The 144,179-nt window shown below is 39.0% G+C and overlaps 7 protein-coding genes and 1 pseudogene across 11 annotated transcripts; 5 read left to right on the plus strand and 3 right to left on the minus strand.

Moving 5' to 3' along the window:
• Positions 1-51,534: 51,534 nt before the first annotated feature.
• LOC122005102 (alpha-aminoadipic semialdehyde synthase-like) lies at positions 51,535-69,282 on the plus strand. Its single transcript, XM_042560021.1, has 25 exons — positions 51,535-51,814; positions 51,902-52,162; positions 52,247-52,333; positions 52,416-52,545; positions 52,886-53,059; positions 53,588-53,670; positions 54,864-54,977; positions 55,830-55,905; positions 57,691-57,862; positions 59,365-59,461; positions 59,583-59,746; positions 60,556-60,613; positions 60,766-60,906; positions 61,117-61,455; positions 62,523-62,603; positions 63,584-63,649; positions 64,485-64,602; positions 64,815-64,944; positions 66,202-66,281; positions 66,860-67,018; positions 67,090-67,336; positions 67,728-67,836; positions 68,602-68,763; positions 68,884-68,953; positions 69,036-69,282. Exons 1-25 carry the CDS (start codon positions 51,791-51,793, stop codon positions 69,092-69,094), a joined length of 3,201 nt encoding a protein of 1,066 aa, XP_042415955.1. The 5' UTR covers positions 51,535-51,790; the 3' UTR covers positions 69,095-69,282.
• Positions 69,283-71,810: 2,528 nt separating this feature from the next.
• On the minus strand, positions 71,811-72,705 carry LOC122003513 (E3 ubiquitin-protein ligase EL5-like). Its single transcript, XM_042558621.1, has one exon. It carries the CDS (start codon positions 72,637-72,639, stop codon positions 71,914-71,916), a length of 726 nt encoding a protein of 241 aa, XP_042414555.1. The 5' UTR covers positions 72,640-72,705; the 3' UTR covers positions 71,811-71,913.
• A 1,615-nt stretch (positions 72,706-74,320) lies between these two features.
• On the plus strand, positions 74,321-96,255 carry LOC122005103 (peptidyl-tRNA hydrolase 2, mitochondrial-like). Its single transcript, XM_042560022.1, has 7 exons — positions 74,321-74,711; positions 74,889-74,947; positions 93,941-94,000; positions 94,114-94,183; positions 95,096-95,165; positions 95,366-95,392; positions 95,905-96,255. The coding sequence occupies exons 1-7, from the start codon at positions 74,430-74,432 to the stop codon at positions 95,952-95,954; spliced, it is 618 nt and encodes a 205-aa protein (XP_042415956.1). The 5' UTR covers positions 74,321-74,429; the 3' UTR covers positions 95,955-96,255.
• Positions 96,256-98,494: 2,239 nt separating this feature from the next.
• Positions 98,495-99,361, plus strand: LOC122003515 (probable E3 ubiquitin-protein ligase RHA1A). The gene has a single exon (XM_042558622.1). It carries the CDS (start codon positions 98,546-98,548, stop codon positions 99,098-99,100), a length of 555 nt encoding a protein of 184 aa, XP_042414556.1. The 5' UTR covers positions 98,495-98,545; the 3' UTR covers positions 99,101-99,361.
• Positions 99,130-104,540, minus strand: LOC122007420 (annotated as a pseudogene).
• Positions 104,541-105,610: 1,070 nt separating this feature from the next.
• On the plus strand, positions 105,611-116,613 carry LOC122005104 (squamosa promoter-binding-like protein 12). Of its 4 annotated transcripts, none has more exons than XM_042560024.1 (7): positions 105,611-105,726; positions 106,789-106,883; positions 107,132-107,852; positions 108,187-108,323; positions 109,368-109,625; positions 110,322-110,378; positions 115,958-116,613. In XM_042560024.1, exons 3-7 carry the CDS (start codon positions 107,176-107,178, stop codon positions 116,185-116,187), a joined length of 1,359 nt encoding a protein of 452 aa, XP_042415958.1. In that variant the 5' UTR covers positions 105,611-105,726; positions 106,789-106,883; positions 107,132-107,175; the 3' UTR covers positions 116,188-116,613. The 4 variants fall into 4 exon arrangements, with proteins under 4 accessions (XP_042415958.1, XP_042415960.1, XP_042415957.1 ...); XM_042560025.1 differs by lacking the exon at positions 105,611-105,726 and adding an exon at positions 105,765-106,690; XM_042560026.1 differs by lacking the exon at positions 110,322-110,378.
• On the minus strand, positions 116,597-120,122 carry LOC122005105 (serine/threonine-protein kinase STY13-like). Of its 2 annotated transcripts, XM_042560028.1 has the most exons (4): positions 119,931-120,122; positions 119,708-119,770; positions 118,720-119,636; positions 116,597-117,276 (listed from the first exon to the last, which is right to left on the minus strand). In XM_042560028.1, the coding sequence occupies exons 3-4, from the start codon at positions 119,631-119,633 to the stop codon at positions 116,940-116,942; spliced, it is 1,251 nt and encodes a 416-aa protein (XP_042415962.1). In that variant the 5' UTR covers positions 119,634-119,636; positions 119,708-119,770; positions 119,931-120,122; the 3' UTR covers positions 116,597-116,939. The 2 variants fall into 2 exon arrangements, with proteins under 2 accessions (XP_042415962.1, XP_042415961.1); XM_042560027.1 differs by having other exon boundaries at positions 118,720-119,770.
• A 19,785-nt stretch (positions 120,123-139,907) lies between these two features.
• On the plus strand, positions 139,908-140,379 carry LOC122007421 (auxin-induced protein 15A-like). Its single transcript, XM_042563286.1, has one exon. It carries the CDS (start codon positions 140,032-140,034, stop codon positions 140,377-140,379), a length of 348 nt encoding a protein of 115 aa, XP_042419220.1. The 5' UTR covers positions 139,908-140,031.
• Positions 140,380-144,179: the final 3,800 nt, after the last annotated feature.

The raw sequence follows: 144,179 nt of genomic DNA on the forward strand, positions 1-144,179 counted from the left end.
GTGTTTGATGTACTGTGATTTCGTGTGTACGTTTCTACATAGCTGTGAACTAAATCTGTGCTTAACTAGTTGTTTCAAGCATTGGCGGCATGTTAATTAGCTAGTTTGTTTAGCTGTTATTTGACAGCAGCGAGTTTCCTTTAAATAAGATTCATGCATGATAACACTATTGTTTGTTATATTTTCTCGCAGTGGCGGAGGCTACTGAGAGGCTTGAAAGTTGAGGCTGAATATTCTTTAGAAATGTGTTTCGAAAAGATAAAAGGCGTCTTAGAAAAGCTTAACGGGAGGCTGAGTCCTTGCTTAAAAATACAGTTTGTATTCTGTTATTATCATGCAATGGACAGTTAATTAACCGTTACTAATCCTGTTTGAAAGTTGGAGATAGTGTGTTGGGTAAGTAGTTATAGCGTTGGCCGAGAGAAGACTTTTAGATTAAAGAAGGGGCTATGGGCGGGTGTGTAAACTCTCTCTGCACATACTCAAATGAATAACAGAACGTCAATGTCCAAAAATCAAAGAAGGGGTTTTTGACGAAGGTCCTTTAATACTAAAGTTAGTGTATTGTCTGAGCGACAAGTGAAACAATAAACGAGTAGCAGGGCTCGTGCGTAGTAGAAATGTAATACGCGTTGTGTTGCATACATTGTCATTGGAGAGGACCTCCTTTATATATCACCTCTATAACATCTGTAATTATGAAATTACAAAGAATGTCGAGTGTCAGAAGTTATTGAGTGAGGGAATATATATGTACAACATGGGAGGTGTATAGTCACCGTCCGAGAAATCTTCAGTTACTTGAGTGCATTCCTTTTTGTAACTGACACCATTAATGAGGCGGTTGAAGGAATATACTGTCATAATATGTCAATTGATGAAAGGTGTAGTCACCTTCGATAAAGGTTTCATTGAATGCTCACGTTACCATAGAGGAATATTCTTTGACAAATGATTGTTATTCTCTAACAAACGGTTGCAATTCTCTGACAATGTTATCCCCTAAATATATTCTGATCGGACGTTTAAACGACTGGCTACAAATTATAGTGGCAGCTCGATATATGAACGAAATACTGAGTTTGGTAAGAATATTTGGCCCTTAATTAAGACGACCCTGATATATATGTTGCGAGATGCTAGAGATCTAATTATGTTATAGAGAACCAAGCTGCTTGGGTCTGGGTGATTCTATGCTCGACCGACTTTATGCATGGATGCTTGCTTCTAAAGAATGGGGAACCAAGTCCCAAAAGGCCCAATCGGTGCTTTCAGCCGATCATCTTTGCATTTGGAGGTCTGTCCTTGAATTAATATCCCGAGCTCTGGGAATCCGGTCGACTTTCTTCTAAGAGTTGCCTTGTATGTTTACTTTGCAAAGATAAGGATGTTGAGCCCTAAAACCGGCCTGGTCAACTTTATACTTGGTTGCCTGTATGTACACAGGTGGGGGAATGAACCATGAAAGCCTATATGTCAAACCGACCGTATATGAAGTAGTACTATGAGAGTGGGAGACTGGATTATTGAGACCCGACCGAATATGTTACCGGACGGCCTTATTCAACATGTCGATCTTCTCTTTGACCTGAGTGGATAATGAATGGTCGGATATACACTGGGTGTTGGCCTGGGAGTAAAATGTCGAGTTCATCAGGCCTGGATGGCTATAGGGCCTATCGTCCTTAGATTGGGAGCCTTAGCGCTGGACGAAGAGTCATGCTCTATTAAGGATGGCTTTTTGACTACCACCTTCCCTTGACTTGAATTGCTACATCACCTTTACTCTAACTGCTACGTTACCCCGGAGTCCGTTCGTAAGATCCCGTATCACCTACCCTCTCTATGCTTCGGAAATTAACTTAAGAAGAAACGCATGATATCGTCATATACTATTTGATCCTGTCCGAGAGTCGAGTTGACGGACGCTGGGGACGTGGTGCTCTATACTGTCTTCGGATGACCTCCAAGATGACGTGGACCTTCGGTGAACCTGCAGCAAAGTTGAGCCGGGAAGGGGTTCCCGGCGATAACCCTCCGACACTCAAGTCAGGCAACAGTGAGAAGAAGCGGAAGCAGAATAATGAGACTGTAGCTATAGTGAAGAATCTCGCATCCCTTCGTCGAAGTCTGAGGGGCATTACATAGGATCCTCCGGAACCGCGTGCACGCTTCTCGAGACGTGCACACTTCTCAAAGCCTACCTCAGAATGGTCGTGTCAGAAAAGTGTGACTGACACCATACCGCAACCGTCCGAGCATATCTCTGACATGACAGTGAAAAGTTCCACCGTACGATTCTCTGTCCAGTCCAGCCACCGACCATGCTGCCTGTCGGCGGCACCTGGCTCGAGAAGGATATCATCAGCTATCTACCTCCTTTGTCCTCTTTTGCGCCATCGACGGTCGGGCGTAAAGGCATGCCGGATTGAGCGGGGAGGCCCCTCGGGCAGATACTCGGACGGGACTGCGTCCTTAGTTGATCTACAGCTCAGCTGAGCGGACGGGTCGCTTGGCGCAGCAATTCCTCTATATGAGCAAATCATGAGTATCGGAAGCTCGACTCGTGGTCGAGCTATCTTCCCGCCAACCCTGGCGCTATCCTGGCCGAGAGGCCAGGGGGCCTCTCCAATCGGCAAGATCATTAGGCTGCCCCTCTTGACTTTGACCCCCACGTGTCGTTGACCACTGCCCATGTGGGTCCCCTTATGCTTACCACCGGATCACGCGCCTTCCCTTTAAGTCTAGTCGAAGGAGGATGCAAGTCTGACTGACTGGACTGTTAGCCTGGTGGTGTGACAGCCACTCTGCCACTGACGAAAATGTCTCTCCGCTCGGGCACCATGGAGGTGAACACTGTCGCTCGGCAGCCTATCCCCTGGAACTTCAAAAGTTTTGGTTTGTCGCTGATTGCCTCGCCGATCCGATGGCAGTCAATGCTGACGTCTGTAGGATTTCCTCGGAATTCGCACAAATCCTTGCCATTAAGGCTGAGCACGCGGTCATGACTGAGTAATGGGGCTCATTAAATGTGATCCTGTAAGTGGGTGATGCGTGGCAAGACCGCTGTCATCGCATGATCGGACGATGTGACCTCTGCTTTTTGAATTTGACGGTGAGATCTGGTCCTCGAGTCTTGTGACCTGAATCCAACAGCTTGGAGAAATCGAGCCCCGTCTGTATAAAGCCCCCATCACCTTCCTCTGCCGCCTATCTTCGTGCTCGTGCGTCCGAAGGCTTTCGTCTGCGTTCAGTACTCCGGCAAACCCGTTCCTCAGCCTTCTGGCAACTCCTCTTCTTCTTCGATCACCCTTTTCCCTGTAAGGCTTCTCCGCCCCTTGTCTCTTTATTCTTTTGCGTTTTTCTTTACACTCTAGCGGTGTTTGTGCCCCTTAGGCACTGTTCCGATCATCTCCTCCATCGACCCCTCCGTTTTTCTTTAGCTTTGGCCTTCCCTACTGTTCTGGCGATGGCTAGTCCTTCTCAGCCTTCGGAACTTACTCCTGGCCCATGGTACACGGACGGCGCCAATTTGATCCTGTCTGAGAGTCGAGTCGACGGACGTTGGGGATGTGGCACTCTATACTGTCTTCGGATGACCTCCAAGATGATGTGGACCTCCGGTAAACCTGTAGCAAAGCCGAGCCGGGAAGGGGTTTTCGGCGACGACCCTCCGACGCTCAAATCAGGCAATAGTGAGAAGAAGCGGAAGCAAAATAATGAGACTGTAGCTACAGTGAAGAATCTTGCATCCCTTCGTCGAAGTCTGGAGGGCATTATATAGGATCCCGGGGAGGCGCATGCACGCTTCTCGAGACGTGCACACTTCCCAAAGCCTACCTCAGAATGGTCGTGTCAGAAAAGTGTGTCTGACGTCATACTGCAACCGTCCGAGCATATCTCTGACATGATAGTGGAAACTTCCACCATACGATTCTCTGTTCAGTCCAGCCACCGACCATGCTGCCCGTCGGCGGCACCTAGCTCGAGAAGGATATCATCAACTGTCTACCTTCTTTGTCCTCTTTTGCGCCTTTTGTCTATTTCTGGGCCGACCGGGAGGGCCGCTCGGCCATCCCGGCGGTCGGGCGTAAAGGCGTGCCGGATCGAGCGGGAAGGCCCCTCTGGCACATACTCGGACGGGACTGCGTCCTTAGTTGATCTACAGCTCAGCCGAGCGGACGGGCCGCTTGGCGCAGCAATTCCTCTATACGAGCAAATCATGAGCGTCGGAAGCCCGACCCGTGGTCGAGCTATCTTCGCGCCAACCCTGGCTCTATCCTGGCCGAGCGGCCAGGGGGCCTCTCCGATCGGCAAGATCATTAGGCTGACCTCTTGACTTTGACCCCCACGTGTCGTTGACCACTGCCCATGTGGGTCCTCTTATGCTTACCACCGGATCACTATATATAGCGAGAGAATAGGGGCGGTGGTAGTCAGGGGTGACTTTGTGTTGGAAATGCGAATGAAATAAAGAGATGGAGATGAAAAGACTCTATTATGCATGAGTTGTTAATCCCACATTAGAAGTATCTTGGCTTTATTGTTGGTTTAAATTATGGCACATGCATTGATGTTGTGAACAAATGCGTAGGGAGAGGCCATCTCTCACACGTGGGTGAGAAGGAGGGGTGCAAATCCAGGTCCCGAATTACACTAAACTATGTTGACTCGTGTGCGAGCATGACCTACCCGCGTCAAATGCTGGACCGGTCAGGGTAAAATTTGCCCAAGTGGAACAACTAACATTTTACCACGTAAATCTTTTTACTGCTTATTTAATGCAAATTTAAATAGTCGAGTGAAACGTTGGCATTTCACAGCTCGACGAGTAATGATCATTGATCGATCATTGACATTTCCCATTGGTCCGAGGTCTTATATAATGAGGCTGCGATCATTAGCAAAAGAGGTTACGCACACAAAAAGTTTGAGTTCTCCACCTACGATTCCCCTCCTCCTCTGTCGTGTATCTCTTGCTCGGCGGAGTGCCCGTAATAGCAGTTGGGTACCATTCAGTTTGCTGTGGCCATTAGTGCTTAGTGGGAATAACAGTTAACTATTGTATCCTAGGAAACAGACAATTCGAGTAAACCTTAAAGCATAGCCGGAGGTGGGGCAAAACTGTTTCAAAGAAACTACGACCATCATAAGCCTCAGTTCATTCGCCCGCTCGGCCTCTCTGCTAGGCCAGTCGCTTGCTCACTCGGTCGCTCGATTTTTCTATCCAGGTGGCCGAATACTCGCTCGGCCGCACTCTCACTCGACCGTCTGCTTGGCTTCCTGGCCTCTCTACTCAGCCGATCACACGCTCACTAGCTCGGCTGCCACTCAACCGCTTGACCTGTTTGCTTGATCGGCCGCACGCTCACTCGCCCGTCGCTCGACCACTCGACCTCTCTGCCCGGCCGGCAACACGCTCACTCAACTGTTGCTTGGCTGCTCGACCTCTCTGCCTAGTGGGTCATACGCTCACTCGCCTGCCGCTTGACCAATCGACCTCTCTGCTGAGCCGGTCGCACGCTCACTCGGCTGCCACTCAAAGTCCAACTAGGTCGACGGGCCGACCAGATAGTTTGCGTGAAGTCCAGCTAGGTCAACGGGCTGACCTGATAGCTGACACGAAGTCCAGACAGGTCGACAGGTCGACTGGATGTTTGGCACGAAGTCCAGCTAGGTCGACGGATTGGCCTGATAGCTGGCATGAAGTCCAGACAAGTCAATGGACTGACCGGATGTCTGGTAGGTAAGTTAAGGTAAGTCACTAGAGGGGAGTGACTTGGTGAGGATGCGTTCCCCATTCGAGGGAAGAGTAGATATTGATCCAACTTAGAACCATTTCGGGAATCTAAGTTGAGATCGTGACTAGATTCTGGTCTCGAGGAGATAGAATCTAATTACTACCATTCTGAATATAATTGTGTTAACACTTTGTTTTACAGGGTAGTATAAATTGTATTTTACCTTGGACTAACATTTTCTTGCAGGAAAAAGGTGTGCTGGAAAATGATGGTCTAGGCGTCCAGAAGGTAAATCTTATCTCGACAGCTTAGAGCGCGCTGATTGGTTGGCCGACGCCATGGTCCAGGTGCTCGGAAGGGATCCGGCGCCCGGAGCACTCCTATAAAAGAAGGCCTCCACCAGAGCTTCAACAACAACTCTCTTCTGTGACTGCTCTCGTGGGCGCTGTTGGAGCAATCCCAATGGTCCGTGGGACCATGTGTTTTGGTGTTTGGGCAAAGGGTTTAAGTTAGGTTTACCCTCATTATTTGATATGTGTACTTGAGTTGTGCAGGACTGCAGGTGACACATGTGACTCAGGTTGACGGCTTCGAGTCCGATGAAGGATGACATTGAGGACAAGCCGCGAGCTTGAATGCATCTGAGGGACCGTGGACAAGGCAGCAAGGACAAGGGCCAAGGGAAGCGACTTCTAGGCATACGCGAAGGATGACATTGGGACGAGCCGCGGGCTTGGATGCATCCGAGGGATGAGAGTCAAAGGAAGTAGGCTTGAAGGCAAGAGGTCAAGGCTGCAAAGAAGAGTCAAGTGAGTCGTGAGGGTCCGAGTGCGAGAGAAATATACTCGGGATGGGAAACCCTAAGTTTAGGGTTGTACCAGTCGACTGGTACTGGAACCAGTCGACTAGGGGTGAGCACAGAGAGGTTCTATGCCTGAAATGGCTGGGATCAGTCGACTGGTCCTGGGACCAGTCGACTGGTAGATAGCCGTTGGAGTGTTGTTGGACTGGCACCAGTCGACTGGTGTAAGGACCAGTCGACTGGTAACGGGCAAATCAACAAGGCTGATTTCCCCAAGCTCTATAAGAAGGAGCTTGGGATGGCCGGCCAACCTGACGAAATTAGACTTAGTTAAGGTCTAATTAGTAGTTTACAAGTGCTCAAGAGTTTTCCTTGTGTCCAAGAGGTCTTGGTGAGTTTGTGGTGAGGTTTCTCCACCCACAAGGAGGTTTGAGTTAGCAGGAGGTCTTCCGGGGAGTAATCCACCGACGGATAGGGATCGTCCACCTTACGGACACGCCGTGGAGTAGGAGCTTTATCTCCGAACCACGTAAATCAGCGCGTGTTAGTTTGCTTGCTCTTTCTTGTTCTTTGTATTTGTATTTAGCTTTCGTATTTGTGTTTGTATTATTTGTATTCCGCTGCACAACTAACAAATACTTAGAAAGTGAGCGATTTGGGGGCGCCGTCTATCGAACCCCCCCTTCAAGCCGACCGTAAGATCCTCCAACAAGTGGTATCAGAGCAAAGGTCGTACTTCACCGAACTAATCGCGGAGAAGAGCAAATACAAGAAGATGACCGGCTTGATTGAACCTCCAAAGTTTGAAGGAGAAAGCCTTGAGGACATCACCTATTGGATGATGAAGATGGAGATCTTCTTCGACACGGATTGGGATATCATGATGGTGATCAAGAAACCGTTCGAAGTCCCGAAAGACAAGAAAGGGAAGAAGCTCCGACCACGACATTAGACGGAGGAGCAAACCACACGATCAAAGGCAAACGATAAGGTAATATCTATTTTGATTAATATTTTGCCTAATGACGTGATGAGCCGTGTAGGTAAATACGAGAACGGCCACGATTTGTGGAGCAAAATAAAGAAGGTTCAATGGGAAGAATTTTTGCCTACACAAGAAGAAGAAGAAAAATCCGAAGAAAGTGATGAAGTGGTCCAAGAGAAGAAGAATGACCAATCGGATGTGGAGCTCAAGGAGTTGGGCTTAGTAGCTCAAGAAGAGGAGGTGGAGCAAACGGAAGTTGAGTCACGCTCAACATCCGAGGAGGAGAAGGAAGATGAGGCATCATCTACATCCTCAAGAATTGAAGAAGATTCCAAGACAAGTGAAGAAGAAGAAGTCTTGGAAGTCAACATAGCAAGCACCTCCACCGAAGTGAAGTCAAAGAACAACATAATTTGCTTCGGTTGCAATGAAAAAGGACACTACAAGAGTAGGTGTCCATTGGGTAAGAGAGAGGTATCTCCTAAACTCAATTCAATTCATTTGGAGTCTAATTTGAGTTGTAGGAAGAAGAAGGAGAAGAAGCATATTAGATGCTTCACGTGTGGAGAAATGGGTCATTACCACACCAAATGCCCAAAGAAGAAAGAGCTCAAGAAGTTGGCACATTTGAAGATGTGGGAAAAGAAGTGGAGGAAGGATGGAGGCTCATGTCAAGGGGGAGCTCCAAAGGTAAAGGGTAAGGTAAATCCTAATTTAAATTTGAAGTCAAATTTAAATTCCTCCATGCATGTTAGGAAAAATAATGTTAATCATTATATGCTTATGCAAAATTTTGGTTTCAAATATCATGATAGGAGTAGGGTAATTGTAGATCAAAACCCTAGGAGACCCATTCATGAAAAATCTAGAAATGGTAGACCTAAGGAGACCCAAGGCATTAATCCCAAGAAGGGGAGGCACATGCCTAGAAAGGGTAGGTCTAGGAATGTCCAAGGTGGACATGTTGACTCTAGGGTTAGGAACCTAGAAAGGGAAAATCAAGCTTTGAAGTCAAAGCTTGATAATTTGGAGAAATTCCTTAAGAGATTCACTATTGGATCTAAAGGATTAAATATGGTGTTGGGTAGTCAAAGACCCGACAATGATAGATCGGGCGTGGGATACCGATATAGTCCCTCCAAGGTCAAAAGGAGACCATGTACTAGGGTGGCACATGATAAGGGCAAGGGAGAGTCATCCAAGGCCAATAAAAAGAAATATGCTAGGGTTGCATATGATTATGGCAAGGATGATGTGTCCAAGGTCAAGAAGATAAGGAGATCTTCTAAGGGACATCATTGTGATTGGTCACAATAGATGAGTCACCTAGGGAGGTGACTAAGGTAAAGAGCTCTAGGGAGAGCTCCAAGAGTCAATTTGGGACCCATGGTCAATGGATCTTAGGTGGGTTCTACTTGGGGGTCTACAGGATCCATGGAGTGTGCCAAATGGTTTAGAGACGGACTTGAATCTCAAACCTAGGGATTTGGCACACATGGATTATGTTTCATGCAAGGAAATATGACATTAGGGTCATTTTGCATGATAATTGGTTTTGGATGTATAGATGCCATATAAACCAATGCTAGGGATGCATTGTGGGTTGATATGGACAAATACATCAAGAGGAAGCCAAAACTAGGACTTTAGGTCAAGGTTCAATTGAACCATTTAGCTAGTTTTGGATTTTGTTTCAATCTTAGGATTGGTGATAGATACATTTTGTAATGTATTTTTCCCAAGTAGATAATGGTACAATAGATCTCTCCACAAAATTTGGAGATTTTTAGAGGTCTAGGGAATTTCTGGTGCATTTCTGAAGTTGGTCTGAAAAGGTTGATTTTTTCAGAAATAGGGTGTCAGTCGTCTGGTACAGATACCAGTCGACTGGTAACAATGTTTTTGAGCACAAAATGTCTCTGTAAGCTCATTTTATCGATACCAGTCGACTGGTGCCGATACCAGTCGACTGGTAACAGTGTTTTTCGACCACAAAATGGTTCTGTAAGGTTACGTCGAAGGGGGCAGTCGACTGATACTTGGGACAGTCGACTGATACCAGCCTGAAAGTATTTTTCAGCACTGTTCTTGACCATGTCAACTCGTTTAGATGTATGAGATCCATGGAGGATAAATACATGAGTTTAGGGTCAGTTTGGATGATAAGTGTTCAACAATTGGGATATTGCTGGAGAAATTTTTGGATGTTAGGAAAGGGGGAGAAGTAAGGTTTAGTTGGGAAAACCTGAAAGTGCCTTTGCGTAGGGGGAGCCTTGGGATGGGTTCTTAAAAATCCCTGTGGGAAAATTCCTAGCTCAATGGGGAGCATAGGTGTAGGGGGAGCCTTGGGATAGGTTTCAATGCATGTTTGCATTTTGTTTCGGCGGTTGCCAAGTGTGTAGCCTTAGCAACGTAAGTCCATTCGGCGGTGTAAGTCCAAGTGTGTAGCCTTGGCAACGTAAGTCCATTCGGTGGTGTAAGTCCAAGTGTGTAGCCTTGACAACGTAAGTCCATTTGTTTTAGCATATTGTTTTGCTATTTGTTTTCCCTAACTTAAACGTATTGCCAAACACCAAAAAGGGGGAGATTGTTGGAGCAATCCCAATGGTCCGTGGGACCATGTGTTTTGGTGTTTGGGCAAAGGGTTTAAGTTAGGTTTACCCTCGTTATTTGATATGTGTACTTGAGTTGTGCAGGACTGCAGGTGACACATGTGACTCAGGTTGACGGCTTCGGGTCCGATGAAGGATGGCATTGAGGACAAGCCGCGAGCTTGAATGCATCTGAGGGACCGTGGACAAGGCAGCAAGGACAAGGGCCGAGGGAAGCGACTTCGAGGCATACGCGAAGGATGACATTGGGACGAGCCGCGAGCTTGGATGCATCCGAGGGACGAGAGCCAAAGGAAGTAGACTTGAAGGCAAGAGGTCAAGGCTGCAAAGAAGAGTCAAGTGAGTCGTGAGGGTCCGAGTGCGAGAGAAATGTACTCGGGATGGGAAACCCTAAGTTTAGGGTTGTACCAGTCGACTGGTACTGGAACCAATCGACTGGGGGTAAGCACAGAGAGGTTCTGTGCCCGAAATGGCTGGGATCAGTTGACTGGTCCTGGGATCAGTCGACTGGTCCTGGGACCAGTCAACTGGTAGATAGTCGTTGGACTGGCACCAGTCGATTGGTGCAAGGACCAGTCGACTGGTAACGGGCAAATCAGCAAGGCTGATTTCCCCAAGCTCTATAAGAAGGAGCTTGGGATGGCCGGCCAACCTGACGAAATTAGACTTGGTTAAGGTCTAATTAGTAGTCTACAAGTGCTCAAGAGTTTCCCTTGTGTCCAAGAGGTCTTGGTGAGTCTGTGGTGAGGTTTCTCCACCCACAAGGAGGTTTGAGCTAGCCGGAGGTCTTCCGGGGAGTAATCCACCGACGGATAGGGATCGTCCACCTTACGGACACGCCGTGGAGTAGGAGCTTTATCTCCGAACCACGTAAATCGGCGCGTGTTGGTTTGCTTGCTCTTTCTTGTTCTTTGTATTTGTATTTAGCTTTCGTATTTGTGTTTGTATTATTTGTATTCCGCTGCGCAACTAACAAATACTTAGAAAGCGAGCGATTTGGGGGCGTCGTCTATCCAACCCCCCCCCTTCAAGCCAACCGCAAGATCCTCCAACAGGCGCTGCTTCCAAGAAGCTATTGCTACGCTGCGAAGCCTCTCCGACAACCAGTGATTAAGTCTTTATTTTCTTGTTGTCGATATTTTCATTCTATAAATTCTTATACTTATTACGATTTATTAGTGATTGCCCAATGAAAATATTCTCACGTGCGGACCTTGGAGTAGGAGTCGCCGAAGGCTCCGAACTAAGTAAAATTGGTTTGTGTTAACGTTATGATTTTTATCTTTCCGCTGCGTACTTGATTTAATAATGAATTTTTTAACGATCGCTATTCCCCCCCCCCCCCCCCCCCCTTCTAGTATTTTCACGATCCAACACCTAAGGTATACTCGTGAATATGAACTGCTCTATACTAGATATCCTGCTATGATCGAAGGATACAACGATGCAAGTTGGATATCTGATATAAAAGACTCTAAGTCTACGAGTGGATATGTAGTCACTCTAGGAGGTGCAATCATTTCCTAAAAAATCTTCTTAGCAAACAGTAATAACCAGATATACGATGAAATCTGAGTTTATAGCTCTTGACAAATGTGGTGAAGAGACTGAATGACTATGGTAATTCTTAGAAGATATTTCAAGATGGTCAAAACCTGTGTCGGTAATTTGCATACATTGCGATAGTTAATCAATAATTGGTCGGACACAGAGCCATCTGTATAATGATAAGTCTAGACATATACGTCACAGACATAATACCATTAGACAACTACTCTCAATGGGAGTTACCACTGTTGACTATGTGAAGACAAAGGATAACTTAGCAGATCCATTAACCAAAGGGTTAAACAAAGAGTTAGTTGCAAACTCATCGCGAGGGATGAATTTGATGCCATTGTTAGTGATCAGTGTAGAGGACATCCAACTTATACTGACTAGAGATTCCAAGAACTAAGTTCAAAGGGACAACTAATTTGCACTAACAAGACACACTGTGGGGGATAACCCAATAAAATAGTGAATGGACCAGAGTAAGCCGATGGGCTTTTAATGATCAAGAAGAGTAGACGGTTACTCTCGAGAGATCACCTATGTGAGAAAGAAGTTGGGCTGCTTCAAAGAGAATTGGAGGCACAATTCTTAGAGCTTTTCACAGAACCAAGCGTGTTCATGGCCAAGAACTAACACACTAATGAGAATTGAGTTGTATCAGGGAGAGTCTTGGGTGAGATTTGTCAATGCTTACATAGATGGTAGAACAGTTCAAGAACATCATGTCTACTGTCAGCCAGTATATAAACAGATCTTCACAAGTGAAGATCAAAGGGTAAACCTACCTATCCTATACTTGACTCAACTAGTGAATGTTATCACATACCCTGTATTCCATTCATGTGGGAGATTGTTAGAAATGTTAATAGAATAAAGAAGTGGAGACGAGAAGACTCTGTTGTGCAAGAGTTGTTAGTCTCACATTAGAAATCTCTTGGTTTTATTGTTGATTTAAATTATGGCATATGTATTGATGTTGTAAACAAATGCATGAGGAGAGACTCTCTCTTACCCGTGGGTGTGAATGAGGGGTGCAAATCCAAGGCCCAAATTGCACTTAACCATGTTGACTCGTGTGCAAGCATGACTTGTGCTCGTCGAATGTCGGACTGGTCAGGGCAAAGTTTACCCAAGTAGAACAACTAACATTTTGACATGTAAATCTTTTTGCTGCTTATTTAATGCAGAATTTAAATGGTCGAGTGAAACATTGGCTTTTCACAGCTCAATGAGTAATGATCGTTGATCGACCATTGGCGTTGCCAATTGGTCTGAGCTCCTATATAAGGAGACGACAATCATTAGCAAAAGAGGTTACGTACACAAAAAGCTGGAGCTTCCACCTACGATTCCTCTCCAGTGTCATGCATCTCTTGCTCGACGGAGTGCTCGTGATAACAGTTGAGTACCACTTAGCTCACCGTGACCACCAGTACTTGGTAGGAATCACGGTTGTATCTTGGAAAACAGACGACCTGAGTAAACCTCGAAGCACAGCTGGCGGTGGAGTGAATATGTTTCAAGGAAACTACGACTATCGCAAGCCTTGGTTCATTCGCCCGCTCGGCCTCTCTACCTCGCCAGCCACTTGCTCACTTAGTCGCTCGGTTTTTCTGCCCAGCTGGTCGAATGCTTGCTTGACCGCACGCTTACTTGATTGCCCGCTCGACCGCTCGGCCTCTCTGCTCGGCCGGCCGCACGCTCACTCGGTCGCTGCTTAGCCACTCGACTTCTTTGCCCGGCTGACCGCATGCTCACTCAACAACCCGCTCAGCCACTTGGCCTCTCTGCCCGCCCGGCCGCCGGTTCACCCTCTCAGCCACTCGGTTTCTCTGCCCGACTGGCCACTTGGCAGCTTCGCTCGTTCGACCCTTCACTCGCTCGACCGCTCGCTGGCCCAACCGCTCGGTTTTTCTGTCCGCCCAGCCAAATACTTGATTGGCCGCTCATTCGCTTGGCTGTTCATTTGTTCAGCCTCTTCGCTAGCTCGGCTGCACGCCCTTCCAGCCGTACGCTCGCTTGGTCATTCACTCGCTCAACCTCTTCATCGGCTCGGCTGCTCGCCCGTCCTACCGCATGGTCGCTCAGCCGCTCACCCGCCCGGCTACACACCCATCCAGTTGTACGCTTGCTCTGCTCGCTCAATGACTCGGCCTCACTACTCTGTCGGCTGCTCTGCCCGATCGGGCACTTGCCCAGATCTACGACTGGATCCGCTCGGCCATTGTGCAATCTGTATTCAGTATAGTAAAAATTAGTCTTTACTGACGGTCTGAAATTATTAGTGCAGATCATCTTGACATATAAATTAAATTAAATTCAATGTAATTTAAATTTAATTAATTTGTAAAATATCCTACAGATGGTTTGTCTAACCCTTTGATCCTTAGAAGCTTAAAATGGAGTTAGAAAATGAGGTCGGTTATGCGATCCAAGTCAATTACAGACCCAACTAAGGGCATTCACAGGTTCAGAAATGGGACAGTAATGGCCATGGACTACTTTGAGATTCTGAGAAGCTTCAAATCAAGTTAGAACATCAGGATGTCTTGGGTCAACTTCAAGGGTTGCCTAAGATGCGAGCTACCGAAGTTGCTGACGGTAGTAATGAAGTCCTCTACCTCCTTGAAGACGAATCCAGGTAAAGCAGACGGTGGTGATACCGGTAACGAAGAAGTCAAAATTTATTTTTCACATTAAAATTAATTTATAAAATGATTTTTCAAATTTTTTCTATAATTTTTAGTGGATTTATAGTCATGGACCGTTAGGGGTAAACGATCGAAATTAAATAATAAAACTAAAAATATACAAATTAAATCTCATTTATCATATGTGTCAATATTAAATATTTTATTTTATTTATAATAAACACGTAAATCTTAAATATTTTCCTTTTATGAATATTTGTAAAGATTTTTTTTTTACCTTTTTTTTTTCTTTTTAACAAACACACCAATATCTAATATTTTCTGATGTGGAATACATCAATCAATGATTCAACATTACCGTCAGAAAATTCTTATATGATCTATGGTTAAAAAAAATAATTTAATAACTATTGATACGATTATGATAGAGTGAATTCAGCGCATGACGGGTAGTCAGAGTCAAGATAATGTGGCAATTAAAGCTTCATCCTCTCACCTAGCTTTGATTGACCGTCTAATGCTAAGGTTCTTAGATTTAATCCGACTGAGTTATAAGCCGATCGGGGAGATTGGCCTTATTGTCGATCGAACATGATGAGTTTAGTGCCCCAACGATGACTGACTCCTATAGTGTCCTAAAGATGGTCAGCCCTTGAAATCGACCGAGATAAAGGATAGTCGGCCTTATGTGTCGACCAGAATGACCGAGCCACTCCACAATAGATCAACCATGAGTATGGTCAGGGGAAGGCCAAACTCCGCACTTCGTGCGAGTCTCCCTGTATACACCTAGACGACCCTAATTGGCGAACGCATTAATCGGTTTCCATGCAATAGTATGTGTGTGTATCCATCCAGTTGTAAAGTCGAAATAAGTTCATACTCCCAGGCCGTACAGAAAATCGGTCGGGTATAATGCAGCCCAACTTAATACATTAACCGAACTGCTCAAAATGCAGCTCCATTTCTCGGGGCAGCCCATTATAGGCTTGGTCGGCTATAAAGACAACCAGGCCTATAGCATCTAGCCTCATATTACTGCTCGGACGTATTTCCAACAAAGCATAGGTTATCAAAAGAACTTTTAGGAAGCATGGGGTGTCGTACTATTTTTCAAAATGAATGCCTCAATGCTACACAGAATATAATCAAGCGGTTAATACCGAGATAGATATAAAGGCAGTCGACCCTATCGGCTTGTCAAGATACAGGCAGTATAATACACAACAGGATAGATTATATGGAATGTAACCGAGCAGCTCAATAGAGACGGTCGGCCTTAAGGACCGGCCAAGATATACTTGGCAGACAACATCCTAACAACCTATCAGAATAACAACTATGTGTTAGAGAATATTCTTCTAGAAAATTCTTTGAGTACCATCGTGTCTTCCATCAGCAGACCAATTATAACAGCATATTCTTTCAACAGCCTCAACAATAACAGAAGCTATAAAAGACAAAAGAGGTACACATGTGGGAAAGGGAAAGATTCCTTGAAGGATTATTGCACATCACCTGGGTTGTACGTTTTCCTTTACCTAACAAACTCTAACACACTTTGTTACCTCATGATTACGGAGGTTATGTGAGGTGGTATATAAAGGAGGAGTCCTCTCCGTGGTTGAGGTACGTTCTCTGAATATCTGTAACTTATGTAGGTGCAGCGGAGGCCGGCAAGAGGGGGTGAATTGCCTGAAAACAAAAGTATACGCTCCTCAGAATTTTCAACTCAAAATAAAAGCAACTATAATAAGAATAAAACAAAAAGGAAACAGAAATAAACCAGAGACTCGGGAATTAACCTGGTTACAACCAAGAATATTGTTAATCCAGGGCGATGAAAAGCACGCACTAAGAAAGTCTCCTTTACTGTAGGCGGAGAAGCCTTTTTACACACTGAGAAACTCACAAGCTGCTAGGAATTGATTACAAAGTTGAATACTGAGTTGATTTCTAATTCCTAGCTCTAGGGGCCTTTATATAGCTTCTGGAAAATCTATCTCGAAGATCTAAGGCGCCTCCAATAAAGGTCCAAGGCGCCTCCAACGAGTGTGTGGATAAAACTTTATCCGAAAGCTAAACGATCAGTTTGGCCAGGTCCGAGGCACCTTCAACTGGCATTGAAGGCGCCTTCAAGGTGAAGGCGCCTTCAATGCCTAATGAAGGCGCCTCCATCAGTGCAGTGACTCCAGCTGCTCTTTTTCGTTTGCTTCCGAAGCTCCGTTCTTTTGGGTGATTCCGACCAACCAGAATAGGGCTCACCCGAACCCAATTCCTGGCCTTCTCCTAGAGCAGCCTTCCTCCCCGGCTTAACATTCCTCGAACGTCGTGCACGTTCTTCTCGCCCACCGGTGTACTCTTCCGCAGCTCTCTCATCCTTCGGACGCACCGAGCCCGTCAGCTCCCTTCCCGTGTCGTCCTTCTCGCTAGCTGCGTCTTCTGCTCGACTTCCTCCGCTCCTAAGCTCCTGCACACTCAGACACAGGGATCAAACACAAAGCAGGACCTAACCAACTTGGTTGATCACATCAAAACACCCACGGGGTCTAACAACTTACTCTCGCAGACACATTCTCTACTACTCTTCGTTCACGCATCTAGACTCGTACTGACTTAAGCGTCAGAGGACCTTTGCCAGGGACTCCCCCTAGTTTCTAGGCACTAATGTTTTGTTGTCTCATCTTCGTGTGCGTAAGATCAAAAGGAAGCTTTTCCAAGGAGTAAAAGGTCTTCTACCAGTCAGCTATCAAGCCACCGTGCCCAACTCGCCATCCCTGCAGTTTCCAGTTAGAATCAAATTTAACATCATCTATGGGAACTTTTGTTTGAATATGAGAATCAGAGATGCAGGAAGCTGGAAGACTCACTATTGTTATCTTAACGCTAGAAGATCTAGATTTGCTCATTAATGCATGAGCACAAAAATTACTGCAGCAATAGCAACAACAACAAGTGGCTACCGGTGGCACCCTACCGCCACCCAATCTCGTCATATCAACAAAAGCCCATCAGAGGGATAGAGGAGTTGGGGAGGAAGGCCTAGTTCCCTTGCCGCGAGTGTCCCACTCACCATTTCCACACCATCGCATGCTTTTTTGCACGTCGCCCGAGCACTTTGGCCAAGGAGGACTACATCAAGAATCCTTTGGAGAAGTGTCTTTCCGAGAAGGACGCAGGGGAAAAGCTCTAGAAACTTGCAACTGTCCTGAGTACAAGCAAATTAGCATCCTGTTCTCTCAAAGCTCAAAGGGTGCTCGAGGATAAATGACCGAAACCTTATCAATCCTTGGCAATAGAGGAATACTCAGGGTCAACAGATCCTGAGGATCATCTTCTCAAATTTAAACATACTATCCTTTTGCATCAATTCACCGACAGGTTAAAGTGATGAGTCTTCATCACTACCCTCAGTGGTTCGGCACAAAGATGGTTTCAGAGGCTAACAGCTAAATTCATTCACAGTTTTAAAGATTTCCGCAAAGCTTTTCTTCACCACTTTGCCAGCAGCTGACGTTACCAAAAGACTCTCCTGGGTCTTTTATCACTTAAACAGGGGCCCAAGAAATCACTGAGAGCCTATATTAAAAAGTTTAATCAAGTAATTATGGACGTCCCTACAACCACTATTGAGATTCTGGTGAGCACCTTTACCCAAGGGCTTAGCAATAATGATTTCTTCATCTCCTTGGTTGGGAGAGCTCTAAGGAACTTTGATCATATACTAGACCGGGCGACTGAATTCATCAATGTCGAAGAGGCACAAGCCGCCCAGTGGAAAGAGATCACTACACCAGCTCTGGTGACTGAGCACCGAGTCTTACCCACTCCTCCGCCTAGTGGACCCCGAACGGGTCCTCAACCCTGACATCAAGAACCACAGCCTCAGGCAGTACAGCATATAGAGGTCGAGTGGGAAAGATATTCTGAGCCCCCTCATGAAGCTCCCCTGGGCGCCCCCACAAGGTTGCATGGTGTGCTCTCATCAAAACTCGATCCAACAAAAGTTATCCATCAACAGGTGATCATGACGTAGGTCCACCAATCATCGCACTCCAGCTCACCGTGCAGATCGATTTTTGGCCGTCCGGGTGCCTGGAGCAACTCCGAGCGCCCGGACCGCGGGGGCGCCTGGACAAGCACCCTGCCCGGGCGAAGCCTTCCCGGACGCTCGGAGTAGTTCCGAGCAGTAGGACTCCGGGCATCTAGACCAACTTTTTCCAGCAACTTTCTTTTCTATAAAATAAAGTTAGTTCAAGAAAAATAATATAAATAATGTATGATTTTGATAGCATTCGGACTGCCCGGTTCTGACTGTGAGTTTTGCTAAAACTCTAGGTTGGACCGACACCTGCTATTCCCTCTTTGGGCAATGTGTCCTCACCTACTCCTCTCAAGAGAAATTACCTTTTGCTAGACCGGTCCTGCAGACTGTCTGGACTTTTGCTCAACGTCCAAGACTTCAGGACTTCATACTGAACATCTGATCCATGACCCATCTAGTCTTACATCTGGTGTCCGCGACCCCTAGGATTTTCACCTAAAGTCCTCGACTCTAGAATTTCACCCAAAGTCCTCGACCCACCAAGACTTTGCCTAGTCCCTAGACCAGGACTTCGTTGCCTAACTGCAGCTAGGACTTTCCATCTGTCTAGCCTCAACTAGGACTTTCCTTTGGCTAAGATCACTTAGGACTTTTCTTCACTATCAGTTTAACTTGTTAGAACAACAATAACACTTAACTTAGAACCATTTTCCATAATCAAAACTCAGGTTCAATCGTCTAGTGCTCCCAACACCAACAAGTCGGGCCCGTCTCGGACTCCTATGTGATCGATCGAGTTATAAGTGAGCGTGCTCTCGTGACTCAGAGAAATCCAAAAATTATAGCCCCCGGGCCTCCAGCCAGGCCTATCCTAGACTCCCATGTGACCGACTAGGTTATAAGTAAGCATGCTCTTGCAACTCAGAGAAATCCAGAAATTATAGCCCCCTGAGTCTCCGGCTGGGGTCATCCCAGACCTTTGTGCGATTCGCTGGGTTATAAGCGAGCATGCTCTTGCCACTTAGAGAAATCTAGAAATTATAGCCCCTGAGCCTCCGACTAGGCTTGTCCCAGACTCTCGTGCGATTGGTTGGGTTATAAGCGAGTATGCTCTCGCGACTCAGAGAAATTCAGAAATTATAACTCTTGAGCCTTCAGTCGAGCCCGTCCTAGACTCCTGTGCAATCAGCCAGATTATAAATGAGCATGTTCTCGTGACTCAAAAAAATCCAAAAATTATAGCCCTCGTACCTCTTGCCAGGCCCATCCCAGACTCCCATGTGATTGGCCGAGTTATAAGTGAACATGCTCTCGCGACTTACAGAAATCCAGAAATTATATCCCCCATGCCTCCAGTCGGGCTTGTCCCAGACTCCCGTGCAATCAACCGAATTATAAGCGAGTATGCTCTCGTGCTTATCCATTCCAGATTTTTAAAATTCCTATTCAGTATCATTATCCTGCCCGGTTCTATTATGCAGTCCGACAAGCATTGATAAATAAAAACTATTGGCTGCTATATTCTAAATTCTTGAGCCATCACTCAGGTTATAAGCAAATAGGTCTTCACACCTTCAAATGTTGAAATCTTAAGTCCTCCAACAGATTCTGATTATACTATTATTATTTTATTCGGCCAGATTATCATGCCTGGTGGTGTTACTCTATATACTTTATTGTTTAGCCCAGAGATCTATTGTGAAGAATCCATTCGCAATCCCATTATTAAATGGTTGCGATTATTTGGCATGATGGATATGCTAGGTATGATTACCTCATCCGGGACACAGTCAGTCTGACTGGTGATTATGAAGAGGTCGCTCAGATATTATTTCATAAATGTGCTACGAGGTCAGTTTCTCAGATTATCTTTATTACCTCGCTCCTTCTATGGTGTGGATTAAAAAATAACTAAAAAATATCGATGGTTTTAGAGAAAGGTGGGAGATATGCAAAAAAAAAAAAAAAACAGGTGTGATTTAACAATGTTCAATTCACTTTTTAACATTTTGAATTATGCTTTACAACCACTTAGAGGCTATGGCATGAAAAATATGTTGGTGCAGGGAACATCAGATGATCGAACTTGTGTTTTGATAATGGCAAAGGAGTTTAAAGTTTAGTTGTCTTGTTGTCTAATAAGTTGAATTAAGTGTGTAGGAAAGTCTTAAGTGATCTTAGGCAAAGAAAAGTCCTAGCTGCAGTTAGGCATGTGGAAAGTCTCACCTATGGTTAGGAAACGAAGTCCTAGTCTAGGGGACTGGGTGAAGTCTTGGGGGATCAAGGACTTTGGGCGAAATCCTAGAGTTGAGGACTCTAGGTGAAAATTCTGGGGGTCATGGACACTAGGTGGAAGATTAGACGGGTCATGGAGCAGACGCCCAACATGAAGTCCCAAAGTCTTGGATGCTGAGTAAAAGTCTAGACGATCTGGAGAATCGGTTTGGCAAAAGGTAATTTTTCCTGAGAGGAGTAGGTGAGGACATGCTCCCTGAAGAGGGAACAACATGCGTCGGTCTGACCTAGAGTTTCTACGAAACTCAAAGTCAGGATCGGATAGTCCACAGGTTGTCAAAACTTATCTTTCTTTAAATATTATTATCGGGACTAACCTTGTTTTGTAGAAAGTGGAAGCTAGAAACATAGTGGTCTAGGCGCCCAGAGTTGCTCCGAGCGCCCAGGATGCTTCAGTGAAGAGGCGCCATGGCAAGTTACCTGGTCAAGCGCCCTGGCGGTCCAGGCGCCCAGAGTAGCTCCAAGCACCCGGACGACCAAATTTCATTGACTTACTGAGTTGGAGCATGACGACTGGCGGACCCACGTCAGCAGTCCAGGCGCCCAGACGTGGATAAACTTTAGGGATGAAGTTTTGACAAGAGCACGCTATGTTAGCACGGTCTAGGTGCATGAGAGGGGATCCAGGCACCCGGAATGGGCTATAAAAGAATGCTTCAACCAATGGCTCAACAATAACATTCCGAATAACTTTCGCTTCTTTGTGCTTCTCAGAAAATACCTCCTCAACGTCCGAAAGCTGCGCTGACGATGATTGCACTAAAGATTTAATCCTCCAAGTCGTTAATATTATTTTTATTCAAGTTTCTTGTGTTCAAATTGTAATCATCTATTGTAACTTTCTGATTGATTAGTATTTACCCAACGAAAGCACTCTCACGTGCGGGTCTTGGAGTAGGAGTCGCTATAGGTTCTGAACCAAGTAAAACTTAGTCAAGTTAGCATTGTTCTTTTGTTTATTTCTTTATTTCGCTGCCTTTACTCTCTCCAATTGTTTTAAAATGAACATGAAAGCCACGAGATGTCTTTACTCTCCAATTTCGCTGCCTTTACCCTTCCCCCCTTTCTAGCGCATCTCAATCCTACAAAATATGGGTATGCACTCAGTCAAACTCACTTAAGATGTCTTTGGGAGCTCTCTATTGAGCTGATGATGATCTATGAATCGCGGGGGAGGTTCTGTATACAAATAGTCACCCTCCCTTAATTGTCTAGCAGCTCCCTCAGTCACATAGGTTAGTGTCTTAGAGGTGCGCTTGGTGAATGTTGTCCCAAGATTAGGAGAATTGAGAGAAGCCTTTTGTTTAGCCTCAAAACGTTCATCCTCTCCAGCCTTGTACATCTCCAGCTCAGCCTTGGTCAAGTTAGGTCGATTTGTAGCCATCCCAACATGGTCATTTATGCATCTAATTTTTTTTGTTATTCCAATATCGTTAAGTCCTTGGAATAAAATGTAGTGATTTGTGTAGAGAAGCTAGCCATGTGAGAAGTCCTTAATTCCTCTAGCAAGGCAGTTTTTTTATCTAGATCTGAAACGACCTTGACTCTCATAGCCCTCTCTGCTCGAAGCTGAGACTCTCTAGTTTATAATAAGATTTCCAACATTTTCTTGTCCGTATAACAAGACTATGCTAATAGTTGAGATTCCTTCAGATTTTGTCTCATACTTGAGAGGTCCCTAACCTGAGCTTCAACCTCTCCTCGTAAGATAGTCACTTCAGTGTTGGGAACAAGTATTGTAGATTCTAATTATTCTACTCGTCCTCTCAAAACTTTGTTGGCGCGCTCTAAGTCCACGGTCATTTGGCTTAAGTGCATCCCAGAAGCAAAAAAAACTAAAAAAGAACAAGGAGTCTTAGTACATAAGGTATGTTAATGAAATCTTAGGTAATGAGGTATACCAAATTATAAGCTTAACACGGTAGCATTCAAGGCATGTTCATCTGTGTCCGTTGGTACAGTAGATCCTCTTGACTATTCACGAGCCTTTAACCAAGATTCGACTAAGGGACCGTTTAACTTTAATACCCCATAAAAAGATAAAGTTGTTGGTGCAATTTACACTAATGGTCTAACTCAAGTTTTGATGAATAACAAATGAGTTAAGTTAGGTCTTTTTGTGATTTAATTATTTTACCAAGTGTGCAAGAGTTGAAGGGTCTAGAGGACCGTACATCAGGCTAAAATTTAGTTAGGTTTGTAGGACCCGATAGCTGGTGCAAAGTCCAGATAGGTCAAAGGGCCAACTTGATATCTGGTAGGAAGTCCGGTTAGGTTCGTGAGACCTAACAACTGACAAAAGTCCAATTGCGTCTGCGGACCTGACAACTGACATGAAGACTTGGTGGGTCAAGAGCCTAGTCAATCTATTACAAGTTAGTAAATGAAGGTAAATCACTGGAGGAGAGTCACCCAGTGAGGGCGTGTCTCGGTTGAGAGGCAGTAAGCGTCGATCCAATTTAAGTCCATTTTAGATCCCTAAACAAAGACCTTGAGTAGTTCCTGATCCAAGAAGGACAGGAGCTAATTATTACTGCTTATTATTACTATACTAACTTTGTGTTGCAGGCTGAATGCTTCACTTTTGGACTATCACATTTTACATGGCAAAGGGAGCATAAAAGGCCTCGGGTGAACAATACCAGAGGCACCTTCTAGGTGAAGGAAGGTGCCTTTGCACTGTTCCTTTAGTGCATAGAAAGCGCCTTCTGCAAGATAAAGTTCAGAACTCATCGGCAATAAGGAGCGAAAAACTTGGGCTCAGATTTCTCAGGTTGGAGGCGCCTTCAAGCTTATGGAAGACACCTTCCACACCCTTTATAAGGGCATCTCGACCAAGCTTCAAAACACAACTCATATACAAGCTTCTACGCTTCCAATTGAGGTTCTGACTGCTCCGACTTCTTGCTATGACTCTACTGTTAGGATCTTTCGTACGGCTAGAGAGGGGGGTGTGAATAGCCGCCCCAAATCGCTCTCGTTTCTTCCTACAATTAGGTTAGTCGCAGCGGAAAATACAAAGAAACGAAAGAGAAGAAAACCAAACCTTAACACGAGGATGTAACGAGGTTCGGAGATTAGGGCTCCTACTCCTCGGCGTGTCCGTAAGGTGGACGAGTCCGGTCAATCCGTCGGTGGATGAGTCCCCGGAGAACCGGCTAATACAATATACTCCTTGTGGGTGGAGAAACCTCGCCACAAACGTTTGCAACAGCAAACAAAGAGTACAAGAGCAGTAAGAAAAGCAATACAATATGAATACAATCGCACTCTACCAATTGCTTGCTTTCTTGTCGACTGGAGGTGAAGCAGCAACTTCACGCGACGCCTACAACAGCAGGAACCCAGCCGGAAGCTCACGCGAAGCTTTGGAGGAGCTCAACAAAGCTCAAGCACAGCAGCACTTAGAACAGCAAGAAGGAAGAAGGAGATCTATTCGCACAGAAGATGCCTCGATCCTTTATACCTGCGAAGAAGAAACAGCGAAGAAACTAACCGTTGTGTCGCAACGGCTAGAACCCTGATCGGTCTACAGACCGATCAGCCTAAGCGCATACTGATTGGTCACTGATCGGTCCCCAGACCGATCAGGTGTCGCGATCGAAGCCCTGATCGGTCTGTGGACCGATCAGGGAACCTCCTGATCGGTCCATAGACCGATCAGGCTTCGGCTCCTCACGCCACTGATCTATTCCTGATCGGTCTGCAGACCGATCAGGCCATGGGTGGATCGGTCAGCAGACCGATCCACGGTTTTCTTCTCGCCTGATCGGTCACCGGACCGATCAGGGAAACGCAGTATCACCGGATCGGTCACCGGACCGATCCAACTCCTCGGTTTAGAGTGCCCTCTCTAACCTAGTTCGGAGAACGAGCCACCGAGCCCTCTCCGACTCCATATGCCAAGCTTCACTCACTTGGACTTCTCAACACGGATGTCCGATCACCCTTGATCCATCTGGATTTTCCCTTGCCCGCTTCACTCACGGGACTTTCCACCTGCCTCACCAGGATTTCACACCGCCTAACATCCCGTTAGGACTTTCTCATTCACCTAGCTTCACTCACTAGGATTTTCACCGCCACTTCACTCACCAGGATTTACCTCCCTCAAGGGACTTTTTTCACTGGCTTCACTCACCAGGGACTTTCCCTTGCCCGGCTTCACTCACCGGACTTCCCAATCGCCTAACATCCAGTTAGGACTTTCCACCGCCTTCACTCACTGGACTTTCCAACCGCCTAACATCCAGTTAGGACTTTCCACACGCCTCACCTCGGACTTTTCTCGTGCCAAGTCTTCATACTTGGACTTTTCCCGTGCCAAGTCTCCATACTTGGACTTTTCCGTGCCAAGCTCCTGCTTGGACTTTTCCAGTGCCAAGTCTCCATACTTGGACTTTTCCAGTGCCAAGATCCTGCTTGGACTTTTCGGTGCCAAGTCTCCATACTTGGACTTTTTCCCGAAGCAGCTCAACCTGGACTTTTCCGTGCCAAGTCTCCATACTTGGACTTTTTCCCGAATCAGGTCAACCAGTCAACCTTGACCTACGGTAGCACCAATAATCTCCCAAACATCAATTCTTGTCCAATATAAAAAATAGAACTCTCACACGAGCGTCAAACATCAACATGCAAAACAACTAGGACAACCTCGACCTAAGGTTGCAAACAATCTTCCCAAGTCAAACATCAAAATATAACTCGAGTCAAGTCAACTCGAGTCGGGTCAACCAGGTCAACCTTGACCTAAGGTTGCACCAACAATCTCCCCCTTTTTGATGTTTGACAAAACCATAATCAAGTTAGGTTAACCCGATAACCTAACTTAGGTTTTCCAACCATCTTCCAATGTCCAATGTTCTTTCCTTGAACATTCTCTAGACATTCTCCCCTTAGGTTAACCTGATAACCTAACTTGGGTTCTCTAATAATTCTCCCCCTTTTTGACACACATCAAAAAGTATTCCAATGTTCTTCCTCGAACATTCCTTGACAATCTTCCCCTAGCTTAGGTTAAACCGATAACCTAACTTGGGTTCTCCAATAATTCTCCAATGAACACTCTCCCCTTTTTGACACACATCAAAAAGAATAAGGAGGGTATCAAGGTCAAGAGTTTCTTCCTAATGAAAGTCCCATACCTTTCATTGAAACTCTTATTTTCCCCTTGATACTAAGCTCAACAGTCCACTTAGTGATAATCCCATATCACTAATCCTCAAGGAGTAAAAACTCCCCCTAAAAGTCAACTCCCCTTGACTAATAGTTAAAACTCCCCCTAAAGGCCAACTCCCCCTTGACCATTGCACCAACAATGTCTTGGAGAGTTTCAAACCTTTAGAAATCTAAAAACCAACTTTCAGCCGAAATTTCAGACATGCAGTCGAATTTCAGCACATTGGCACGCTATCAGACCTCACTGGATCGGTCACCAGACCGATCCACAGCACTCTGGATCGGTCCAGTGACCGATCCAGCCCTCCCTGGATCGGTCCAGAGACCGATCCAGACACTGATCACAGGGATTTCTGATTTTTCCTCTCCCGAAATTCAGAAACCCCTAATAAATTCCAGAAAATTCGAAAAATTGTGAAATTTTGAGGATACATTCCTCATATCATACACTACCATGGAAAAATAATTTTCTATGAAAATAGTTTCCATTTTCAAATCTTGATACAAAGTTCAAAAACTTTGAAATAGTTCAAGTTTTAACTCAACTTTGTATCACAATGTTCAATGATGAATGCTATCACTAGGAAAGCTTCATCAAGGTTTTTCAAATCAATTTTAAAATGCTTTTAAAACCATTTGAATTTAGGACCATAATCTTAGGGCTAAATGTACATGACTTGTACATAAGCTTTCCCTATGATCCTCCATTTCTTGAATTAGGGTCATCTAGGTACAAGAATTATGCACCTTGATCCTAACTCATGATCCTAATATCTCACACACATCTAAAGTGTATCAAACCACATTCAAGTCAATTTGATGTGAGATATGGGTTAAGGTCAACTTAGGCTAAGTTCTCATGCATTTTCTAAACATCAATTTGATCTCAATATCAAAATGTGTTTTTCCTTAAATCAATTACATTGATTATAATGCAAGAGATGATGACATGGCATATAATGATATCATAAGTAAAAACATGTGCCAATGTCATGATGTCATGGCATAAAGTTTGAAAACTTAAATAAAGCATGACATATAAACTAGCCTAGCACTATCATGACATTTCAAATGATGATAAAACTAAACATGATGTCATGACATGTCATATGGCAAACAACCATGGTTAGTTAACACAAATAAAATACCTAGATTACCTATCTAAGTATCCTTAATCTCTTAGTTAACTTAAATTCTAATCCTAGATTGCCCATATATCCCTAAGAGAAACCAAAATCCCAATTATGGTTTTTCTCTAGGTTTTCTTAAATTGTGCCAAATAAGATTAAAATATTCTCACTTTGGCACACTTTACTCTTCCAAGGAGTGAATGATAAAGATTATCCCCTTTCATTTTCAAAGGTTCCCAAAACCTTGAAAATGCTCCTTGAGTGTCAATTTCCTCAAAGTTGGGTTAACTACCCTTCTTATTGAGTTGACACTCTCTAACCCATCTATGGGGTAGAGAAAATGCTCCTAGGAACCCAATACCTACTTGAGCTCATTGGGTTCACTAAAAATTCACTAGGATGACTTCCCTAGCAACCCTCCTAATGACCCTCTTAGGCTTTAAAGCCTTGGTCATTTGGGTCTCATCAAGATCAACTCTAGGGGTGACTCCTTGTGACCTTGGTGGTGGTCTTCCTAGCCCTAGGTTTTGTTCCATAATCGAATGGAACATTATGATAGGTGGGCTTGACCATTTGGGACTTAGGTTTGTGACCCAAACCTTTCTTGTCCTTGGGCTTTGGTTTTTGACCCTTAAACCCTAGAGATGACTTCTCCATGTTTTTAAGAGCCTTTTCTAAATTATCAAGTCTTGACCTCAAGACTTGATTTTCCCTCTCTAATACCTCAAGTTTTAATTTGTCATTTTCTCTTGAGATATTCCTAGGCATGTGTCTAGTCTTTTTGGGATTTCTACCTAGGTTTTCCTTAACTTTAGAAGCGTTAATCCTAGGGTTGGTATTTCTAGTGTTATCCTTACCTAGGCTAACATGTTTAGCTCCTAAGCACATGTATTGGTTCCTAAAGTTAACATGCTTATCATTATTAACAATTGCAACAAAACTACTAGCATGAGTTTTATTAGAATTGCAATAATGAACCTTAGAGGTTACCTTAGGGTTTGCCTTAGCTCCCCCTATCGTTGTGCCCGGTCTCTTGCCCTTGTGAGGTTGCCTCCCCCTCGGACAATGGCTCCTATAGTGTCCCCTTTGCTTGCATTGGAAGCACACGATGTGCTCCTTGCCCTTGCGTTTCGGGACTCCGGCTTCCTTGACCTTTGGCGCCGGTGGAGTCTTTCTTACCCTCTTTGGACACTTACTCTTGTAGTGCCCAAATTCCCTACACTCAAAACACATTATATGCAATTTACTTGAACTTAAAGTGTTTGAGTTACCTAGGATTGAGGATGAATGGATGTTCTCTTCTTCATCCCTCCCGGAGGTAGAAGCTTCTTCTTCGTGCTCCGATCTTGAAGAAGAACTCACTTCCTCTTCTTCCTTGGATGTTGAGTAGCCCTCAACTCCCAACTCGCTCCCTCCATGATGTGAGCTACTTGGCTCACTAGGCTCCTCTTCATGGCTTGAAGTGGAACTCTCCTCATGGTACTTGGCCAAGTTATCCCACAACTCCTTGGCATTGTTGTATTCACCTATCTTACGCAAAATATTAGTAGGTAATGAAAATTCAATTGTTTTAGTTACCTCATTGTTGATCGTTGATTGATGGACTTGTTCCTTTGTCCACTTGTTCTTCTCTAGAGGCTCTCCTTCTTTATCCATTGGAGGAGTAAACCCTTCTTGTACACAAAACCAATTCCACATATTAGTCCTAAGAAAATACATCATCCTTACCTTCCAATATGCGAAGTTGTCGTTGTAGAAGGGTGGAATGGTGATGTCTTCTCCGAATTGATCCATCTCTAGCGCTTGTGCTCCCACGGGTGTGAATCCGATGAAGAGCGACCTCGCTCTGATACCACTTGTTAGGATCTTTCGTACGGCTAGAGAGGGGGTGAATACCCCAAATCGCTCTCGTTTCTTCCTACAATTAGGTTAGTCGCAGCGGAAAATACAAAGAAACGAAAGAGAAGAAAACCAAACCTTAACACGAGGATGTAACGAGGTTCGGAGATTAGGGCTCCTACTCCTCGGCGTGTCCGTAAGGTGGACGAGTCCGGTCAATCCGTCGGTGGATGAGTCCCCGGAGAACCGGCTAATACAATATACTCCTTGTGGGTGGAGAAACCTCGCCACAAACGTTTGCAACAGCAAACAAAGAGTACAAGAGCAGTAAGAAAAGCAATACAATATGAATACAATCGCACTCTACCAATTGCTTGCTTTCTTGTCGACTGGAGGTGAAGCAGCAACTTCACGCGACGCCTACAACAGCAGGAACCCAGCCGGAAGCTCACGCGAAGCTTTGGAGGAGCTCAACAAAGCTCAAGCACAGCAGCACTTAGAACAGCAAGAAGGAAGAAGGAGATCTATTCGCACAGAAGATGCCTCGATCCTTTATACCTGCGAAGAAGAAACAGCGAAGAAACTAACCGTTGTGTCGCAACGGCTAGAACCTGATCGGTCTACGCACCGATCCACAGAAGCATTAGGTTTGTCACCGATCGGTCCCGGACCGATCAGTGGTCGATCAGAACCCATCGGTTCCCTGACCGATCAGGAACCTCTGATCGGTCCATGACCGATCGGCCGCCCTCACGCCATCGATCTATTCCGATCGGTCCGCACCGATCAAAGATGGATCGGTCGGCCAGACCGATCCACGGTTTTCTTCTCGCGAGGTTCCCGATCGGTCTCCAGTCGATCAGCATTGAGCACGCCCGATCGGTCACCGGACCGATCGAGGGAAGTCTGATCGGGATCGGTCACCGGACCGATCCAACTCCTCGATTTAGAGTGCCCTCTCTAACCTAGTTCGGAGAACGAGCCACCGAGCCCTCTCCGACTCCATATGCCAAGCTTCACTCACTTGGACTTCTCAACACCAGATGTTCGATCACCCTTGACCCATCTGGATTTTCCCTTGCCCGGCTTCACTCACCAGGACTTTCCACCTGGCTTCACTCACCAGATTTCACACTGCCTAACATCCCACTTAGGACTTTCTCATTCACCTAGCTTCACTCACTAGGATTTTCACCGGCTACTCACCAGGATTTCCAATCTGGCTTCACTCACCAGACTTTTCCGCCTGGCTTCACTCACCAGACTTTCCCTTGCCTGGCTTCACTCACCAGGACTTCCCAACCGCCTAACATCCCGCTTAGGACTTTCCACCGCTTCACTCACTGTGACTTTCCAACCGCCTAACATCCCAGTTAGGACTTTGCCACGCTTCACTCACGGACTTCTCCGTGCCAAGTCTTCATACTTGGACTTTTCCCGTGCCAAGTCTCCATACTTGGACTTTTCCCGTGCCAAGCTCCCTGCTTGGACTTTTCCAGTGCCAAGTCTCCATACTTGGACTTTTCGCGTGCCAAGCTCCCTGCTTGGACTTTTCCAGTGCCAAGTCTCCATACTTGGACTTTTCCAGTGCCAAGCTCCCTGCTTGGACTTTTCCGTTGCCAAGTCTCCATACTTGGACTTTTTCCCGAATCAGGTCAACCAGGTCAACCTTGACCTACGGTTGCACCAATAATCTCCCAAACATCTATTCTTGTCCCATATCAAGAATAGAACTCTCTCACGAGTGTCAAACATCAACATGCAACACAACTAGGTCAACCTTGACCTAAGGTTGCACCGACAATCTTCCCAAGTCAAACATCAAAATACAACTCGAGTCAAGTCAACTCGAGTCGGGTCAACCAGGTCAACCTTGACCTAAGGTTGCACCAACATCTACTACGATGTTGCATCCACAGCTAAGAAGTCACCCAAACACTGAGCTCAAGTTGACCATTTCCAAAAAAGTGTTTGGTAACTTTAAATTTCTGTACTTGACTTTTGCAAAAGGATAAGTGTAGTGTGTTGCACTTACTCCAACTTTCTTTGTACCCGATTCCCTCTTTCAATGGTTCCAAAAGAGGTATTTTAGTTGATTACCCATCGATAGATTCGCGAGACCTGGGTCTTAGAGTAGGAATCGTTGAAGGCTCCAAACCAAATAAAATCGATCGTGTCTGTTTCTGTCTTCCTACTTGTTTTTAATTTTTGTGTCTTTCTGCTGTATTTACTTCGTCGAAGGCCCCCCCTCTCACGTGCAACTCGATCCAACTGAAACAATAGCCTGCTGATTGGGCAATATATAAGATTGCTTAAAATAGCGAGGGGCACCAGTTAGAGGACTGGGCCTTGAAGGGAGAGCGATGGAAGTCCTAGGTGACTTCAAATGAATGGAGGTCGACTGAGAGGCCAAAGGAACTGGTGCTTTCCTGACCGACCCAAGGTCCTGTGCAATTATTGAGCGCACGGGTGTGAGATCAGTTGGTCTTGTATCGGAAGTTCATTTCAAACTTGGGGTGATTAACAAAGCGCCTAAAGTTTGCGTCGGAGCAAACAAAGTAGGCAAAGATTATGGTATTGTCTCAATTGGTCGGGTATCTAGGGCAATCCAATAGGATGCAGGTGTGAGAATGGTTGACCTCATCATAACAATTCTAGAACGAGATCAACGATGTTTTTGAGATCCAGGCTCTTTACCTTAGTAAAAGAAACCTTGGTCATATCAGAGGAAGTCCGCTCGGTGGTTAGTTGCTCGGATAGATCCAGACCCGAAGTCTGTGTCGTGGCCTTTTGCGCTTGAACGTGAGGGGGTATCTAAATAAGAAGAGATAGAAGAGGAGGTTTCTTTGGGAGGATCTCTAGGGGGTAGATAGCCATCAAAGGTCGACGTTTACTTGGCTTCGCAATCCTTTAGCAGTGCCTCCCCCCGTTGGTCCAAAACATCGTCCTTCAATTGAGTACGTTTAGAAAGAAAAGTTGGGGTGATAGCCTCCGCTACAATAATAAGCAAATATTATAAGAAAAGCTTTTACAAATAACTAAGGAAGCAATGAAGATTTCCTACCAAAAGCGGTGCTTAGCCTAAGGTTGATGGAGGTAAGCCCAAGGTTTAAGCCTTCTATGGTTAGCTTGGGTAAGTTGAATTTTAGGCCTCTCAATCTCTGTAAAGCTTGGCGCAAGGCTGGATCGGTGCGAATATTGCCCAAATCTGAGATAGGGGAAAGATGTTGTTGTCAGGTCATATGGCAAGTCAAAGAGGCTAGTAGTCGAATGAAGAAGAAGTTATCTCGCCATTCTCTCTAAGCTAGAATCCTATCAAATAAAGTCATCTTAGAATGGACGCGAAAATGAAATAGGTCATCCATCACTTGTTGAGGATAAAAGTAATGATGAAATAGACGTGGAGATAGAGGGAGGTCGAATAAATGGAAAATGATAGTGGCAACACTCAGAATGCGAAGGGAATCGGGGAGAGGTTGATGAAGTGGCAGATGGAAATATTGGCTAATTGTGATAAACAAAAGGTGGATAGGGAGGTGTAGCCCCACTATAACTTGCTCCTTAAAAACAACAACGCTTTCTGTTGGAGAAAGGTAAAGGCAATCATCGTTGTTAGGTATAACTATGAAAGTAGGCATTCCGTAGTTGAAATTGAGGTCGTGAGCATCCACGATGCTGAAGTCTGAGGAGCAGTTGGTATACCATGTGTTATCGTCAGCCATTTTTGTGAAGAGGAGATGAGTCTGGGAAGTAAGAGAACATCGAAGAAAAGGCAGCGAGGAAAGCGAAGAAGAAGAAGTGAAGAAGGTAAAATTCTAGAAGCCTTTGTTATGGAAGTCCCTAAAAGCTACCTTTTAGACAGGGCCGTCAGATTATAACAATAAATAGGTGGACTAAATTCTAGATTGTGGGATAGGAAGATGAAACGACGGGTACCGAAAAATACGTGCACTTATAAAAACAACGCACACGCATGTGTCTCCCGCGGAAAGCCTGCGATGGTAGCTAATTCAACAAGTAGTCCTCTCAAAGCACCATCATCTTTTTTGAGGCAAGCCTTATTTTTTGTGCCACTCTCTCAAAAGCCCAGCTAGTCATAAGCCCAAACGAGTTCTTAGAACTTGACTAGGAGAATAAGAGGGAAAATAACAAGGAAAAAGTTCGTCTGGATGCATGCTAGACCGATTCTTAGCTTCGAGCGAGGTTCATGTCGAATGGACTTAGTCCCATCCATCTTCCAAGATTGGATGAATGGTCTCAAAAATTACAGTCGACCAGATTTTGATTCGGATGGACTCACGCTTCTCTTAGTATATCATGCACACTTAAGAAAACACACAAGTTATTGAGACCCAAGTCGTTGGGCAAATGAACATTAAAACAAAGACACAAAACAAAATTAAAAGTTTGATAGTTCACCATCACAAGCACAAAGATTGAGTCTTGATTCACGACCAAAGGAAAAGATGATTCCAGAGTCAATCATAGCAAATTAAAATAGTTTTGGAAACAGATCGGATGGAGTATTACTGTTTATCCTCTTGTGGTCAAGAAAATTGGAAGAAGGATCAGAAGCTAAGTGACTACCTTCCTTTAATTATTCCACTGCGCCCTCCGCTCCAAGAAAAAGTGCTTTGATGTGGAGCGGACGATGGGCACATTGAACTCAGGTGTTTAGAGAAGGACTATCTTCCTCGCTTCAAAGAGCTCATCTTCTCCTGTTTGTGTCTTTGTTTTAATGTTCATTTGCCCAACGACTTGGGTCTCAATAACTTGTGTGTTTTCTTGAGTGTGCATGATATACTAAGGGAAGCGCGAGTCTATCCGAATCAAAATCTGGCCGACTGTAATTTTTGAGACCATTCATCCAATCTTGGAAGATGGATGGGACTAAATCCATTCGACATAAACCTCACTCGAAGTTAAGAATCGGTCTAGCATGCATCCGGACGGACTTTTTCCTTATTATTTTCCCTGTTATTCTCCTAGTCAAGTCCTAAGAACTCGTTTGGGCTTATGACTAGCTGGGCTTTTGAGAGAGTGACACAAAAAATAAGGCTTGCCTCGAAAAAGATGCTGGCGCTTTGAAAGGACTACTTGTTGAATCAGCTACCATCGATGCTTTCCGCGGGAGACACATGTGTGTGCGTTATTTTTATAAGTGCACGTATTTTTTGGTACCCGCTCTCTCCGGTCGGCGGCCTCTCTTCTTCTCTTCCCTTGCCATCGGCCGGCCAGCCCAGTCCACTCCTCTTCTAGAATCCAGCGACAAGACAGCAGTAGCTTTCTCTACGGGGCAGCAAGCAGACGACAACAGCTCCGACCAACTCCACCTCACCGGAGGGGTTCTCCGGTGAGACATCCACACTCCGGCAGCCTTCTGACAGCTTACCATTAGGGTTCAGGCGGTAGGGCAAGGGAGCAGCAGCCGCCTATGTTTATCTCCATTTCTGACAGCTTCCAGCAGAGGGGTTCTCGCTGGAGGATTCATTCATCGTCCTCACTGTTGTTTAAGCAAGCAGCAACCGGCGGAGAGAGCTACTGTTCACTGGTTTTTGGGGGTTCCGAAGCCAGGTCCCCGGCAACGGCGCCAAAATTTGATAACGATGTCTGTCACACTCGTAAATCAAATTAACAATGTATTTCCACTAAACCCCTTAATTTCACAATTATGTTATAGTAATGAGCCCAGGATCGAACCTCGAGGAACCAACGATAGAATGTAATTTAGGATTGTATTTTATTCCTATTTTTGGGGGTTTTAATATAGAAATGGGGGGTTTAACTTGAATTTAAATCTAACAAAAATAAAGCACATCAATAAAGAAATTAATATAAAGCAAGAGTGAAACCTAACTATGTGCGAATGATCAAACCATAATGCATTGTCACCCTACATTATAATTAAACCATTAACACACTTAAACTAAATATAGAATAGCAATGTCTAAATGAAATACAATCTAAAGCAACATTTAAACCTTAACTATAGTAATGAAACTACTCAACAGTACTGAAATTTAAGCTAAAGAAAAATTAACAACAACTTCAAAATTGATTGAAAACTAAATTACTCAAACACTTGAATTAAATCAATTAAGCTAAAAGATCTATAATTAAGGAATCCAAATAGCATAAACTGAAATCTATATCTATCAACAGTAAAAGAATGTAAAAGTTAAACCCTAAACCATCTCAACTCCAAACCACTTCTCACGACAACTTCTCCTTGCCGTCACACAAGGAAGCATCAATGAAACCTCATCTCAGCAATCGGGGAAGACAACCTCAGTAGCTAAACTCAGCTCAACCTTCACCAACATCATCAGAGACCTCTCCAAACAATCTGATGAAGATCGGAGCTGCCAACCTCAAGAAATCTGACAATCTATGAGCTGCGACTTCAGATCTGATGTGGAGAAGATGATGGATGGAATGTCGTTGGGAATAGTCCAGTAGCAGTGGAGGAACACCACCAAAGCTCACGAATGGAAAGTGGAGCCACCAATCGGAAGAACACCTCCAAATCGACGGCAACAGAACAGTCAATCGCAAACAGAATTCTCACCGTAGGACCACCTTGGAGCGGGGTCAGATCGCCGGAAGCTGGTCGAAAGCATCTGAGAGCATCGTCGCCAATGAAGTCGTCGGAAAATGGATATGGAAGAAGAGATGGGGTCAGAATCTTGCTGGAGATGAATGCCGCGGGACGCGCAGCTATGTGAGGAGATCGACGAATAAGAACATCACTGTAGCTTCTGTTTTAAATCTGATCCAGATCTGAACGGACGGCTGAAATCGATTGGCTCCTGATCAACGGTGGAAAGTCACCTAAAATTTGATCCGAAGGTACTGATCTTGATCTAGGGTCTGGATCTACTCTCCCTTAGGTCGGATTGACCAGATCTTCACTGGATGAACCAGATCTGTCCAATTTTCGATGAACGGTCCATAATGCTCCGCAACTTGATCTTCTCGTTTAATCTCTAATTCGAGCACAAATTCGATTCAAATATATCCAAATCCAAAATCCTTTGATGCCTACAAAATAAGAATCAAATATTAGCATCAAATAACACCAAAAATAAGATAATTTACAATTAAGCCCAAAATCAATACAATGCATAAAATGTGATGTAATCATGATTTAAACCTATGAAATCAACATCAAACCATGCATATATGAATCAAAATAATACAGTAAAATTATGGTTATCAGGTACCAAAAAATACGTGCACTTATAAAAATAACGCACACGCATGTGTCTCCCGCGGAAAGCCTGCGATGGTAGCTGATTCAACAAGTAGTCCTCTCAAAGCACCAACATCTTTTTCGAGGCAAGCCTTATTTTTTGTGCCACTATCTCAAAAGCCCAGCTAGTCATAAGCCCAAACGAGTTCTTAGGACTTGACTAGGAGAATAACAGGGAAAATAACAAGGAAAAAGTCCATCCGGATGCATGCTAGACCGATTCTTAACTTTGAGCGAGGTTCATGTCAAATGGACTTAGTCCCATCCATCTTCCAAGATTGGATGAATGGTCTCAAAAATTACAGTCGGCCAGATTTTGATTCGGATAGACTCGTGCTTCCCTTAGTATATCATGCACACTCAAGAAAACACACAAGTTATTGAGACCCAAGTCGTTGGGCAAATGAACATTAAAACAAAGACACAAAACAAAATTAAAAGTTTGATAGTTCACCATCATAAGCACAAAGATGGAGTCTTGATTCACGACCAAAGGAAAAGATGATTCCATAGTCAATCATAGCAAATTAAAATAGTTTTGGAAACAGATCGGATGAAGCATTACTGTTTATCCTCTTGTGGTCAAGAAAATTGGAAGAAGGATCAGAAGCTAAGTGACTACCTTCCTTTAATTATTCCATTGCACCCTCTGCTCCAAGAAGAAGTGCTTTGATGTGGAGCGGACGATGGGCACATTGAACTCAGGTGTTTAGAGAAGGACTATCTTCCTCGCTTCAAAGAGCTCATCTTCTCCTGCTCGGCAGGCTTTCAACTCCTCCTGGGTAGCTGTTAGCTCAGCTAAAATACCCTCTAACTCCGATTCTTTGGTAGTTAACACGGTTTGAGCGATTACTAGATCCGAGCATAAAGCATCTCGTTTAGCATCTCGGGCCACCAACTCAGAAACTTTGGTAGCTAACTCAGCGTCATGAATAACCTTTTGCTCCATTAGTTAAGAGGATAGTCGATCAGATTCGATGATTTTTTCAGCTAGCTCTGTCTTCATATTCATCTGGAGGAGTGTATCTAATTGAAGTTTAGATTCAGAGATATCCAAAGTAGTCTTTAAGATGGTCGACTTTTTGAGTTCAATGTTTGCTAATCGTTGAGTCTCTTTGTAAGATACAATAATTAAATAATAAGTGTTATTGGATAAATAATGTTATTATAATTTTTGAGAATTTTTAGAAATTTTTCGGGATTTAAATGGAATCTGTATGACACGTTTGAGGGGATGGACATATTGGCCAAGGAGGAAATGTTGGAGCAATCCCAATGGTCCGTGCGACCATGTGTTTTGGTGTTTGGGCAAAGGATTTAAGTTAAGTTCACCCTTGTATTTGATATGTGTATGTGAGTGTGTAGGTTTGTAGGATACACATGTGACTTAGGTTGATAGCTTCGGGTCCGGTGATGGATGGAGCATCCGAGGGACCGTAGACAATGCAGCAAGGACAAGGGCCGAAGGAAGCGACTTCGAGGCATACGCGAAGGATGACATTGGGGACGAGCCGCGGGCTTGAATGCATCCGAGGAACGAGAGCCAAAGGAAGTAGGTTTGAAGGCAAGAGGTCAAGGCTGCGATGGAAGCATCAAATGAGTCGTAAAGGTGAGGGTCCGAGTGCTGAGAGATTGTACTCGGGTACCAGTCGACTAGCGCAGTCGACTGGGGCAGTCGACTGGGAGTGAACAGAATGCTTCTGTTCGCTCAACCAGTGTGGAACAGTCGACTACTAGTTTTAGCAGTTGACTGGTATCGAGCCGTTGGGATGTAACGATCGAATTTTCACAAAGGCAGTCGACTGGTAGGTGGGATTTTCAACCCGCGGCCTATATAATCAAGACTTGGAAGCTTGGTTATCTCTGATGAAATTAGTGGTGGTAAACCCTAATTAGTAGTCTACTAGTCTCAAGAGTCTTGGTTGGTGTTATGGTGAGGTTTCTCCACCCACAAGAAGCGACTTGAGATAGCCGGAGTTTACCGGGGGGTCAATCCACCGACGAATAGGGATCATCCACCTTAAGGACACGTCATGGAGTAGGAGCAAGCAATCTCCGAACCACGTTAAATGATCGTGTAGCTTGGTTTGATTTCTTTCTTGTCTTTAGCTTTTTTTGTATTCATATTAGTTTATATTTCTGCTGCGCAAACTAACATGTGTGGAAAGCGAATATTTGGGGGTGTTGTCTATCCAACCTCCCCTTCAAGTCGGCCATCGATCCCTTACAGGAAGCATGTTTGTAATACCGATTTTAGTTGGGAGTTGACTGGAATGTGAACTTAGAATTTTATATATATATATATAAGCTTAAAGCTAATCGGAGCTCTCTCTCGATCTCTTCCTTCTTCCCTCCCGAATTCATCTTTGCCAACCCTCTCTCTCTCTCTCGCTCCTCTGCTCGTCATCGCTATCGACTATCACTGCCAGCGTGTCGCCTCTCTAATCATCCCCAACCGATCTTTTCGTCTGGATCCCTTACTCTAGCTTTCAATCCATGTCGTCTTGCTCCGGTTCGTCGAAGCCACTATCTCAAGATTGCCATCATCCCTTGTTCCTCTCGGCCGATCGACACTATCACCATCGATCCCCTACGTTGTCGGTCTAGCACAGACTCTGCCTTCTCATTGCAAACAATTGAAGCCGACACCATCTCCCTTTCTTTCCACTCGACGTCGGGTCTGTACCCTAGCTTTGACGTGTTGCCAGGAGGGTGGAGTTGATGAAGGGGGTGAGGGAAAATTCTTCACCTCGCTTGCGGATCTGAGCAGAGCAGCGACGATTTCATTAGGGAGGTACATCTCTTCCTCTTCACCGGATCTTGCATCGGAGAGGTCTACCATCTCTTCTTCTTCATTGGATCTTGTATTAGGGAGGTCCACCGCCTCATCTTCACCGGATATAGATCAGGGGTAAGTCATGATTCAATTTCATTCGATTTCATCTTCTGTTTGGGATATGGTAAATAGTTGTTTGACCGATCGATGTGGATCAGACCATTTTTTTTGTTGGTGAGCATTTCAGCCAGCTGTTTCCTCCTTACGTGTCTAATGGCAGCTTCAAGTTCTCTTCACAAAGTTTCCTTTATTCTATTTTTGGCCAGACACAACCACCTCTTTAAACCACTGTCGCTGCCCTTCCTTCCAATGGGCAATGGGTTGCTACTCGAGTAGATATAGAGAAGAAGTAGTGAACCTCCGACAGTAATAAGGAAGTTGCTGGATCAACCATTGAAAATTGAAACTCCAACCTTGCTTCCGGTAACAGCTTCACAGTAGCTTCAACCATGAATTTCCAGTAGCAAGCTTCTTCGGCAGCGAGTTAACAACAGTGCAATCAGATTTGGATAAGTCATGGAGGTAATTTCGTATATGAATTGGATTCGATTTTAATTGTGGAATGATTATAATTTGTGTAATTGGGATTGATTGAATATCATGATTGTATGTTTGTCATTAGGATTATTGGATTGATCATTAGATGTGGAGTGTTTGATTATTGATTGAGGATTATTGGATTTGTTGGATGATATGATTAAACCTAAATTAATTAATTTGATAAATTAGGTATGTTGGATTTATGTTGAGTTGACTTGTTATTAAATGGATTACTACATGGATCAATTAAGGAGTTGATAATGTTGGGTTAAATCTAATTCAATCAAGGAATTGATATTAGTTGGAATTAATCATTAATTATGGTTAAATCAGTTTAACTCTAGTTTAGGTGGTTAATCAATGATCATATTTTGATTGGGGTTACCCTAAATAGGCTTGGGGATTTAATTTAATTATTTAATTCATATGTAATTAGCTAAATCTATATATCATGTATTGCAGGACTTTGATTCGAGACGAACGTCTCGATGTGAGATTCATTTATCACGATCGACAGATAAATACGGGTATTTCTTCCTTAGCCTCTTTTATTCTTTGAACTTAGTGCATGATTATTTTTGATTGATGGATTACGTTGTTTTACCTTAAATCTATCCGTATTGTTATCTTGCTTGATACTTGTGCTTGACCTTTGAGATAATCTATTTATTTCATATACAGTCTTAGTTTTTGGATATCTATACTCTGTTGTGTATATACATGTAGAGTATGTATGATAGGGGATATCTTGTTGACTGAGTCAACATGCTAATTATGTATTTGATGTTGAGTTACACATGTTGTGTATGAATTATAGGAGTCATCTTATTGACTGTCTATTTGCATATTGTGTGTGTACACATGTCCGGTGTTTACTATTGGAGGAACTATATTGATTGTATTTATGTTGCGTGTACATGTGTTTGACTATTGGAGATATTATGTCGATAATAACTATGTTGGTGATTTTGTGTCTAGTATGATATTGGAGGTATCATGTTAATTAAATCTATGTTGTATGGTGCGTACGTGTGTGGTGTATATCTGTCTGGTGTTGCATTAGATGGATCATTGCACCAGAGATATTTATGGCGGATTGAGGTGTTATATTGATGATGACCGTGTTTGTATCATGATTATTACATCATGCTCATCATTTACATTGCATGCTGACAATCAAATGTCTCTTGTGGTTGAGCGGGTTGTCAATCATTTTAGCACCATACACTCGACTACTTATGGGTAGTGGTAGCTGGAGTAGTTGTCGCTTATCTTATCATGCCACTCAGTCACTAGGCGTTGTGAAATCCGGCGTTGTGAGCAGTCAAGGACCCCATAGCTATGTAATTAGATAACTACTTATCACACTTTCACCTCGGTCACTCGAGAGTAGTGTTTGCTGGAGGGTTGTACAGTTGTCCTTATCCCGACCCCTCAGCCACACAAGGGTCACGACAGGTGGAGGGACGGGCGGGAGTGACATCATGTGGCATACATGCGCATTTGCATCTGATGCGCGATGCATCTTGTGGAGATATATTTGGATACATGTCTAGTAGATACTAGCTACATGTGATTGTGATATATTGCACTTGTATGAGCTATGATTATTGCATATGATTGTCATGTTTTATACATGTCATTTATTATACATGTATATGTTGTCAGTTGTATTGCTCAGGTGTTACGAGCAGATCTGTTGTTAATCTCCGGTGAGTTTACCGATCATTATACTGTATGTGTCCATTCCAGATTGAGTATATGCATTTATTATGTTATTTACGATCTTGACCTTATAGGTTAGTGTTGGGGATCGGACGGTCGGCTTGAAGGGGGGTTGGATAGACGGCGCCCCCAAATCGTTGCTTCCTACGTATTCATTAGCACAGCGGAATACAAAGAATACAAATACGAATACTAAAGCTAATCTAAAGACAAGGAAAGAACAAGCAAACCAATGACACGTTCGTTTAACGTGGTTCGGAGATTAGGGCTCCTACTCCACGGCTGTCCGTAAGGTGGACGATCCCGATCCTTCGGTGGATTACTCCCCGGCAAACTCCGGCTAGCACAATCCTCCTTGTCGGTGGAGAAACCTCGCCACAACTCGATCAAGAACACTTGGATTGCTAGGGCACTAGTTGACTACTAATTAGAGGTTACCCACCACTAATTTCGTCAACTCAAACCAAGCTCCCAAGCTTTGGTTTTATAGGCCACGGGTTGGAAAACCCGCCTACCAATCGACTGCCAGTCGATCGCCCTCTGTGGAAATTCGACCTACATCCCAACGGCTCGATTTCACACATTCTCGGCCGCCGATCGCGCGATCGCCAAAACATGCGATCGATCTGCTACAAGATGGCGCTACGATCGCTACAAGAAACCCTAAAATCTAGGATTTTACTCCGAGTACAATCTCTCGTGCACTGCACCTCACCCTTATGACTCACTTGATTCTTCCTTGCGCTTTGACCTTTGCCTTCAAGCCTACTTCCTTTGGCTCTCGTCCCTGGATGCATTCAAGCCCGCTGCTCATCCCCAATGCCATCCTTCGTATGCCTCGAAGTCGCTTCCTCGGCCCTTGTCCTCGCCGCTTGTCCACGGTCCCTCGGATGCTCCATCCTTCACCGGACCAAGCCATCAACCTGAGTCATATGTGTATCCCGCAAACCGCACAACTCAAATACACATATCAAATACAAGGGTGAACCTAACTTAAACCCTTTGCCCAAACACCAAAACACATGGTCCCGCGGACCATTGGGATTGCTCCAACAATCTCCCCCTTTTTGGTGTTTGGCAATACGTTTAAGTTAGGGAAAACAAATAGCAAGTAAACATGCTAAAACAAATGGACTTACGTTGCCAAGGCTACACACTTGGACTTACACCGCCGAATGGACTTACGATGCCAAGGCTACACTCTTGGACTTACACTGCCGAATGGTCTTACGATGCCAAGGCTACACACTTGGACTTACAACGCCGAATGGACTTACGATGCCAAGGCTACACACTTGGACTTACAACGCCAAATGGACTTACGATGCCAAGGCTACACACTTGGACTTACAACGCCAAATGGACTTACGTTGCCAAAGCTACACACTTGGCAACCGCCGAAACAATGCACAGGGCTTTTTAAGAACCTATCCCAAGGCTCCCCCTACACCTAAGCTCCCATTGAGCTAGGATTTTCCACATAAGGCTTTTGAAGGACCTATCCCAAGGCTCCCCCTTTACCTAAGCTCTCCATTGAGCTAGGATTTTTACAACGGGCTTTTTAAGAACCTATCCCAAGGCTCCCCCTACACAAAGGTACTTTCAGGTTTTCCTAACTAAACCTTACTTCTCCCCCTTTGCCTAACATCCAAAAAGTTCTCCAACAATATCCCAATTATTGAAAACTTGTCATCCAAATGACCCTAAACTCATGTATGTATCACCCATGGATCCCATACATCTATATGAGCTGACCCGGTCAAAATCTAGTGCTGAAAACACTTTCAGACTGGTATCAGTCGACTGCAAGAAGTACCAGTCGACTGCCCCCATGAAAACGAGCTTACAGAGACATTCTGTGCTCGTGAACAGTGTTACCAGTCGACTGGTAACTGTACCAGTCGACTGGTACACTATTCATGAAAAAAAAACAGCCTTTTCTGGCCAACTTCAGAAATGCGCCAGAAATTCCACAGACCTCCAAAAATCCCCAAATTTTGTGGAGAGGTCTATTATATCAATATCTACTTGGGAAAAATATATATAAAAATATATCTATCACCAATCCCAAGATTGACACAAAACACAAAACTAGCTAAAAAGTTCAATTGAACCTTGACCTAAAGTCCTAGTTTTGGCTTCCTCTTGATGTATTTGCCCATACCAACCCACAATGCATCCCTAGCATTGGTTTATATGGCATCTATACATCCAAAACCAAATATCATGCAATATGACCCTTAATGTCATATTTCCTTGCATGAAACATAATCCATGTGTGCCAATTCCCTAGGTTTGAGACTCAAGTCCGTCTCTAAACCACTTGGCACACTCCATGGCTCCTCTAGACCCCCAAGTAGAACCCACCTGAGATCCATTGGCCATGGGTCCCAAATTGACTCTTGGAGCTCCCCCTAGAGCTCTTTACCTTAGTCACCTCCCTAGGTGACTCATCTATTGTGACCAAACCACAATGATGTCCCTTAGAAGATCTCCTTATCTTCTTGACCTTAGACACATCATCCTTGCCATAATCATATGCAACCCTAGCATATTTCTTTTCATTGGCCTTGGACGACACTCCCTTGCACTTATCATGTGCCACCCTAGCACATGGTCTCCTTTTGACCTTGGAGGGACTAGATTGGTATCCCAAACCCGATCTATCATTGTTGGGTTTTTGACTACCCAACACCATGTTTAATCCCTTAGATCCAATAGTGAATCTCTTAAGGAATTGTTCCAAACCATCAAGCTTTGCCTTCAAAGCTTGGTTCTCCCTTTCTAGGTTCCTAAACCTAGAGTCAACATGTCCACCTTGGACATTCCTAGACCTACCCTTTCTAGGCATATGTCTCCCCTTCTTGGGATTAATGCCTTGGTTCTCTATTACCTTCTTCTCCTTAGGTAATGAGAATTTAACTTGCCTAGGTCTACCATTCCTAGGTTTTTCATGAATTGGCCTCCTAGGGTTTTGATCTACATTAACCCTATTCCTATCATGATATCTAAATCCAAAATTTTTCATTGCTACATAATGATAATCATTATTTCTCCTAGCATGCATGGGAACATAAGAATTTGAATTTGAATTACACTTCAAATTAGGGTATACCTCCCTTACCCTTGAAGCTCCCCCTTGACTTGAGCTCCTCTTCTTCTTCTCCCACTTCTTTAAATGCGCTAGCTTCTTGATCTCTCCCTTCTTGGGGCATTTTGTGTGGTAGTGGCCCTTCTCTCCACACGTGAAGCATATAATGCGCATTTTCCTTCTTTGGGCTTCTTCATTCCTACAACCCTTGTTAGTGTCTAAAATAACTTGATTGGGTTTAGGAGTTACCTTCTTCTTACCCAATGGACACCTACTCTTGTAGTGTCCCTTCTCATTGCACCCGAAGCACACAATGTGAATTTTTGAATTTGCTTCGGTGGAGGTGCTCACTAGGTTGACTTCTTCCAAAATTTCTTCTTCATTCATCTTGGACTCTTCTTCAACCCTTGAGGATGTTGATGATGCCTCATCTTCCTTCTCCTCCTCGGATGTTGAGTGTGACTCAACTTCCGTTTGCTCCTCCTCAACTTGAGCAATTAAACCCATCTCCTTGGGTTCCTCTTCTTCTTGTGTAGGTTTAGGTTCTTCCCGTAGAACCATCTTCAATTTGCTCCACAAATCATGGGCGTTCTTATATTCACCTACACCACTTATCATGTTAGAAGGCAAAATTTCAATCAAGATTGATATTACCTTTGAATTTGCCTCCGATCGTGTGGTTTGCTCTTCCGTCCAACGTTGTGGTTGGAGTCTTTTTCCTTTCTTGTCTTTCGGGACTTCAAACGGTTCTTTGACCACCATCATGGTGTCCCAATCCGTGTTGAAGAAAACCTCCATCCTCATCATCCAATACGTGATGTCCCCAAGGCTTCCTCCTTCAAATTTTGGAGGGACAATAAACCCGGCCATCTTGTGCTTCCTTGGCGGTTAGTCCAACGGAGAGCGTCCTCGCTCTGATACCACTTGTTGGGGATCGGACGGCCGGCTTGAAGGGGGGTTGGATAGACGGCGCCCCCAAATCGTTGCTTCCTACGTATTCGTTAGCACAGCGGAATACAAAGAATACAAATACGAATACTAAAGCTAATCTAAAGACAAGGAAAGAACAAGCAAACCAATGACACGTTCGTTTAACGTGGTTCGGAGATTAGGGCTCCTACTCCACGGCTGTCCGTAAGGTGGACGATCCCGATCCTTCGGTGGATTACTCCCCGGCAAACTCCGGCTAGCACAATCCTCCTTGTCGGTGGAGAAACCTCGCCACAACTCGATCAAGAACACTTGGATTGCTAGGGCACTAGTTGACTACTAATTAGAGGTTACCCACCACTAATTTCGTCAACTCAAACCAAGCTCCCAAGCTTTGGTTTTATAGGCCACGGGTTGGAAAACCCCGCCTACCAGTCGACTGCCCTCTGTGGAAATTCGACCGTTACATCCCAACGGCTCGATTCCACACATTCTGTTCGCTGCCAGTCGACTGCCCCAGTCGACTGCACCAGTCGACTGCTAAAACATGCAGTCGACTGCTACAGTACTGCTACAGTAACGCTACAGTACTGCTACAGTAAAACCCTAAAATCTAGGATTTTACTCCGAGTACAATCTCTCGTGCACTCGTACCCTCACCCTTATGACTCACTTGATTCTTCCTTTGCAGCTTTGACCTTTTGCCTTCAAGCCTACTTCCTTTGGCTCTCGTCCCTCGGATGCATTCAAGCCCGCGGCTCGTACCCAATGCCATCCTTCGCGTATGCCTCGAAGTCGCTTCCCTCGGCCCTTGTCCTCGCTGCCTTGTCCACGGTCCCTCGGATGCTCCATCCTTCACCGGACCCGAAGCCATCAACCTGAGTCATATGTGTATCCTGCAAACCTGCACAACTCAAATACACATATCAAATACAAGGGTGAACCTAACTTAAACCCTTTGCCCAAACACCAAAACACATGGTCCCGCGGACCATTGGGATTGCTCCAACAGTTAGTTCCAAATTGGATAGGTTCATTTACTATGACATTATGATTATGATATTATGTATTGGATCCAGATTGAGTATGTACATTCATTATGTCAGTTTATGATCATGTTCTTATTTCCCTGATGAGATTGTATATTTTGATTTCTATGTTTTATATAGATCATACACTATTTTATCTATTACCCGCTAAGTGACATGCACTCACCACCACATTTCTGTGTTGTCTGTTTCCTCAGGTAACAAGTAGTAATTACGGAGTCACTTGGAGTATCCTGTCTGTCGGTCCCAAATCACATCAGAAGATGGTCTTTACTTCGCTCTTATTTTATTACTCGTTTTCCTTATAGTATTGGCATTGTATTGGGTGTTTAGCCATATAACTATTTTATCATTTTGGTATTTGTCTTGTTATTTTGTGTTAAAGTCGTGCCGGTACACATTGTATCTTTTTGGTTTGTTTGGGCTTTCCTTTCATTTTCCACTGTGTTTTTAGTACAGCCGTGTGGGTTGTTTATTATACAACTGAGTGGTTGTGATCATTTTGTTCCAGTCGAATGGACTATGTATATAACTACGTAGTTGTGTATATTCAGCCGTGTGGATTGTTGATATAGCTTATGAGTAGTCTCGTAGCATTGTATATATGTTTCATATTGTCATAATTACAGAGGAGATGATGTCCGTTTATCGGGCAGGGACTCCTCTAGAGTGTGACACTCTTGGAGTTGAGTTTCTAGCTCACTCAACCAAGCGGAGGAGGGAGTCATAACAGCTTTAGAAATTTGTTGCTTTAGTGATTCATTTTCCTATGCCAGGGAGTACAATTGTTGGATAGAACTCATTTCAATAACCCATCTCTGAAGGAAAGAACAAATAGCACTAGAAACATTCAAGGTGGGAAGTGGCAGGTTAAGATACTTCACCTTAGTTCGTACAAAAGCGTATTTGTCTGCTAACTCCCTAGCAGTTAGCTCGCTGAGTTGGTTTCCAACATCTTCCTAAGCTTCTATTAAATGACCCCTCAGATGTATCTGACCGGTCGAGATAGTTGAGGGAGAAGTTGTGGCCTGGGTAGACGGCACATCAAAAGTAGTCGAAAATTGATGGGGGCGTCTTGACACGGTAGAACCTGAAGGAGTCTTCGCACGGGGAGATATGACAAAGGCGGGGTCTATCGACTCGTCCGAGATGGAAATGACCTCCTAAGTCTGGGCAAGCTCCGACATTGGACTAGCAGAAGGAAGAGCAGAGAAGGTCTGCTCAGGGGATTGCTATTGTACTTCCTCCTAGATGGGCTCTTTCCGGGCGGGAGATAAATGTGCAAAAGGCACCTCAAGCGAGGGTGTTTCGGTTGAAGGCACTAGTTCTTTAGGGATTTTAGAGTGGATAAGTTTGTGTCTTTTGCATCTTTTTAAAGGAACGTCCTCTCCCTCTAAGGGAGAACCTTCGGACATTGGAAGAGGATGGGAGGGCAATTCCTCGGAAGTAGTGGCCGCGTTGGACTCAGCTGCGAGACTCTCAGATGCCTCACTGGTAGGGGTGGTTGATTGCAAGCCTTGCTCGGCCTATAACTCTCGCTCTTTAGCATGTTTTTCCTTCTCTTCTATGTCGATCGAGTTATCGACTAGAGCAGCAAAAATAGCGTTCACTGTATAAAATAAAGAATACCTTAGTTAGTGATAATATAGTGACTAAGTTATCGAAGCTTACCGAAGGAGCTAGGAAGATTCTTGTGTATAGGACTCAAGTCAAACAAGTGCAAGAGGCCTTCGCGTAGCCACCGGTGGATCTTAAATTGTTGACTTCTTAGTTTGGGAAAGTATGTGATATATGTAGCGGCTTGTTTGTAATTCCCTATGTTAGGGAGGGAAGGAAGGGAAGATTGCTAGTTGGTCGGCTAAGAGGCAGGTTCTGGCATTTCAAGGAAAAAGAAATATGATTTCCAACCCTTATTCGAAAAGGGCACGTCTTTGAAAAAGACAGACTTGAGACGAGATTGAAAAAGGAAAACTCCTAGTTCTAATTTTTTGAGATACGAAAATAGGAAAAAAAAAATTTAGGATGTAGAGAGAATGCTTAATAGACGAAATAACATAAATGTGTCACATAGGGCATGGATGGCATTCGGAGTGAACTGTTGTAGAGGGATATGAAAATACTGACTCACCACTAATAGGAATGGAGGAATAGGAAAACGAAGACCGGCTGTTAACTGGTCTATAAAAAAGGTGATGTGATGATCAGGAGGATGATGAGGATAGATGGTAGGAGAAGGTATGATAATTCGATAGCTCTTGGGGATTTCTTACTGAGAATGAATATAAGCTTTATCGACAACATCAAAATCCGAAAAGATCAGGGTGTACCAAAGAGCAAAGGATTCTTCAGCCATGGGAAAACACGAAGTAAAGAAAGAATGAAGGACATACTAGTGACTAAAGAAGGAAAGAGGGGGGAGCACTGTGAATGAAAGATCACCGAAAAGAAGATTGAAGAAGGCAAAAGGCAAAGTGTTGCGAATAGGGGTTGTTTATGGTTTTTATAAAGTATAATTCAATTGTCGTCGTTGGATTGAAATGACATGCAATAAATCGTTGATTTATATGAAGAGAGAGATTGTTAGCTATACGAGGAGACTTGTGTCAGAAGTCATTTCAGAAAACAAAAGGGGAGGGGGGGGGGGGGTCACGTGGCATCAACCGATAAACAGACTTTTATGATGGAAGTGACAACCAAATCATTCCTCTGTCCATACACTTCTCCGTGTGTCCTCGGTACTATCTCCTGAGTAGCTGGCCATTAGCAAATAGCTTTTGAAAAAAATCACCAAGTCCTTAGGGACTAAAGGAGAGTATAAATTGCTAAATGGCCTTGACGAAAGGGATGAGTGGCCGGAAACTAAACTGGGGTCCAGTCAGTCGGCTACATCTCCTTCTACTAGACTTGAATGGGAGGCTAGTGATATGGGTTATGACAAGCGGATCTAGGGGATGACGGGGCAACCAGAGTCAAGATGACGTGGCGGTCAAAGCTTCATCCCCTCACCTGGCTTTGACTGATGGTCTAGTGCGAAGGTTCTTAGATCCAACCCGACCGAGTTATAAGCTGGCCGAGGAGAGGCACACGACCTGCCTTATAGCCAATCGAACATGAGTTTAGTCCCCCAAGGGTGATTGACTCCTATAGTGCCCTAAGGATGGTTAGCCCTTAAAATTGACCGAGATAAAGGACAGTCGGCCTTACGTGCCGGCCGGAATGACTGACTCACTCCACAATAGACCAACCGTGAGTATGGTCAAGCGAAAGGCCAAACTTCGACTTCGTGTGAATCTCCCTATACACACCTAGACGACCCTGATTGTCGAATGCATTAATCGATTTCCATGCAACAGTATGTATGTGTTTATCCATCTAGTTGTAAAGTCAAAATAAGTTCGTACTCCCTGGCCATACAAAAAGTCGGCTGGTATAATGCAATCCAACTTAATACATTGACCAAACCACTCAAAGCACAGCTCCATGTCTCGGGGCAACCCATTATAGGCCTGGTCGGCTAAAAAGATGACCAGGCCTATAACATTTGGCCTCATATTACTGTTCAGACGTATTTCCAATAAAACATAGGTTATCAGAGGGACTTCTAGGAAGCATGGGGCATCGTATTATTTCTTAAAACAGATGTTACAACATTGCGCAGAATATAATCAAGGGGTTTAATGTCGAGACAAATATAAAGGTGGCCGACCTTGCTAGTTGGCCAAGATACAAGCAGTATAATACACAACAGGATAGATTATATAGAATGTAATCGAGCATCTCAGCAGAGACGACCGGCTTTAAGGATCGGTCAAGATATACTTGGCAGACAAGATCCTAACAACCTGTCAGAATAACAACTATGTGTCAGAGAATATTCTTCTGGAGGCTTCTTTGAGGACCATCGTGTCTCCCATCAGTAGACCAATTGTAACAGCATATTCCTTCAACAGCCTCACCAATAACAGAAGCTATAAACGACAAAAGAGGTACACATATGGGTAAGGGAAAGATTCCTTGGAGGATTATTACATATCACCTAGTTTGTATGATTCTCTGTACCTAACAAACTCTGACTCACTTTGCTACCTCATGAGTCCTCTCCGTGGCTAAGGTACATTCTCTGAACATCTGCAACTTACTTTCGCGCACATGTTCTCTATTGCTCTTCGTTCACCTATCCTCCGGACTCGTACTGACTTGAACGTCAAAGGGCCTTTGCCAGGGACTCCCCCTAATTTCTAGGCACTGACATTTTATTATCTCGTCTCCATATGCACAAGATTAAAAGGAAAGAAATTTTTCCATGGAGTAAAAGGTCTTCTATCAATCAACTATTAAATTACCATACTCAATACATCATTTCTATAATTTCCATTTAGGATCCACTGTAATGGAAAGGAAATAAATATGGTATAAAAAATATTTGAAAATAAATTTTAAAAATGTTCTTGAAAACAAATTTAAAGTGTGCCATATTAAGTGTTCCATATTATTATTGCCACATAATATGGAACACTTTTAATTTTTTTTTCAGAACATTCTAAAATTTATTTTAAATTATTTTTTTTCTTTCATATTTATTCTCTTTCCATTATTATTAAATTATATGTTATCCTAGATCATATAAGATTTTTCTGACGGTAGTATTGAATCATATGATACGTGATCCCAAATTTATTTTAAATTTTATACGATCAAAAAACACGTGCACATGAAGGAGATCAATTCTATCCGCGTAAAAAAAGATTTCGTCCCATGAGCAATGCCAAGGAAAGCGACTCACTCATCATCAAGTCAATTCAACTCGGGCACGTCAGCCAGCAAAACCCTTTTAATTTATGGGAATTTACAAGCTTTCTTTTTCTTCAATCTATTTTTAAAATTACACGGAACAGAATCCACTTGTTTAGTTTGCCAATATTTTAAATGTGGAAATGGAAACGCAAACGATCACTAGGTACACATTGCCACGCAAGGCGCGGCGCATGGTGTATACGTGCCGTTCAGCCAAACCAAATCAAGAATTTAAAAATATCTGACGGCGACAACAATGACAAAAGAGTAAACTCAGAGGGCAGTACCAATCCATGCCACGTGTCGATCCAATCCAACACTTGCTCTCTTTTCTTTCCTCCTCTATCCATTTATTTTCGTCGTTCTAATACGATAAGACACTGTTCCGTAACCCAACCGCATTGATGGTACATCAATAAGATCGACGGTCGGTTTTGTGGGCGGTACGGATGGGTATCATTAGGTTCGCCGAACCTTTTACAGATGCACACTGCCCCGTGACGACAATTGAACGACGGAACGTCCTTCTATATAGGAGGATATCCGCATTCCTGGACCACTTTGTTACGTTCCTCGTTTGCGTCTCAGGCTGAGGTGCATTTGGGTGTCGTCTCTTGCATCATTTTTCGATTTGGCTGATTTCTGATTCCAGATCGTGAAAATTTCCGTTCATGTGGTGGTGTTGGTGTTGAGAAATTTGAATCTCTCTCGAAGATTCACTGGTCGGTCCTCTTCTTTTCCATGGCCGCTGCAGTTTCGGACAGGGTTCGTGAAATTATTCGTTGGTTTATTATCTTAATTCAAGCATGAAATATGGTTAGTCTAACTTTGTTTGTATATTTGATTTGTCAGGGAGGGCGTAGCTTGGTGGGGAATGGAGTCGTTGGGATTCTTGCAGAGTCGATTAATATATGGGAAAGGCGAGCGCCGCTGGCTCCCTCGCACTGCGCTCGCCTTTTGCTGAGCGGGAAGGGGCAGAGCGGAGTCGAGAGGATCATCGTGCAACCGAGCACGAAGCGGATTCATCACGACTCCCAGTATGAGGATGTCGGGTGCGAGATTTCGGATGATCTTTCTGAATGCGGGCTCATCGTTGGTATAAAGCAACCCAAGGTTGTAACTTGGTACTTTTAGTTGAATCTCTGTAAATTTGTGGTTTGACTGGGGGATGTTTGGGTGCTGTTTTGGTTAGTGCAGATGGAGATGATTCTTCAAGATAGAGCATATGCATTCTTCTCGCATACCCACAAGGCTCAGAAAGAGAACATGCCCTTGTTGGACAAGGTAGCTTCTCGAGAATGTTGGGCTCCGATGATCCTTTTTTCCTCCATCCGCAATGTGAATGGTTTTATTCTTCAACTTGCAGATTCTTGCTGAAAGGGTATCCCTGTTCGACTATGAGCTTATAGTTGGAGAGGATGGGAAAAGGCTGCTTGCATTTGGCAAATTTGCTGGTAGAGCTGGTTTAATCGACTTTTTACATGGTCTTGGACAGCGTAAGAGATCGTGCCTCTATTGATAACTAACTTTTCTATTTTCGTCTTTTGGCCGCTGATTAATTTAATTCTTCATTACCTAGACAACCAAATGTCGTCACTGCCTCCATACTGCATCTTTCTTGCTTAGTTCTTACATTAACAAACTAATACGTTTTTTGACTAACTAAATCTTGTTCCTAAGATACTAAAGCAATTTGTTTGTCAGCCTTTGCGTTTCTAAGTATACTCTTTTTCTATGAAGCATGACATCCTTGTTGCCTACATCAAAATAATAACGCCTCTGATTACATATTTGTACCTCTTTTGTGGGTTGATTTCTTATTTTTCTTAACTACAGGATACTTGAATCTTGGATATTCAACTCCTTTCTTGTCCCTAGGGGCATCTTATATGTATTCTTCCCTTGCTGCGGCCAAGGCTGCAGTGATTGCTGTGGGAGAAGAAATAGCAACATTTGGGCTGCCATCTGGAATTTCTCCTATAGTCTTTGTATTTACTGGGGATGGAAATGGTAATCTTTATAGAATGATTTGTCATATGTAGGATTATTTGAATTATGTTAGTCTCATTCTACACTTGTATTTACTTGATTATCTAATGTTGTCTGTACCTAATTGTGGGTTAGTCACTCAGTTATTTGGATCATATCTTGGATATAGCATAACCATAAAATGGTTTCATCTATTGCATTTAAACAAAGGCATATAGCTAATGGCTGTTGCAATGTTTTATGTACTGCAAACTAAAGAAGTGACTTAAAGAAAAAAGAACTTTTTGCTAGTTATCACTATGAAATCTCTACTTTTTTGTCTTGGATGATATTTCACTTTTTGTAGTTCCACCTAAGCTTCTGATGACTATATAGTCTATATGCTGGTATAAATTGTATGAGATGTAGACATAGTATCTATGCATGCATCAACTTTTCTGGTTTTGATTTTGTGGGTGTCATTCACAACTTTTCTTGTTTTGATTGTGTGGGTGCCATTCACAACTTTTCTTTGCTGCATATAACGTTGTTGTTGTTGTCGTCGTGTAGTTTCTCAGGGTGCTCAAGAGATATTTAAGCTCTTACCACATACTTTTGTTGATGCTCAAAAGCTTCCAGAAATTGTTGCAATGGTATTTGTTTTTCTTTCGTTTCCATATTTTATCCCTTCTTGCACATACCTTGGGGTACATTATTGTATATCTACCTTGGCCTCACTTATAGATACTAAAAGATCCTGCCATATCTTTTCAATAGCTTCAATCGTGAAACTGTGAATGAAATGATCTAATTTTATGCACTATTAAAGCAAGATTCACCACTTGCTAGGTAATGCTATAGTTTTTTTTTTTTTTTTGCACTGGTAAAGTGAGATCTTGAGCAAACGAATTGTAGGACCCAACGAATTTAACTAATAGGGCACATTTGGATAGTCTGTTTTCCTTGTGCATTTGGATAGATTATTTCTTAATCTTTCCAAAATAGAGAGTTTTGGCAGAACATACAATGTTTTGTTCTTTTGTGACATGAGTTTATTTCTTTCCACTTAACTTCATTGATGACAATATGTCAAGATAGGACCTAACTAAGTTTTAGTGGAGTACCAGCTTCGTACAGGACTTAGAAGTGTTGGAATGACGAGTCCAAATCCTCTGATCCACAATCCCTGGTTTCTTCTGCAATTTGCAGATTGTCGCTGGAATCTGACCAAAATTGGTTGCGTTCTCCCTTGGATTCACCTTCCTACCTGGGTTATAGTTTTATTTCAAGCAAGGTGCCCGGAGGCCGTCGACGATGGGTGGGCCGCCCCTACTCAGCACCATATAGTCTGCCCATCTCCGACTGCTTGGTTCGACCCAAAACTATAACCTAGGTGGGAAGGTGAACTCAGGGAGATCACAGCTAATTTTAACCGGTGATCTGACGTGCAAATTGTAGAAGGGACCAAGAATTGCATACCAGAGGATCTGGTCTCTGGATGACTGTAATAAACCAAAACAACCTTTCCACTATTCTAGTAGTTTTTTTACGAGAGCAATAAATTAACCCTGTTGGACAACATGATTTATTGTTTCTGAGTTTTACCATGAAACAGCTCATTACAGAATAATATTTTTATGTAAGTCATGGAGTACTTTGTTGAATTATTTTAAACTTTTAAAATGAATTGGTATATTTGTTTGTGCATCCAACTACCCATCTTATAATCAACGAAAATAGGTCCCACAAGAAATACATAATTCTTCTGATATGTATCGCATAGTGTTTGAGCCACCATTGCTGAAATATTTTTCATAACAGCTAGTTTCTTTACTTGAAATTGTAGGTCAAGGATGGTGCCAAACACACTAGATCAAAGAGGTTTTTTCAAGTCTATGGTTGTGTGGTGACTTGCCAAGACATGGTTGCACCAAAAGATTCAACTAAGATTTTCAATAAAGTAGGTTATCTTTTTTCCTTTTTGATAATGCATTACTCCTACGTCATATTATATCTATATAGATTATGTATTTTTTTTCCTAATTTATTTTGTAATAAGATATATTTGCTCAAATCATGGTTGTCATAAGACAACCTTTAGTCACTTCAATGATTAGATCTGGTGAATTCGATTGATTTCATTATTTGATATCATGGTTTGGAATTTTGTATTGTATTGTGCTAGAAGGTCAAAATTTACCACTTTAGAAAAGTATCAAAATAGGAATTGATTAGGAGAAGTAATTTCTCCTATAACATTCATGCCAAGTATCAGATCATTTAAGACGTTTGACATACTTTGAGATTCATGAGATGAATTCAACTTAAAATTAGTAAAAAAGTTTGTTATATATATACTTGCTAAATTTTAATTTAATTGACTATCTAATGTTTATAATCTTATTACTAAAGTAAACAAGAAAAATTGAAGATGATCAAAGGTGTAAAATTAATCTTAGCATGCTTTGCATGTGAGTGTTGACAAGTATAATGCAACTAAGTTTTAGTTTAACCAACTATACAGTTGCTTCACTCTTTTTTTTTTTTCAAATAAAAAAATTAAGTGGAAAAGTATTAAAGGAGATTACAAGTTTGAATATAAATGGAAGACATACAATTGCTATTCTGTACCTTTGTTCTGCATACATTTAAATAACATGTTTTTTTGGTTCAATATGTTTTGACTTAAGATGATTTATTGAGTTTTCTGTCATTAGTTTTTCAGTCAAGTGAGCTTTTTATCGGCATTTAGAATTGAAGTTATTTGTGTATTTCTCTGGTAATTGAAGTGTAACATCTAGTTTTCTTGCAGGAAGACTATTATGCACATCCAGATCATTATTATCCTGTTTTTCATGAAAAAATAGCACCATATACATCTGTGATAGGTAATATTTTATGCTACTTTTTGACAAAATTAAGTTTACCTAATTCCATTCTTCTTTTTTTTGTTATTGGAATCTGTCCAATAATGCAGCTTAAGTTTCAAGTTGTGGGAAATAAATTGGGTTCTAATAAATTTCTTTTGTATTAGCAATTTTGAAATTCTATCTAGGTAAAGTAAGAATCCAACATCTCTTTGTTTGTTTTCTATTTTTAATAATTGAATCAAGAAAAATGAGAAACTGATCTTTGGTAAAGAGATAAATCTGGATTTTTTTTGTTCGTAAAAACTAAAAACATAGATCAACAACTTGTGGGAATCTTTTCCAAATAGTTCAATATTATCAAGTGACAGATGCTTGTAAAATTTGATGATTATCCCTCAAGTAATTGAATTTTCTTTAAGATCACTTATAACTATGTGGCAATCTTCAACAAGAAAAAAGACTTCACATGTTAATTCAATGGAAAATGATTGATTTTGAAAATCCTAATGTGAATATGCATTAAACATATATGATTTCTGTCAGGTATTACTATTTACTATATAGTTAGGAAATAAGGTAATTGCATGCGTATACTTTATAATTGTAGCAAGGCCCCCTAATACTTCGTGACTGACTAATTCTATATCCGTCGAGTGTGATAATTGTTCTTTAAATACTCGTGAACATGAACTTTCAGTTCATTGCAATTGCTTTGAAAGAAATTACATTTTAAATGGAATCCTCATGCCTCTTCCTTTGTTGATGATTTAGTATATTATTTGTATTGAATATATTTTAACAAACAAATATACGACAGATAGAAATCAATATTAAACCAAATTGAGAGTCCTGATCAGTTAGGGTGTCAGCTCCTTGGAATACAAAGTGCATATATGCAGACTTAGAAGTCAAGAGTTACTCGTAGATTATTTTGTTTAGAAGGGATTTCCTATTTATTAATTCTTCATAAATTATTACTCCAATCACTTGGAGGTAATAAATTAGTCCTTCGTAGCGGTGAACTTTAATTGATTGCTTTCCAGGACTTTATGTTTTAAATCTCTGTTTGAGAAATAATTTGGGAATATTTTAAGATGTTTTTAATCACTACCTTTTAGTTGTTACCATTTTATTACTTCTATACTTGTATCCTGAGTCTAGTTTGGTTCAAAGAGTAGAAAGCAATTAGGAACCTAACTTTCAAAGCTTCAAATAATAATTTGTTCAGAATTTTTAGAGTTAAGATTAATTGATTCTAGAGAATATTTCTTGATGTAATTACTGATCCACCTAAGAGTAATACCATAACATCAATTCACCTTAAATACCAAAACAGAACCTGCCATATACCTTAAACTATATGATTTTTTTTCCAAGTTGGATGGTCAAAGACTATCATTTCAAGAGATATAAAAACATTTATAAAAATAAAGAAAAAGGAAAGACAAAAACAAGTCATGATGATAAACTGTTCAAGATGATCCCCATTTGAGAAACCCCTCCATCAAAGATGATCATATTTCTAACCCTTCAATGTACCAACTGAAGATAAATGCAGATCAGACGTAAGATCGCCAAATTGTGACTGGCACTACATCAATGTATATGACACGTGACAAACTTTCTGCAAAATGTGTGTCAAGCTATAATTTCTCTTAAGAATGCTTTGCAACTTTATAGAAGAAAATTACGTTCTTTAAATCCAATTCACTATAGTATATTTTTTTATACTTCACACTATGAATGGCAAGAAACAATTGCCACTTTTCAACATGCACTGATACTTTGCTTTTTCTTTTTCAGTTAACTGTATGTATTGGGAGAGAAGATTTCCACGGTTGCTGACTACCATTCAGTTGAAAGAATTAATGAATAAAGGATGCCCTCTTATTGGGATTTCTGATATTACATGTGATATTGGAGGTTCACTTGAATTTGTCAACCAATCTACATCCATAGAGAGGCCTTTCTTCAGGTATTCTGTTCTTTTTCTTTCTTTCTGTTGCTTCAAGAAGTCAGATTCATGGTTTCATTTATGTTCACTTATAACTTTTGCTTGGTATGCACATCTTGCCCTTTTTCTTTAATTAACCTTGCTCTTTTTGGTCTATGCATATCTTTCTTTAATATGCTAATTCAGAAATTCATCACCTGTTAGTTTTTCTGTTAAATCATCATTACTAATCCATGTTAGTCTAACTTTTGGGGACCAGCTATGTGAATTTGGCTCCTCAGTACTCTGTGGAATGCTATATTGTAGATTTTTTTTCTTTTAAGTATGAACATTAAATGATTTTCATTCAGTCTCAGTAAGGGTGCAAAAGAATAGGGTTCTTATGAGAAGAACAGTGATCCACTAATCATGGTAGGGACGTGGCTTTGGTTCTTAATGTAATTAGCTATCATTGTTCTTTCCATGGTATGTTCTTAAATGAGCGTGAACAACACCTTTAATTGTAAGAATTAAGATGTATTTAAATATGCACATATATATCTGTACATGCTTTGGGATACAGATAGATCAGGGTACTTGTTCCCAAAGCAAGCTTTTAGCCGATATTGTTGGAATCGTGGTGCTAGTATGATAGGATCCACATCTCAGCATGTAGAGATTTTACTGATTAGATTGCCTAGTTCAGATTGGAATTAGGATTTTTTTTTGCAACACTTTTATCATAATATTGGTTAAGGATGATGCTCAATTAGTTTTTTGCAATCTATTCTTCCTACTTAATCTATATCTGCATAGATGATTCTACTAATGTAAGATATTAGTTAAGAATGATGCTTGATGAGTTTGTTGCACTCTTTTTTCCTGCTTAAGCTGTAGTTGTATATGTGATTCTACTTATGTAACTTATTTTGGGTTAATCCCTTCGTGACAATTCAACTCCAAGGAAATGAATGATCAAATGCTCGTAGAAACTTTAGAGAGAAAAATGAAGCCCCCAGGGCGTAGTGCAGATGGTGGGTGCATGACATTTCTGGCGTAATGGTCAGGATCGATTCTCAGGAATTGATGACCTGGGATTTATCCCACCATATACCTAACGCCTATGTACTGCATTTACCTCCCTCCATATCCATGGAGTCATCACTAAGAGGTCATTAAGGTAACGGATTACTTTTTTTAAGAGAGAAAAATGAAGATTGCTTTGTGATAGTCAAAGTTCTATTTCATAAAAAAAACAGCCAGTGGTTATTCGCTGGAAGATTAAGTTATATATGAAAGTATAGAAAGGCAAGTTACTAGCATGAACTAGATGAATATTTGCATTACATCATCACATTTTTGAAAGTATATGATCTTGCTCATCCTTTGTTTTAATGATTGATCAAACAAGCTTATGAGAGTTTCGTTCTGCTAGTGATTCACCTTTCACAAACAATTTATGCATCCTTGACATCTATAAGTAGTCGTATATGATTGAACAGTATCTTATCTGCATTTATAACTTGATCAATTTCGGTTGTTAGGTATGACCCCTTCACTGATTCATACCATGATAACATGGAGCGTGATGGCCTTATTTGTTTAGCTGTTGATATACTCCCAACAGAGTTTTCAAGAGAGGTAGGTTTTTTGTTGTTGCACAAGATTATCAAGAGGGTACCACTTCACATCTACATGTATTTTCAGATCCTTTCTTAAATTTCCTAATGTCTTCTCTTTTTCCTTTTCAATTTTGGTGCAGGCTTCTAATCATTTTGGACACATCTTATCACAGTTCATTGGTAGTTTGGCTTCAACTGAAAACATTGCAGAACTTCCTTTGCACTTGCAAAAGGCCTGCATTACCCATAATGGGGCATATACCTCTTTATATGAGTATATACCCCGAATGAGAAAAACCACAATGTAAGCTTCAAACATCATCTGGTTTTTCTTCTTATTAAAGTGTGCTACACAGTTTCTCCTCTTTGTGTTGGTTCTATTAGGCAGTAAATAAACTTTTGTTGATTAAAAAATTTTATGCTGGATGGATTGAGAATAAGATGTTTGTAGTTTGTACTAATCAATACAATTTAAGGGTCACATGCCGGTTGATGGTGCAAGTTATATGTTGCATGAAAAATAGAAACAACAAGCTCCTTGTTTGCTTGGTCGTAATGATCATGATGGTGTATTAAAACACTTTTTTCCACTTCGTTCTATCATGACATTTTTAAGGAACATGGAGCACAATTTTCTCTTTTCATGATGGTTTAACAAGATAGTGAGAGAATTCCCATTTAATGTTTTTCTTAAAGAAACAAAAAGGAAAATAATCCACATATGCATGTCTTTGTTTTCCTTTTGGAAGCTACAGGTGCTTGATAAGAAAAATCTTGGTCTTGGCCACCTATGTGGTCATTAAATTAACATGGTAACAAGAAATTTAAATACACTAATATAAATTTGTTATTTTTTCTCTATCATGCAAATTAATGACCTATTTGCTCGAGTCTCTAGGTCTTTTTTTTTTTTTGAGGAAAATACTCAATAAAATTTGCTGTAAAAGAACATTGTCCAAGTTTAATTCTTGAATTGTCCAACTTTTATATTGTCTTTCTATACAGTTATTCTTATCTGTTTTCTATTATTTCCACTTTGAGCCTTCAGTGTGGCTTAAAAGTTTATCCGTTTGTTTTTATTGCTGTCTATGTTGAATCTGTTTCTATTGCTAGAGATCCTACAACAAGGCCTGTAGATGATTCATCTGAGAAGAAGAAATATTGTACATTGGTAAGAACTTGAGTCTTATTTGATATTGCATTTTGTCAGTAAAATATTTTTATAACTCTTGTATCTCTCTACATGTCAAATTTGTTATGATGTTATCTATTTACTTACAATGTCATATTGATTTATTGGAAATGCTAACTTCCTGATTACAGGTATCTCTCAGTGGTCATTTGTTTGATCAATTTTTAATTAATGAAGCTCTAGATGTTATTGAAGCTGCTGGTGGTTCATTTCACTTACTTAAGTGTGAAGTTGGTCAAACTTCGAAGTCCATGTCCTATTCTGAACTTGAAGTAAGTTGGATGACTGATACAATGTTTCTCTTGGTAAACCAAAGTGTCCATCTTCACATAGCACATTTGTTTTTTGTCGCACAATCTTAGAACTGTAAGTTGTGTTGTCAATGTTGTTTCTGTCTGCATCCTCAAGAGGCATGTCTTAGCAAAGTGACAGATAATGTTTAGCTTCTTAGAGAAGATATGACCCTTTGGATGGTTTTACAGGTGGGTGCTGATGACACTGCAGTCCTTGACCAAATAATGGATTCTTTGACTAATATTGTGAAAAAAAACCATGATAATGGAGCTTTGGATAAAAAGCTCTCCTTAAAGATAGGCAAAGTTAGAGAAAGTATCTTGCAAGATAGATGTGAAACTGTTAGAAGGCCCAGTGTTTTAATCCTAGGTGCAGGGCGTGTTTGCCGACCGGCTGTAGAGTTTTTAGCTTCAGTAGGGAGTACATCCAATGGAAGTTATCTGAAATCATGTCTGACTATTGATGGTGAGGAACTTGAAGAATATGAGGTCATCGTGGCCTCTCTTTATCTGAAGGATGCAAAAGAGGTATGCTCTAGAAACTATTATGCAGTTTTTAATTAACACACTGTCATACATGGTTGAGGGTTAAGATTTTGCATTTACAAGGTTACGAGAGTGTATAATACAATTATACACTAAGATGTGTATGATGCACAATCATACCAGATAAACCAGCTAGATCCACATAAAAGCTAAAACCAACTAGGGGAAAAGAGGTACATTATGCAGCTTTTAATCAAAACACTTTGACAAAAAGGTTAAAGAAAACTTAAGGCTTTGTATTTACAAGGCTATGAGAATGTAGAATACAATTATATACTAAGATGAGTATGATGCACAACCTTGCTAGATAAACAATCTTGATCCACGTAAAAGTTAAAACAAACTAGTCTAGTATTTTACCACAAATTAGAGTATCGATATGAATCATCCCAACTTTAATTGTGTTAATTACATATTACAATCTGCATGAACACAAATTTTGAGGGTTCAGATATTATATTGTGATCATAATGACAGGATCATAGAAATGAGTTTAACTATGGAGTTGCTTAGATGTACACTGCCCTTGGGCATTCAACTTCTTGATATCTAGTTAAAAGCAAGTCTGCATTCAAATTTCAAAATTTATAATGTGAGACATTATAAGGCTCCAAGGATGATTTCAGGAAGAGCATTGTTAAATTGATTGAATGCATCAGTGAAGGATATTTTAACCAAACTTTAAGGAGAAAACATAGATGAATTGGGAGAATCTTTAAGTGATTAGAGCTCATGAATAAGATGGCATAATGTAAGTACTAGGCAAGCTCTAGTGAAACTGGCACATCAAGCTCTAATGAGAAGTGCACTTTGTAGCTGAGCTAGATGTCATTGTTCTGTCTTGTTTTCGAAGCGTGTGCCTTCAACTGGCTATGCCATAATTTAAAATTAAACAAATCATTCTTCTTGAAGCACAAAATTCTAAATTTTCTTATAGTTCATATGATGCACCTTTTTTCGGTCTTACTAGTCTAGAAAACTGCTTGTCTTAACAAATACATGGAGTAATTTGTCAACACATAGTCTGATGCAGAAATCATTTTATACAGACTGTTGAAGGCATTCCAAATGCAAAGGCTGTCCAGCTTGATGCAATGGATTATGAGAAGCTCAAGGAGTATGTATCTGAGGTAAAACTTAATCTGCTTATGTATCCTTATACTAAGAATCTGCTTATGTATCCTTATACTAAGTAATGCTATCCAAACTGTACATCATAGTTATTAGTGCATTTTTCTTTTGAAGAAAACATCTAGAATTTTAAATTGCCTAAAAAATCATACAATGTTAGACTTAAATTGACAATTGAACTGGAATTATATGTATATATGTCTTCTTTTTTTAACTTGCATCACTCGTCTATTTTATCAATGGTTCCTTGATTGATGTTATCTCATTTTGTCTTTCGAGTTTTTAGTATTCCATCTCCTCAACCAGCAGATGAAATTAGTTATGTGAAGATAACTTTTTTGTTTTGGCCAATATTGTCTTCTCTTCGCCTACCTTATAGCGTTTCATCTTCTCCTTATGCTCACAAATAGAATCAAAGGATATAAAATGGGAAGATAATATTCCTATCTTTCTTTTTCCATAGGAAACCATCGGGATAGGCACACAGTGGTAATCAGAAATTTAAAGCCATAATCCTATCTTTTAACCATGTTGTCCCAACACAATATAAGCCATAATCCAAGCAATGTCTTTGGGAATCCTGACCTATACGATTGGCACTTAAAAGCATGCTATATGGTTTCTATTGCCTCATAAATAAAGAATTGTCAGTTTTGTGGTAATCAGACGAAGAAAAAATGATGGCTTAATTAATGCTCTGTTTTTACTTTTTTAGCAACTTATTCAAACTTGACTACTCTTCAATATTTTGAGTGCTACCAATTGTGAATATGTTCATTAAAGTTTGTAGTTGGTTCAGTATAACAAGCATTCTTATCTTTAGTAAAATGAGAAAAGGTGAGAGGAAGTTTCCTCTGAAATTGGTTTCAAGTATCATTCTTCTCCTTAGACTAGAACTCTTTGATGTTAACATTGTCATGAATATATTGCTTATAGCCACCTGACTAATTGTTTATGCCTTAAATCTGATATCTTGCAGGTTCAAGTTGTACTTAGCTTATTACCTGCTAGTTTCCATGCTAACATAGCAAAGGCGTGTATAGAGGTACTCTCTTGTTCATTTACAATTCTCTTTTCAATAACAAGGTTCAATTTGTCCTTATCTAAGCACGCTAAGGACATTGCCATAATAAACTATACAGAAGTGCAGAATGTACAAAGATAAAACTCTAAGTTGTTTGTCTTTCATGTAGACAACATGATTAATCAGAGTATTTGCAAGGTTATGGATTTTGGATTAATGTCCTAATGCAGTCCTCCTAACTGGCACTGCCACAGAAACCAATATTTCTTGGTAAACTAGAATAAGGAGAATAAAATGAAAATAGTGAGCACAGAATGGTGTACTTTGCACCTTATATCACAGTTCGAGCTATGACTTGTGAGTTCTTTGTTCTGTTAAAATATTGCTGTGTAAATGCTATGACAAAAAAGGGTTCTGGACTCCCATCACGATGTCTAGATGAAGATGTATGAAGCCTTATGCCAAAGTTGTACCAAGCCTCATTCTTTTAACAAGAAGCTGTACTGTGGTATCAAGCCTCATTCTTTTAACAAAGCAAAATTGAGAAAAAATATGTGAACTATTAATTCAATGATTTTTTGCCTGTCAGATCTAATACATCTCAATTTACCTTTTCATGTTTGCTATTCTTGCAAAAAATTGTAATCACCATGATGCTCTAAGAGCCAGCTTTGGTTATTTCCTAGCTCTCTCCCAACCGATGTTACTTTTTATTCTAAAAATTTCAAGCTTTAGTTCTGCGAATGGTGTCTGATATTTTATTGAGACAATTCATTTTCTTGGTTATGGTACTCATCAATTGAGAAATATAATTTCAGTGCTACCTAAAACTATGGCAAATATATCTCTATTGCAGCACAAAAAGCACTTGGTCACAGCCAGCTACGTTGAAACTACCATGTCTAGCTTGGATGAAAGGGCAAGGAGTGCTGGCATCACTGTCCTTTGTGAAATGGGCCTTGATCCTGGGATAGGTACATATCTATTTGATTGTAGATTCAGTCTATACCATTATCATCCATCACGTCACCAGCAATATTTATTGACAAATACACCTTTTGGTGTTTGTTAGGTTTGCTGGTGCAAACTTAGATGTTAAAATGTGCTTGTTTGTATCCACTAGTAGACTCATGAATGCCAATTGTATGTAATTTATCTTATAGATTGTGGCATTTTGGTTGGACAGACCACATGATGGCTATGAAGATGATTGATCAAGCGCACATACGAGGAGGGAAAATAAAATCATTTACTTCCTACTGTGGTGGTCTCCCTTCTCCTGATGCTGCCAACAACCCGTTAGCGTATAAGTTCAGGTGAACATACCATTACTGGACAAGTCAAAGAAAATAAGTTGTTGTAAAGCGTCATATATAACTGTTATCCCAGCATACACCAGCAGTATAAGTCATACTAGGGTGCAAAAGTCTAATAAATTGTGATGCAGTGTTATCCCAGGAGCAATTAGGTATAACCTCAATTAATAAAGCAAATATTGAAAAATAAATTAAGATTGGTTTGGACATATTCATAGATGATCAACATATTCTAATAAATTTGAATCAATTAGAGTTGAATCTATGAAGGATAGAGGGAGAACAAAGAAGATTATATATAATGGAAAAGTAACTTAATTTGGACATATAAAGTTCAATGATACGATATAATTCACATGGTAGATTCCAAATAGTTAGAAACTTAATTCAGCTTCTTGAGTAATTATTATTACTATTTACTAATTTTTTCATCAAATGAATGAACCTGAGGCATCTAACTTATTGCTACGACATGAGATATATTTCCTTCTCATATAAATAGAAGTAGGCAAGAGATCTTAATAATATTCTGACAAAGCTTGACTTTGATGCCTAAGTCAAGTGTCCAAAGTGACACGCCTTAGGTATTCTAAACTGAGAGTAAATATGACAAAAGAGATATGATTTTCTGGTCATTGTTGTGCATGTATGCTCATGATGATATGTCATCTTAGAGCTCCGGTCATCAATGTGTGATGTGGCATACTAAGGCTTGATTTACTACCGAGAAGAATTGTTGACACATCGTTGCCTGAGTCATGAAGAAATGGTCAATCTTTAATGAAAGAGACAAAATACTCATTTCCATATATTTAGAGACAGCCATGAGGTTAGATTTGGCTTTGTCCATCACCAATGGGATCAAATCAGCCTTGATCCATAGGATTGGAGCAGGCCTCTGCCTTTACCCATGTCCATAGTTAGAGTAGACCTTGACCTCAACCTCGGGGGTTAAACACCCAGGCCTGCACACTAGAAGCGTATCTTACACGAATGTGCATGAATGTGAACCACTAAGGGATGTTCTCCAAATATTAGTGTTCTTGCAAATTTTTAATCTGTAACTTCTCTTCAGAATTTGCTGCCTTTTATGGCATCAGGATCAGCTCAAATGAATGAGATAAATAACTCCTTGCAACTTAATGACATTATTGTGCTACTCAACTCATTTAAAGACTTTAGATTAGATAGTAAACTATTTCTGCTTATATACCTACCAAATGTATTCTCAATTTGTAAATTCTACTCCTATTTCAGTTGGAATCCTGCTGGTGCTCTTCGAGCAGGGCGAAATTCTGCCTCATACAAGTTACATGGAGAAATTCTACACGTTGATGGTTAGTTGCATGCTTCTGAAGCTTTACCATGAGAATTTAAGCATACAGTTTGTATTATATACAATTATTATGGAAAATCATGTTAAGATGTTCAATTTGACACGATCAATTATGATTCCTATTTTTAATTTATTATTACATAGTTTCATACTTCTATCATGCAATTGTTTTTATACAAAGCTCATGGTAGTTTTTTATAAGATGAGTGTTATGTTATGCTTGGGAAAAGACTCAAATGACCTGCTGAAACTAAGGCAAGAGGTTCCAGCCATCACTAAGACGAAATTTCACTAGAATGCAGACAAAGGCATTCCTTACAACTATGGAAATTCAAATTCCAATCTTTTGCATGTTGGCACACAGCATTTTCAGCCACCAAGAATGGTTGTCTCTCTTTTAGCTTGGGCATTCCTCTCAATAGGATATCTTCTAACTAGTTGCATAAGAACTTACAATGGATCATTCATCAAACATCTATCTTGTAACATTTAGGCGTAGATTCATGTCTTGTTTCTTAGCTTATAGAATATGTCAAAAGGTCAACATGTTTGACTTTCTTTCTTTTATTTTTCATTTAGGTAATGAACTGTTTGACTCAGCTGTGAGATTCAGGATGCCTGAATATCCAGCCTTTGCATTGGAATGCCTCCCAAATCGGAATTCCTTAATATATGGTGATGCATATGGGATCACAAATGAGGCATCAACTGTATTTAGGGCAACCCTCAGATATGAAGGTTTGTAAGGAATATATCATATTCCACTTTTCTTGTAACAAGACTTCAATTGCTGTCAGATTCTTTTGCAGGCTTTTCTGAAATAATGTCAAGTCTGGCGAGGATTGGTTTCTTTGAAACTGAACCGCACCCCATGCTTAAAGGATCTGTGAAGCCATCATTTGCTGCCTTTCTTAATGGGCTTCTACATGCGAAAAATTCTCCGGATAACAAATTAACTGGATCAATTGAAACTGATGAAGACATGATAAAGTCTTTGGTCACACTTGGACATTGCAAAGATAAAACTACAGCAACAAAAACAGTCAAAACTATCAAGTTGGTGGTTCCCACCTTTTTTTAGTTAATTTCTCTATAATTATTTGATGATCCATCATGCTAAGCTGATTTGGTTTTCACTGGGTATGCTCAATAAGGGAATTCTTGAACAGCATTATGCATGGTTTTTCACTTACGATGTTTTCACGTGAGTTTCCACCATGATTCCAGTTACATCTGCCTGCTAGTAATTAAGTTCTTAAACTGCATTACTGCAGCATGTATTTCCACCAGTCTTTTGCTTTCGTTTTGAGACTATTTCAAGTGTGGTCTTCAAATGGAAGAACTGATTCTAGAATTATAGCATTCTTGGCTCATAGTGTCGGCAAGATTTCATCTTACAATAGAAATGTCTATCTTATAGTATAATAATGCTGGTATAATTGAACAGGTTCCTGGGCCTTAATGAATGTCATGAAATTCCAGTGGCATGTTCAAGTGCATTTCATGTAGTCTGTTTGCGGATGGAAGAGAAGCTAGCCTATACCAGCAAAGAGAAGGTATTATAGATATGGTATCTTTTAAAATTAGATTACACAGCACGATCTGCTATAGTCGATGCTTTATATATCTTATTTTATTATTATGGAGATACACAGTAAGTTAGTAGTATATTAGCTGAATCTGATTAAGTTAAATTAAACAAATGGTTTGACATTCAAAACTCAATCATCTATATTAAAAAAAAACAAATGGAAAATCCCATAAGTTATCTGATTATAGTGCATTTTTTAATAAAATTTTATGGGAGTATCTGCATACAACGGAAATGTCAATTATTTGTCTAATTGATGTTATCCATCACTTTAGAGTTGCATCTTACTACTACAGACCAAGTTCTCTAGAACTATGAATCTTGTTCGTATGCTCCCATGGGCTAGCGCATTTGGTTTATGCAAGGGTGTTGCTGCCAATAGGCCTGGGGTTGATTCCTAGCGGGTGCAGAATGCCTTGCTGGTTGCCTCAACTCCTCTTTGCATGCGCTATTGTTGTTGGGCGAAGTTCCCCGTAACTTACCTTCCTTTCAGACAGTGGGGACCACCTTGGAGGGGCCGCCGAGGTGATGGTTTCACCTTTTTCTATCAATAAATCCTGTCCGTATGCTATGCTTTCCCCATTATTGGTTATATTTCAAAGTCTTACAACCTGTAGATATTAATCCAGTCTTTTTGTCTTTTCAAAACAATATAAGATAATGAGGATAGCCACGCATCTTATGGATGTACGTAAATTTTGTTCATATTAATCTTATAATCTCATTGCAGGATATGGTGGTGTTACATCATGAAATTGAAGTTGAGTTTCCTGACGGAAGACCTACAGAGAATCACTGGGCAACCCTACTAGAATATGGGAGAATAGAAGATGGGAAATCTACTACTGCAATGGCTCTCACTGTTGGAATCCCTGCAGCAATTGGAGTATTGGTAATTCCTATTTCATTGAAATATTGCCCTAAATGCTAAAACATAGTTGAATAATAGAAGTATCCTAAAGTTTTATGAAAAAGAACTATCCTGATTTATTTGTTTGACTTGATTTTTCAGCTCTTACTTCTGAACAAGGTGAAGAGGCGAGGGGTGGTCAGACCTTTAGAACCCGAAGTGTATGTGCCAGGTAAAGATGTTAGCATGTCGAAGTACCGCTAAATGTATTTGTTTAATTTTAACTTTTTTGGTAATTCGCTGTCAAATTTCAGCGTTGGACATATTGCAAGCTTCTGGGATAAAGTTGATGGAGAAATTTGAGACCTCATAACCCCAAATCAAACAACATTTGCCACTAGTGGTGTTTATTTCTTCTTTTGTTTTGTATAATTTTGAATAATCTAACTGGAATGTCATGTCTATTTCTTGCATAAATCTTTTTATCATTCAATTACCAATAAACAAAATGTAAAAGAAACTCGTGTCTATGATCTTGATAATAATATTTGCGGTTGATCACTTCATGCTTTTTTCCTTTATGTTATATAGCGGCAAAATTTTGTTTTATGCCCAAAAGTTAATTCTATTTTCCAACGTAGAATTGCCAAATTAACGTTCCCTGTAGTTTTAAATTCTACTATGGTCTCGATAAGCTTCAGGCCCATAAAATATTTTGGTGAGGCCCACGTGGCAGCACGTGAATTTTATACATTTTAAACGTTACGCAAAAAAAAACAATCATAAAAAATGAGAATTTTATTAACCTGAATGAGTAGTGTCATGGAGCCTCATTCCGTCCTTATTTCGTCGAGCTTAAAAAAAAATTCAACTTCAAATCAAATTGTTAAATTTTTACTTAAATTTATTTAATAAAAATAAATAAATAAATACATTTAAATTTGACTTGACTTGTTTAAAGCTTAATAATTCTATTCTCTGTCAGTTAACGCTGATTTTAAATGAATCATAAATAATTAGTTATACTATAATGTGTAATATAATATATAAATATATATAAATTATATAAAATAAATATTTATTATCAAATAATTCAATAATATTATTTAATGTTAGTATGATTTATTCAATAAAAATCTTAATCTAAAAATAAAATAGAAATTAGGTTATGAATTGATAGGGTGTTTAAGGTGGTCCCTTTTGGGATGAGTTAAAGTCTAGGAGGTCAGCTGACGTAGACGTCAAAGTCAAAGTCAAAGGATGACCAACACCAATTGGAACAAGAAAATGTTTGACCAGACCTCCAGGCCGGTCGTACCGTGAGTTCGTAATCACCAATTAAGTCAGGGACTCGCCCAATCGGGCCCTCCAGGTGGTCCAGCCTCAAAGATTTATTTCGTAATCACGAATGAAGTATAAAGCTAAGTATCAATTATTCCGACCGAGTGATCCACTTGGTCAGGCATATGGTCTGATCGAACATGTTAGATACTTGGTTGTGTTTAGTTCAAATAAAGAAGCCGAGTGAAAGCCAAGTCGCCAACTACATTCATAAACATTGACCAGATACTTCTCAGGAGTCAAGCCCGGTCGGACTATACCAATAATTTAATCGGTTGGTCAAAATAGTTTATTGTGGGCCCCTAGCCTAATAAATTATTACGCTTTGTTGGCCTTTTGTGCCATAGAGGATAGAGGATATTTTGCAAGCAAATCACACTTTTGAAGCTTCCAGTTTGTCAAATCATAGAAATTTGCATATTCGTTTTAAGAAAGATGTCAGAGTCACTTTATAGCTTATCTTTTTTAGAAGTGTTTCATAATTCGTATATAGACACAATAGTGATATTATAAAAGGGGTCTTCATCCACAGACGGAGATATATGATGCTACATATTTTTATACACTCATTGCTACCATTTATTTCACTATTTCTCTCTCAAAACCGATTACTGACTTGAGTATCGAAAGGACCAACGTCAAGGACCCTTTCCCCGGCCCGACAACTAACGCTCTTTATGACATGTGGGATAACTTAAAGTCTTTATTTGGTCAACAGCAAAGCCGAGCTTCCAGCTAGCCATCTTCCCAGCTTGTAGACACGATCATTAATCATACCTCAAGTTATCTTGCAAAAATATTTTATATCACTTGAAGAACCGATGAGATACAAAGATGGAGAGATGTGGTTGTGATTTTTTCTGAAAAATTGATGAGATACAGATAAATTGATGTGGCTGTATCGACATACAGGTTGATGCGTTGTTATATAAAAAAAGATAAGAATGAGAAAGCTATATGTAATAAAAATTAGAGAGAGAATGGAAGAGAGAACGATAAAAAATAGATGAGATTAAAGCAGCATGAAGAAATGATGCATATAGTAGAAATTAGGTTATATGTATGTGATATGAGAAGAATAAAAAATTAAAATTATTAATAAATTTTAAAATTATTTTTTGGTATAAAAAGAAAAAAAATATTAATATAATTTAATTTTAGATTTAATCAAATTAATTGAAAGTTGGTGATTGTTAATTACATAATAAGATAATAAAAATATATTTTTTAAGTTGTAATCAATCACATCCTGTTATAGAGCCGTTAACAACCATTAGATTAAATAACTGATCGTAATGTACGGATCAATTTTGACAAATATAGCTAAAGTGCTTAGCGTCTCCACCCAACACCACAAAACTTCCAGTCAGAGAGGTTTGCCCATAATTAAGCCTTCCATTTGCAATCATTTTTCCTTCTGATATGGATCTCATTTGTAATCATTTATCCATTAACCCAGTTACATAAATATTATGAACGCACCAGATCCATCATACATATCATATCATAGCAGAATTTTAAATAGCTTCTAAAAAAGAAAATGTTAAAAATGATTTAAAAGGCATCCATAGAAAAGTTGACTTGATATGTGGATCACAAAATGCCAATTACAAACTACACAAATCTATTACTACAGGAAAGCAAAACGTCTCTTGATGATTTCGATTTGTACAGCTTCAATTTCAAAGGACCCTCCTCGAGAACAATACGAGGAAATGGATCAGGCACTTCTCTCAAGGCTAGCTCTTATGTATTGAATAAAAATATTAAAAAATAAATAAAACCCTTAATCCGTTTATGATTTACATATTAAAAAAAAACACTTTTTGTTTTTTCCGAAATAAAATCCTGTTAATGTTTCCGACACGCGTTGGCTGATGACGCCTCCACGCATCTCACCGGACCCTGCTCTACGTCGCCTCCGTTGGAGGCGCTACCGGAGGACGAGGCAACACTCCACCTCCCTTGACTCAGTATCATCCTTAGCGTCTTCAACGTCTGCTCGACCGACGACGACGCCCCCTCCACCGCTGCCCTCGTCGACGTCGGCGACGGTCCACCGGCCGAAGCCCTCGACGAACCTTCACCCGCGCCCTCAGTTCCTGTCTGCAACCTGCTCGACGAAACGACCGCCACCCGCGGCGCGGCCTCCCCCGCCGGAACTCGCCCCGGGGGTCCTCTCCCGACGGGGCTACTCCGGCAGAGTGGGCAGGTAGTGTGGGAATGGAACCACATGTCGATGCACTCGAGGTGGAACCCGTGGCCGCACCCGGGAAGCAGACGGGCCGTCTCGCCCTCGGCCAGCTCGGAGAGGCACACGGCGCACTCGACCGGCTCCTCGAAGCACGCCCTCCGGAAGACGACCGCAGGGAGCGAGCGGAGCACGGCAGCGTCGAGGCCGGAATGGTTCGGCGCCGCGGCGGCACCCTCCGGGTAGCTGTACAAGCGAATTTGCCGTCTGAGGTAGAGGTAGATTAATAAGGCGAAGCAGATGACCAAGAAGAGGAAGATGATCGTCGCCAGCACAATCTCACAGCCGACTCTGATGCTCGGAAGATGATCGCCGTCGCCGTGCATTGTTAGATTCTGCTCTGTTCTGGAGGATGGAATTAAATTAGACAAATGTCCAAGCAAATGTTTACGTGGTGTAGTGATCGAAATCGATGGCAGTGACCTCGGTGGAGATCTAAATAGCAGTGAGTAGGAGGGAATTGGGTGGATCACAGTGTCTCCGGAGACTACCTCGGGCCATTGGATCGTGTCGTTTGACCAGTTCAGCTGGAAATTTTGATTCGAATGATTGATTTGGTCAAGATTATTCAATGAAAATCGGGTACGGAATGAGTAGATGTCAAATTAGGACCGAATTGGTTGATTTTAATAGAAAATCTAGGAGCTAAAATCTGCTCGTCAATTTGCATCAAAAATGCACAGAAAAGTAGGACGGTTAAAATTAAATTGAAATCAATCCAATTCAAATAAATTATTATTTTTTAATTAATTCAATCGATTGAATTTTTTAATTAACGTCGAAACAAGGAAATCGATAAAATATTAATTGATTTGGTTAAAAATTAACTTAATTAATTTTTAAGTGGCGAGAAAAATATGGGTTGACCGAGTGACGAAAAATAGTACCGAGCGGATACCAAGTAAGTTATCGGGGCGAACGCCAAGTGAACGCTTGGGTGAATACCGAACGAGCGATGAGGCAGTGCCGGGCGGAAGTGGTTATTATATCAAGATTAAGAGCACACTTCCATAATAACAAACGTCTTATTCTTTTATTAAGTCAGTATAAAAAGAACTTACCTTAAATGATCCTGCTCAATACACTCAGAGTGTACTAGTGTAATTTAAGTACACATGTTTGTTATTATATCGGGATTAAGAGCACACACTTCCATAATAACAAAAGTCTTGCTCTTTTATTAAGTCAGTATAAAAAGAACTTACCTTAAATCGTCCTGCTCAATACACTCAGAGTATACTAGTGTAATTTATCAGTCAAGATAAACTAATACTTAATTACACTACGACTATTTCAATGTTTGTTCATTTCCATCTCAGTCGTGAGCTACTGTTTATAATCTATAAGGAATTGATAACATTATCTTCTGCGTGTGACACCACACACCATGTTATCTACAATATAAATTAACTGAACAACTACACTTAGCATAAATGTAGACAATTTGATCAATGTGATTCTTTATTTCAAAATAAATGTTTATACAAAAGCTAGGCTTTTAGTATACATTCCAACATTGTCAATATATGTACTCTAACTTAGGCCAAGTAATCTCTTAGATCTATCTCTATAGATCTTGATGCCTAAAATATAGATTGATTCACTTAAGTCTTTCATTGAGAAACAATTTCCAAGTCAAGTCTTCATAGACTATAGTATAGGGATATTATTTCCAATATAAAATATGTCATCTGCATAAGAGATAAAAAGATAATTGTGTTTCCACTAATATTTTTGTAGACATAAAGTTCATCTTCGTTCTTTATGAAATCAAACATTTTAATTACATTATCGAATCAAAGATTCTAACTTTTAGAAACGTACTTTAAACCATAAATGAACCTTTGTTTCTAGATGCATCGATCTGACGGCCCAACGGATGCTCAATCGTTCTTCATCTAGCGAATGGAACATTATTGAATCGGGTCCATCTAACCCGTCCGCCTCGGATACCGTTTCGGATCCAAATATTTATCCAAACCCGCCCCGAAAATTCAGTGGTTCCGACTTCCGAGTCAAAAACTTTTAAGATCCTCACTGCGCTCCGCCGGCCCTCCTTCCTCTCTGCCTCCTCACCACCGCGGCCGATATCGGATACGAGCCAGCTGACTCGTCTATGGCAGTGCCGGCGTTCATGACGGGCATATCCATATCTCTATTTAGTGTCTTCAACGCACTCCTGATAGGCGCCGGATGCTTTGCCTTGGGGTTCCTCCTCGCCCAAAGGGAGACCAAGGGCTTCTTCCCGTTTTTGTATATTTGGACCAAAGACTTAACGAACAGGAAGAGGGCGGTCGACGAAGCTCCCAACGATCCGAGGAATTTGAACAGGGTCACGGTGAAGAAGCCGACCCTCGAGATTGAAAACCTTGCTGAAATCATTGAAGACTTCAAAATGGTAACTTGTGGAATTTTTTTTTACTGTTTTGTTTTTTTTACCTCATGGCGCGATACCTGATTTAGCAAGATGTGTTATTCTGCCGTCATTCTAGCACTGTTTTCCCGTTTTGATCTAAACAAGTTGCTTTTATTAGCAAATTCATATGCTATAGTAGTTTGTTACCCGACTGTGCAGGTTTTGGTTGTTAGAAATGACTTGAAGATGGGAAAAGGCAAGATTGCTGCCCAGTGCAGGTATGTTAATAATGCTTAGTGACAAAGAGGTTCTGCAGTCAGAGCCTGTCCTTGATGTTTAAAGGCCCCGGTGAAACTATAAATTATGCCCCAATTTTATCTTCCGAACACTGCTTCTTCCAAAAAGAAACTTTTACATCATCCATCATAGAATATGTACATCTACAAAAAAAAAAAACACAGCGGTAACTCATTTAAAGTGCCTTCGTGATGCACTTTTAAAGGTAAAATCATCAATAATAGCATCATATTCAATGTTTTTCAAAATATTCTTTTCAATGCATAAAATTGCTAATCCATTTAACCTATCTTGAGTTGTGGTCTGTAAATAAGATTTTATTCATTTTAATTTTGAAAATCATTTTTCGGTAGATGCCACTGTCACGGTTATTGTCAAATAATATCCTATAAGCAATCATCACATTTGGAAACATATCCATTGTTTTTTAAAACTCTAATATTTGAATGAAAGACCATTTTTTTATTTGTTTCATAAAATTCACTTGGTAACATTACTTGCAAAACTTGTAGTTCTGAAAACATATGTTTTGCATCAATATCAGAAGTGCCACCATGTCTTAAAGTATTTTCAAGATTCACACGAGAACTCATCAATTTATCATCATCCAATGAAACTAATTTTGCAACATTATACAAGAACCCAAATATAGATTCAAACTATTGCAACTGTTCAAACTTACTATTCAATTACCCAAGATTAATATCGACGCTAAGATAAAATAATCTATTTGAAAAGATTATTCTAGTGATTGATTTTCCCTTTCAGTGTTAGCAATCTCATCAAAATGACTCTTTCTACAAATTTTATGTTTTGTAGGAAATACATGCTCAATTTCCATATCAGATGTTATTTTATGCATCAACCATAGCAGAAGTAAAACCATTTACTCTATATTTTTCAAAAAAGGAAACAAGACCAGAAAATTATTTTACAGCAACATCAAGGCGCATATCCTCACTGTAATTTTTTTACTAAGTTAATTTTATGCAAAATAACATGCCGAATAACAAGGTTTAATATAAATTCAAAACTTGAAAGTTCACCATACGCAAAATTTTCAGCATCTCTACTTAATTTGTTGTCTTCACTTATTTCTACTAATTTGAACAAAGCTTCTCTGATTTGGGAAGCTTGAGATGGTATTGCTTTGACTGTTTCAATATGACTTTTCCATCTTGTAGTTGACAGTGATTTTAAAGTTAATCCATCAATATATTCAAGCAAAACATTCCCTCTTTTTGTTGAATTAGCATGCTCCAAAAAATGATCTTGCTTTAGCACAAGAATTTGCCATGTCACAAACAACTAAGTTAAGAGAATAAGAACCGCATGACATGTAAAATGCTCTAGGATTAATGTCAAGCAATGTCCTTTGCACACTTTGATTTTTGCCTTTTATATTATATCCATTATCATAACCTTGCCCCTCTCACATTATCAATATCAAGTTCTAAAAATTGTAAAACAACTTGCAATTCATTGAAAATAGCTAAACTAGTTATATCTTCTTCATTTAAAAATTCTACAAAGTACTCTTCTATTTTTAATTGAAGTATTTGAAACATCTACACATCTTAATGTGAGAGTCATTTGTTCTTTGTTACATGCATCCAGTGTACAATCAATAATTACTGAAAAATATTTTGCCTCTTTTACTTTTTTAATTATTACATTCTTGACTTTGGAGGCTAGAATCAGTGTTCGAAATCTCGGGTTAGGCGGCCGCCTAGGCGCTGCGCGGCATGCTGCCGCGCCGGAAACCTCCCAGGCGGGTGCCCTAGGCGGCTCTCGGCGGCCCTCGGCGGGACTCGGCGGAACTCATCGGGCCTCGGCGGGCCTCGACCGAGTTATTTAGTTTTTAAACTTTTAATATTTTGTTCCAAATTTGCTGTTTACATCTTCGCCGTGCGCCGCTTCGTCTTCCAAATTTGCTGTTTCGTCCTCATCGTCGCTGCGTCGTCATCGTCGCTGTTTCGCGGTGCGCCGCTTTGAAGGCTTCGTCGCTCCGGGCTCCAGTAAGTTGTTTCGTTAAGTTGTTAACTGTTGAGTCATCGTCGCGCAGTCTCCGGCGACACCGGACGCGTCCGGCAGCATCTCGTGAAGCTTCCAGCGGCACTGGAAGCTTTCCGCGACGCTTCCGGCGCCGCTGGAAGCAATGTCGGACTTCGCCGGACACGTCCGGCGGAGCTTCCGGCGGCGTCGGAGGTCTCCCGCGAGGCGCCGGTGGCGGCCGGTGGCGTCCGCGCCGTCGTGCGAGTCGCGAGAGGGGGACGGCGTTTTTTGTTTTTGTTTTTTCTTTTTTTTAGATTTATTAAATTAAAACAATTCCTAACGGGGATAATTTCAAATTCAATAATAGGTTGGTTCGTAAAACCTAATAAAATTATCATCCCAATTAAATATATTTTAAATTTATTTTTTTTATAATAAATTTTATTAATTTTTATAAAAGAATTTTGAATATATAAAATTATATATAAAATTAAGATTCCATTATTAATTTTATAACTTATATAATCAGATTTAAATATATAAATAATATACTTAATTTTTTTAAATAAATAATATTAAATATTAATTTATATATTAACAGATTTAAAAATTATAATAAATATTATCATTTATCAGATTTAAAAATAAAAAATATAAAAAATATTTTAAATTTAATAAATATAATACATATTATTAATTTATGTTTTATATAAATCATATTTATAAATTTTATATATTATTAATTTATATTAATCGGATTTATAAATATTAAAATTATATTAAAATTTTAAAAATTCTAATAAATATTATTAATTTATATAAATCAGTTTTAAAAATATGAAAATACATTAAAATTTTAAAAATTCTAATAAATATTATTAATTTATATAAATCAGTTTTAAAAATATGAATAATAAATTAAAATTTTAAAAATTCTAATAAATATTATTAATTTATAAAAGTATAAAACAGATTTAAAAATATAAAAAATATATTTAAAATTTAATTTATTTAAACAAATATCGAATAAATTTTATTAATTAGATTAAGATATATAAAAAAATATTCTCAGACATGTTAATGACTTAATGTTATTGAAATATTTTGTATTGTATGTCTGTATGGTATAATTAAATTTTATTATCATGTTAATATGTTATGCGATTATGTCTTGTTATATATTATTTTTTCAGATTATCTATTAGACTGTTATCAATGGCAAGCAATCCATCTTCGACAGCATCTGCACTCAACCCGAATCCGGGATTCTTAGAAGAAAGTCAAATGACATCGGATGGGAGTTTGGGATATTGATTGATCCTAAGAACCTCGACAAAATTAAATGTAAGTTATGTGGAAAAGCAATGTCAAGAGGAGTGTGTAGGATAAAGGAGCACATTGGAAATATACCTGGAAATGTATCTGGTTGTCGAAAAGCATCTCAAGAAGACAAAAATAAGTGCAAATAGGCTATTTTAGAAGGGAGGAACAGAAAGAAGAACAAAATAATGGAAGAACAAAGTTGTAGAGTAGAGATGGCTATTTCCGTAGATGAAGAAGAAGGTCTTGAAGTTGAAGGGATGGATGGAGTTAAAAAACCTCTTCCACTTGGCCCCATGGATAGATATGCATCGGCAATTGCTCCAGAAAATGCAGGCTCTAGTGGAAGTAAAGTACTTCGGCAAAAAAATATAAATGAGGCTCTTTTCAAAGAGAGAACTCAACAAGTTCAACAATATGTTGGGAGATGGGTTTATGAAAATGGAATCTCATTCAATGCTGTTGATAATGATAGCTTCAAGCAACTAATGGAGGCAGTGGGTCAATTTGGACCAGGATTCAAGCCTCCAACTCAATATCAACTTAGGGAGCCACTATTAAAAGCCGAAGTTGAAAGAACAAAACAATTCATGAAAAAGAATGGGCAAAGAATGGATGCTCGATCATGACGGATGTGGAGTGATAGAAAAGAAGAAGCATCTTAAATTTGTGTTAATTGCAAGGAGGGTACTACATTTTAGAGTCTAAGGAGTCTTGAGGAGGCACATACTGCTGAACTTATTTTTGAGTATGTTGACAAGTGTGTTGAGCAGTAGGAGCTCGGAATATTGTTCAGATTATTCAGACAATGCCACCAACAATATGGCTGCAGCTAAATTGATGAGAGAAAAACGACCTTATTTTCAAGAATTCTGAAAAACTCCCTTATTATTATTCGCCAAATTACGGTATTTGACACCAAGGTTTTTACCATTTTCATCTATGTTCACCATAAGACTTTATCATTGATGAGAAGTTTCACGAAGAAGAGAGACATAGTTCGACCAGGAGTTACCAGGTTTGCATCAAATTTCCTCACATTGCAAAGTTTGATTGAAAAAAAAGCTAGTTTAAGGGCCATGTTTACAAGTGATATGTGGGAGAAATGTAAATGATCAAAAACAAACAAAGGAAAAATGACTTACTCTACAGTGATGAGCATGAGTTTTTGGAATGGTGTAACACTTTGTTTGAAAATATTTGCTCCTTTGGTAAGAGTTCTTCGATTGGTAGATGGAGATAGAAAGCCATCGATGGGGTTTCTATATGGGGAGCTTCTTCAAGCTAAAGAAGATATCAAGGTAGCTCTGAATAACGTGGAATCAAATTATCAGCCTATCATAGTCATTATTGAGTCAAAAATGAAGGATAGACTTGATACATCATTGTATACCACTGCATTTTTGTTGAATCCTTATTTTTACTACAAAGATAGTTCGATTGCTCTTTATGAGGAGGTCGCGATGGGGATTTTTGAATGCATGGAAACTTTGCATGCCAATGAGTTAGATTTACAAGATACAATTATTAACAAGGAATTTCCAAAGTATAGAAATAAGACTGGGTTATTTGGAAAAAAAATGATGATACATTTGATCCATGTGCATAGTGGAGTACATACGGTGCTCACACACCTAACTTGCTAAGGGTGGCATTGAGGATACTTTCATTAACTACAAGTTCATCTGGGTGTGAAAGAAATTGGAGTACATTTGAAGGAGTAAGTTTTAAACTTTCAGTCTACTCTTTAATTAAATTAGTTATAATTTTTAATGTCTATACTCTATATTCAGGTACTAACTATAGTATTTACTTTCTCTGTTTTTTTAGATTCACACAAAGAAAAGAAATAGGTTGGATGCCAAAAGGTTGAACAATCTAGTATTTATCCAATTTAATGCTAGATTGTTGAACAAACAAAAAAGAGAAAAAGAAAGAAATGTTGATGTCCTTCTTGCAAAAGATGCTTCAAATGCACAAGGTTGGATTGTGGATGGTGGGGAAGATGATGAAGTTGAACTAGGTTCCAGGCTCACTTGGCAAATGATTGATGAAGCAAGTGGAACAGATGAAAATCTACAACCCGAAGAAGCTCCAGAGTGAGAGAACTCCATGAAGATGATTTTGAATCCGAAGAAGAAGACGAGGATCACAATAATGATATTGAGTTTGTGTCCGATGAAGAACAAGTTATTGAAAATTATGGAGAAGAAGAAGCAGAATAAATATGAGTCTATGAGATATTATTAGTTTTCCCAATTTTGAACTCATTTTGTTAAGACATGATTTATGTTATTTAACAATTATATTTTGCTTAGTGGTTACTAGTTCACAATGCATTGTAATCTTGAATTGAACTATTGCTACTATTTTCCAATGTTCTACTTCTACTGTTTACTATATGATTATGATAACTTACTGCATATTCTATTGTTTAACTGTTTATTTTATTCATATTTACTGAGTCTAGTATATTCTTTACAAAATATTAGATTTATTTATTTCAGCATACATGTCCACATGAAACAAGGGATACCGAGGAATCCGCCTAGCAGCGCCTAGTCCCCGCCTAGGCGGCCTAGGCGCTAGGCACTGGTCTGCCGCCCGACTAGCGCCTAGCGAAGTTTAGAACCTTGGCTAGAATAGACATTTACTCGTTTTGAATTATATGACTAAGATAATGATAATGAATCTTTTTATCTTGAATGAGTTGAAAATGTTGGAGCAGGGTCGGCAACAGAGGGGGGGGGGGGGTGAATTGTCTGTAAATTAAAAATGATCCTTTCTCTATCCTTTCAAACAAGATTAGTAGCACAATTAACTCAAAGCAATTAAACAACTAATAAATAAAGAGGCTAAGAAAGTTACTTGGTTATGACCTAGGTGGTTATTAATCCAAGGCAAAAGAAAACACTAAAGATCTCCTTCGATGAAGGCGATGAAGCCTCTTACACTCGTTGAATGCTCATAAATTGCTAGGAAATGAATACTTGAGTTGTTGAATATTTTTTAGGTTCAGGGGTCTTTTTATAACTCCTGGAAAATCTTATCCGAGGCTGGAAGGCGTCTCCAGCGAGGCAAGTGAAGATAAGGTTTTATCTTCGCTAACAGTTACATTTTGCTCAATCTAAGGCGCCTTCAACCTTGTTGAAGGCACCTTCCCATAGAAAGGCACAGAGGCGCCTCTAACCACATTGAGGGTGCCTCCAGCAGCTCTTCCGCTGCTCCGATCGTCTGGGTGATTTTGTTCATCCGGAATTGTGCTCACCCGGATCCATCTTCCAGTTTTCTTCTCGAGCAGGCTTCCTCTTCGGCTTCTCATCCCTCGAACGTTATACATGTCCTTCTCGTCCACCGATATACTATTCCGCAGCATCTCGTCCCTCGGATGCACCGAGCCACTCTCTCCCGTGCTATTCTTCTCGCTAATCGCGTCTTTCGCTGGACTTCCTGTGCTCTAAGTTCCTATACACTTAGACACAAGAGTTAAAACACAACATGACCTTACTGAACTTGGTTGATACTTACAATCTCCTTATTTTTGATGTGCATAAACCCAAGTTCAAGTTAGGGTTAAAAATGCAATAAAATAAAAGTGATAACAGTAAGTAAAAATTTAAGTGCAAAATGAGGAAAAATTTTAAATTCTAACTCTCCCTCAACTTGTACTTATTTCTCCACTTTTGATCATATCAAAAAAAAATTGGGGAAAAATAAAATAAACTGTTAGAAAAATTTACATAAAGAAATACTTTGTATTCTAAAAGAAATAAATTATTGCAATACTAATTTTTGAAAATAATTCGTAATAATTTAGACATTTTTTTAAAAAAATTTAAAATATTTGTAAGGATAGAGAATATTATCTTTTGTCATAGAAAAATAAGATATTCAAAATACATTTAAATTTCAAAAAATAACTCAACAGTAAACAAAATTTGAAAAAGTCTCTATTTGTAGATTAAATCATCAGATAGTATAGAAAAATTTACAACTCGAAATATAAATTTTTTTTCTAATTGAGACAATTTCTATCCAAATAAAAAATTGGATTGTAATCTAAAAAAGATTTTGAATCCAATACAGGTTCCTGTCTACTAGATTTACTAAAAATTTGTGAGGTATATAATTTTTTGGAATTTTTCTAATTCATCCATAGTGATGTCTAATGTACCAGTTGATTCTACCATGAATTCTAAACTTTGGTTGAATGTAGTTAGAACATGCATGGTAATCTTTCAATTTCTCTATTTGTGTTTTCAATTTTTTGTTTTCTAATTTTAAATTATCAAACAATTTTAGTGGATCGGGTTCGAATCCTGGAAACAACCTTAAAAAGCAGGGTAAGGCTGCGTACAATGGATTCTTCCTCGAGATCTCGCATGGCGGGAGCTTCGTGCATCGGGCTGTCTTTTTAAACAATTTTAGTGGACATGCATTGGCTAATTGTCTTTTCAAGTCCATATTTTCTTTTTCTAATTTGCATATTTTTAGAAAACATTTTGATAAATTTAAAAGATTACTTGGGAGATAGCGCACGTACCTCATTTACCTCGTGTTTTGATGCTCTCCTTCATCGCAGCTTTCCTCCGACGATCCTCCCCCTTCACCCATCCATTATCATAACCTTGCCCCTCTCACATTATCAATATCAAGTTCTAAAAATTGTAAAACAACTTGCAATTCATTGAAAATAGCTAAACTAGTTATATCTTCTTCATTTAAAAATTCTACAAAGTACTCTTCTATTTTTAATTGAAGTATTTGAAACATCTACACATCTTAATGTGAGAGTCATTTGTTCTTTGTTACATGCATCCAGTGTACAATCAATAATTACTGAAAAATATTTTGCCTCTTTTACTTTTTTAATTATTACATTCTTGACTTTGGAGGCTAGAATCAGTGTTCGAAATCTCGGGTTAGGCGGCCGCTTAGGAGCTGCGCGGCATGCTGCCGCGCCGGAAACCTCCCAGGCGGGTGCCCTAGGCGGCTCTCGGCAGCCCTAGGCGGCCCTTGGCGGGACTCGGCGGAACTCATCGGGCCTCGGCGGGCCTCGACCGAGTTATTTAGTTTTTAAACTTTTAATATTTTGTTCCAAATTTGCTGTTTACATCTTCGCCGTCACCGCTTCGTCTTCTGACTTCTCTCATCGTCGCTGCGTCGAAGGCTTCATCGCTCCGGGGCTCCGGTAAGTTGTTACGTCGCTTCCGGCGCCGCTGGAAGCAATGTCGGATTTCGCCGGACGCGCCGGACACGTCCGGCGGAGCTTCCGGCGGCGTCGGAGGTCTCCCGCGAGGCGCCGGTGGCGGCCGGTGGCGTCCGCGCCGTCGTGCGAGTCGCGAGAGGGGGACGGCGATTTTTGTTTTTGTTTTTTCTTTTTTTTAGATTTATTAAATTAAAACAATTCCTAACGGGATAATTTCAAATTCAATAATAGGTTGGTTCGTAAAACCTAATAAAATTATCATCCCAATTAAATATATTTTAAATTTATTTTTTTATAATAAATTTTATTAATTTTTATAAAAGAATTTTGAATATATAAAATTATATATAAAATTAAGATTCCATTATTAATTTTATAACTTATATAATCAGATTTAAATATATAAATAATATACTTAATTTTTTTAAATAAATAATATTAAATATTAATTTATATATTAACAGATTTAAAAATTATAATAAATATTATCATTTATCAGATTTAAAAATAAAAAATATAAAAAATATTTTAAATTTAATAAATATAATACATATTATTAATTTATGTTTTATATAAATCATATTTATAAATTTTATATATTATTAATTTATATTAATCGGATTTATAAATATTAAAATTATATTAAAATTTTAAAAATTCTAATAAATATTATTAATTTATATAAATCAGTTTTAAAAATATGAAAAATACATTAAAATTTTAAAAATTCTAATAAATATTATTAATTTATATAAATCAGTTTTAAAAATATGAAAAATAAATTAAAATTTTAAAGATTCCAATAAATATTATTAATTTATAAAAGTATAAAACAGATTTAAAAATATAAAAAATATATTTAAAATTTAATTTATTTAAACAAATATCGAATAAATTTTATTAATTAGATTAAGATATATAAAAAAAATATTCTCAGACTTGTTAATGACTTAATGTTATTGAAATATTTTGTATTGTATGTCTGTATGGTATAATTAAATTTTATTATCATGTTAATATGTTATGTGATTATGTCTTGTTATATATTATTTTTTCAGATTATCTGTTAGACTGTTATCAATGGCAAGCAATCCATCTTCGACAGCATCTGTCACTCAACCCGAATCCGGGATTCTTAGAAGAAAGTCAAATGACATCGGATGGGAGTTTGGGATATTGATTGATCCTAAGAACCTCGACAAAATTAAATGTAAGTTATGTGGAAAAGCAATGTCAGGAGGAGTGTATAGGATAAAGGAGCACATTGGAAATATACCTGGAAATGTATCTGATTGTCGAAAAGCATCTCAAGAAGACAAAAATAAGTACAAACAGGCTATTTTAGAAGGGAGGAACAGAAAGAAGAACAAAATAATGGAAGAACAAAGTTGTAGAGCAGAGGTGGCTATTTCTGTAGATGAAGAAGAAGGTCTTGAAATTGAAGGGATGGATGGAGTTAAAAAACCTCTTCCACTTGGCCCCATGGATAGATATGCATCGGCAATTGCTCCAGAAAATGCAGACTCCAGTGGATGTAAAGTACTTCGGCAAAAAAATATAAATGAGGCTCTTTTCAAAGAGAGAACTCAACAAGTTCAACAATATGTTGGGAGATGGGTTTATGAAAATGGAATCTCATTCAATGCTGTTGATAATGATAGCTTCAAGCAACTAATGGAGGCAGTGGGTCAATTTGGACCAGGATTCAAGCCTCCAACTCAATATCAACTTAGGGAGCCACTATTGAAAGCCGAAGTTGAAAGAACAAAACAATTGCTGAAGAAACATGAAGAAGAATGGGCAAAGAATGGATGCTCGATCATGACAGATGCATGGAGTGATAGAAAAAGAAGAAGCATCTTAAATTTGTGTGTTAATTGCAAGGAGGGTACTACATTTTTAGAGTCTAAGGAGTCTTCAGAGGAGGCGCATACAGCTGAACTTATTTTTGAGTATGTTGACAAGTGTGTTGAACAAGTAGGAGCTCAGAATATTGTTCAGATTGTTACAGACAATGCCACCAACAATATAGCTGCACTAAATTGATGAGAGAAAAGCGACCTGGGATCTTTTGAGTTCATGTAACTCACACTATTAATCTCATGCTTGAAAGTATTGCAAACTTCCACGATATAAAAAGGTGATCGAGCAGTCCAAGTTTTTACCATTTTCATCTATGTTCACCATAAGACTTTATCATTGATGAGAAGTTTCACGAAGAAGAGAGACATAGTTCGACCAGAGTTACAGGTTTGCATCAAATTTCCTCACATCACAAAGTTTGATTGAAAAAAAGCTAGTTTAAGGGCCATGTTTGTGATATGTGGAAGTAATGATGTGATCAAACAAACAAAGGAAAACCTATTTGTCTGATTTTTGAGTTTAACTGTTGTTTGAAAATATTTGCTCCTTTGGTAAGAGTTCTTCGATTGGTAGATGGAGATAGAAAGCCATCGATGGGGTTTCTATATGGGGAGCTTCTTCAAGCTAAAGAAGATATCAAGGTAGCTCTGAATAACGTGGAATCAAATTATCAGCCTATCATAGTCATTATTGAGTCAAAAATGAAGGATAGACTTGATACATCATTGCATACCACTGCATTTTTGTTGAATCCTTATTTTTACTACAAAGATAGTTCGATTGCTCTTTATGAGGAGGTCGCGATGGGGATTTTTGAATGCATGGAAACTTTGCATGCCAATGAGTTAGATTTACAAGATACAATTATTAACAAGGAATTTCCAAAGTATAGAAATAAGACTGGGTTATTTGGAAAAACATTGGCAGCAAAAGCATGTGAAAAAAATGATGATACATTTGATCCATGTGCATAGTGGAGTACATACGGTGCTCACACACCTAACTTGCTAAGGGTGGCATTGAGGATACTTTCATTAACTACAAGTTCATCTGGGTGTGAAAGAAATTGGAGTACATTTAAAGGAGTAAGTTTTAAACTTTCAGTCTACTCTTTAATTAAATTAGTTATAATTTTTAACGTCTATACTCTATATTCAGGTACTAACTATAGTATTTACTTTCTCTGTTTTTTTAGATTCACACAAAGAAAAGAAATAGGTTGGATGCCAACAGGTTGAACAATCTAGTATTTGTCCAATTTAATGCTAGATTGTTGAACAAACAAAAAAGAGAAAAAGAAAGAAATGTTGATGTCCTTCTTGCAAAAGATGCTTCAAATGCACAAGGTTGGATTGTGGATGGTGGGGAAGATGATGAAGTTGACCTAGGTTCCGGACTCACTTGGCAAATAGTTGATGAAGCAAGTGGAGCAGATGAAAATCTACAACCCCGAAGAAGCTCCAGAGTGAGAGAACTCCATGAAGATGATTTTGAATCCGAAGAAGAAGACGAGGATCACAATAATGATATTGAGTTTGTGTCCGATGAAGAACAAGTTATTGAAAATTATGGAGAAGAAGAATCAGAATAAATATGAGTCTATGAGATATTATTAGTTTTCCCAATTTTGAACTCATTTTGTTAAGACATGATTTATGTTATTTAACAATTATATTTTGCTTAGTGGTTACTAGTTCACAATGCATTGTAATCTTGAATTGAACTATTGCTACTATTTTCCAATGTTCTACTGTTTACTATATGATTATGATAACTTACTGCATGTTCATTTTTTGGTATCGGAAAGTATGTATTTATTTCAGCATGCATAGTTAGATCTTCATTGCTATGAAATTGTTTAAGACAATATTTAGATTTACATATAACATTGTCCACAGTCCACATGAAACAAGGGATACCGAGGAATCCGCCTAGCGGCGCCTAGTCCCCGCCTAGGCGGCCTAGGCGCTAGGCACTGGTCTGCCGCCCGACTAGCGCCTAGCGAATTTTAGAACCTTGGCTAGAATAGACATTTACTCGTTTTGAATTATATGACTAAGATAATGATAATGAATCTTTTTATCTTGAATGAGTTGAAAATGTTGGAGCAGGGTCGGCAACAGAGGGGGGGGGGGGGTGAATTGTCTGTAAATTAAAAATGATCCTTTCTCTATCCTTTCAAACAAGATTAGTAGCACAATTAACTCAAAGCAATTAAACAACTAATAAATAAAGAGGCTAAGAAAGTTACTTGGTTATGACCTAGGTGGTTATTAATCCAAGGCAAAAGAAAACACTAAAGATCTCCTTCGATGAAGGCGATGAAGCCTCTTACACTCGTTGAATGCTCATAAATTGCTAGGAAATGAATACTTGAGTTGTTGAATATTTTTTAGGTTCAGGGGTCTTTTTATAACTCCTGGAAAATCTTATCCGAGGCTGGAAGGCGTCTCCAGCGAGGCAAGTGAAGATAAGGTTTTATCTTCGCTAACAGTTACATTTTGCTCAATCTAAGGCGCCTTCAACCTTGTTGAAGGCACCTTCCCATAGAAAGGCACAGAGGCGCCTCTAACCACATTGAGGGTGCCTCCAGCAGCTCTTCCGCTGCTCCGATCGTCTGGGTGATTTTGTTCATCCGGAATTGTGCTCACCCGGATCCATCTTCCAGTTTTCTTCTCGAGCAGGCTTCCTCTTCGGCTTCTCATCCCTCGAACGTTATACATGTCCTTCTCGTCCACCGATATACTATTCCGCAGCATCTCGTCCCTCGGATGCACCGAGCCACTCTCTCCCGTGCTATTCTTCTCGCTAATCGCGTCTTTCGCTGGACTTCCTGTGCTCTAAGTTCCTATACACTTAGACACAAGAGTTAAAACACAACATGACCTTACTGAACTTGGTTGATACTTACAATCTCCTTATTTTTGATGTGCATAAACCCAAGTTCAAGTTAGGGTTAAAAATGCAATAAAATAAAAGTGATAACAGTAAGTAAAAATTTAAGTGCAAAATGAGGAAAAATTTTAAATTCTAACTCTCCCTCAACTTGTACTTATTTCTCCACTTTTGATCATATCAAAAAAAAATTGGGGAAAAATAAAATAAACTGTTAGAAAAATTTACATAAAGAAATACTTTGTATTCTAAAAGAAATAAATTATTGCAATACTAATTTTTGAAAATAATTCGTAATAATTTAGACATTTTTTTAAAAAAATTTAAAATATTTGTAAGGATAGAGAATATTATCTTTTGTCATAGAAAAATAAGATATTCAAAATACATTTAAATTTCAAAAAATAACTCAACAGTAAACAAAATTTGAAAAAGTCTCTATTTGTAGATTAAATCATCAGATAGTATAGAAAAATTTACAACTCGAAATATAAATTTTTTTTCTAATTGAGACAATTTCTATCCAAATAAAAAATTGGATTGTAATCTAAAAAAGATTTTGAATCCAATACAGGTTCCTGTCTACTAGATTTACTAAAAATTTGTGAGGTATATAATTTTTTGGAATTTTTCTAATTCATCCATAGTGATGTCTAATGTACCAGTTGATTCTACCATGAATTCTAAACTTTGGTTGAATGTAGTTAGAACATGCATGGTAATCTTTCAATTTCTCTATTTGTGTTTTCAATTTTTTGTTTTCTAATTTTAAATTATCAAACAATTTTAGTGGATCGGGTTCGAATCCTGGAAACAACCTTAAAAAGCAGGGTAAGGCTGCGTACAATGGATTCTTCCTCGAGATCTCGCATGGCGGGAGCTTCGTGCATCGGGCTGTCTTTTTAAACAATTTTAGTGGACATGCATTGGCTAATTGTCTTTTCAAGTCCATATTTTCTTTTTCTAATTTGCACATATTTTTAGAAAACATTTTGATAAATTTAAAAGATTACTTGGGAGATAGCGCACGTACCTCATTTACCTCGTGTTTTGATGCTCTCCCTTCATCGCAGCTTTCCTCTGATGATCCTCCTCCCCCTTCATCGATGCTCATCTCTGAGCTGTTTTCAGCTTCTCCTTGGTGGTTTGCCATTAGAGCTAGTCTAGCGTAAGCTTCGATCTCGGACTCGAAGGACGACGATTCATCCCATATGACCTTCAGATTTTTATGCTTTGATCTTGTTAGTTTTTTGCCCTTGTCCTTCTCCTTCTTCTTCAATTCGGGACAGTCGTCCTTAATGTGCCCTTCTCTTTGGCAATTGTAGCATCCTACCTTCCTCTTGCTCCGAAAGTACTTTTCGCCACCGACTTATTAAATTTATTAGATTTAATAAATTTACTAATTTTTTTTACCATTAGGGTCGCTTCGTCTTTATCAATTGACACTTCGGAGTTTGGATCGTTCGTTCTTGCCTTCAGGGTGATATTCTGTAGTTCTGCACATCTAGATTCGTGAAGTTCTAAAGTGGAAAATAAACTTTCTAATGTGCTTACCTCTAAATCTTTAGAAATATAATAGAAGTCGACGATTGAGGACCATTCGAGTGTCCTTGGAAAAGTATTTAATGCGTACCTTAGGAAATCTCGGTTTGTTACCTTTTCTCCAAGATTCGTGAGTCTGGTGATCAGCTCTTAGTTTAGCGTGCAGTTGTGCTACTGATTCTCCTTCTTTCAGCTAGAGGTTGATCAGTTGGCTCCGGAGTATATCCCGTTTTGTGAGCTTGGCTTCAGACGTATCTTCGTGTAGCTTCAGGAACTTCTCCCAAAGTTCCTTTGCTGATTCGTAGGTGCCGATTCTACTGACTTCTTGCGGAGGCAGCACGCTCAACAGATGGAATTCGGCTCGTCCATTTGCTACGAAGTCCGTTTGCTCCTTCTTAGTTCATTGGTATTCTTCTTTTTCATTTTCTTGTGGGTCTTTGGGAGTTACAAAATCATATTTAATAATTAAAAGCAATTTAAAGAATACCTCCATATGTTTTTTCCAGGTCACGAATTCTCCCTCGAACTTCGGTGGGTAGATGCTCGGTCTGGCCATCGTTTTGGTACTTCAGTCGGTGATTAGTCCTTCTAAGACGTTTTGGCTCTGATACCATTTGTTGGAGCAGCGGGCCGGTAAGAGGAGGTGAATTGCCTGTAAATTAAAAATGGACCTTTCTCTATCCTTTCAAATAAGATTAGTAGCACACTTAACTCAAATCAATTAAACAACTAACAAAATAAATAAGCTAAGGTAGTTACTTGGTTACAATCTAGGTGGTTGTTAATTCAAGGTAAAAGAAAGCACTAAAGATCTCCTTCGGTGAAAGCGGAGAAGTCTTTTACACTCGTTGAATGCTTAGAAAATTACTAGGAAATGAATACTTGAGTTGTTAAATATTTCCTAGGTCTAGGGGTCTTTTATAGCCCCTAGAAAATTTTATTCGAGGCTGGAAGATGCCTCCAACATGGTGGAAGACGTCACCAACGAGGAAAGCGAAGATAAGATTTTATTTTCGCTAACGGTTACATTTTGCGGAGTCTAAGGTGCCTTCAAAGGGTTGAAGGCGCCTTCCATGGGTGGTTGAAGGTGCCCAATCCTTGGCTCTTCCGCTGCTCCGATCGCTCGGGTGATTTCGTCCATCCAGAATTGGGCTCACCCGGACCTATCTTCCGGCCTTCCCCTCGAGCAGGCTTCCTCCCCGGCTTCTCGTCTCTCGAATGTCGTGCACGTCCTTCTCGTCCATCGGTGTACTCTTCCGTAGCATCTTGTCCCTCGGATGCACCGAACCCGTCGGCTCTCTCCCGTGTCATCCTTCTCGCTAGCTACGTCTTTCGTTCGATTTTCTGTGCTCCTAAGTCCCTGCACACTTAGACACAAGAGTTAAAACACAACAGGACCTAACTAAACTTAGTTGATCACATCAAAACTACCTCGGGGTACTTACAGAAAATGCTCTTGCATTATTGGATCAAAATTTGTAATCATTTCAACTAGATCCAAAAAATTACCATTACCATCTTCATAAAATTTGTCTTATGTACCACGAAATGCTAAATTATGTACAACAAGACATTTAACAACAACAACTATTCTTAGCATAATGTGTTTCTTATGTTTTGTGCCCTTTTTAATTTGTTCTTGCATTTCCTTATTAATTGTCAGTGTTTTCTTTAATCTCATTTGCAGTTAAAAAAAACTCTCAATGTAGTGAGGTGTCAACACTATTTTCATGTTGTTTAAACTTGTCACATAATGCTTCCAGTCATTAACTCAGTCTCTTGCTAAATTTCTTTTGGTGTGTATTGCTTTAAACAACTTACAACAAATACAAAATACTTTGTCTGACTTCTTCGAGTACACTAACCATTTTCGATTACGAGTCTCACCATTTGGTAACATTCGAACATAGTAAGTATGAGAAAAATGTCAAGATTCTTTATCTAAAGGAAATTTGAGAATATCTTTTTAGGACCTCTTTCGCTAAATCTCTCATTTTTATATCAAGATTATCCCAAACTCTTGGATCAAATATGTTCAAATCATATCTATCGAGCATTGATATTCGTTTGTATGTTCATCATTACAACAATTATCAATATCTTTAGTTTTGTCAATTTTAGTTTTGTCAGTTTTAGTTTCATCCAAATCATTAAAATATGTATTCTCTTCGTTCTCATTTTCTACAAATTTCTCATTCTCGTCACTTTTGTTTCTCACAAATTTTTCATTTTCATCATTCTTGTTTTCAACAAAATCTTTATTTACATTTGATTCATTAATTAAAATTTGAACTAGGTTTTCCGTTGTGTCATGTGATTCTTTACTAAAATATTTATTCAATGAATCTCTTAAACTTTGGGCCATCTCTTTTTTTGTCCTTTTTGATATCCAGAGAGTTGTTTCATGATGATAGATAATTATGAACAAATTCAATAAGCAATAAGCAAATAACAATAAAACCTGATATGGAAAATTTTTCTTTGATCCGAAATCCATTTATATAAGACCTTACACATATATCGTGCAAGTTTATAAAAAAACACAACAATTCAATTGTTTAGGACCTTGTTCATGCAATTAAAGACACAAGTACATCAACTCTTTGTCGATTAATGAAACAAAATTGCTCACATAGGAGATATCCAAGGCTAATATAGCTTGAAATAAATGAAAACTTACTCCTTTTGTTGTTGTGGTTGGACAAAGGGGAAAAAGGCGCGCTCATGAATGGCTGATCTCTAGGATTAGGAAAATAAAGGGAAGATGTTGCTGTGCTGACAAAAGAAGAGGAGGAAGAAGGAAATTTTTTACCGTTTTCGTTCGAAATCCTCAGCTAGCTCCAGTGAGCTCAACCATGACACCTAAAAAAAATCAATAAGGAAAGGTAACACAGTTGGTCTTATGGGGCAAAAAAAAAACCTTAGAAAACAAGGAGCAAAAGAGAAGAGGAGAGGCCTGCAGTTGTAGAAATAAGGTCCTAGAAAAGAAGGCGGTTACTCCTTGCTACACTTGACTAGCGGAAAAGAAGAGGATGAGGATCGGAAAAGAAGAGGATGAGGAAAACTACTGCCTTCTTCGTTAGCATTAGCAACCTTAGTTAGCTTCGACGCGCTCCTGCGGCTCCTATAGCAACACAAGGAGAGCACAAAATGGGAAAAAGTGGCTGCTGTGGTGGCCGGAAAGTGAAGAAAAACTAGGCAGTGGCTGGAAAATAGGGGAAAGAAGGGAAGCGGGAAGGCTGCGTACGGGGAAAATAAAGAGGAGAGAAATGGGGTTGTATTTTTTTGTTTTATACTTAACATATATATAAATTTTTTTTGGGCCCTAAAAATTTTTTGGCCCTGGCAGCCTTGGCCTAGAGCCGACTTTGTCTAGAAGCAATACGAGTACATTTAATTATTTCTTGAATCACCGTCAACATTTCATTACTTGTGAATTTGTAATCTATTGGTGGTTTAACTTTCATAACTTCTTTATCCATTGGTCCCCTTAATCCTAGTGCATATTTGCCTGCCGTCAGTTTATTTATTTATTTATATTTATGGCATGTAATGTTGAATAAGTGAAAGTTGTGAAGGTAGGTTAACAAGTCCTTATTGTGTGTATTTTTGATGCATTTTTATCTGGGTCATTCAAGCTGATCCCTCGAGAAAAACAAATTGATTCTTTACAAGGCTCTACTAGTCCTGATACTATTCCATTAGATTACCACTCATGTGTTTGTGTATTTGTAGTTAAATGCTATTGATGTTCGAAAACAATAACTTTTTTCTTCTTTTTCTCTCTTTTTTGATAGGGTGAATATCTTGATTACTCTAATTTAAAAAAAAATATACAAAAAGAAAACTCATACCCTAGATTAGAGAGAGGACAAGCTATTAACACCTAACATTGTCTGGTTGTTTCAGAAGATGTAGTTGTGTTCCTTTTGTTTCAATACCACCAGTGCCAACCCATTGATAAAATATTTATACATTCTACTTATAAGACAATAGTCTTCACACCCTTTCTTAATTGAAGGCCAATTGCAGTTTTAAAATTTTTGACAGAACAAATGCACAAATGCATTTATTTTGTCTAACAAACTGAGTAGCTAATATTATTGTAAAAGTTTAAATGGAGACAGTCTTTGACGTACTTGCTCTCCAGCCATGCAACTCTGGGTTTGTATAAAAAGCTTCTTGCTAGAGCTCCAAAAGCACTAAGCAGGTAACCTTTCACTATCCTCAGGAAGGATTGTTGATTTCCTTGTATCTAATTAAAAATAACGATTGTGTTGATTTTTGACTGAGTTTATTTTTTGTCACTTCTTTTGCTGACAGATGGGAAAATTGTGGACAAGTTAAGGTGGTGCTGAAGATTGAAAGTGAGAGTGATCTTCTTGTGCTGCAAGTATGTTACTCTGATTTAAAAACCATACTACTTTTTTTTCTCTATCAGAACTGTTCTTTATTTGTGGAACTTGGTTTCATCTGAGATGTATGGTATGACAACTTCTCGTAACACAGCAGTCATCAGAACATGCAGCAGTCTACCAGTGGATTATGTTGCCCTGTCTGACTGGCTGAAATGCATAGCTATTTACTGCATCAAAAACAGTCAATTTTGAAATGCATAGATATTGCTTTAGCAAAAGGAAACACTGAATATTTTGATTTTGGATACATATCGTTCTCTAGAGACCAACAACAGTCAATTCTTTATTGTTCCCTCTGCATCTTTAATTAGTAATGATTCATAAATCTCATGGATTAACTAAATTAACTCTTTAGAGCAAAAACTGTGAGGGTAGTTGTTTATAAAAAAAATGTTACACTTGATGAAAACTTCATATGACCTGTTGTTATTAACTTCATGACCTTAGTAGATACAGATCAATGGGGGTTAAGATTCAGGAGCTCACCTCATGTGTTTAGGAAATGGAACTTGTTATTGCTGTCTTTTATATAAAAAAATTTGTCATAGCAATAATGCAGTATGCCCAATTAGTGAAAGTTGTTATATTTGAAGGAGACTGTGTTACTTGCTCTACCTTATGCAGCTGTGACATATGATTTTCTTCATCAACTATAACATTCTAGTAAAGTTTTGAAAGAAATATTTTTTACTATTTCTGTTCTCCGACTATCTTTGAGTTATGTCCTCTATATGCTGAATTTATCAAAGTTCCAATCAAATGCTACAGAAGTGGATGTATATGATTTATTTTGGCTAGCCATTTATTTATACCAGCTGTGTGGTGCTGAAGTACTGGAAATGGATAATTTGAACCTTTGATCTTATTGTGTTTCATTTTTTATTCAGGGAAGGGCAAAGTCACTGAAGCTACCAAATCATATAACAATTGATGCTGGGAGGACCCAAATTGCACCAAGTGTGTTAAATCTTTTTTTTTTCTGCAGAAATCTCAAGCACTTCCTTATTATGTTTCATCTACTAGAAAGTGACAATAGATTAACAACTGCAGAAACTGTTTTTACTACTGTCCAATATAGATTTTAGCCAGTTATTTCCACTAATTTTTGTTTTACTTGCCTAGTTAAGAGATTGTACTGACTGTATATTTTCCTGCAGATTCAATGACAGTGATGGCTATTCTGGGTAAGCTACTTAGAATTGTAATCAATTACTATTATGATATTGGTTTCTAGAAGTTAACAACTTCGCTAGATTAACAATGTATGAGCTTGGTAAAGTGAGAACAAATTAGAGGATTGCTTCTATCGATATATTCAATATTTCTATTGTACCATTACAAACTGTTTCTCTACAGTTTAACATGTAGTAAAAATAGACATAAATGACAGTTTTAGTATCTGTGGAAGGTTAAGATTCTAAGATTTCAGAGGAAGAGAAGCTTAAAGTGTCCATCTAGAATACACTTCAATTCAGAGATTCTGTTTCTTTCTGAAACTGTTATCTATTATTTTTATTATTATTGTTTCAAGTTAAATTGACGTGAAAAAATATTCTACCCTTGCAAGGATACAATTTATATTTTATATTGGTTAACTTTTGCCAGTAAATTATATAAACTTTGTGCAGACATTTTCTCATTTATTTTGCTCCTAAACATCCATTATGCATTCTGATCTGTTGAATTTCATGAATAGGACCCAGCGACCTGGTTGATGATGTTACAGGAAGTCTGAAGCTTTTATGACATTTTCTACAATTGGATGAATAATCTTCGGTTTATTTTTTTATGATTAAGTTTCTTCAACCTGATCCAACATGCATGATCTGAAAGCTCTAGGTCGTTAGAAACTTATTCTCAGTGGTCATGATCTGACCTGATAGTCTCTGATCTAGAGAAGTCAAACCTGAAGATTGTTACCTATTAAAGAATAGTATGCCCTAGAGAACAGTATTAATCGACTCTGAGAACCTTAAATTCTGTAATTCAGTGTTACTTATGTAATTTTTAAACTTCATGAATTATTAGTCCGATTTTGTTGAAAAGATTTGCATGCGCCAATAGTATGGACTTTTCATTCTTAGTGCACCTGATTACTTTGGTTATGAAGGATACAGACCATTAATATGAATAGTCAGGATACATGTATTGATGTTTGAATTGTAACTATCATCATAAGATATACATCGTCAACTGTAGGAGTATAACAATTATGCCCTTGATTCGTTGATCTTTCTCGTCGTACTTTGCCCATCTATCCCTAATCCTCTTGGTCTGTTCCTCCCGCTGTATCCACTTGAACCATTTGAGCTACCTAATCTATCTAACCCACTTGACCTATTCCTCATGCTCGAACCACACAACATACTGGATCATGGGTCAAAGGTGTAGAGCAGGTAAAAGTCATAGTTAAGAATGATCATGGGGCAATAGGAGTCCAATGAAATTTCATATTCTAAGTGCATTTTGTGACTAACTATAGAAGAATTATTTTGTGATAATTTATAAGGTATAGAATAGATAATTCCTGTGAACCAACTCAACTTAAGATGTTAGATAGTTTCAGAAATTGATTCTTACCTCATTGATATTTTTATTACAATTATTAATTTTGTTTGCAGGCTAGTCTTTGACATTATTTTTTGGGGATTTTTTTTTCATGTCAAGTCAATTTGTCATCCAAGTTTGTACGTGAGAAAAATCCATAAATTTATAGATAAAGATCTTTTCCTAACATTATAGACGTTTGATATTAGTTGATTCAATTCTTATAAATGTCAAGTAAAAGCAATGCTCCTGTACCTATAGCACAAAGGCAGATTATATTATCAGCACAACTTTTTTTTCCCTTCTCTTTATTGTTTGCTTAAGTATTGGGATGTGACTGAACAATCACCGTTGATGGTCCATTTGCCTCCTTGCTATCTTGAAGGAACAAAGTTAGGGGAAGGATAGGGTATAGGATAACCAGTTTGGATAACTTGTGTTTCTACTGCTGCTTTTGTAGCAAACACAACAAAGGAGGCATCATTCACTGTTGGTGGCCCTTCCTTTCCAAACATCACTGCCAATTCCTTCCCATCATAAAATCACCTTTTTGATTTCTTAAAGAGTCGGCCAAAGCCAATTCCACCACTTTATAATGCTTTTGCAGTAGGTACAGGGACGAGGCAATGCTACTTTAGTAGTATCTTCTTTCAAATCTCAAATAGATTTCTTTTTTTGTTTGCGCCTGTGTATAGTTTTTGCTTGCTGTCTTTGTAGATTCTCTTGTGTGATGTAAAGGTGATAATATTCATCTCAGATATCCCTCTATTGTCCGTCCCAAAGTCAGTATTAAACAGCCTTTTGTAATATAAATATATTATCCGAGTATCAATTTAGCTACGTCTGTGGGGGTTTTGTGGGTTTTTTTCGTCTCCAAATTATATAAAGGAAGATAAATCACAAGATAGCGTAAATCACCGAGTACCTCAGTCTGCACTTGTTTTCTTCTCTCATTCTAAATTGTTCCAACTTCTTAAATAGGTCTCTGGAGGAATCATCTTAGGATTTTTTTTCAGTTTTAATGTCTGATGAGAGAAGACTTTGGCCGCAAGGATATTCTCACAAGTTGGCGTTTCAGAAAAGGGTTTATCTTTTTCTACTAATGGAGTTGCTTAGAAGGCCCGTCATGCATTATTGGTCTCCCATCTTAAGAAAATGCCTAATCTGCAATTGTCATCTCTTTAATGCTGTTGATGACTGGTCCCTCCCCTCAGCAGTGCTTCACAAACATGTGGATCTGACTGGGTTCTTATGCAAATCTGACTCGGCAAAATCTTAGATCCTGGTCCCCCTATCAAATTCGACTTCACAAGGGTCCTGTCAACGGTTGGACGTTTTCTCTAGCATCTTCAGGATCTCCGTCAAAGGAACTTGTCTTGCAACTTACATGATCCACTTGTTTGGTGACCTTTCACTGTCACAAACTGTACCCAACTTACTCCTGTTCAAAGTCATGCATGAGTATGAAGAAAAGTCCCTCTCATACTCGTGGGGCAGGGGTGAGGGGGCCGCTGGGCGGCGGGACCCGCCTTTTGCAACATGAGTATGAAGAAAAGTCGCCTTCAACGTATATTTGCACTCTAATTACTTAGCCACCATCATATTCCTGTATGGAGTCGACATCATCGTCAGTTGCATATCAATTTTTTTGAAAAAGCAAGCTAGTCAGCAACAGAGACATTCTGTTTAGCATAGCTGGTATTTCGTCCTCCCAATCTGTCTATATAAACACTCCCTTCTTCTCTCTGATTTCCTCCCCTTCTCTTCTCCCTCTCTGCTGCTTTTTGTTTATGATTTACTGTCAAAAAGAAAGACAAATGAACGTCATGGTGGATTCCTGCTGCGCTAGTCTTGTCCTGCTTCGATTCCTTAAGCATGCCGTCTCCTTATTATCTCTTGTAACGAAATGGTTCCTTTTCCCCTGCTACGACGCCTGGTGGCCTAATTCTTCTTCGCCGGAGAGGGACGGAAAAGGAACCGAGGCCAGGGAACGGCACCGCGCAGCCGCCCGGGCTGTGCGGACGGCCCTTGGGGTCGCCACCTACGGCGAACTGGTGGCCGATCAGGAAGCGGCGGGCTTTTGCGCCGTGTGCCTTTGCAGGGTGGGGCCCCGCGACCGCGTGCGCGAGCTGCGCAGCTGCCGGCACGTGTTCCACAGGCGGTGCCTCGACCGATGGCTCGACCACGACGAGCGCCTCAGCTGCCCGCTCTGCCGCGCGACGCTCCTCGACCTGCGAGGGGCGTCGGTTCAGCCGCCGGCGCCGGCGCAGCCCAGCTGGGCAGTCGAGCGCCTGCTATACCTATTCGGGGATGACGTCCTCCTCGCTGATCCTCATCAGTCATAGCTTCGCCTGCTGCTACGTGCCCCTTTTTTATTGGCTGCCGGGGAGAATTTCTGTCGATATGTCATTAACCTTAGATTGTAGTGGTGTACAAATTTTGCTTGTTGGTGGGGAAGAAATTGGGAGACCCAAGTTGGGAAGCTGGTATCTTCCACAAGGCCTCTGACAAACAAATAGAGCATTTTTGGGGCTAGTAACTTCCCTTTACGTTTGTTGGAGTGTAGATCTTTACCTGCAAATGAAACGATTTGAATGTTGTTGTTATAGAATGCACTTACCATGATGATAAATGGTCATGACAAACTCAATGTAGTGCTACATCACGAAATAATCTGTCTTGAGGAGAACTTCAAATGTCGAACAACATTGCTTTTAAAAATTAATGATAGATACAAGCCACTCAGTTAAGCTTCGAATGAGAGAATCCAATTCAGAGCAAATGCCACAAGTGGCTCAAATGTCTCGATTGAAAACTTTTTCTGCTCTTCAGATAGTTTTAATTTGTGAAGAGCAAGTAGCAAAGCCTGTGAATAGAGAATAATGATATCAACACTCTATCTAACATATTCAAAGAATACCACAATGACTAGATTCCCTATTTAGAAGACATTCACATACAGTTTGAGGTCTGTGGGCAGGTGGCTTCATTTTTTAGTGTTCCATATTCAATGCTAGCAGCACTAAATGAATGCCCTCCAGCCGTGTATGCAGCCTAATTTTAAAGAAGAGAACAAGACAATTTAAAACTGCAAAATATAGGAGGAGAAATGATGTTTAGTCAACCTTCTGCATTAAGGAAAATAGTTTCATATCACTCTTTGGAACACCATATGCAAGATAAGCCTGCATTTGATGACAGAAGAATGGTCAAATCCTTCTTGCCTACATTACACTATTTCTTTTAAAAACAAGTCAGCATATTGTATATGTCCCAGGTAGCTTACGTGCATGATCAGTGCGTTGTATAAGTTTATCCAAAATGCCAATTTCTCGTTGCCGGTAAGGTGGACGGGGTTTACTTCTGCTAGTTGCTCAATCAGTGATCTGCCTAATCCAAGGATATATTAGTATGGCAAAGAAAAATCAAACCAATTATTGATGCTTAGAGTCAATATCTTTGATTGCAATTACATTGCAAAATGAGACTATTTCAGTGACTCAAGTCTTGGAAGCATGGCCAATAAATACTGAATAGTAAGGTAGCGCCTTACACATGTTCAATGACTTGCCCTCGAATCCATGAGAGTTATGAATACACAGTTGGTAACCAAACAATGTATTGTCCATATTCGGTGAAGATTATTCAAGAAACAGAAACGGTTCAAGAATCAGTTTGTTCAAGAATAAATACAATTCAACTGTTATATTATAATTAAAAGAAACAGAAACTGTTCTTCAGTAATGATTGTTCTTAAATGAAATTATCTAAAACTGACTTTATTGCGCACATAATGATTCAGATGTGCTTGATCACTGGTAAAAAAATAGAGGTGTTCCCAATGGTCCAAGATATGACCATAAACAACTGTAGATGATAATTAAAAGGCAATAAATAATTCTAAATGAGAATATATATATTATACCAAAATTACCTGAACAGTCTAAGTGCACCAGCAGCATATTCAAGTTGCCTTTTCTCAACAGACATCTAGGAGACTTCAGACGCCAAACTATAATTACCAATATCAGCCCAACACAATTTTCCATGGCAATGTAAGGATCAAATAAAGATCCTGTAGCTAAAATGTCATTATTATATTGCTGACCAATTTGAAGACTGTCTACCCATGAAGAAATTGATGATTCAGATATTGAACAATGTGATGAAATTGAAAAGTTATCCGCCGGTGAGGAAGGAAGACGAACAATGTCAGAGGACATTCGAGATGATACCGTAGAAACATCAGCTAATGAGATAAAAAATATTTTTCATACAACGGACTATTTCTTTAGCTAGCTGATTGGGATGATTCCAAAGGTCTTTCATGGGGATCTGTTTTCTGAAAATTTCAGTTGGCACAACCTGACAGAATTCTTTCTCTGGTAACTTCTCTTCTCGATCAAGCATGCTGCTAGTGTCCTGACAAAATCATCACCTATTACAAATTATAGTCCAACACATAAACCTATGAAACACAAAATAACTTAAATTCATTAGCTGTTTATTGCCACCTCCAATTTGGAGATCAATAGAAAAAAGTACAGTGCTACTTATGCCAATCAATACAAATTTTATTAAGGGTACGATCTTGTGGTGTTTCTTGTATACAATTCCTATTAACTTGCATTACAGTTCATACTTCTAATTGACAAAATTTACAAGTACACATTTTGTTCGTAGAATAAGTAGCTTTGTGCAAAGCTTTCGGTCATTATATGAAACATATAATGTAAGCCTATTAGAAGAGTGCAACCATTTGATGTGAATGACATTGAAAAATATTCTTCTAAATCTATGAAGTAGCAAAAAAGAATAATTAATATGCCATTTCAAAAATCAATTCAAGATTAGGTTACAGATGCAAAATAGAAACGTTTGATTGAAATGCCAATTTATAGTATTTTTGGTTTAGCATAAGTTAATTTAACTCTTCTATATTTCTTGGGAAAAAAAGACTACTGAAGAACAAAAGGATTACGTTTGCTGCATTTTTAGCAGGGGCGAATTTTGATGGCTGTGCAGGCAATTGTTTTAGTTGATACTCAGTAAGTCTTCTTTCATTTCTTTCTTGAATAAGCTGAAAATGCAAAGAGATCATCTCTTCCTCTAATCTGAAAACAGTCATCTCTAATGATGGTGTATTGGACAGCAAATCCTGTGCCTATGCATCATAAAATACATTGGAATATGAAACCGGGAATAACTAACAACAAAATGGAAATGCATGCTATACATTGCACCCATTTGAAGTAGTAAAATTCTGAAGTAGTAACAACTCATTGGAATATTGCTATAGAAAATATGATCATATAGATGACATTCAGAGGAAGATTGCTTGTATCTAAGGATCTAAAAAAAAGACTACATCCAGATAGATTGTTGCTGATTTCATGTTTCTTTGGGATTTTTCAAAATAAAAGTGTTTTCTAAAGAGGCTTTTAAAACTTGGACAAGAGAGAAGTGAGAACTTTAGTCCAACATTTAAATTCTAGGGCAAGTTCAAGACATTTAAATATAAATGTACTCATAAAATTATGTCTTTGAAAAATATGGAGTTTGTGGAAGCACCATATGTTGCACCATATAAATGTTCCAGCAGAAACCTTCTACCTCCCTTAAAACAAAGCTCTCCTTACCAGCAGCAACCTTCTACCTCCCTTAAAACAAAGCTTTGGTAATTCAATGTGTGCACTCTTATGAGTCGATTTCAGTTACCTTGTTTCACATATCCAATAGGAAATTTGACCCCAATTGCACACCATGGATCGGGATGATAAATAAATCCACAAAAATGTGACTATATGCTACAATATGGGTACCACATATTGCTATAAGTGTACGTGCTATCATTCTGATTCACTAGTGATTACCTCAAGTGGTCATTCCGATTCACTGGCAGTTATTACAAGTGGATAATTCATCATTCCAATTTGCTGGCAATCATTTCTCAGAATCTCCTATCCTCAATGAACAATTGAAAACATTGCCCAACAGACGCACAGGATTTCTATGAAATTTGTCAAAAGTATAAATGCATAAGACGTGAGAGAAAAAGATGAATTCAGTTGATATATTTATGCATTGGTGTGAAAATATATAACTATTTTAATCATTTAACTATCCTCAAATGTATAATCTCGTCATAAAAATCACAAAATATTGAAATTTATTTATCTGAGAATATTTAAGAATTATAATACTTTGCTTCAAAATGTTAGTTTGCATGTTAAATGGATCTCAATGAGATCCAAGAACATACCTCATTTGGAAGGTATGACAAATCGGATAGTGTTACAGCAGCATGCTCCAAAGCATTTTCAAGGACGACATGCAATTCCATTTCTTCCTGGAACACTTGTTGGAGCGTATGAACCTACAACATCATATCAAGGTAAAGCTAATATAGTAAAAAGAGAGAGAGTTCTATTCTTAGTGAAGCTGAAAAAAGAGGCTCCATATAAATATTAGACATAAATTTAACCAAAACATTTTTCTCTATCAAGTAAACATTCGAGGAAAAAATATTGCTAGTTATGTAATTGAAAACCTTATGAACTTAAGCTAGTTAGGATTGCAGCTAATCTTTCATTGCTTCAAAAAAATATCTAAGTCAAATTTGCTTGGATGAATCAAAGTGTAGGGCTTGTATTACTCCAGCTCAGTTAGCCCCCACCCCACCCACTCCTCCACTTGTGTTAGACTGTCAATGAACTTACAAAGCGGGTTCTTTGCTAACAATCTAAAATTATTTTATTTAAAAACATAATTTATTCAAGCCAAATTGAACCACTAGATTCACCTAATTGAAAAGATTTAATAAACTGCATATGATAAGTTGGCAATTATCCTACTGGCAAGATCACAATACAAATGAGGTCAATAGAGATTGATGATGAGCTTCCAAAAGGAGATAGTAGAAACATGAAAATTTTCATCGTGCATTGCCTATGACATATTATAATCATTATGATAAATGTACTTGAGAAGAATAAAGTGCACTTCCTTCCTGTTCCAGTTCAAACCTAGAAGAATGATTGGAGAAACTTCTATTACACAACATGATGCTTCCAGCTTCTCCAAGATGATCCTTTTCCTAAAAAATATTACAAGCTTAGTAACTCGATAGGAATGCAACACTTTTCAAATTCAAAGTTGGATTACTTAGTAAAGCTTCAAAACCCAGCAGTAACCACTATCTATGATCAACAAACAAATCCATGCTTTTGTGTGTATATAATTTTTCAAGACAAAATGCAATAATGGAGGAATTCTGATAACATGAAAGGTGTATTCAGTGGGAATTATTATTACGAAAAGAAATTTAGAATACAACAATTTTACTCTATTATGTAAAACACAAATGATGATCTATTATCTGAAGGGGATCATACAATAGTCAGTTTAGTGCCAAACATCATGAGGAAAATTAATGCTACCATCTGATATGGGATTTGGAGCATATAAGTCACCAGAATGATTGCTATTACCGATGTTAAACCAATAGGTACCCAAAATTGCATTTTTTTTTTCATTGAAGTTTTAAGTTTATTCAAGTGGTAATCTGAAATCAAAATCAAACATAGATTAACATATACTGATTCCAGGTCTAAAATAAAAAATGGTGGAGTCCAGGTTAAAAATTTAGCTATAAGTTGAGTTTGGTGGTGTGGTTCACTTTATTTTGCATCTTGAAAACTAAACACCAACCTGGAGAGGAGCCGATTTGCGGCTCTCGGTTGAGCGTTTCAGATTGACTGTCTTTAACAAGACAGGATTCTCCATATTAACAAGACAGGATTGACTTGTGCACAATTGCGAGGGCACAGGTGGTAGAATATTACGAACTTGATATTTTGAAGACATATGATCCTGGTTGGCTTTGCTGACGATGTCGCTCTAACCCTCATTTTCTAACCCATAATTCATAATCCCTTATTTTTAAAAAATAAAAAATAAATTTATGCGAGAATAGCACACATAACTTAAGCTTTTTAATTAATAGTTATTTAATTTAGCAGTAAGTGAGTTTCATCAGGACATTTTTGATTAAAAATTAAGAAAAAACGAAATCTTATAGGAAAATTAGTATAATTTATTGTTGGCGGGAAACTTGCGTGTCCATATATATGATTCGGTAGGTGGGATAGTAAGGGCATTAAAAATGGTAAAATCACAATCATAGCAACTATGTATTAGATAAGCCTAATTATATTGGTCAATGATCTTAATTAATTTTCATAATCCAAGTTGTCTTCTAACTTCTTCTCTGATACACGTTTGTTGAGATTTAGTGAATCACGTCACAACCTTGCACCGACCAATCAGAATGCGCGAAGCTACGAAGGCATAGATTTGAAAATAATATCTAGATTTGACATTTTTTTTTTCCTCCAAACAATATTAAAATGGAAAATTTACAGTGGCATCTCCATCATCGAGATTAATTTAGATTATTTAAAATGTATTTATTTTTATTAAAATATCTTTTGTCAATATTTTAATTCTTTAAAAACTAATTTTATTAAAATTAGTCAGAATGTAGACGTCCATTTTGCAATTGCGGGACTTGAGCCGTCTCGTGAACAACGCAATCTCGACTCCAGAAACATACGAGTTTTCTTGCCGCCACAACTGGAAGCCTGGACCCACACTTCCCTGGACTGGTACCATTCGGGGTTCGAGTTGTGGGGATACACTAATTTGTCAAAAAATGAGATAAGGCCGGGCCCACGACAAAAGTAATTACATTGGGCTGTTTCCATCTCCCTCCCCGTTCCGACGCGTGGAAGTCAGTAAAATTTATTCAAATAAAATAAATTTACTCCGAAGACGGCGGTTTTTCTCCCCGAGGCACAACAAAACCCTATAGAAGACTTGCTTTCCACTTCATCGTCGGCCTTCCATCTAATCTGCGAGGCTCGAGGAAGGCGTAGATCGGCGCTGTTGAAGAAAGTGCTCCAGATTCATCGTAGGCCATGATTTTGATTTAGTAATTTCTTCGTTTATGTTCATTCAGCCTATCCACTGGTATTTTTTTTCTCCGTGTTCTCCAGAAAGGTAGCGTTTTGCTTTTCTTACCTTTGGAGGATTGGTGAATAGTCGATTTTGTTTTTTTCCCCAAGCTTCTATCGCAAAGTAAAGGTAGTTTAGCCAGTGCTATGGTTTGCGAGCCGAGTAAATAGCAAAACTGGGGGGGGGAAAGTATAATATTTAATGAAAAAAACTCCATTTTTCCCGGTCTTCTGCTTCTGTACTAGTTATTTTCGGCTGTTAGATCAGGGATGGGAGTTTAAGGGAGTAGAGTTCTTAACAAGTCAAATGCGGGTCTTTCTTGACTCCGGATTAGTAGGATATTGGTCGGCGGGTATGAGGTAAAAAGTTTTGATGACTGACAGTTCGTCAGGAACCCATGTGCTACTGTGTAAAGCAATGTGGGAAATGACCTTTCTCGGTGGATTCGTGGTGACCAATCAAATAAAGTTTAATTTTTTTTTTCGCCCCCTCGGAAAATTGACTTGCTTTTTCAGAATCTAAATAGTCCTTTGCAATTTGCTTCAAGTTACGAGTATATGTATGGCATCCAGACTTAGAAGAGTGGTGCATTATTTATGGAGACTCCGGGTGGAAGGGAGAACAGCACATTTTGGGTTAAGTAAAGAATATCATGATTGCTCCTGAATGCATGTTGGTCACGTCTTTTGTCTTGAAGTGTAGATAGGTTACCATGTTGAAGAACAGGAGTCTTCGGTGGTACTAAGCTAGAGTGGTAGGCTGATAAAACGGGTACTTTGGATTGTTGGATAGAATAAATTCTGTAAAGGAGAGAATAAAATCATTAAAGGTTGTTGTTTATGTCGGAGTAGTAATCCACATGTGTGATTCATGGCAAAAGTTTAGTCAATTATGACGGCTAGGTGCTCCTTAATCTGGGGGTATTCTCTTCTTTTGTTTGAATTGAAATGAACTTCTAAGATAATTTTCATGCTTGGAAGTTGAGTTTTACAAAACTATCTAACGTTTACTTGAATAGATTTTGGGCTGTTCTGACCTCCTTGTAGAGCTGCAAAAAGTTTCAGTTGCAGATTGTTTCATCTAAACTTGGTCTGCTTTCCATAATTCTAAGAGGTAAAAGTAGTGTGCTTCATTTATGCATCTATGCAAATCTGACATGACAGATGTTTGTAGATAGGATGTTTTTCTTTGATATGTGGTGCTAAGATTGAACACGTCTGCTCATTATATGACAGTTATCCATCAATATCATAAAATACCTTGATTGAATTGTGGTTTCTGATTTTTTTTTTTTTGAATTCATTTGGCTTGATTAACTACCTCAAGGCTTCAAATGAGTACTTAAACATTTCATGCTGCAGGATAGTTATTCAGAGTTGTCTTTCCTGTAAATAGTCCCTCTTGGATGGATTGGACTTCAGTGGCTCCTTTGCCGTGGGACTACAGTTGCTTGCCTCTTGTCAGTGGAAAAGAAGATGAGAATCTAAAACCTATCCAACAACTTGACCGAGTCTATGATCCCCATTGGACTACCAGTTACTGGAATGACAATGGATCAGTATATTCATCCAGCAATACTGAATTTTCTGGTTCAGAAATAGGTAAATTTCAACCAAAAAGCTTCTTGCAAGTATCTATTGGTCTACCGTCCAAGGCAGGAACCATAACACCGCAATCAACCTTAGATTTAGTGAAACAACCTCCTGAGAGCTTGAAGGAGAATAAAGACGTGGACAGGGTGGACGCCAGCATTCTTCATAGGGTAGTGGTTCCATGTAGTAGTAAGAAACCTCTTATTAGTCCTAAGATCTGCAAGGGGACGTATTTGGAAGGTATGTCTGAAGAAAGCAACATAGATTCTTCTTATTTGGTGTCCATGAACCTGTCCAATGGTTTGGTTAAAAAAGTAAAGGTATCACAGCAGAACATAAAGAATTCATATTGCCAAGTTGATGGTTGTAATGCAAATCTCAGCAGTTGCAAAGACTATCACAGGAAGCATAGAGTCTGTGGAAGCCATTCCAAGGCTCCCAAGGTTATTATTGATGGGCAGATCTGCAGGTTCTGTCAACAATGTAGCAGGTAATGACTTAGCATAGTGCTTTTTATATCTAGTTAAACAATGAAATCAACTCATCGTAATCTAGAAATTGGGCATTGATCTAGTTTTTTTTTTTAAGCTAAGAAAGTAAAGTTCTTAGGGAAGGGAGGGGTAGTTTAGATGGTCAATCTTTTTCCAGTAAGATAAAAGAAGCTTATTTGTGCTTACATAATGGTACTTGGTAATTATTTGATCTGGAGAGTCTTGAGTATATTATTATATATAACAAAAAAAATTCAAACTGATTGGTTGGTCTCATCCAATTTCTTAATTACTCATCTTCTGTATTAATATGATGATTATTTTATCTTTCAGGTTTCATAATCTATCCGAGTTTGATCAGAATAAACGAAGCTGCCGAAGACGCTTAATTGAACATAATGCTCGACGACGCAGACAATTTCCAAAGACAATTTCATTTGGTTCGGCCACATTTTCTTCATCAAGTTATGGTAATACTTTTATGACAATATTATTTATGGATATTTTTTATTTTTGATGACTAAGGCAACCTGAGAATACCCACACACACAACAAAAAATTCTAGCTATCATCTACCAAGTCCATCAAATAACTTTGAGGATGCCGCTATGGGTGTGGTGTAGAGTAATAAAGCATTTAGGGGAACAAATAAGAGGATTCGAATACCACTAGAAACAAATATTTTGGAGGTGAGCCTTTGAGTGTGCATAAGTTGTTCTCCGGATTTATCTGATAGGTGAATCAGGTAAGGCCGTCTATCTCTAGGATTAGTCGGCAAAGCCCAGACACTTGAATTATCAAAAAATAAAAAATTATGAGGCTGTGTCTTAGAATGTCTCATTTAATTAATAAATTTTGATACATCACTCAATGTAACTACTGAACCTGTGATGTTCCGAATTTGTCAATCATGACCTCAACTAGGTTCCTTTTCCAGTCATGTTATTTTTAATGAAAAATTCCACTCCAATTGTGCACAATTTTTAGAGAAATTTATCATTTGGCAGTTTCCTCAAAAATGTTGGTAATCATGGAAAACCAAGGAATAAACCTGGAGTAGAAACTCAAGTTAGTGGCTATAAGACAATCAAAATTATAAGAGATGAAATCAAATTTTACAGGTTAAGTATGAAATCATTCATAGGATGGCAATTGACCTATCCGCATGGTTATCCATACTGATTGTGGTTGCCAAATGCTGCCCAAGAATGTAAATGGGATTTTATGCTCCCATCTCATTTTGTGACCCTTGATCCAAACAAAATGTAATGAGAAGTTTTAGAACATCTCAAGTAATTTTGAACTTTTTATATTTTTATGTTATCTCACCTCGAAACCACTGTGTTATGCTCCATTGGGCTGGATGAGAAAGAGAATTTTTCACGGAAGCCAAATTTTGCTGCATGGGTGTATTTTGTTAGCATCCTTTAGTGTTTTTTTTTCTCTCAATGTGAATATTTCTTTGTAAATCCCCTCTAGTTTTGATCCCTGAAAATTTTCTTCTGTCCATACAGATGATAGCTGGCAAACAAGTTCCATTGTTGGTCAACTTTCTTTTGGTCAGGTGACAGATATGGACTGTCACAGATGGGCTGACTTAAGTGGTTTTGACCTCAGTCCTAACGGATGGGTAACTTCAAGTAGATTAGGAGGCGCTAATGGACAGCTACATTTTCCCAACGCTGGAGTATCAAAAAACATGTTAACTGTTCACCATGATTTCAATAAGTTATTGCCTTTCAATGACATGAACGCTGAGTCATTCAATAAAGGTAATGGCATCAAACCTTGTCTCATCTGTTTGACTGAGAGCTTTTGAATTCCATCACTGCATTAATCTCCATCCACCCACTTAAATGCAGTTCTCTGAAATGCAAAACTTTTGACTTATGGTTGAATTACACATTCAACAACTACTAATTCCCACCTATGTCGTACTGCACAAAGAAAGTGCATTGACTTTCTTCAAAGGTTGACTTTCTTCGACACCTTTGAGATTCCTTTAACAAAGAAAGTTTAGCCATTAGTTTAAATATTTTGTTAGAAGCTAAAGAAATGTCACATATCTTAAACAGTAATTATATATTTATAATGAAGGCTTCTGACAAATGCTAATTGAATCTTGTTACATCAGATAAGATTTTGAATTTTGTTTATCTCGTCTTATACTATTTCATAGAGATATCAACATTAGAACCTATAGAAACCACGTCATAGGTAGACAGTGAGATCCAATAGTGATTGAAGAACTTGTTGGGGAGGTTGATCTCGAAAGCCTCAGCACAAATTGAAGGAGGCCAGCAGAGTTTCTGGATGATGATAAGCTGGCAGAAGCTTACACCATTCTGAAGAGGAAATTATAGGGACAGAAGTCCTCTTCTTGTTCCTCTGCATCTTATTTTTCCTCCTTGTTTTGTTCTCTCTTCCTTCTGATTGTTTATTGGTTGCATCTCCTACTAACGGTACAGAAAAATCCCCCAGAACACTATTGTTCCTTCAAGCATCCAGCACCAGCTGCAGCACAGGTATTTCAAACCATTCTTAGCATATGCTTTCAGGGGTCTTGCAAAAACATTGTTTTCTTAAATGAAATCATTTTCAATACAGTATCTTTTGTCATTGTTTTAAAAAAGTAGCATAGGAAGCCTCATCTTCCTCAGCGTATGTGGTGAGAGACTGTATCATTTGTAGTATATTTGGCCTTCAATACTCAGGACTATGTGATCTATAGTCACATATGAGACATGTGCCACCCATATGGGGGCACCCAAAAAATCAAACTTGCAGTTCCTTCAAATCAATTTGGATTCAATCAAATATTACATTCCCTTGTCCCTTGTCAAGGGATAACGGACAACAAAACTCTTTTATAAGTTAGTTCTTGAAGATGGTAATTTGTTAATTCTCTTCAAGTGTTCAATTATATGCATGTTACTCAGATAATAATATGTTTTTACATTTTTTTATTAATATAGATTATGTATGGATTATATACATATTGTAGAAAATTAGTAATTGGATATTCCAATTAGTATAGTTTATGATATGTATTTTAAACGTTTTAGCATTATAAATTATTTTAATTTTTTAATGGCCGCCTCACATACCCCTACATCTTATGTGAGTAGGGCTGTAAATGAACCAAGCGTTCGTGAACAAGTTTGGTGTTCGGCTTGGTAAAAGCTTTTTTATGTTCGTTTAATATACATAAGATTAATTAAACAAACAAGCTTGAACAACTCATTAAGCTAAACAAACAAGCTTGAACACATATGTGTTCAGCTCGTTAACGTTCGTAAACAACGTTTGTGAACAATGTTCACGAACCATATTCATTAATAAAACTCTTTTTAATATGCTAAATAAACAATAAAATAAAATAAATAAATAAATTTAAATTATCAAGCTCAATAACCAATCAAACAACTAAAAGTTTCAAACAATCAAACAAGCTAGAATTGAGAGCTTGATAACATCTAAATGAACCAAGCTCGAACCAAGCTCAAGCCAAGCTTGAATTAAGAGCTTGATAACATCTAAACGAACCAAGCTCAAGCCAAGCTTCAAACAAGCTGAAGCTCATAAAAAATAAACCAAGCCAAGCTTGAACACTCATTTCAAAAGCTTGGTTCATTTTAAGCTCGGCTCGGCTTGGTTACCTTATCAAACAAGCTTGAACACCCCAAAGCTCGGCTCGTCTTGTTTACAACCCTATATGTGAGACATCTGGTCAACACGGAACTTAATATTCTTTATACAATTTAAATTCTCTCTTTTGCCATATTGTCGGTATTAAGTTTGTTCAACTAGGCATTTTTATTTCCTGAGCTACTCCATTTCTTCTCCTAATTAGTGTGCCAATCGCTTTCTATTATGACATGATTTTAGTGGTGAGTACAATTAGAAATTTGAGGTAGAGTAGTCCCACCCCCCACCCATGTGCATGTTATAGTATTGTCACACAAGATAAGGAGTAGCAAGACCCATGTATGAATTTTCCTATAGACATGAAATAATTGTTCCAAAGTCCCAAAAGTGAAACATCTCTCAATAGGGGAATTGCAATTGGAATTTTAATGTAAAAAAAAAAAATCTTCGCCAACATATGGCAACTTTCTGCTTACGCATACTCATATTCCATCCCCATAAAAAAGTTCATAAAGAGACCAATAATAGGTTTTCTTGTCGATAAATTGATTTTGTTGGAGGACACTATCATGATCTACATGTATGTTCACACTTTATGGATGATTAGCTACCATGTGGCTCTGCTGTCATCGTAGAGTATCCACAATCGTTGGAGCTCTTAGAGCATCCTCAATGGGGTGTTAAATGGGCATTATAATGCCCATTTAACACCCCCTCTCCATTGTGAGTGGGCATTATAATGCCCACTCGCAAGAGAGAGGAGAGAGGGTGTTCAAAGGTTTGAACACCCTCTCTCTTAATTTTTAAATATTTTTTTCTTTTTTAAATTATAAATTTTTTAATATTATTTAAAAAACTAATAAAAGGGATGAATGAGTGGATGGTGGGGTCCGTGTTAATGTTAAAAGGAATGTGGGTGAAAGAATGATATTGTTATAATGAGTATGTGGCAGTGGGCCCCATGTTTTTTGATGAGGTGGTGGGTGTTATAACATTATAGCATTGTGGATGCCCTTAGAGAGCTCCTTGGTTGCCACATCCGCGCCATGTCAAAAGTAAAAAAGCCCACACATCTCTATCACAAAAAAATCTCTCAACAACTCCTTCATGGATCCCATACTTTTCATTATATATATTTTTCATCTCTCCTTCATATTTTATATTATATATAATTAAATTTTTATAAAATTTAAATCCATAAATTGCTAACATGAAATAACATTAATAATTAAAAAAATACATAAATATTAGAGTACATCAAATAAAAAATAAAAAATAAAAAATATAATAATATATAAATATAAACTTAAACACATCTATAAGATACCACATCTCTGTTTATTTTTTTCAACCATTTTCTCATGTATATGAATCTGTCCTGGTGTCATCTTACTAGTATCTTTCATAAGAATTTCATAGTCCTTAAGAAAGATCTCGGCTTCTCGCAAAATCATTTTTTGCATTTGATATTCTTTAATATCTTGTCATTCTTTGTCGATGCTTTGTTTCACAGTGTTGCCCTCTCTGACTTTGGATTTGCCCATCCTCTTCGCCGCCTTTTGCCTTATCAAACGCAGTGTTCTAAAAAGCGCCCTAGGCGCCGCCTAGGCGCTCGGCGGTTGGCAACTGCACTGGAAAGGTGCTGGGCGGCCAACCTAGGCGGCGCTCGGCGTCGATGGTAGTCGTTGGGCGCCGCATCACGGGACACGGGACGCGCCCGCCAATGCCAGACGCATTCCCGAACGCGTCTGTTGCAGCCAGAGCCGTCGCCGGAAGCTTCCAGCGGCCCTGGAAGCTTCGCCCGAGGCTTCCGGTGCCGCCGGAAGCCTCCGGCGACAGGTCCAGCGGCGCGCGACAGCAGACACCTCCCGCGCGTCATTTACTGAGTTCGCGTTTTTTCTTTTTTCTTTTCCTTTTTTTTTAAATTTTTAATTATTTATTTAATTAAACAATTTCTCACTTAAATAGGATAATTTCAATAGGCTTTTATACCCCTAATTAAATTATCCCAACAAACTAAATAAAAAATATATTTAAAATTTAAATCTTTTTTATAAATTTTATTAATTATTTATACTCTAATAATATTATATTTAAAATTTAAAAACTAGGATTAACTATTATTAATTAATTTATAATATTTTAGGTATAAATTAAAAAATTCTAATAAATCTTATTAATCCATATAAATCATATTTATATTCATAATTTTATATTTAAAATTTTAAAAAAATCCTAATAAAATTTATTAATTTATTTATATTCTAATAATATTATATTTAAAATTTAAAAATTCTAATAACTATTATTAATTAATTTATATTTTGATATTTTATATTTAAAATTAATAAATCTAATAAATCTTATTAATCCGAGGAATCCGCCTAGCGGCGCCTAATTCCCGCCTAGGCGGCCTAGGCGCTAGGCACTGGTCTAGCGCCCGATTAGCGCCTAGCGAATTTTAGAACCTTGATCAAACGAATGCGGACTTCAGAGTCATCCACATCAACACTTGTATCTGGATTTGATGTTGAAGTGTTCCCCCTAATTCAGATGTCCTTGGCTTCTTGCTAGAGTAATGAACAACTGATTGTGGAGCATATGAGAACCCTCCACACATGCATATATTTGAAGTTTTTGTTATTGTTGTTGGTTTTTCACATATTCAGTGCATTCTCCAACACATTCTCGTCACTCCAACCGCATTGACGATGAGTATAAAAATTATTATAGGTTGCAGAAAATTCATTTGTCATCGGTGCAAACCTATAGTAATGTGATTTTAGCCGCTGATAGCTTCTCATCATAGATCCAGTGGGCCGATGCTTGTTCTAATAAGTAGTTATACGTTTTCAAAAGGTTTGTTCCTTCTAGTCATTACTGCATCGGTGTTGATAATTGCCTATAACTTCTCAAGGATCACGTCTTCATCGAGAAACCAAAATTTTCATTTCGAATCATCTTTCTCCAATTCAACTTCATGCTCTTCTTGTGATGAGTATGGTGACCACTAAGTTGCTAGAACAGATGATGGCGTTAGAGATTCTTTGTCGTTGATAGATGGGTCAATAGTAGCCTTTCTTGATTTATTCGAAAGTATGACTGATGGTTGAGTAGGAGAAAATACGTAAGGAGAAGGCATTCCAAATTGGATGCCCATGGCAGACCAATCTTGGGATGAATACATAACCAAATGGAGTTGGGGTGATGTTACTTGGATTCGTCAAAAAATTTTGGAGGATATTAGGGAATATGAAATATTTTAAAAATTTGGAGGGTATTGTGTGTGAGAGAAAAAAATGAGGATATTGAATATTTGGAGGAATGTGAGTATTTTGAGAAGATGTATTTTCTTCCACATTTGAAGAATTCACAAGATTTGTAAAAAAATATTAAATTTTCATCAATTTCAAATACAAATAGAGAATGAAAAGAAGAGATAAGAAGTAGAGAGTGAAGAAAATGATAAGATGAATGAAAAAAAAAGAGATTGAAGATGTATTTATAATTTTTTTAAATTAAAAAATTAAATTTTGACCGTTGACGGGATGCTATTTTTTTTTATTTTTTGGTTTACAAATATTAAAAAAAATAAATTATTTTAATATTAACAAAAATTGATGAAGTGGTTCCGTAAACATTGAGCCGCTTTTTCAAAAAACACGAAGGAGCTCCCTCCTCCCACTATGGGAGGGAGCTCCTTCCGTGTTGCCACGTCAGGAGCTCCCATTGTGGATGCCCTTATAGTTAGTCGGTCACAAGAGTATATCTGTCATCTTTTGCACCTTTGATCAAATTAGTAAACTTGCCTACTAGTGCTTCATGTTCGATTGATGACTTGCTTAATTTTTACCAATTTATGATCTTTAAAAAGCTAATGGAAATGATGGTTATGATTCATGTAATGTAGCATGCTTTGTATTATATGCTTTAGATGAGTTACCTTTCCTTACATTCCAATTCAAATTTATTTTCTCTTCCAATTATGCACCTACTTCAAATGTAAACAACTATCCTTCATTGGCTATTTTTAGAGTTGATAGGGTAACTAGTTATCTTAAAAGATTGAAGGAAAAAACTAATTTATATATTTATTTTATTAAACACTTCACCTTTCATGTGTGGATGAAGTCCTTCACTTGATTGGAATTTGGAGCCTCAACTTCTTGCTTTGATGTCATGTTAAAATTGATGGATTAACCATGTATCCTAAAAGTTTGAGTATTCGGGTAAAGACCAGTTTGTATATATTATCTACTAGTGATGAAGTAGAGATTTCATTAATGTTTGTTTCATAAAGCATAAAAAATTTAGTTTGTAGCTATAGAATGCTCGGATTCTAACTGAAATCCTTTTTTCAGATAGTAGTTTGTTTTTTTTTTTTTGGTAATTCAAGTTAACACCAGCACTCTACTTGTTCAAGTTTCTAATGGGTCTCATAAATCTTATTCCACAGATCCAGTAGCACCTGCTTGTGCTTATAAATTCAATGGAGCACCGAATCCACCGAATCCTTGTGTTCTCTCTCTTCTGTCAACTGAATCTTGTTTTCCACACAAGGCACAATCGAATTTCGAGTTTGTGAATCCAATCAGTTTTGTATCAACTCAGACTAAAGAAACAGGCGGCATCTGGCAAGAACAGCAGCCACCGATCAGACTTGACATGCAAAACAATCTAAGCTAACTCTGGGACTTCCAATTACACAGGACGCCCAAGGAGTCCTTCGACTTCAATCGGATGTTATGAGCACTTTAAGGAGAGCCAATCTGAATGTTTTCTTGTAGATTGAGTGTATTGTACTGTACGTAGTCGTAGTTTCCACTTTATGGTCCCATGTACTTGTCGTTTTGAAGAATCCTAGGTACTGGAAATTTTAACTTCAAATGATCGCCCATTCTACCTTTTCAGATATCATCACCGGCTGCAGAATGGGTAAAAGTTTTATTCGACCGTCTGCGAGAAGCAGTTTTTTTTACTTGTCCTTAGTTTTGAATCGGGTTGAGCTCAGTCCATTCCAAGTTGACAGAGTATCACCTAATGCACAGTATAATGGATGGTTGTAATTGTGAACGAAAGGCTAATGGGTATGAAATATATTAAAGTTCAACATGCCTCCCGTGTTCATAAGAATAGAGAATACACAAATATAAGAATAATGTGTGTCACCAGAGCTAACTGGATTTGGGAACTCAACACTTACACAATCTAAATTGATATACATTGGTTTGTAGCTATTCAACAGAAAGCCAAACTACTATTCAGACAGATGAGAACCAATTTACTCCGTACATTATCCATGAGCATATTTTGAACAATTTGAGTCCGTAAAAGGCAATTTTACCAAAAAAACTCATTTCAATAAGTTTTATCTGATCTATCTGCAGTCCAAAAATCTTCATTGCATGAAACACTTGTTACTTTCACTCACTAAAGCTTCAGTCAAAGGTCATTGGCTGTATGCAACAACGAAACCGTGCTCTACGAACACTATTCACAATCTCTTTTTCTGCACTCTCTAGCATCCCAACAATGTCGGAGAAGGAAGCGCGCACATCAGGATCAGGGTCCCAGCAATGGGTCATGATCTGACTAAGTGCAGGGAGGCAACCTTGCGGTATGATTGGACGTACTCCCTTGTTCACAACAGCAAATGCTGCCTGGACGGCTGTCATATTCTGGAAAGGGAGCATTCCAGTTATAAGCTCCCAGAGAACAATGCCAAAGCTGTACACGTCAACTTTCTGATTGTATGGTCTATGCTGTATCATTTCGCTGAGAACAATGGGTGTAGTTTAAGGGGCAAATTTAGTAGCAACCCATAATGTAGGAACACAGAAACAAGTTGCAGTGAAAACAAAAGAACATAAGTCAACAAAAAGGCCAGTAGTTTTTCAGATGTAGCTTTCTTAATCACAGAGCAATGCATAAACCATATCTTTTATACCTAGTTGGATAATAGGTTGAATATCAGTAAATATCCTATATCTGGCAATAAAAAGTGTGCATTCAAGGGGAAACAACATCTTTGCTCCATATAAGACTAAAGAGAAAACATCTTGCCATTCTAGCCTCTAGTGTTCTTTCACTCACAAATTATCCACCATCCCTGATTCCTAACAAAAAGAGGATAATATTTAAGGGCCTGAAACCAAATGGTCAGGTATTATCATTCCAACACATATTGTAAGTATGCTATTTAATCAACTGAAAATTCAATTCTGAAGGAATTTAGGGTATCCTTACCACCCAACCTACCAAGATATTCCAATTTACATCTAATCAAAGTAGAAAGCATATCCAACCACTCTTCCTTAATTATTAATAATTCAATCTAGGTGAATTAATCAATCTTTGAAGTTCATTGTTATTTATTATACTATTAAGGGCTGTGTGAACTACTCTAAGATGTTTGGCTTCTCTATGGATAATCAAACTCAGGGAAGTAATCTAACAGCAAATATAATTTGCAATATTACAAAGCCTTGGCTTCCTTAATCAAACTCAGGAAGTCATTATCAATTGAACAAAATCTTAGCCCAACTGCATAGAAGATCTCTTACCAAGCAGCAGCATATGAAGATTAAGCTTCATTATATAAATGATTATGCTACTGTAAAACATATATGAAGCAATATGAAGCATATCTACACATCCTAAATTAACCTAGAAGAGTACATGTATTCACAGTCGTAGTTGTTTTAGGCATTTCTTCGTATAGCACATCAATTAGACCAAACAAAAACATTTATCATGGAAGAGTTATACATATTTTGGCTCTAATGGGCAATTCATGAGAACAGAAATCAATCAAAGAAATCATTACCACATTGAAGGAAAGATATTTCAGCCAAACTAAGATAGTATTTTTATTATGAATTGTCAGCAGTCACTAGCAAGAGCATTTTTTAGCTGAAAATTACCTAATTGGATCTAGATTGTTGATTCTTCCCTGTCCATGCACTTAATAACTCTCGTTCCTACTCTTACACTATGTTATATGCTAAATACCTTTACTATCTTTATTGGCGTAATATCACTTTTTATACTATGATATGGCAGTACAAAACTCTTGTCAACATACCTAGAATGAAAAAAAAAATATATCCTATCTTGTCAACAAATACAATTAATGATGAGAAAAAAAACTTGGCCCTCAGTGAGAACTTGAATAGATGTTAAAATGGTAAAAACTTATGAAAGGCCAACTTCACATACGGAGCCATCCATCGATAAGTTCCAGTTTCAGGTGTCATTCCTTCACTTTTAACCTCAATACGAGCAACCCCAAAGTCAGCAATCTTAATTGATTTATCTGAAAATATAAGTAGATTATCAGACTTAAGATCCCTGTGTATGAATCCCAAGCCATGAATATACTCCATCCCCTTGGCAACGTCTATTGCTTGCTTGACTGCCAGCTTTAGAGGCACTGATCTATTCTGCCTCTTCATAAGAAATTGCCTCACTGATCCACCCTTTGCATACTCTGTCACAATGCACCAGACCATCGGCTTCCTGCAGGCCCCAATAAATCTGACAATATTTGGATGTTTGAGATTTGCGAGCGTCATAACCTCCTGCCTGAACTGCTGCTCCATGACCAATGCCCTCTCAAGATCATTCTCAGGCTTTTCCAGCAGCTTAATAGCAACATCTTGTCCATCATAAGTACCCTTGTAGAGCTTCCCAAAAGCACCCTGAGCAAAGGCCACCCCCATATTCAACTTCCTTAGATATAGGGTCCATTCATCATAGTTCTCGAGAGACTCTGTAGGATACCGTGGGTCCATCAAGGTCTGAGCCAAAGCGTCTTCGTTCATAGCATGAGAGACCCTACCAGGTCTCAGCACGCTATGCCCCACGGAGAAATTGACACCCGGGAATAGACGGAGTCCAGTATGGTGAAGTATTCCAGTCCTAGAGTTGTTCGATCCGACACTGCTGTTTTCCAAGGACATGGCAGCCGACCCACCATCAATGCTCGTCTGAAGGCTTCTAACACTATCTATCGACATGTTAGAACCCTCATCCAGCTTTTGGTAAAATTCCATATCATAAAACCCATTCCCAACGACATTTCCTCCAACCCCGCCACCAATAATCGCAGCAAATTTCGATCCATCCGCCATTTTCTGATGAACCAAAGATCCGCGATTCAACTTACCACTTCAAATGCTTCTAAAAACCAAATAAATTTCCATACATTTCGAGCATCAAAGAGTTACCAAAACCTACAAACATGAATCCCCCGGTACGCAGGCGACACCTGTTATGCCAGAATCGAAAAAAAAAAGCATACCGGTCAAAATATTCCATGGAAGCACCTAAAGTTAAAACCTCTGTAAAAACTTCCGCTAATAATCGACAGGCGACAAAACAGCAAAAACTCGATCGAAGCATTGGAAGCACCGGGTGAGAGTGCCTACCTAGATCTTGAGGAGACCAGACGGGACGAGGGATCTTGCAGGCGAACAAGGAATCCGGCTCGTGAAGAGGGTCGAATGGAGAAGGTAAGAGCGTAAGGGTCGGTGGAGGCCGGAAGACGACGATCAGTGCGGACAGGAGAAGTCAGTCCTTTGATTGCCTTCGCGTTCGCTTACCCTTCACGCGTCTCTACTTATTACTTTTCGTTTGTGCCATTTCCCCAATTGTCGTGTTCCAAAATGACCGTTACAAGAAGCCGCCGGGCCGTTACGCGGAGATAAAAGTTACGTAAAAGGAATGACGTATTGTGTTGCCGACATCATCTTGCAATTTTATAAACATTTTGTTAAATCTAATTTACTTATCATTATTGTTAGCAAAATTATATATTTTTTTTAATGTTGTAAGCATTAATCTACTAAGTTTTTCGTAGTCGCTTGACAAAATTACTCTCTTAGTAACAAAATGAGTACGTGATTGCACGTTGGATTCAATGATTGACTTTTCTTTCATGCATAGTGGCAAAACAAAATAAGTGAGTTATTAGGGATGAGAAATTAAAATTAATTAAATTAATTTTTTTAATAAATTCAATCTGACTGAGTTTTGCCATCAAAATTGAACAAATAGAATTGATATAAAATCAATTAATTCGGTATGTTATAAAAACTAATGAAAGATTTGTCAAAAGTTGTGCCAAAATTAGTATGGTATATTAATTAAATTTTGTACAAAATTCTTAGAGGTTCAGATATAACCAGCTTGCTCAATATTATATTTGAATATCATATCTAGGACACCGTTGATGTTATAAGGTAATACTTGTGGCTTCTTGAAGAGCATAATGTGATGAAATTATTGATTTTTGCCGGTGATCATTTGTTATGGACTATGAGAAATTCATTCAATGATTTTTTTTAGGTGATCATTTACTTTTAGCTTGCATAAGTCTGGGTAAACATTATTGTAAAAATTATCTCTATTTAATATTTCGAAAAGAAAAATTTTAATGGATTATCCAACGGTACAATCAATGATTGCGGGTTTTAAATTAAGAGTCGACATAGACTCCGAATCAAATAACCAACTATGTCTCTTATGTATTGCTTTTGCTATCTTATTCTGCTGCTTACTCTGATTCAATTTTATGATAAGGAAAAGATTTTTAACGAACTAGATTCATCCTCTCCTTTCTCATCTTTCACGATCAAACAATTGATATCAGAGCCAAATTGCCCTGAAAATACTTAACAGTCTTCCTTCTCCTTTTCTTTGTTTTTCTTCTTGTTCTTTTCACCAACAACCAAAGCTATACCTTTCTCCTTATGCTTGCATTAGCTTGTTTATATAATTCTAGCTCACAAACTAATTCATCTAGTTTAACAATTGACAAATTCCTTGAAACCTTATAGGAATCAACCATTAATGACCATAGTGAGTTTCTTGGGAAAAATTTAAGAGCATACTTTATAAGATCTCGATTCTCCACACTTTCTCCAACCGAACGGAGACCATTTAGAAGTTCCTTGAATCTCCCATGTAATTGATTTACAATTTTTCCTCCTTCATGATGAAATTTTGCATTTGGTTTATTAAAAGGTTCATCTTTGTGATTCTTGAGTCCTTTGTGCCTTTATTTAGCTCAATGAGTTTGCCCCACAACTCTTTAACACTCTTGAATGGACAAACTTTGTTGAGTTGCTCCAAACTTGGTCCACATTGAAGGGTTATAGTAATCTTAGCATTTGCTTGTGCCTTCCACTTTTGTGAAATAGACCATTGAGAGGATTCCAAAATTTTCCATCTTCCGAATTTGGCACAACGAAGCCCTCAGTCATAAAGAACCAGTTATCGATTTTAGTCATGAGGTAATTCTCCATACGACTCTTCTAATAGGTAAAGTTGTTTCCTTCGTAATAAGGTGGTCTTGTAGTACTATGACCTTCCAAAAGCATCTTTGCAGCTCTAGACTTTTACTCCCTTGGATGTGATTCATCCAAAGCAATCTTGTTTTGATACCACTTGTTAGGACATTTGAGAGCTAAGAGGGGGGGGGCGGGGTGAATAACTTGCTTCGATTCTTCTTCTTGATTTTGAAGCAAATAATTGAAGCTAAACAAATCACAATGCTAACACCTTGATTTACTTGGTATTCACCTCCTTGAGGTAACTAATCCAAAGGTCAACACCAGCAATCATAACTTTCACTATGAACTCTCCTTCTCAAAACAACATCGATGATGGAGAAACCTTTTTACAACAAGATTACAAAGCTCCCCCAATGAAATAGCAATAGTAGAAAAAAAGAGAGAGATTACAGTTTTTGGCTTAGGCTTCCTTTTCTTAGTTGCTTGAAGATCTTGTAGATGGAAGCTTAACATTGAGATGAGTAGAAGAATAATAATGGAATAGTGGTTTCTCCTCATGCACTAAGCCTCTTTTTAAACGCTTTAGAATTGGGTCGTTTCTTTGCTTTTTGATCGCCACTAATTGATTGGTTAGGAGTTCCAAGCATTTTTATCGATTAAGCAATCGATTTGGAAACCTTCTATTTCCTCGCGAAATTTCTGCTAATCGATTGATTCGATCGATTAACAAGTCAAATCGATTTGTCAATCAATTTGGAAGCTTTCTGTGCTCTCGAAGAACACCTTCCAATCAATTGGTAATGCCCCAATCTATCAGTGAATCAATTTGAAATGCCTCTGTGTTCACAAAGAAAACTCCTAATCGATTGTGTAGGATCATTGCGCTAGGGCGGAGGGGGGGGGGGGTGAATAGCGCACATCGCTTTCACATTCATTTAAAACAATTGAGAGAAAGTAGCGGAATAAAGATAGAAAGAAAGAGCAATGCTAACACGCCAAGATTTACTTGGTTCGAAGCCTGTGACGACTCTTACTCTAAGGTCCGCACGTAAGAGTGCTTTTGATGGGTAAATAATAATCAATCGGAAAGAGTACAAGTATAGTCTTAAATGATTACAAATAATTTGAAAATTAAAAAATACCGACAACTTTGTAGGATGAAATCTTTAGTAGAATCGTCGTCAGAACTTTTGGGCATCGTAGAGGCTTTATTGGAGCAACGCACAGAAGCAGAAGTTGCTTAGAATGTTGTGTTATAGCCTCTGGTCAAATGCTACTTTTATTCTGGGCGCCTAGATCCCTTCCGGGCGCTTGGACCGTGATGTAGGGTTGTCCAATCAGCGTGCTCCAGCGTGGCGAAGAGATGAAGTTTGTGGTTCCGAGCGTCTGGACCAGCTCCGGGCGCTCGGACCGCGAAGATGCCTACCCAGGCGCCTCGCCCCAGGCCTAACCTCCTTGGCAAGATTTCCTGGGTGCCCGGACTAGCTCCGAGCGCCCATACAAACTTTTTCTAGTCTCCTTATTTTCTACAAAATAAAGTTAGTTCAGGCAATAAATAATATATAGAATATGAATTTGACAACATCTAACTGTCCGGTTCTGACTTTGAGTTTCACTGAAACTCTACGTCGAACCGACGCCTACTGTTCCCTCTTCGAGGAACACGCCCTCACCTACTCCTCTCAGGAGAGTTTACCTTTTACCAGACCGGTCCTCTAGACCGTCTGGACTTTTGCTCAGCATCCAAGATTTTAGGTCTTCATACTAATCGTTCGCTCCACGACCCGTCCAAACTTTCACCTGGTCCGCGACTACCAGGATTTTCACCTAGAATCCCCGACTCTAAGATTTCTCCCAAAGTGCTCGACCTACCAATATTTCGTCCAATCCTCTGGATCAAGACTTCGTGCCTAATTGCAGCTAGCACTTTCCTTTACCTAGGCTTACCTCTTCTAGGACCTAGGGTTACCTTCCCCTATAATTTAATTTTGAATATCAAAACAAATTAAATTTAAAATTTTAAGTTTAAATTTTAATTTGAAGAATAACTAAGTTTAAATTTTAAAATTTTAATGATGTTTTGAAAATAATTAAGCATTTTTAAAGTTTGTTTTGAAATTAATTAATTATATTTTTAAAATTATTAGGATCATGGAATTAATTATTCTTTTGAAATTAATTATAGTTTAAAGTACTTTTGAAATTAATTATATTTTAAAATTAATTAAAGTGACTTAGGTTAATTAAATTTAATTAATTTTAGTTAAATTTTAATTAAGTTAACTTAATTGAATTGAGTTTAATTAATTTGGGTATATTTTAAAGTACTTTTGAAATTAATTATATTTTAAAATTAATTAAAGTGACTTAGGTTAATTAAATTGAATTAATTTTAGTTAAATTTTAATTAAGTTAACTTAATTGAATTGAGTTTAATTAATTTGAGTTTGGTTAACTTCTTTTTATTTTAAACATACGTCAATCTCACCATTTTCTAGATTTTCAATCAAGGAATTTTATGGGTTTTGTGAGATAGTTAATTTTACCTTCAATTTTAATTAATATCTAAAGATTGATTTACATTTGAGTTAGACTAAGTTTTAACAGTTAATTAATTAAATATTTATTTCAATAATTGACTTTCAGACTGTGGCGAGGCACTAGGTCTTCTTGGGTATTGGATCATCAACCACTTCTAGACAAAGCCTTTTAAAGAAATCAAATATTTAATTTTCTTTCTGAAAATCCTAGGTCTAACTAGTCAAGTGTGAATCAAGCGTAAGTCCTTATCTATCCTAATCTACGCATGTAAAGGAAAAGTCAGTAAATTAAATATCAAATAAGTCTATTTAATAACAATAATGGTTCTTTTATTGGCTCCCCATGGATCATAGCCTCAATAAGGTCTATCAAGGTAATGGATTTGATCCTTGGGGATCCAATATTGATCAAGTTCAACTTGATTAGTTAGGTTAGACTTGAGGACGCATGCATGGACTAAGTTTCTATTTGATCGATTTACAAGAGATAAATATGATTTAAATTTGTGTTTAGCCTTATATTCAAGTCCAGATCGATTGTATACAACTCTTTGTTTTCCAAGAATCAGATCAAGATTCTTGGAATCCAAGGTGAACCATTCTAATGTATCCTTCAATTCCTTGACTTGACTTTTCAGACTAGAATTTTCTTCCTCAAGTGGTTAGACTTGAGTTAAAGTTCCAGTTTGAAAGGATTCAGTCAAGGAGCTTGGGTTAGTTACTTCCTTAAGGGCTAGTATCTCCTTTAGAAGTGATTTAACCCAGACGTTGGATTTGGCCAACTTCCTTAATAAATATGAAATAAAATTATATAAATCATCGACTTGAGTACCAGTAATGGATACAGATCCATGGCTTCTTTAGGACTCTGTTTCTGATTCAACTCCGGCTTCAGATTCGGACTCTGTTTCAATAACGTATGCTTGTACTGGTAGATCAAGGAAGCTTGTTTGTTTGTGTTCTTCGTCAGAATCTTCCGAGGATTTGGACCACGTTGCCTTCAACGCCTTCCTTCTTCCTTCTTCCTTGCTTCTGGTTTGGACATTCAGGCTTTTAGCGTCCCTTCTGGTTGCAGCCGTAGCAAGTAAGTCCTGGCCTTCGAGTTTGATTGAGTCACCTTCTTCTTCTTAAGTGCTCTCCAAACTAGTTTGACTAGTTCGGCGGTGATTTCGTCTTATTCAGAGTCTAATTCATCTTCAGACTCGGGTTCAATCCGATGCTTGGATTTTGGTTCCCTCGCTCTGTTTGTACTTGCGACCAAAGCAATACCCTTCTTGACTGGCAGTGCATTAGTCTATTCGTGAAGTTCGAATTTAGAAAATAATTCATCTAATATAATCTAAGACAGATCCTTAGAAACTTTGTAAGCATCTACCATAAATGTCCATGAAGTGTTCCTTGGAAACGTGTTAAGGGCATACCTTATCATATCATGATTTTCCACCTTCTGACCGCTTGCATGGAGACCGTTGAGTAGGTCTTAGATCCGAGCGATTGATCTTCTTGTATTTTTTTTATATTATATAGTTTATTTAATATCAAATCACGCTTACTTACCTTGATGTCGGAAGTCCTTTTATGCAGTTCGATTAGCTTCTCCTATAAGTTTTTGACGCTTATAAATGGGCTGACTCGATTCAGCTCTTCTTTGATTAGTCTGCATTGTAGAGTGCATGTTGCTTTTGCATCCACCTCGATCTTCTTTCTTGTTGGTGCATCCCACTTATCGCAAGGGATGAGTGATCCGTCTTCTGTAGGAAATGTGAATCCGATTTGGATTATGATCCATATTTCCACTTGGATCTTGAGATGGTACTCCATTCGACTCTTTTAGTAGCCGAAATCTTCACTAGAGAAAAGAGGTGGACGTGTGGTACTGTAGCCTTCTTGGTGGGCCATTGAAATGAGATCTTGCACAAAAATAATACAGAAACTTGTCCTAAGACTAGGTCTTGGCTTTGTGGTGCGGAATAAAGTATTAAACAAATAAGTGAACTCAAGTGGTGTTGCACTAGCTTCAAGAAGGAAGAAAACTCGATTGTGATAAAACTTAATCAGAAAGAGGCAACTGTACTGATTCTGATTGACTTTGAGAAAAAACTAATACCACGAAAAAAGTTTGCTTGAATGGTGGTTTCATTAATTTGAAGCGACCTCACTCTGATACCAATTGTAGGATCGTTGCACTAGAGGGGGGTGAATAGCGCATGTGGCTTTCACGTTCATTTAAAACAATCGAGAGAAAGCAGCAAAATAAAGACAGAAAGAAAGAACAATGCTAACATGTCAAGATTTACTTGGTTCGGAGCCTGTGGCGACTCCTACTCCAAGGCCTGCACGTGAGAGTACTTTCGATGGGTAAATATTAATCAATCGAAAAGAGTACAAGTACAGTCTTAAATGATTACAAGTAATTTGAAAATTAAAAAATACCGATAATTTTGTATGATGAAATCTTCAGTAGAATCGTCATCGGAGCTTTTGGACATCGTAGAGGCTTTATTGGAGTAGCGCACAGAAGCAGAATTGGTTTAGAATGTTGTGTTATAGCCTCTGGTTGAATGCTACTTTTATAACTTGTTCTGGGCACTTGGATCCCTTCCAAGCACCTGGACCGTGACATAGGGTCGTTCAATCAGCATGCTCCAGCGTGGCGAAGAGATGAAGTTTGTGGTTCCGAGCGCTTGGACCAGCTCCAGGCGCCCGGACCGCGAAGACGCTTGCCCAGGTGTCGCGCCCAGGCGTAACCTCCTCGACAAGGTTTCCCGGGCGCCCGGACCAACTTTTTCCAGCCTCCTTATTTTCTGTAAAATAAAGTTAGTCCAGGCAATAAACAGTATATAGAATATGAATTTGACAGCCTCCAACTTTCCGATTCTGACTTTGAGTTTCATTGAAACTCTAGGTCGAACCGACGCCTACTGTTCCCTCTACGGGGAACGCGTCCTCACCTACTTCTCTCAGGAGAGTTTACCTTTTGCCAGACCGGTCTTCCAAACCGTCTGGACTTTGGCTCAGCGTCCAAGACTTCATGTCTTCATGCTGAAAGTCCGCTCTACGACCCGTCTAGAATTCCACCTGGTTTGCAACCATCAGGATTTTCACCTAGAGTCCCTGACTCTAGGATTTCACCCAAAGTGCTCGACCTGTCAAGACTTTCCCAATCCCCCGAATCAGGACTTCGTGCCTAACCGTAACTAGGACTTTCCTTTACCTAGGGTTACCTCTGTTGGTTGCTACTCGGAAAGCCTATAGGTTCCACTGTACAAAAATTTTGTACAAAGATCTGAACCTTTTCCTAGCTACCATGTGTTCTTTTAAATTAAATTTTGGATCTCCTGCGGAACTTAACACGTTTGATTCAAAACTTAATCTATTTGTTCTTTTAGGTTTTGACTTGGATCTCCTGCGGAACTTAACACGTTCGACCCAAGTCTCCTTAAGTTATTAATTCCATTAAATATTAATTTCCATAAAAGGTTCCCAGTATACTGACGTGGCGAGGCACATGGCCTTCTTGGATATGGGAGCAACCACCACCGACTAGACAAAACCTTTAATAGAAAGCTAATATTTAATTTCCTAAAATAACTTTAGGTTAACCAAAGAGAACAATCAAATCACAAGGAAAAGAAAGAAACAAAAGAACACAACTTCGAAAAAACATATTCGAAATACTAGAACGTAAGCCTCTTGTATTTGGTATTATTTCCATAAATAACTAGCATGATGCGGAAATAGAAATTACTAGTTATACCTTGTAGAAAAACCTCTTGATCTTCTACCGTATTCCTCTTCTAACCTCGGACGTTGTGTGGGAAACGATCTACCAAGATGAGAAACCACCAACCACCTTCTTCTTCTCCAAGCAAGGTTCGGCCACAAAGGAAGAACTTTACCAAAGAAGAAAATCAAAATACTAACCAAGCTCCAAGAGATGCTAGCTTTCTCTCCTTCTTCTTCTTCTTCTCCAAGTAGTATCCGGCCACCACAAGAACTCCAAGAGAGATGAAGTATTCGGCCACCACAAGAGGAAGAGAGGGAGAGGGTAATGGCCGGCCACAACACTAAGGAGAAAGGGAGAGAAAACAATAGAGGTTGTCTCTTGTGAAGGCACCCTCACCCCTTCTTTTATATTCCTTGGCCTAGGCAAATTAGGAAATTTAATTACAATAAAATTTCCTTAATTTCCTTGACATGATTTATTTGAGAAAAATAAAATAAAATTTCCCAAATAAACTCTAATGGCCGGCCACATCAAGAGGAAGCAAATTGGACAAGTTTTAATCAACAATTAAAACTTTCCTTATTTGTTTCCGGAAATTTTAAAAAATAAAATTTCTCTTTAAAAATCTCTTCATGGTTAATAAAAGGAAATATCTATAATTTTAATTTTATTAACATGTGAATAATTTTAAAGAGAAAATAAAAAACTCTCCAATCTACAAATAAGGAAAGAGATCTAATCTCTTTCTTTAATCTTTTGTAAATATTTTACAAGAGAGATATTTTAATTTTAATTCTCTTTAAATTATATCTTCCACATAATAATAAAATCTAAAATTAAATTTCTTTTTTATTTAATTATGGCCGGCCCTACTAGCTTGGGTTCAAGCTAGGGCCGGCCACCTTAAACCCAAGCTTAGGCCGGCCCTAGCTTGGTTCCCAAGCTAGCTTGGCCGGCCCCCTTTAGGTGGGTATATGTGGGTATAGTACTCTATAAATAAGAGGCTACGATAGGGACCGAGAGGAGGAATTGGTTTTGGTCTCCCGATAAAATTAAGCATCCCGTGTTCGCCCCGAACACACAACTTAATTTTATCAATGATAATTCATTCCACTAGAGAACTATCATTGAACTACCGCACCAATCCCAAATTACATTTTTGGGCTCCTTCTTATTATGAGTGTGTTAGTCTCCACGTGTTTAAGATATCGAATGTCCACTAATTAAGTGAGTTCGACAACTCATTTAATTAATATCTAAGTCCAAGAGTAGTACCACTCAACCTTATTATCATGTCGGACTAAATCCACCTGCAGGGTTTAACATGACAATTTTTATGAGCTCCTCTTGAGGACATTATCAACCTAGTATCACTAGGACACAGTTTCCTTCTATAATCAACAACACACACTATGGGTGATACCATTTCCCAATTTATCGGGTTTATTGATTCATCGAACTAAATCTCACCCATTGATAAATTAAAGAAATAAATATCAAACATATGTGCTTGTTATTATATTAGGATTAAGAGCACACACTTCCATAATAACCGAGGTCTTTGTTCCTTTATAAAGTCGATATAAGGAATGACCTCAAATGGTCCTACTCAATACACTCGAGTGTACTAGTGTAATTATATAGTCAAGATAAACTAATACCTAATTACACTCGACCTTCTAATGGTTTATTCCTTTCCATTCCGGTCGTGAGCTACTGTTATAATTTATAAGGTACTGATAACATCATCTTCCGTATGTGACACCACATACTATGTTATCTACAATATAAATTAAATGAACAACTACAAACAAATGTAGATAATTAGACCAAATGTGATTCTTTATTTATAATGAATGTTTACAAAGCTTAGGCTTTGGTATACACTCCAACAATCTCCCACTTATACTAATGACTAAGCTGCCATATCTTCTACCATACATCTGATTCCCATTCCTCCACATGCCGATCGAAGCTCGGTGGAAGGGCCTTAGTGAAAGGATCGCCAGGTTATCCGTGATGCAATCTTGGCGATGACAACTTCTCCTCGCTTCACGATATCTCGTATCGGTGGTACTTGCGCTCTATATGTTTACTCGCCTTATGAGCTCGTGGTTCCTTGGAGTTTGCAACTGCACGCTATTATCACAATAAATTGTGATGATCTTGGGCAAACCAGAATCACATCTAAGTCCATTAGAAAGTTCCCGAGCCATACTGCTTCTTTAGATGCTGCCACATACTCGACTTCCATGGTTGAGTCCAAAACGCATTCTTAACACTCCTCCATGAAATGGCTCCACCTCCTAAAGTAAACACATAGCCTGATGTAGACTTACTATTGTCCCTATCGATTGAAAATCAAAATCCGTGTAACAGGAAGCAAATCATCCGCTTGGTAAACTAGCATATAATCCCTAGTCCTTCTCGGTACTTTAATATATGCTTTACTCCAGTCCAATGTCCTTTACTCGATATCTGCTGACCATGCCTACGGCAAAATAGATATGTCTCGTGTATAACATTGCATACATTAGGCTTCCTACACCGAAGCAGAATCGCTTTCATGTCTTCTATCTCTTTTGATGTCTTTGGAGACATCTCTTTAGATAGAGCTACTCCATGTCTAAAAGGTAAGAAACCTTTCTTGGAATCCTGCATGCTAAAACGAGCAAGGATTGTATCTATATATGAAGCTTGGGACAGACACAACATTCTTTTCTTGCGATCCCTTATAACTTTGATCCCAAGAATGTGTGCACATTCTCCTAAGTCCTTCATATCAAATTGTTTGGACAACCATACCCTTACGTCTGATAATACCTTGACATTGTTGCCAATTAACAAAATATCATCTACGTATAGTACAAGAAATACCACCACGTTTCCGTTACACTTCTTATATACACAAGACTCATCCGGACTTTGAATAAATCCATATGACTGGATTACTTCATTAAACCGGATGTTCCAAGACCTTGAAGCTTGCTTCAGTCCATAAATGGACCGATTGAGCTTGCACACTAGATGCTCTTTGCCTTTTTCAATAAATCCTTCTGGTTGCTTCATATGGATGTTCTCTTCAAGACTTCCATTAAGGAAAGCTGTCTTGACATCCATTTGCCAAATCTCATAATTCATATGAGCAGCAATGGATAAGAGTATCCGGATAGACTTAAGCATGGCTACCGGTGAAAAGGTTTCCTCATAATCGATTCCCTCTTTCTGAGTGTACCCTTCGCAACAAGCCTAGCTTTGAAGGTTTCTACCTTCGTCATCCCTCTTTTCCTTTTGTAGATCCACTTGCATCAATGACTTTTACACCATCGGTGGTTCTACAAGCTCCGGACCTTATTAGAGTACATAGACTCTATTTGAATTCATCGCCTTTTGCCAAGATCTTTCATATCTTGGAGTGCTTCGTCATATGATGGGGATCAGGTTCATGTTTACAGGATCAAATCCAAGACTCTCCCAAAACATGAATCTCTCGGTGCCTCACAACCCTCCCACTACGACGAGGCATGCGTGGTTGTGTATCATGTGTGACACGTGTTGCGGTCTCTTGTGGTACTTCATCTTGTCCTTATTGAAGTAGACGTGTCCTCTCTAAGTTCTTCTAAAACAATTTTACTACTGGGCTTGTGATCCATTATATAGTCTTCTTCTAAAAACTGAGCATTGGTGCTAACAATGACCTTCTGGTCTTTAGGACTATAAAATAAACCTCCTTTCGTTCCTTTGGGATATCCCACAAACATGCGAACTTCTGTACGAGATTCTAACTTATCAGCATCTGGTTTCAGCACATGTGTTGGACTACCCCAAATCCGAATATGTCTTAGACTGGGTTTTCGCCCATTCCACAATTCTATGGGAGTAGAAGAAACTGATTTAGAAGGTACTAAGTTCAGAACGTATACTGCTGTTTCCAGAGCATATCCCCAAAACGAATTTGGTAATTCTGAATAACTCATCATTGATCTAACCATCTCCATAAGAGTCCTATTCCTTCGTTCTGCTACACCATTTTGTTGGGGTGTTCCAGGTGCGGACAATTGGGATTGAATCCCAGCCCCTGATAAGTAATTCCTAAACTCTCCTAAGAGGTATTCGCCACCACGATCAGATCGTAGTGTCTTGATACTTTTACCTAATCGTTTTTCCACATCAGCCTTGTATTCTTTGAACTTATCAAAGCACTCGGACTTGCGGCGCATTAGGTAAATATATCCATATCTTGAATAATCATCTATAAAAGAGACAAAATATTCAAAACCTCCTCTTGCCTGGACAGACATAGGACCACACAAATCAGAGTGAACCAACTCTAACACTTCTTTGGCTCTATACCCCTTGGCCTTGAACGACCTCTTGGTCATTTTTCTTTCTAAGCAAGATTCACAAGTTGGAAAATTTTCCAACTCTAATGAACTCAAAAGTCCATCGGCTATAAGCCTCTGAATCCTACTTAAATTAATATGACCAAGTCTTAGATGCCAAAGATATGCTTGGTTCATTTCTGAAGGTTCTTTTCTCTTATTAGAATTAGAAGATGAGTTATAATTTTTTATGTTTTGCTTTGTGGAAGAAATTGGATTTAAAATATACAAATTGCCAACTAATGCACCAGAACAGATAATCACTTTATTTCTTTTAATAACTACATCGTTACTGAAAGAAACTGAATATCCATCTAAAAACAGTTTAGAAACTGAAATTAAATTCTTTCTAAAACTGGGTACATAAAGACAATTTCTTAAAATCAAATTTCTATTTCTACTAAAAGACAAGTAGACGTCTCCCACTGCAACAGTTGCCACCTTAGTAGCATTGCCCATGTAGACGGTAATCTCTCCTTCAGATAGTCGTCGGGTTTCCTGGAACCCCTGCAAGGAATTGCAGACATGATCAGTGGCTCCCGTATCTACACACCAGGTGCTGGTAGATAACACCGCTAAACATGTTTCAACAACTAGAGCATGAGATATACCTTTGTTTTGGTTTTTACGAGGACAGTCAGCTTAATGTCCTGCTCCTTGCAGATGAAGCACTTGCCCTTGACTTCTTCATTCTTTAAATCCCGTACTCGAGATTTATTCACTTTCTTTCTTGAAACAGTTTGTTTCTTCTTCTTCTTACCTTCGGTTTAGAAGTAGAACCATTTTCAACATAGTGAATTTGAGCATTGTGACGAAATAACCCTTCTGGAAGTTCTGTCAGTAGTTCCCCTAATGAATAAATCCTTTTATTCATATTATAGTTCAGTGATACTCAAAACTTCTAGGTAGGGTTTGGAGGATCATATCGATCTGGGTTTCCCATCAATTTCTCCTCCAAGGATCATGTATTTCGTTCGGATAAGCCATCATGTTTAGGATATGATCCCTTACAGGAGTACCCTCTTGCATGGTGGTGTCATTATCTTTCTCATAGCTTCTTGTCTAGAAGCCCTATCCTGATGACGAAGAGTTCCTTGAGATTGTTCATAATATCATAAGTTGTTGGTAAATCTTTATCTTGATGTTGCAATACATTTGACATTGAAGCCAAAATGTAACACCGCCATCTCATACCTTTTACCCATTTCCTATGATATTCAATCTCCTCTTGGGTAGATTCACCGATGGGTGCATCGAGCAATGCTCGATCGATCAAATTTATAGCTTTCGTGATGAAGAACAATATCGGTTTCTTTTCCAATCTATGTAATTTGGTCCGATAAGTCTATTTTGTTGAAGTATGATGGACGATGGGTTGAAAGTCATCCTAAGAATCACAAATAACTTTTGGTCGAACTCTAAATTTAGAATAATATTGATTCCTCAAACAATACTATTTTAAATTAACCAACACCTTAAAACACCGTGAATTTTGTATGCCACGTTAGTGTGGACGTATACAAATTCAACATTTGTAAAAGGAGGGTTTTAACCCATTAATTTTATTATCTTGTCAACCTAACTTTTGACAAATAAAATTAATAGTTGGTATTATTTGGTCACACAAATAATAGCAGTGACTCCGTTGGGGAGAATACTATTAGATGTGTCTAAGTGTACACCATTACTTGACACTAAGTCCATTAATAAGATTATGCCCCTTCCGTTGGGGAAGATCACACGCTCTTAATTAACTTCCTATAGTCATCCAAAAATGGAAGTCTGTTCTAGTGATCCGCAAACAAGCTCATCCGTTATGGAGGAAGGCACTCAGAGCCAACGCGCAAGCTTGTTTGCATCACTTACAAACCAGTAATGGAGACCATGGGATTTACTTAAAAATCCCTCTCCCACTTAGTTATTTATAAATGAGGAATTTTAACTATGCTAGCCTACTAAACTTGTAAACTAACATACACACATGTCACAATATAAAAGCAATAAATAGAAAATCTAATTTTCAACTATTATGGCTTTTATCTTTAATTGTCCTCCGTGTGTTGTCATCCGAAGCTGCTGCCATATTTGGCCACCGCCACCGGGTCTAACTGTCGCATCCATCTTGCTCCAAGTTCCGCTGCGCCTCTGGTCCTTAGAAGGTTCCACGCTTTGCAAGATTCGATCCGCGACATAAATAGAATTTTACATTTTGATCCTATATTCCATAAAAGGAATGTACATGTATCTAGATCAAAATAAAATCCTAATAAAACTAAATACAGCTCCTGCTGTATTTTAATACAATCATGCACACACATATAAATTGCCCTTGACATGTCCAAGGGTCCAATCACACATAATTAATTAAAAGCCATAATAGTTGGATCCTGCGTCCACAAAGTTAGCACATCCTACTATTATCACCTAAATTATGTATGACATGTGCATAATTAAACTAAATACCAAATACACAGGCAAACCCTAGCTCGATACCAATTGTTGGTTGCTACTCGGAAAGCCTATAGGTTCCATTGTACAAAATTTTGTACAAAGATCTGAACCTTTCCTAGCTACCATGTGTTCTTTTAAATTAAATTTTGGATCTCTGCGGAACTTAACACGTTTGATCCAAAACTTAATCTATTGTTCTTTTAGGTTTTGACTTGGATCTCTGCGGAACTTAACACGTTCGACCCAAGTCTCCTTAAGTTATTAATTCCATTAAATATTAATTTCCATAAAGGTTCCCATACTGACGTGGCGAGGCACATGGCCTTCTTGGATATGGGAGCAACCACCACCGACTAGACAAAACCTTTAATAGAAAGCTAATATTTAATTTCCTAAAATAACTTTAGGTTAACCAAAGAGAACAATCAAATCACTAGGAAAAGAAAGAAACAAAAGAACACAACTTCGAAAAAACATATTCGAAATACTAGAACGTAAGCCTCTTGTATTTGGTATTATTTCCATAAATAACTAGCATGATGCGGAAATAGAAATTACTAGTTATACCTTGTAGAAAAACCTCTTGATCTTCTACCGTATTCCTCTTCTAACCTCGGACGTTGTGTGGGCAACGATCTACCAAGATGAGAAACCACCAACCACCTTCTTCTTCTCCAAGCAAGGTTCGGCCACAAAGGAAGAACTTTACCAAAGAAGAAAATCAAAATACTAACCAAGCTCCAAGAGATGCTAGCTTTCTCTCCTTCTTCTTCTTCTTCTCCAAGTAGTATCCGCCACCACAAGAACTCCAAGAGAGAGAAGTTCGCACCACAAGAGGAAGAGAGGGAGAGGGTAATGGCCGGCCACAACACCAAGGAGAAAGGGAGAGAAAACAATAGAGGTTGTCTCTTGTGAAGGCACCCTCACCCCTTCTTTTATATTCCTTGGCCTAGGCAAATTAGGAAATTTAATTACAATAAAATTTCCTTAATTTCCTTGACATGATTTATTTGAGAAAAATAAAATAAAATTTCCCAAATAAACTCTAATGGCCGGCCACATCAAGAGGAAGCAAATTGGACAAGTTTTAATCAACAATTAAAACTTTCCTTATTTGTTTCCGGAAATTTTAAAAAATAAAATTTCTCTTTAAAAATCTCTTCATGGTTAATAAAAGGAAATATCTATAATTTTAATTTTATTAACATGTGAATAATTTTAAAGAGAAAATAAAAAACTCTCCAATCTACAAATAAGGAAAGAGATCTAATCTCTTTCTTTAATCTTTTGTAAATATTTTACAAGAGAGATATTTTAATTTTAATTCTCTTTAAATTATATCTTCCACATAATAATAAAATCTAAAATTAAATTTCTTTTTTATTTAATTATGGCCGGCCCTACTAGCTTGGTTCCCAAGCTAGCTTGGCCGGCCCCTATTGGGTGGGTATAGAAGGTGGGTATAGGTGGGTATAGAACTCTATAAATAAGAGGCTACGATAGGGACCGAGAGGAGGAATTGGTTTTGGTCTCCCGATAAAATTAGGCATCCCGTGTTGCCCGAACACACAACTTAATTTTATCAATGATAATTCATTCCACTAGAGAACTATCATTGAACTACCGCACCAATCCCAAATTACATTTTGGGCTCCTTCTTATTATGAGTGTGTTAGTCTCCTGTGTTTAAGATATCGAATGTCCACTAATTAAGTGAGTTCGACAACTCATTTAATTAATATCTAAGTCCAAGAGTAGTACCACTCAACCTTATTATCATGTCGGACTAAATCCACTGCGGGGTTTAACATGACAATCTTTATGAGCTCCTCTTGAGGACATTATCAACCTAGTATCACTAGGACACGGTTTCCTTCTATAATCAACAACACACACTATGGGTGATACCATTTCCCAATTTATCGGGTTTATTGATTCATCGAACTAAATCTCACCCATTGATAAATTAAAGAAATAAATATCAAACATATGTGCTTGTTATTATATTAGGATTAAGAGCACACACTTCCATAATAACTGAGGTCTTTGTTCCTTTATAAAGTCAGTATAACAGGAACGACCTCAAATGGTCCTACTCAATACACTCTGAGTGTACTAGTGTAATTATATAGTCAAGATAAACTAATACCTAATTACACTACGACCTTCTAATGGTTTGTTCCTTTCCATTCTGGTCGTGAGCTACTGTTTATAATTTATAAGGTACTGATAACATCATCTTCTGTATGTGACACCACATATTATGTTATCTACAATATAAATTAAATGAACAACTACAAACAAATGTAGATAATTAGACCAAATGTGATTCTTTATTTATAATGAATGTTTACAAAGCTTAGGCTTTCAGTATACACTCCAACAACCTCTCCTTAGGACCTAAGGTTACCTCCCCCTAGGGGTTTTCACCTGCCTAGAATCCACTAGGACTTTGCCTAAGAACACTTGGGACTTTCCTATAAGCTCAATCACATTTGTTAGGCAACAAGTAGCCTTAACTTTAGATCCTTTGTCATAATCAAAATTTAAGTTCGATCGTCTAGTGCTCCCTACACCAATAAATTGCACCAATCGATTAGTAAATTCCTAATCAATTAGTTGATCGATTTGGAATACCTCTCTATATTCGTGAAGAAAACTCCTAATCATTAGCATCAATCGATTAGATAATTCCTAATCAATTGGTTAATTAATTTGGAATGCTTCGGTGTTTGAGAAAAAATCTCACAATCGATTGCACCAATCGATTAGGAAATTTGTTGATCAATTTGGAATGTTTTTGTGTGCTCAAGTTTGATTGCTAATCAATTAACAATTTGTCCCAATCGATTGGTACACCTAAAATAGGGTTTTTTAATCTTAAATCCTTGAGCACATTACCAATTGAAACCAATTACCTCATGCAAGATGAACCTCTTGTTCCCTAGACTTTGTGCCCGGAGCTTCCTTATCTCCAAGTCTTCACCTACCCTAACATTCAATCTCGCGATCTACTCAGGTTCTCGCTTTTACCAAGAATTTGATCCTCGATCTTCTTGGACTTCTTTTGCCTTGCATCCAATTTTTCAACCTGCACAGACTTCTTCTTGCCAAGAATTCGGCCATCGACCATCTTAGACTTCTCTTGTCTTGCATATGATCTTCCAACCTACAAGGACTTATTCTTGCCAAGAATCTTGTCCTCAATCTTCTTGGACTTCTCTTATCCTATAAACTTATAACTTAAGTTAGATCCAACATATTAACCAAAATTTAAATAATTTTTAATCATTGAAACTTCTTATCTAGAGCATGATTGCACTAACATATTTATGTGCGTTCAATATACACAAGATCAATTAAATAAATAATCTTAAATAACTTATTAAACTAAATGAAAAAGTTGAACACATATGTGTTCGACTCGTTAATGTTCATGGACAACGTTAGTAAAAAATATCCGTGAACAACGTTTATGAACAATATTAATGAACAACGTTTATGAACAATATTTACAAATCATGTTCATTAATAAAACTCTTATCAACATATTAAAATAAACAAATAAACTTTTAAAATGAACATATAACTTTGAATTATCAAGCTCAATAACCAATCAAACAAGCAAAAGTTTCAAACAATCAAACAAGGTCGAATTGAGAGCTTGATAACTTCTAAACGAATCAAGCTCAAGCCAAATTTGAACCAAGCTCAAGCACGTAGAAAATAAACAAAGTCAAGCTTAAACAATCATTTCAATGACTTGATTCATTTTAGGGTCAGCTTGACTTTGCTCGGTTACCTTATCAAACAAATTTGAATATTTAACTTGGCTTGGCTTGTTTTACTACAACAAATATGTCTTCTTGTCGCGCGCAATTATTATATTCACAGCGCGCATCACATACTGCATAACTCCAAGCTATTTAATCGTAGCGTACGGCGGTGCGCTGCGGATGCACTTCACTGAAACGTGCGGCCGCACGTTGCAGATGCTCTATACCCCATATAATTATAATCTCGCAAATACACATCTTATACAATTATAATATAATAAATATACCGTCACAATAACATCATATATAAATACAACAAACAATTATAATACCACATACACTCAATTATAAAACCAAAACTAAAACATTTATAATATCACAACCTCACACTTTAACAAAATAACAATTCACTTAATTTTCAACCCTAATAAAAATAGTGCAAAAATACCACAAATATGTAATCACAATAACAATAAGGTCACATTAACTAATTAACCGTCTTGAACTAATCATCTGAACTCCAACAACACTAAACCTTGATTAAGATTAAGCAGATCCTTAGATTTTAAAATCTTGAATTAATCAACTAGACTCCAATTACAACGCCATCCAAATCCCTGTGGTTAATTTATCGTTAAACATCCGCATCACCTCGATGTTCTCACTGGCGAAGAGATAATTTAACTTCGTTCTCTACTTTGGGTTAATCAGCAATGGTGCAGTGATATAGGATTTAACGAGAATATTAATATGTTATGCAAGAGAGCTTCCTCAGTATGATGATTGATATTCTTTCACTAATTAGGAGCCAAATTAATTAATCTTTTTCTTAATTAATAAAGTACACCGCGCGGAAATTAAATAACTAAAGAAACGGAAAATTCTTATATTTTCATTTAACTTTATTTAGTATTATATCCTGCACGCTCCATTTATTAATTGTTATGAGTTGGTCTACAAAGAATAGATAACGATTATCATCATATACTTACAAGTAGACATGCAAACCACCAAATTAGTCAGCTTCAATATCTCAAATTAATCGAACAAGAGTAAATAAAGAAAACACGAGTTTATTTCTTTAATTCGTTATATATAGTCTTTTAAAGACAACGTCTATAAATCTGACCCTTGGATTTTGGCTCTTTAGCCAAAGACCAAAGTACACACAATATAATTATAGAGAAGGGCCAAGTACTGCATTCCATGACCAGGCAGGGAGATCTAGTTGGACCTTTTTTTTAATACCTCCAACTCCACTATTTTGATCATTGACATGGCGATGATATTTTCCATGCGAGCGAGAATTTAAGTTGAGCATTAATCAACATTTGTAATTTGGATCTAAGTCCGAAGAATATGGAAGTACTGTTCTTCATCAAAGGGAGGAAGAAGTCGTCGGAGAGGGAGAAGGAGGTGATCAAGGATTCGCTGTTGCATGGCAAGGAGATGGTGGTGCCGAAGGGGTGCATGGCGGTGTACGTGGGGGAGGAGCTGAGGCGCTTCGTGATCCCGACGAGTTACCTGTGCCTGCCGGTGTTCCGGCAGCTGATGGAGAGGGTGAAGGAGGAGTTCGGGTTCGACCAGGCCGGCGGGCTGCGGATCCCCTGCGACGAGAAAGACTTCGAGCAGCTGCTGCAAGTGTTGCGAGTGCAGGCGAGATCATCGGGGAAGAAGGGCAAGAAGCTGATGAGGAACTTGATATGATAGACGATTTTTGGTAATATATATAAAAGCTCAATTTCGTTAAAAAAAATATATTCTATTTATTCTCTCTCCCGTTTCTATTCAAAACTTCAGCGAACGAAATTTCTTAAATTAAAATTTCCGGATGAGGAACTTGATATGATAGAGGATTTTTGGTTATATATATATATATATATATATATATATATATATATATATATATATATATATATATATATATATATATATATGGGAGGAGTTGGAATATTAATTCTTAATTGATGAAGTTGTGAATGTATCATCTCAGGGAAGATCCGTGGATTATATATACTTTGATTTGTATCAAGCGTATACGTATTTTCTGGTTTTACATATATGTGGTTTGTTATGTTCATATCTGAGATATTAGTGAAAAGCTATGCCTCCGTTTGACCACACGGTGGTAAAAGATGAATACGTTCATCCCAGCGCTCCCATCAATCCATCTCAGGATCAACACAGATGAGGTAAATCACGGGTGACTATTAGCCTTTGGAATAATGATTACCACGTAAGGGAATACCACGTATCCGACGGATAAAGAATTGATAAAAGGACTTAAACTTGGCACCTCAATCAATATTATTCCAAATTAGAGACCTTTTAATTGATAAGAGTCTACGCAGGTAGAGGTTCGAACCTGACACCTTAATCAATGAATAATAACATCATAATCAGAACATCCAAGTTCAATTGTTTGCCTCCCTTTAACCACATTTCAATTACGAGTGGTCTAATTGGCCGGACGTACGTTGTTTCCTGAAGAAAGATTTGTCTCGGTGTTGATCACACCTAGCTAAAAAATCATTTTTTGTCTATCATTGAAAAGTTTATCTTAATTGAATTACCCCCACCCTCGCTTCCGCAAGTGCTAAATATTAAGATTCTAAAACTTTTGGGATAAAGCATTTATATTGATAGTACTGGACAAGTTAATTGACTAATATGAGGTTCGTTGAAAGTTTGAGAGCTAATTAAAAACACACTGAAAATATTCAAAATGGAAATTGAATGGTTCCTATTGAATTTAATTTGATCGAGGAGGAATTTAAAGTTAGTGATGATCCATTTATAAAAGTAGACAATCAAAGATCATATGATTTGGTAGAGTAGAAGCAAATGTTATTTATTTGACATAAAATATCGCTCAAGGTAATAAGAGAGAGAAAAGTGTTATCATTTGATACACTTAATAGAGAAGAATCCTCCTGTAGGGCTCAATGGATTAACAGGTTTATTTGATACACTGAAAAGTGTTACCATTTATATGTATCGATTAAAGTTTAAGATGGATCAAAAAGTCGAATAGCTGGCAACCTCCTTCTCCTGATTGATTCTGTCGATCAGGCATACTCTATACGGGCCCCCTATCGGACTCGTATGGGGCTGTATTCCCGTCCTCTCCCGTTCGGTCCTACCGATCGGATAAGCTCTCTAAGAGCCCCACTCCTAGCTCTGTTGAACCTGCACGAGACTCTAGCTGCTCGTTCTCTCCCAATCAGTTCCTACCATCGGACAGACTCTCTACGAGCCCCACTTCCAGTTCTACCGGATCCACATGGGGCTCTTCTCATCATCTTCTTCCAATCGGTTCTACCAATCAGACAGACTCTCTAAGAGCCCTCTCCTAGTTCTACTGGACCCACATAGGCTCTGCTCCCTGTCCTCTCTTGATTGGTTGATAGGACAAACTCACTACAGGCCCCACTCTCGGCTCTACCGGACTCGCATGGGGCTGTACTCCCCGTCTTCTTCTGATCAATTCCACCAATCAGACAGGCTCTTTATGGGCCTCATTCTCAGCTCTGTCAGACTCGCACGGGGTTTTGCTCTCCATCTTCTCCTACTGGGTTTTGCCAATTGGACAAACTTTCTAAGGGCCCCACTCCTAGCTTTGTCGGACCCGTATAGGGCTCTGCTCCACACCCTCTCTTGATCGGTCTTGCCGATCGGACAGGCTCTCTACAGGCCCCACTCTCGTCTTTGTTGGAATCTCACAAGGCTTTGCTCCCCGTTCTCTCCTAAGTCCTGCCAATCCGACAGACTCTCTACAGGCCCCACTCCCGACTCTGCCGAATCTGCACAAGGCTCTGAGCCCTGTATTCTCCCAATCGGTTCTGCCGATCCAACAGGCTCTCTAAGGGCCCCACTCTCGGCTATACTGGACCCGCATGGGACTCTACTCCCCATCCTCTCCCAATCGATCCTGCCGATCGGACAGACTCTTTACGGACCCTACTCCTAGCTCTGCCGAACCCGCATGGGGCTCTGTTCCCCATCTTCTCCCGATTGGTTCCGTCGATTGGACAAACTCTCTAAGGGCCCCATTCTCGACTCTGCATGACCCGCACCAGACTCTGCTCCCCGTCTTCTCCCAATTAGTTCTGCCGATCGGACATACTCTCTAAGGGCCCCCACTCCCAATTTTTCCAAACCTACACGGGACTCTGCTCCCCATCCTCTCTCGATCGGTCCTACTAATCAAACAAACTCTCTACGGGTCCCACTCCCGGTTATGTCGGACCAGCACGAGGCTCTGCTCCCCGTTCTCTCTCAATCGGCTCCCTGTCGATCGGACTGGCTATAAAAGACCTCACACTAGCTTGCTAGGTCACCCATGAAACTCTACTTCCTCTCCTCTAAGAATATCATTGCAGCTCATTTAGGCCTCATAAAAGAGTGGATTCTCTGCAGAGGGTCCATATTTTGATTAACAGACCAATAGATCTCCTAGCCCGTGAGCCTATCTCTTAATACAACAATTGGGCTTGTCAGAAAGTTAGAAGATTATATCTGTGTATAGATTTGCAACATACCCTCCTCATACCTGCGATATGACTACCAGATATAGTGTACACATGAAGATGTGACAAGTTAGCTGATAGTAAGATAATGTCTCATTAAATGTGGGGATTATGAGGGTCATTATAAAAGGGGGTCCTTCTCCGCTGGTTCAAGTACGCACGCACATCCACCTACACTTGCTCTTACTTTATTCTGTTTTTGCACCACCATTGTTTTGTGACTTGATAGTCGGAGTAGCTATACCAGGGAGCCCCCTAGCCTGCTTACTGACGATTTCTCTCCCCCTCTCTACAACTATTTGAAGGTGATTCTCAGAGTTCTTTAGCTAGGCGATTCCCGAATTTCTTCAACCAGGTAAACCTTCACGCCATATCACTAACAGTCCTCTCTCCACCGTTTCTAGATGGGATCAAATTCGACATCATTTGTGGAAACCTCTTTACTTGATCAGGAATGTGAAGATGGATGACACTGAAAAAATAACCATCACTTTGTTGCAAGAAGATCTTGACTTGCTTGTGATGACCAAAGCACAAACACTTACACAAATGCAACAAGAAACAAATCTTTCCTCCTTAAAACCATCCACTGCACCCAACATGTCATCCAAAGAGCCGCCAAATGTGGGAGGACGATCCAAACTTAAGCAGCCAGTGGAGTTTCCTAAGACCTTGATTTAAGCGTCTGTAAAAGACTATGCCAGTGTTGAATGGTCTCAAGGGTCTTCTACTAGAGACTCACCATCCGAGGATCTAAAGCGTGGCAAGGCTCTCGCTGCTAGTAGCTCACCTGATAGGATATATGTGTCTTGCTCATGATAAATTCTTGAGGATAAACTACCTAGGCGATTCAGGCCTCTGTCGATAAGAGAATATGGAGGTTGCACTGATACGAAGGATCATCTCCGCAAGTTCGAAAATATCATCCTCCTACACTAGTACACTGATGGTGTTAAATATCGAGTGTTTTTAAGTACT

Source organism: Zingiber officinale, chromosome 7B (assembly GCF_018446385.1).
Source record: "Zingiber officinale cultivar Zhangliang chromosome 7B, Zo_v1.1, whole genome shotgun sequence".
In the NCBI taxonomy this organism is placed as follows: domain Eukaryota; kingdom Viridiplantae; phylum Streptophyta; class Magnoliopsida; order Zingiberales; family Zingiberaceae; genus Zingiber; species Zingiber officinale.

What these genes read in the sequence shown, in the direction of transcription:
- LOC122003515 (XM_042558622.1), top strand. Translation starts at nt 98,546, where the DNA reads ATGATTTACTGTCAAAAAGAAAGACAAATGAACGTCATGGTGGATTCC.
- LOC122005105 (XM_042560028.1), bottom strand. Translation starts at nt 119,633, where the DNA reads ATGGCGGATGGATCGAAATTTGCTGCGATTATTGGTGGCGGGGTTGGA. An exon ending in ACTTATCGATGGATGGCTCC is followed by an intron (nt 117,277 to 118,719) that starts GTATGTGAAGTT and finishes CATTGTTCTCAG; the next exon opens with CGAAATGATACAGCATAGAC.
- LOC122005104 (XM_042560024.1), top strand. Translation starts at nt 107,176, where the DNA reads ATGGATTGGACTTCAGTGGCTCCTTTGCCGTGGGACTACAGTTGCTTG. An exon ending in TTCTGTCAACAATGTAGCAG is followed by an intron (nt 107,853 to 108,186) that starts GTAATGACTTAG and finishes TTTATCTTTCAG; the next exon opens with GTTTCATAATCTATCCGAGT. An exon ending in ATTTTCTTCATCAAGTTATG is followed by an intron (nt 108,324 to 109,367) that starts GTAATACTTTTA and finishes CTGTCCATACAG; the next exon opens with ATGATAGCTGGCAAACAAGT.
- LOC122003513 (XM_042558621.1), bottom strand. Translation starts at nt 72,639, where the DNA reads ATGCACGGCGACGGCGATCATCTTCCGAGCATCAGAGTCGGCTGTGAG.
- LOC122005102 (XM_042560021.1), top strand. Translation starts at nt 51,791, where the DNA reads ATGGCCGCTGCAGTTTCGGACAGG. An exon ending in CCGTTAGCGTATAAGTTCAG is followed by an intron (nt 64,945 to 66,201) that starts GTGAACATACCA and finishes CTCCTATTTCAG; the next exon opens with TTGGAATCCTGCTGGTGCTC. An exon ending in AAAACAGTCAAAACTATCAA is followed by an intron (nt 67,337 to 67,727) that starts GTTGGTGGTTCC and finishes ATAATTGAACAG; the next exon opens with GTTCCTGGGCCTTAATGAAT.
- LOC122005103 (XM_042560022.1), top strand. Translation starts at nt 74,430, where the DNA reads ATGGCAGTGCCGGCGTTCATGACGGGCATATCCATATCTCTATTTAGT. An exon ending in TCATTGAAGACTTCAAAATG is followed by an intron (nt 74,712 to 74,888) that starts GTAACTTGTGGA and finishes CCGACTGTGCAG; the next exon opens with GTTTTGGTTGTTAGAAATGA. An exon ending in AAGATTGCTGCCCAGTGCAG is followed by an intron (nt 74,948 to 93,940) that starts GTATGTTAATAA and finishes CTTGCTCTCCAG; the next exon opens with CCATGCAACTCTGGGTTTGT.
- LOC122007421 (XM_042563286.1), top strand. Translation starts at nt 140,032, where the DNA reads ATGGAAGTACTGTTCTTCATCAAAGGGAGGAAGAAGTCGTCGGAGAGG.